This window comes from Parasteatoda tepidariorum, chromosome 1, assembly GCF_982258835.1.
Source record: "Parasteatoda tepidariorum strain Cologne lab strain chromosome 1, Ptep-v5.0, whole genome shotgun sequence".
In the NCBI taxonomy this organism is placed as follows: domain Eukaryota; kingdom Metazoa; phylum Arthropoda; class Arachnida; order Araneae; family Theridiidae; genus Parasteatoda; species Parasteatoda tepidariorum.
Genome location: NC_141755.1, coordinates 107,126,146 through 107,263,065, shown reverse-complemented (window position 1 = coordinate 107,263,065; position 136,920 = coordinate 107,126,146). Strand labels below are relative to the sequence as shown.

The following is a 136,920-nucleotide window of genomic DNA, read 5'->3' as shown; positions in this document are numbered from 1 at the left end:
TGTATGCACAATGTATGTGTATATTGTAATTACATATATTTAAATGTACGCACGTATTTGTACATTACTTGTAATTATGTACATGTATACGTTGTATGCACATGCATACATTGTGCATATAACTATTTTTTTGTACATCCATGCATTACATGCGCATAAGTATTAACAAAGTATGTAGTTATACAAGTACATACGTAAGTTGTACATAAGTACATACTTAGCGTGCACATATATCGATGTACATATAAATATGCATGTACACATGTACGCATTTTATTTACGCAACTATGTGCATATATTGTACCTTTAAATAACATTTTTACATATTGTACGCAAATACGTACAATTTTATATACAAACGTACATTGCATATACGTGCTATTATCGTTAATTTATACAATATATGCACTTAAGTACATAAAAGCATGCAAATGCATAAACATTATTTTCATATACGTTCATACATACATTGTCTATGTATACAAAGATACAAAACATTGCCTTTTTGTACAAACTAACATGCATGCGTACATGTATCATAAATGCATAATTATATGTACTAAGCATATGCGCATTGCATTAAGTATATTACAATATAATTATGAATATTGTACGTACAAAAAACGTTTGTGCATACATTGTATGTATAGGAATCGCAAATTGTACGTTCATGCGTGCGTACATTCTATGTACATAAAAATATGTAAACACATGAATACTTACATAAAAAATTTGACTATAGTATACAATCGTAATAAATTGTAATCGTATAGTTTGATTACAAGTAATCACAATTACATGTAATCAAATTACATGTAATCGTGATTACATGTAATCATATATTTTGATTACTTGTAATCATAATTACTTGTAATCGTTTTTGTTGTGATTACTTGTAATCGCAATTACTTGTAATCATGATTACAAGTAATTGATTACTGTAATCAAAATTGTAATCATGATTACAGCTGTAATCAAAATTTTTTGAAAGTTGTAATCACGATTACAAGTAATTGATTACTTGTAATCGTGATTACAAGTAATTGATTACTGTAATCAAAATTGTAATCATGATTACAGCTGTAATCAAAATTTTTTGAAAGTTGTAATCACGATTACAAGTAATTGATTACTTGTAATCGTGATTACAAGTAATTGATTACATAGCTGTAATTATCTGTAATCAATTACAGTTGTAATCGATTACTGTAATCAACGGCCAACTCTGGGTTACGAATCTTAGCTAAACAATTTTATTTTTCTTTATGTTATGTGCTATTTTCTATGAATGTAATCATAGAGGTTGTATTATAATTTCCTTGACAGGAAAGAATTGTTTTCTTTAGTTATAAAAGCTTACATCCTTTATCATACAGAGTTACAAGTATGCAGGGTTTATGATACACATATGTAGAAGTTGATATGATGTAATAATACGAGGTTATAATAGAATAATAACCTTCACTTCTGCAATAATACTAAGTTAAAATATAATTACAATAACTTCTGTAATGATACATGGCTGCTACACAATAAGTACTATAAAGTTTGTAATTCAGGGTTGCGGTTTAATAAGTACTATAACTTCTGAAAAATACAAGTTTAAAATAATAGATACTTAGTATTACAATTTTAGTATGATTTTTTGTCGGTGAACTGTCTTCCGGACTTGATCTAGCCTTGTTCTGGGCCAAGTGGAATATGTAACAACAACACTTCAGTATACTTGTCAAATTTGCACTATCACAAGGCTGCTCTCTCCTATTTCTACTTTATTAAATAGGTAATAGATTTTAAGCTTAGGAAATGTGTTGAACAATATCGCAAAAGCCAGAAGCGGCTAAATGGAGCACAACACACACTACTTTTAGTATTCCATGTAAGCGGATCAAACGGTTTTGTGTTCGTGTATGGGATAGTGAAAGGAAGAAAAAAAATATTAAAATCTGCTGATCCCTTGAGGGGCTTTTTTAAGGCTGTTTTTTGAAGGCTCTGTCGTAACATGAAATGACGCCTGTTTGCGAATAATAATGCTATTTCTATAACTGCTGTGAATTTGCAACTGTTACTCGTGACTGTAAGTTTAGCCTATCTAAAGCGTCTACGTTTATTTTGAAAACGCTGCAAAATGTCAATATGGAGAAAAGCCTCAGTTTTGTGAAAATGTAAAGCGTTTGTAGGTCTAATTTCTTAATATTTAAAAACTTGTCCAAAGCTGCATTAACTGAGTTCATAAAAATTTGCAAAAATTGACAACAAGGCCAGTGATTTTAATAATTTTCATCTAGGTGGGAAAATGTCACCAAATTGGCGATTTTTAAAAAAGTTTTATATATTTAAGTTATTTGTCTGTTCTAAAGCTCAGATAATTCTTCATTAGAATAATCTCATTGCTTCAAGTGAAAGATACTTAAACTATGGCTTTTTTTAATTTTTATTTCACTTGGCGACAGAACTTCGACAAACAGCGCTACAGTGTTATTTCTCGAGAACTAATAAATTATTTTTTTCTTCATATTTGCAATAAATGTATATAAAATTACTTATTCTTATTATATTTATGCATTTTAGACTCCTTCCAGTAGATTACTTATTCTATTCATTCTTACTGAATGTTATATTTGGTAATTAGCTGTTATAGGGATCAAATGGTTGCGACTGCTTTTCCGAGCTTTTGCTAACACGAACATAGGTTCTTATAACCTTTAAGTACGAATTTTAAGATCACGATGTATTGTCAGAAAATAATGTTATTTAACAGTACATCCCATTTTTTTCCTACAATTTATAGCATATATTTTCCAACTTTTCCAATGTTTTCGATATCTAAATAAAATTTTTCACGATTCCTGATATGATTATCGTAATATATATTGTTCACAAAATTATCTTTTTGATATGATATCGATAATGATGGTAATATTATTGAATTCGATATAGTAATTAAAAAGGGCTGCGATGTTATCATATTTCAACATGTATTGTTAACGTATGTCAGTGTTTCCCAACCTTATGACTTTTGTATACCCTTTCTAAATTTTTCGTAACGCAGTGTACCACTAATAAAAAAAGTGAATATATTTTTTACTATAAAGAAATTGCACAAAAGTTAAAAAATCTCGACTGACTGTTGACACCACTAATTATTAATTGTTACCTCTGCAAAAAATAACCAATAGAAAAATACGTAATCGTACATTTTCATGGCTAGCTTTGTTTTTAAATAAAATTATGTGAAATTTTCGTTTGTTTCAAGATATTTCGCATAAGAACTCGTACCCCCGCTAAACTGTTCCTATACCTGGGGTTACGTGTACCAGACTTTAGGAAACACTGGCGTGAGTGATTGAGACGTTTTCACATTTTATATACCTACGTGTATTATCAGCATCAGGTGTTTAAACAACCAGAATTCGGCGTTTTTTTCTTTGTTGGTAAACGTGGCTTCATGGTTTCTATAACCACTGTATGTTTTTAGTACGTTTTGGTTAACCGGGCGTAAGCGGAAAACCGCCAAAAGAATGCAGACTTCCACCATCTTTTTTTAATACTTATTATACCACCATCTTTTTATTATTTTAATTTTTAATCATAAAATAATTTAATATAATGTAAAAAAATAGCTAAATTTTCTTACGCACTACTAACCAAAAAGTACTATGATTTTTTCCAATTTTTTATTTTATAACCGTCGTTGAACAGCCGAACCGATTTCGGGTTTATGGCTACTAATATTCAAATCCATAGCCTTGTAACTTTGAACCCAATCCAGATGACAAGGGAATTCCTGGATCAAGTATTGGGCTAAATTTGCCTTTGTGGAGAACTTTTTCCCCCTTTTGTCGCAATATTTCCAAAATATTTAAGTTTTTCAGTTTTTATCACAATATTTCAGGAGGGAATGCATAGAGCGTCCGCCATCCACTGGGTGGAACCGGGTTCGAATCCCAGTGATGGCTGGTCGATACGAATTCTACACCCAGCTAATACTGACCACAGTGCTGATGTAAAATATCCCCAGTAATTGACGGATCATGGGTTAGAGTTCCCTTGTAGTCAAACTAACCGAAGAAGGTTTTCCTCCCCATGTAACACAAATACGTGTTAGTTCCATCAAAAACTCCTCTACGAAGGCAAATTTTTCTCACTTATTGATCTAGGAGTTCCCTTGTCTACTGAATCGGGTTCAAAATTACAAGGCTACGGAGTTGATTATTACTAGTCGTAAATCCGAAATTGTCTCGGCTGTTCAACAACGGTTATAAAATTAAATATCTCAGAAATTGTTATGTTTTTGTCTTTTTATTGCAATATTCCAATTATTTTTTTTTTCGCTTTTAATCCCAATATCTTATATATTAATATGTGCAACTACCCAGGAATGCAAAAATTAAATAAAATAGTATTCATGCTGCTTTTTTTATTGTAGATTTTTTTAATATATTGGAGTGCTAGACATATGTTGAAGAAATTTTATAATTCATGTTCCTTGTCATTCTGTGAGACTTTGCTCTTTTTCAACATCATTGGAAAAAAAATAAAAATAAAGTACAATTCAATAACTTAAGTAATAATTAATATAAAAATTTATAACAATTTTATATATTCAAATTCATTATTATTAGTTATTTTTAAATATAAAATTATTAATTACTGAAACTAATTAGTAATTAGTATCTTAGTTAAGGTAAATAGTTATTCAAACTTTTTACCTAGAGACTTGGAAAGGTTACATGGTGAGATAAAAAGTGTGGGACAATTTCCTCTCTGTATATTAAAAACGACACAATGTTTTATCTACAAACTTGGAATGAAATTTATCCATGCAATTTTGCTATGCCTCTCAAACTGATTTTTTAAATTCATTTTATTAATGAAACATTCCTTTGCTATTACTACATTTTTTTAAAATAAATGTCATGAAATACAAAATAAAAAAAAACGAATAGAAATATTTTTATTATTAAAATTGACTCATAATGACTAGATGCAATGAATCATTGCACTTATCCTACACTGTTTTAAATTTCATAACCTCATCTAACTCAATATATGGTTAATAAATGAGTATAATTTCAAATAAATATTATGATAAATAATAAAATATATTTGTTTTAAATACATTGCAAAAAAAAAAAAATCTTGTCTGAATGTACGATAAGCTATTTCTTACCCTATAATCGAAAATCACAATGAAATATTTATAGTTATTGAAGCATAGTAATTTTATAACATATAATAATTTTGTGCTTATGGTAGCCCGATTTTAAAGAAATCATATGATTCATTTGACCAATGAAAAAAATTGTAAAATCCCACCATTTGGTTTGACCAATCAGAATATTGGAAAGTCATCTCATGTGTCTTGACGAATGAAAATGTCGGAAACTGATCACATGATTAAATTCTAATATTATAGATTCTTTCTTTTTAACTTGAGACACTGCCATTGAAACTTTACAAGTTTTATTGTGACTCAAAGTTGTTTAAAAATTGCTTTTTCCACGATGGTTTTCAACACTCTGTACTTTGTTTTCATGCTTTCTTACTCTCTCCTCAGTTTAAAGTATTCATCTTTTTGTGACGACGATTTAGTCTTTCAGCTACAATGCTTTTATAATCTCTTCTTCTGGATTTACGTTTTTACTAGGTACTCTTGGAAGTTGAATGGTTTTAAGCCTGAGATGGACTTATTTCAAAGGTTGAATTTGATCTTTTACCAGTTGAAGGTTTTTTACTGGTTTCTTCACCTTGTTTACAAAGTCCACTCAGTATCCTGTTTTTGGGACATTTTAATGTCCTTTTATGAACTCTACACTGCTCTGGATTTCTGTTCCTACTTTGTTCCTTAGATATTTTTGTTCAATGTTTTGTTGCACCATTTGTTCAATGTGTATTTATTATAATCAATTCGTTTTTCGATGGCTCAATATCATTCCTATTAATTCTTGAAATATTTAGAATCGTCTATTGGCTTTTGCCGATCTGTTAGATTTCCTTATTTGAAAGTTGGCAAACTTTTAAACAATGAAATGAATCTTAAATTTTCATTATCCTAATTTCGCCTTCAGAATAATTTTTTTCTTCCAGTTAGTGCAAAATCTATTCACAAATCATAGATCCAATTTGGATTCTTTTAAATCCTTAGCTCATTTTTCGGTGACTGAATTTCATTTTGATTAAATTCTAAATTATTTGGAATTGTTCATTAGTCGTTGCCAATTAATTAGACTAGCTAATTTTAACGTTTATAAGCTTTCCAGCAATTGAATGAGTCTTGCATTTTTTGTTTTCGCAATTTTCCAACAGTTTCTTATTCAAGATTTTGAAAACTAGTATTTCTGCTGATTATGTCTGCTTAATAAGTATTTTCTTTCTAGGTAATAAACTAAAATGAGAATTATCACGAACTGGAATAGTAAAGTCACTCATATAGTAAAAATGTTATTTATAAATTGGTATGTACCTTTAAAACTTTTCACTAATCGCATCATGTAACTAAAAAACAAACAAACTCAGAAAAAATAAATAGTATTTGTAAGCAATTTTAATCGAAACTACAGTAGATAAAATACGATAGATTTTCATACTTAGGTTAATATTAAAAAACTAGTTTTTACAATGAACTTAAAAGAAAGATTAAATCTCAGTGTCTCGAGCTTAATCTCACTCTAAACATGATTTCATATATTTAAAACAGCTAAATAGCAATTAGATTAATTTTGATAGCGTTTTTCTTGTTATAGTTTAATATTGTACATTTTTAAATTTTTACTATCCATTTTTTAAACTTAATACTTTTATTTATATTCCTCTTTGTTAAAAAACTTATGGTAAGCCAATTTATTTATCAAAAATTTCTTAGCAAGAAACAATTATTGTTTCAAAACTTATTAAAAGCATTATGTATTAAAGTAGTCGTACCACATTAAAAGTACTAATAGCGCAATTCACGGCAAGCTTATTTAATAACCTAAACATTCATCGTATTTAAATTTGTCAAAGAGCATTTTATATCATAGTAGTACCACATCAAATTACAGTTATTAATACAGTGAATTCGCGATAACTCGAATCTGATAGGACTGACGAAAAACTTCGACTTATCGGAAGTTCGACTTACCGTTAGTTTCGGTTTTGGTCTTTCAAAATATTGTCGGATTATTTAATTAATGCTTATTAATTACAAATCTTCTAAATGCTTACAATATTTAAGATCATTTTTTTGACAAGCTATTTACGATAAGACTGTTTGAAGCACTTTATGATATCCTGGTCCATCGGCTGCAACTTTGCTGTTGTGTTTGGCGGGAGAAACTGCAGGTTTGCTGCTTTCAAATTAGGTAGATCACTATGCGCTGTGTATTTATCCATAAAAAGTATCACTTTTCTTTTTTTAGCGAAGAATTTACGATCCAATTTTCTTACATAGTCTTCAAATAAAAATGATGTCATCCAAAACTTTTTGCTAAACTTGTAATCCAAAGGATACGTTTTTACATTCTTGAAACATCGGGGATTTCGGTATTTTCCGATAACAAGTAAGGGCAATTTCTCTGTCCCAGACGCATTTCCTTCAACTAGGACAGTCTAACGTTCGTTGCTCATTTTATCCCCTGAGCATTTTTCATCCTTAAACATCATAGTCTTATTTGGAAGACATTTAAAAAATAAACCCACATCATCAATATTGAAAACATCATTTTAACTGTATCCTTGAAGTAAATTTGGTAACGTTTCATTTAACCACTGCTCACATACTTCAAGAGGGACAGCTTTAGCTCCTCCATGAAGAGTGCGAAAGACATTGCGTGTGTTGCAAAGGAAGGGGCAAGATATCAGCTCCTAGTTTTTTTTTTTCTTGCTTTAAAAGATCCACACAAAAAATCGAGTTAAAGGGAGTAAAGTTCGAGTAATCGAGAATAATTAACATGAAATTGAAAATAAAAGGGTCGGGACCCCTTAAAAAAATCGAGTTATAGTAATATTCGAGTTATCGTACTTCGAGTTATAGCGAATTGACTGTAGTACCTTTTACGGCAATCTGATTTAGTATCTAAATATTTCACATCGAAGTTATACTTGCCAAAAATATTGTGTATCACATTAGTACCATATATTTTTAATTAAAATCATTGTCAGCACACTTTACGTCAAGCGTTTTTGATACCAAATTGTTCATATTATATTCATATTATTTGTTTTGATACCAATTGTTCATATATCACCAAACTCGCCATAACGTTTGTATTCCAGAGTAGTACAACATTATTTTCAATAAAAAATATCGGCTTTTGTTGCTTGTACATTTTTTGGTAAGACTACTTAGCAACCAAAAAATTCATATTTTAGCTAAACTTTCTAAGAGTATTATATACTTTTGTAGCACCATATTATTTTGATTTAAAATTATTAATTGTACATTTTGTATTTTTAACTATCAACGCCTTATTAAGAGCTGAATGAAATATAATGCCCCGATAATTTTAAAGTGACTTGTATTGGATGTTAACTTCGCATTTGTAAATGAATTAAATGTTTGTGTTTTTTACACATATTCTACAAAAAATTTACATGATTTTTAATTTAATGAAAATGAAGTTAGAGATTTAATTCTTTGTAGATCAAATGTACATTCTGAAAAATAAATGAATAAGTTTAGATGGCACAAATATTTAAATAAGTAGATATTAAATAAATATTTAAGTCAATTGCTTTACTATTCCACCTTTTCAAAATTATTTAGAGGAGTATGGGAAAAAATTGGCGATTCTGACATTTCCATGTCTTTATGTCTCTTCAGAGTTTATTTATGAAATTCTTCCTTTGGCACCCTTAAATTCAAAATTCTTGTAAAGAACAACTTGCCTGTGTGCATGTGTATTTTTAAGTACTAGATAAGTTTATCATTATAAATTTAGTATCCAAGCAAAATTTACCCTGACATCATTTTGGGCTTTTGTTTCATATTGTTTTGCATTGAAATATCTAAGTTTCATTTGGCATTCTGCTTATCAAAATTATGTGTACAGTAGTTATTTATGCTACTGTATTTATTTTGTTATTTTTATTTACATTGTTATTTGAATGTGGCAGAATTCATAGATCTACCCTGTAAGAATATATTTGCATGGAATGTACGGAATCAATGATTCTTTTACTCCTCGGGGGGCTGTTGTCCATGTTCTGGCTACTTATAAATGTGTCTGACAGCCCTCTTGGGGAACTATTTTGATTGCTAAACACTAAAATAACAACTATTCTAAGACCCAGTGACTATGATAAAACTTCAAAAGTGGTAGACTTTGCCGATAATGTTCGATGCTCATGAGATAGAAAATAATTGACCTTTTGTACATCATCAAATACTGTTTCTGGTGTTTAAGCAGTTAGAATAAAATAACCTCGCCTCCTCGTTTGGCGTTCCCTGGGCAACATTGTGGTACAATAAAGGGATTATAAGCAAAATTCCTTTGTATCGCAATGGCTAAGAGGTTATGTGAAAAAGTAGACATTTGATAAATTTAGTGTTATTAAAACAATCCAAGAACCTAATAAGAATTTTTGTTGTAGCTGAAACATTTTTAATGTAGTCACCACCATTTTAGAGTTATGTTTCGTCGTTTACCAATGCTACATGTAAGTAAAATTTAGCAGCTCGGTTGACTTATAACTGGAAAGATTGCTAACTATCTTTAAATTGTTAGACGAGCCATTTAAATGCATTAAATCTGTTTGAATCTGTCTTAAGTTGTAATAAATCTTTACTGAAAAGGGTATCGGCAATGAATTGAAGAAAAAAGCAATTAACACTAAACAATTGGCAATTATTTAAACTGGCATGAATGAAATCTTAAAATTCTTTATGTATGAAGCAGCTAATTGTACTAATAACAGTGTTAATTTTATGTGCTAAGTGATTAAATTTGTTAGCCAATACTTATTTCAAAGGAGCTGCTGGTTAAATATGTAGTGCCTATAACATCTGTATCCATTTTTCCCAGATACCGTTAGTCTCCATTTTTCTTCCTTTTCAGTATTTGCAGGAACTATAATTTTTTCTTAAAGCCATTAAATAAATTTCATCACACAATTTTTCTAGTATTTTTTTTTTCAGAGATCGTTTAAACAAATGTATAAACCTTTGAAACTTTTGCTTTACGGGAATAAAACTAATTCCGCTTAAAAGTAGAGCTATTATCTTCAATACATGAATAAAATAAAGATCATGCAGTAGGGTAATTCCTCTTAACGGAAGTGCTTATAAACTAAATTATGGGAAATAACTTTGCATCTGTACATTTAAAAGTCTGTTTATTTTTTTTAAAAACTTATTTGAGACACAAGGTCAGTTTATTTTTGTTGGCTTTAGAATTAAAGCTACTGAATTTATGTCAATGTTATTTTTCGCCATTTACGCTAGTTAATCTCGCTTTTCAAGATCAAGTTCTTATTATGCTATCTAAATTTTTTTTTCAAGGGCTTCGACTTTCAAGTTAATTATTTCTGCCCTACTTTTAAGTTTTTCTAATTATTTCTAGTCTAAAGTTAACTTTCATATGGACTAAAATCGCGTTTATGCAAACCAAACTCGAAGAGTGATTAATCTGAAACAATCTTAATTTCATAGAAAATTGAGAAAACCAATGCTTAGTGCGCACTGTTGGATAAATGTTAAATATCGATGGAAGTATGGTACAGAAATGAAAACAATAAATTTATTGAAATACCGTAAACCGGGGTGAGTCTACCCATCCAGGGGCGAGTCTACACATTTTAGTTTTATTTAATTTTCACTATTTTAAATTGCAAATAAAAAATTTATTACCAACGGAGGACTTAGTTCAGACTCTAAGGAAGATGGCGCTGTAGTAGTTTGATCCGTTTTTATTTATTTGGTGTCTTTTCAACCGACCTGTTCAAACGTCTTTTGAGAGATTTGTATTGAAAATCAGCAAACTTTTAGTAGGTGTTCCGTAAGTATATTATTATTATTACTATTTTCACTTTGGTTAAGTGATAAACTTATCTAAGACTAAGATTACATTAATTTTATATGAAAAAAAGCAAAAAGAATGTAAGTTTTGCTGTTGTAAACAAAAAGCCAGAATTCGCGGGGCGAGTCTACCGATTCGTATTTAGTTTTAATAAAGCATAATAATATAATTTAGAACTTTATTTATATTAAAATTAAGTCATTTTAAATGAATTTAAGTATATTATTTTAATTCTGCATTGATAAATTTATCATTAATAAGAAAATTTATAGGTTAAATATAAATGTAAATATAAAATATGTTTATTTTACCTATTTTTTCAATTTTTATATTACAAAATTAACTTTTTATATTTAATGCAAGTTAAATAAATTATTATTTATAAAGTATTATTACCTCCCAAAAGAATGGGAAAAGGTTTTTTTATGATTCCCAATGTTTGAATTTCGATTTTGTTAATAATCTTTAATTATTATTATTTATTAATTATTTAATTGTAAATTTATATTAATTTTAATTTATTTTTATCAACAATAATCAGAAAAAAATGTTATTTTATAATGTTAATGATTATAAAAACAAAACTGTGATCAAAATGTGATAATCGATCAAATACTCAATTTGTGTTATTTTATGAATAAAAAAATGGAATATATAATAAAGTTATGAATTTTACTTCATACATATCCCATGTGGTAACTAAAATAACAATTTAATAGTAAAATTTGATTATTTACTATGTTAACATTCATTTTAGTAGAATGGGTAGACTCGCCCCATACGAGAGATTTGTCAGCAGTTCTATAAAAATATACAGTAACAGCGTAACTGTTAATATTTTCTAAAATCGATTTCACAGCTTTAAAGAGGGATAAATAGCGATTCCGAAACACCTATTAAAAGCCTTTTTTCTTTAATATTTACAAAAGTTTGACCACTTGAAAGTTGACAAACTGAAAAAATGTGGGTAGACTCGCCCCGGTTTACGGTATATTGGAAGAACAGTTTAAAGGCTATATTTCGAGGTAAAAAAAAGTATTTATTATTTTGAATATATTATTTTACATAAAACAATAATATAATAAAATATATTATTGAGATTGCTAGTTTACTGATAGATAAACTTCTTATTTTCAATTTTTTTTTCTGTATATCTTTCATAACTGAAATAAATAAATTTTTGCACATTTGTTTAATTTAAAAGAACAGACCCGGGAACTCATATTAACTCTAATGTATAATCCTTTTATTTTAAATCAGTGCTCCCCAACCTTTTTATCGCCCTGGCCCGGTTAATGTTTCTTGATTTTTCCGCGGCGCCCTGAAGATATGCTTGTATGATTTTGATTTAATTGTATTTAAAGCTTCCGGTTAATCTCTCACCCATGGAAAGCAGCACAAACCTTAGAGAAATACACCAACGTAAATAAAATGGAAATGATTCGGAATTTGGGCTGCCCGGTAGCATTTAACCGACGCTCTACAAATGTGCAGAAAGAATTTTGAGCGTGTGGATTGGATCTTTCGTCAATTTTTAAACATAGTTTAAAGGATCTAGAAAAGTGTAAAATTCTATTTGTTTTTATAATATATTTATATTTGTTTTTTTTTCTATCGAACAAGACAATATATATAGTTCTACATGAATATATTATGTTGATACAAAAATGTAAGTTCTATTTTTGGAATTCGAAAATTCAAAAATAACGACTTTTATGTAAATATTTATTATTTTGTATTACTTCATTTAAAAATAATCGAAACATTTTTTAATTGGGTATAATATGAAAAAAACACAACTACTTCCACTTAGTAGGAATAACATTTACCATGACGCAATGCTAAATTCTATGCCACTATCCACATAAATGCCACTATCATTATATTATTCACTATAAATCAATTATTAATCAAAAATCGAATATCAATTACTTTTCCTTATAATGCAATAAAATCTGGCGAGCAGCTATTTAAACGATCAAACACTTCGTTTGTTTATTTGTGACTTGAAGTTAGGCTCGCAGAAAATGCCGTTCATGGGTTAAATTTAGTAGGAATAACACAACCTGTGACGTAGGCTATAGTATACCCAATTGTAAGGTGTACAATTTTTAACATTACCTTAAAGAATATAATGCATCACATGGCAAAAATACAAAATTTGATTGAAATCGGTCTGATAAATCGAATTTTATAAAACTGCATTTTTTAAGTGCAAATTCTCTAGGGGTGCACAATTTTACGCTCCGTAAGTCGGATAAAGGCCAGATATTGCTATCACCCAACTCGGCCTCTCTAAAAAAGGATATCGTTCAGCAACAAAAAATTTTCTTATCTAACCTGTAAAACAGAAAGCGGAAGAAAAAAAATCTAGTCATGGAATCTGGAAAATTTAGAATTGCTACAATCTTGCACAAATGAATAAATTTAATGAATACTATTGCCGTTGAAAAATAAATTCTCACCTCCTTAAAAGCAGGAACGTAATTTTTTCTTTCTCAAATCCTGGTTCGTAGAAAACTTGAGTATTTCGGCACCATAATGTTAGCTTTTACAGCGATCGTATTCTTTTATTTCCACTGACATACGCAGACGATATACAAAACATTTATAACAAGGTCGTTTGGTTGCCTAGCAACCAGCCAGAGTTAGAATATATATTACAATTGCAAGTGTTGCCAGCCGTGTTAAAACAATTATTTAAACTAACTCTCCATTCATGTCGCAACGGGGGGTCGTCCTTTGCTTGCTGACGCCTCTCACAAGTTCACGTTACAGTTTTTCACAACCAGATTTTATCGAATCTTTCACTGAGTCATTAGAACACAGCCATACTAATTATATTTCCATTTTAATTACAATATTTCCATTTGTCATAATTATAGTTCACGCTCTCCCTATATATATATTTACATATCTCGTTCAAATTTTCAACCTTTAATGAAATACTTTTTATTCATCCACTAATGTTCCAAAATTTTTTTTTTAAACTTGTAGTGGATGACATTCTATGTTAAAACAGTTTTTTTTCCAATATCGATTCATCAATTAAATATAATTTTAGTTTTCTATAGGAAAAAAAAAATTTAATTATTTAAGAAAAAGTAACTAAAATAAATTTTTTTTTCGATATTACTTGTTTTTAAAATATCAAAACAATGACTGAAATCGCACATTCAAAAAAAAAAGACTAAAAAAAGAAAGAAAAGAGTAAAATTTAAAGAATGAATTGAATCAGTCCCTACCATTTACCTCTTCCATATTCCATAACAGTCGTTGAACAGCCGACTTAATTTTTTTTATCAAGTATTTAGAGTAATTTGCAGTCGTGGAGAACTTTTTGATGGAACTGGCCCCGTATTTACGTTACATAGTGAGGAAAACCTCCCACTGTTAGTCTGACGGCAAGGGGACTCCTATCCCATAATTCGTCTACCACTGAGGATACTTTATGACAGCATTGTGCTCGGTGCAAGTCAGTTGCGGAATTCGTATCGACAAGCCATTGCTGGGATTCGAATCCGGGTCACCTCTTTGGAAGGCAAGTGCTCTTTCCCCTGAGCCACCACGGCTCTCCTATACGAATTTTATTTTATTTTATAACCGTCGTTGAATAGCCGACCCAATTTTATGGGTTTACGACTGCTAATGTTCAACTCCATAGCGCTGTAATTTTGAACCCAATTCAGAACACAAGGGAACGTCTGGATCAAGTATTGGGCTAAATTTGCCTTCGTGGAGGGTTTTCTGATTGTCTGATTGGTGGAGGGCTTTCTGAGGATATTTCACGCCAGCAATGTGGTCGGTGCAAGCAGGATGCGGAATTCGTATCGACTGGGATTCGAACCCGGTTTGCCTCATTGGAAGGTGGACGCTCTATCTCCTGAGCCTACGCGGATCTCCTACATGGATTTATAGCAGACCTGAACCGTAGATTTTTCTTTTTTCTTTGTGTAATTATGTGCATAGATCATTCAAAAAATCTTAAAACTTACGCCCCGTAAACATTATGCATGAAAAAATTGCATCAACTAATACTATTAAAAAAAAAGATGACTGTGAAATATTTTTAACACACAGGTTCTGTAAACAATATCAGTTTAAAAAGTTTTTAATCTACAATAAGAAATATATGGACAACAAATTAATATTTCTGGCAGTGACAGTTTGTTTTTGAAATAAATATAAAATATGCATTAAGCTATTACTCGTGATTTTTTTTACCACTTGCTGTAATTATTTTTCTTTATTTTAAAAAAATCTTTACCAAATCAACATAGATTATCTTTTACTGTCAAATTGTTAATTCTAACTTACATACTTGTTTACTTTGATAGTTTCATTAATGACATAAAAATTGTTTTTCAATTTTTATACTTACATGCATCTATGCATGTTTACACCTAAATTCCAAGTCAATATAAGACCTTAAAAATGCAATTTTTCGTGCGTGTAGTTGAATTTTGTGTCTTTCTTCTGAATTTTATAAGTCAATTTAGTTGTGAAAGCTACTTTTTGATTGATATGAAACTAAAATTTCTGAATCTCGTCTTACAAAACCCTACATTTAGTCAAATCAAAATCGCTTTAATTCAAACGCTCTACTATACTAAGTTTGAGATAAAAGTAAGATATTAAACCAAATAAAAGTGAAAAGGGATTTAAATCAAATAATAGTGATTTCACTAGATTTTGGAACGAACTGGTTATGGGAACTTAGGATTTCCGAATTTTTGGATCCTTTATTATTTACCAAAAGCTCTATCAAAAACTTTAAATTTTGTGTAGTTTACGTCCACTAAGAAGAGAATAAAACAAGTATCAGTGCGCAGATACCTGTATAGTATGTTGTTGTTGTTTGCAACTAATGCAACTTGTTGTTGTTTGCAACTAATGCAACTTGTTGTTGTTTGCAACTAATGCAACTTGCCACACTAGCGAGTCTGCTTGGTGAACCCGAGCAAATTTAAGGCAAAGGGTGCGTTTCTTGTTTTTCAGTGCAGCCATCTATGGCCAAGAATTCGTCTTCAGCCACACACACATTACACCTGTTTATAAGGCGAACCCATTCATACATCCACAGATCGTAATGTTTGACCTGAATCGGAGAACGATCGATCGCCAATCCAGTACCCCCAGAGGTATTGATTTTTGTTATAGGAACATGGAGGACTTTGCGATTCGACAGATTTAGCGTGCATCAGTCACCATTTACTACACGGTGAGTCTTCGGCCGGTGGGGTTCGAACCCACGAACTCTCGGATATGAGTCCAGCGCCCTACCTACCAGGCTACCACGACCTCATAGTACGTATAGTGCGCAAGATAAAAAGCAAACTCCCTGAATAAATTTTGATCTAAAGCTCAGTTTTTCCCGTTCCAAGACTCAATCTTCGAAGACCTAGCCTTAAATAAGCTAATTAATTAGTGAAGATGATAGAATGTATCTCAAATTACGATATCGTCTGAAAAAAACGTACCTTCTCAGAATAAATACAGTCAATTCGCTATAACTCGAAGTACGATAACTCGAATATTACTATAACTCGATTTTTTTATGAAGTCCCGACCCTTTTATCTTCAATTTCATGTTAATTATTCTCGATTACTCGAATTTTACTCCCTTTAACTCGATTTTTTTTGATCTTTTAAAGCAAAAAGAAAAACCTAGGAGCTGATATCTTGCCCCTTCCTTTGCAACACGCACACAATGTCTTTCGCACTCTTCATGGAGAAGCTAAAGCTGTCCCTCTTGAAGTATGTGAACAGTGGTTAAATGAAACGTTACCAAATTTACTTCAAGGATACAGATAAAATGATGTTTTCAATATTGATGAAATGGGTTTATTTTTCTTCCAAATAAGACTATGTTTAAGGATGAAAACTGCTCGGGGGGTAAAATGAGCAAGGATCGTTTGACTGTCCTAGTTGGAGGAAAATACCGAAATCCCCGATGTTTCAAGAATGTAAAAACGTATTCTTTGGATTAGAAGTCTAACAAAGTTTTGGATGAAATCAGTTTTATTTGAAAACTATGTAAGAAAATTGGATCGGAAATTCTTCGCTAAAAAAAGAAAAGTGATACTTTTTATGGATAAATGCACAACGCATAGTTATCTATCTAATTTGTAAGCAGTAAACTTGTCCCGCCAAACACAACTGCAAAGTTGCAGCCGATGGACCAGGATATCATAAAGTGCTTCAAACAGTCTTATCGTAAAAGGCTTGTCAGAAAAATGATCTTAAATACTGTAAGCATTTAGAAGATTTGTAATTAATAAGCATTAATTAAATAATCCGACAATATCTTAAAAGTCCAAAACCGAAACTAACGGTAAGTGGAACTTCCGATATGTCGAAGTTTTTCGTCAGTCCTATCAGATTCGAGTTATCGCGAATTCACTGTATATAATTTTTTTTGTTGACAAATTTGGTATTTTTTACTATTGAAATATGGGGGGGGGGGATAGACGCAATCCGATTTTAATAATTTAAGCTGGAGAACGTTCGACCCCTTGAAGGGAATTTTACTTTTTGTGTATTTCGTTGTGTCTCGAGATCCCTTCAAGCGTAATCGAAAGATTTTTGCACAGCATTATATTGAATTTGTTTATCCAAAGATAATTCATTGTAAAAAAATTTATATTTAATAATTTTTCATTTTTTTTTATAATTGTCCTGAAAGGTATTCAGAATTTTACATAATTTAAAATGACAAAAAACAATATTTGAGCAAAATCTGTTGAACAGTCCTCGAGATTTCCTCGACTATTTTTTTTAAACAGTCGTTGAACAATCGAGCCAATGTAATTTTAAACACAACTCAGAAGACAATGGAACTCATGGATCAATTATGGGAAGAAATTTGCTTTCGTGGAAGACTTTTTGATGGAACTGAACAGCATTTGCGTTACATGGAGAGGAAAACCACGAAAACCTCCCACGGTTAGCCTGACGGCAAGGGGACTCTAACCCATGATCCGTCTACCACTGAGGATACTTTATGACAGCATTGTGCTCGGTGCAATCCAGTTTCAGAATTCGTATCGATCAGCCATCGCTGGGATTCGAACCCGGTTCATATCATTGGATGGCGAACGCTCTATCCTCTGAGCTATCACGGCTCAAAACTATAGTAATGACTACTCTAACTACAGTACTAACAGCTGGTCTAGCAGATATGAACTGCTTCACGGCTTTACAGTGTCCTCAACTTGCACGAACTCACGGCTTTCCCTATGCTTGTATTTGCTTCCTTCAGCAACATTAAAGCGAGAGAATTCTGTTGCCGGTTGATCCGCTTGCAACCACTATGTGTTTGCCACATGGTCGTCCATCTACGCAAACCCATATTGTTACGGTTTAATGACACAAGAGCCTGAATTGGCTATGGTGTGTCAAATACATGGTGGTTATTGGTGGGAGTATGCTATTTAGCATTACTGTCTTGGTTAGGCTAATTACGATGATAATTACTCAATATCTAATTAAAATAGTTTTGCTGATTCTTATAATTTGACAAGGAACCTATCGTACCCCGGCAAGAAAAGTGGCACGAGTCAAAAAACATCAATTTTGAGGTTATGTCAATAAAAAATATGTATGAAGTGCCCCACCAATCTCAAAAAGTGTCACATCTCTAACTCGCAATTTATCCAGCTGGGGGCAGTTGCGTCAGTTTTGTGCCTAATTCAGAATGCGTCTTATAGTAAGTATTCTTTAAGTTGATTTTTCTCAAATGCTGCATTTCATAGTTACGACACTGTTCTTGCCGGGGTGGGATATGGTTCAAATGTGAGACATCTATATAGGTTGGAACGCATTACTGTGAACTAGGGTAATTACCTCTAATTACTCCAATAATTATATAGAAACAAATCAAAATGAACCACCTGCATTAGTTTTTCCACTTTTTCCTTATAATCTGATAAGGAGCACATTGTCCAACATTGACACTTATAAAAACTCTTCAATCTTGAGAACAAGATATTATTTAGCATTAGGTTAATTGCCCTATGATTAGAAAATATCAAAATATTATACAATTTCATACTGTTAATCTACTAAAATTAATTTTAAAAAATTGAAAAATGTGTACCTCTCTTTTTTCTTTCTGCTCACAAATTCTTAGAGACGATTTTGATTGTAACTGGTAATACTATGCAGCAATCAGGCCCGTAGCCAGGGGGGGGGACCGTCGAGACAAATCCCCCCCCCGAAATTCTGGGATTCAAACTTTTTAGTCTTTCTTTGAGCTTCTCAGTAAAAAGAAAAACAAAAACTGTCGAATCAAACCTTTTCCCAGTACACCACCTTCACTTGGCCTTGTGGCTCATTTTTCCTTCGGCCGTTACATTTATTGCTTGTTATCAATATTGGCTACGTTGTCAATCACCACAGCAAATGCAGAAAGAACTTTTTCTACTCTTAAACGAGTAAAAAAAAACAGAAACAAAAAATGCTACTAAAGAAGAAAGGCTAACTTCATTAAACATATTTCGGGATATTCTGGTTTGTCCTAAAAAAGTAATCGAAAAATTTTCTTCAAATCTCCGTCGCATGTCTTCGTAAACTTTGTTTACAAATTGATTATAATTATTATATAATATTAATTGAAAAATAAGTATTATGTAATATTTGTAATTACTAATTTAACTTTTGCAAACAACAGAATAAACAATATTTGTTACAATGTTTTCCCCCTACTTTGCATGTCTGAAACTGTCCTTGCTTATTACCATATGAAGCCACCATTGTCTTTTCAGAATGATTTAAATTGTTGAAGCTAGTTGAATGACAAAATATCTTACCAAGGTATCTATCATAGCAATGCGACAAAAGAGAGATGAGTGTTGGTTTTAATCCGAAGTCCAGTGTTAGTTTAAATTTTGAAAACTTGAAATGGAGGGGGGCGGGTGGAAATTGGAGGTGTCCGGTTTTGTATTTTCAATAAGTCTAACATTATCTATCTATGAAAATTTTAAATTAATTTAAAAATATCATTGTTATTTAATTTCCTTTTTGGGAAACATTTTCTAACAAAAATTAATGCGTTAGAATGTACCAATTTTTAACATTATTTCAGAAAATTGTAGGCTAATTTCTGTCTTTAAAAATTTTAGTAAAAAAATAAAATTGCTGTGTTCTTTTTATTACATTTTTCTTAATCGGAGAACACAACTCCAAGTTTAAATGTTAGTGTTTAAGTTTTGCAATTAATATAAAATTAAGATAGACGTATTTTCAGACAAAAAATAACTTCTTTTTATAGGAAATTTTGAACAAATATAATACTGCGAACAAAAAAAAATTCCACTTTTAATAACTGATGATTTAATTATGAGGTTAAATTTCAAGGGGGATACCTTGAATGTGTTACATTATTAGTGCAAATGATACTAAGTTACGAAATATGCCATACGTATTTTCTCAGAATAAACTTCTTAAAAATTGCTACTTTTAGTGGCAAAATCTAGAATATGAACGAAATTTGTTGAAGATTCCACAGAAATAAAAAATGCGGCTTTTTTAACTTTTATTTGTGAAATTTTAGCAAACACTCTTTTTATTTTGTGAATTAGTTTCAGATATATGGGGAAATGCCAAAATAACAATTATTATGTGGAACAAAAAAAAATATTAAGGAACTCAAAATTTCAGCCACTCACCTCTTATTTTAAGGATCAAAAATCCAATTCTGTCGATCAAGCATATGCTTATTCAGACAAAAAATACGTTTTTATGTCTGATTTCATAACTTTAAATATCGTCAGCATTAATTAATCATCATAATTAAGGTACACAACACCAACCAATAGTACGTGGAAATCCGATGATTAGATTACAAGTTCTTCAACATTTTACATTTATTTCCCCTGCATTGTGCATTTTGCCACATTTATGGTATGTTATTGAACAAAAACAACGATGCAAATAACAAACACGAGTTTATGGTTTTAATTAATTGATTTTCTCAGATATTTTTGCTGATTGTTACAGAGAGGAATGTTTTTTTTTAATTTTAATTTTTGAAGTTATACTTCTTATGCGACTTCCAACAAGGTTGCGTTAAACGTTTAACGCTACATTTTTAATAGCCGGGAAATCACGTGGTAGGATCCAGTTTTCCCTCATTCATTTCCATATTGTTTTGGTTCTCACTAGCATAAAAATAATAAAAGTCATAAAAGTATCGTTTTTCTATAAATATTTTTTTAGTTTGCTTTGATACACATATAATTTAATAGGGTAGTATATTTTTTTTAAAATTTAGTGGATAACAATTGTAAAAAATTAGTGAAAACAATCCCACGGACAATACAACGGATTTAAGGTTATGTCAAGGTACGTCTCTTGTGAATATCAATTGATTGTTAGGTTTTCTCTTTTGAAATTACTTTATGACGCATTCACATACATTATAATTACAAATACATTTTCCAGGGCGAGACGATGAGGCAACCACAAGAGGTCCACGAGGGAGAAATGCTCAATATTATCGTGATTACAGAGCACGGAAGCGAGCGGAGCAGGAAAAAGAGTCGTTGAATAGAGCTAGTGATCCTTCTAAGACTGCTGATTCTTCTACAATTAACGTCGCAGGTTGCGAAGTGTAACTTCTTCAGCGCGGAGGGACTCCACGCACTATTTTTTATGGTGTTACAAGATGGGTTTGTTTTAACACAATATTGAATTTTAATAAAAACAATTTAAAACCATAATTATTTTATTTTTACAAATACTTTATACAGGAATTTAGCATTTTTATTTGCATAAAAATCTTGACAAGTAATTCACAAAACGAAAGGAGAAAAAAATCGACGTTACACTTGATGAACGGGAAACTCGCAATAGTTTGTCTGAGTATCATTGCATCAATGCATTATAAATTAATACAATAATGCTCAGAGTTCAATAATACTTAGACTCTAGCATTATTGCATTCGTTTAGGCATTCATTTTACTCTTTAAAAAAACGTATTTGTTAACGAAAAAGTCTCTTTTGTGTTTCGAATATAAAATTCTTTTAAAACAATTCGGAGTTAAATGAGTTTCCAAATATCAAAAACTCTTTTCTTTTTTTTAAATTACCGAATAGAGCAATATTTTACAATTATTTTTTATTAACTCCTTTTCATTAACTTCTTAAAGTCAATAACTGCTTTTGGAGCATTAGGTTTGACTGAAAATAGAAAAAATTGAGTTTTCCCAAAATTCTATTTTTGAAGTCGGGGGTCGATTTTGCCCACACTTCTTCTAGATAGACCAGATATTGAAGGAAAGAATGTTTTTAGCATAGAATGAAACTTATTTTGCAAAACAAAATATGATCTAAAATCGTATAACTTTGCAAGAAATTCTAGTTTCAATTTTTCAATCCATCGTTTAGTTACTGAAAAATCGATCTGAAAGATGTGCAAAATTTCAGCGAAATTGTTGCATTCGTTTTTAAGAAACCATGACCAGGACAAAAATACTTTTTCCACGGAGTTCCCAAAAAATAATTCTCAAAGACAAAATTTTGTAAATATTTTGAAGAAAATTTTACAAAACATTGTTCCAATATTCTCCTTTTATATGTTTTAAGTTAGATTCAAGTATTACTCTTACTCTAAAAAGGATTTAACCTAATAATAATGCCCGACACGCAAATGTGGCCAATGAGGTAAAAAATGTACAAAAAATAGGTCCATTGATCAATTATTAATATTTTAACCAAGTATTTTCTTGAATTACCTACCGCTTTACCTTTAAAAAGGAATTGTGTTCTAGTTTAGAATTGAAATAAAAATAGTTGCACAAATAATATATTTCATAAGATAAAACCTTCTCATGTTTACAAAATAATTGTCAATAATAAAACATTTCAGTCACCACTTTTTATTTCTTTTGAAAAGGATACTAGACCCAAATGAGTTGAGGAAAGTATGTTGTTTTGCTGCTTAAATCCCATGCAATTCTTTACGATAAGATTCGTCTTATTAGATTAATCTTATCGTAAAGAGTTACATGAATAAGTTTAGTTTTAATTGACTAATCTTTAAAGATAAGTCTTATCTAAATATCCAATTTTAAAAATATCTTCAAATTTAATGCACCATAAAAAGATAACTCATTTGACATCTGGCAACGCATGTTTCACGATTTTACCAAACGATTTTCTCTAATGTTAAAAGCAGAAATTTAAAATTAAAAATAATAGTTTTGAAATATAAATAATTTAAGCACTATTTGTGCTTTATGTAGGTTGTTTTTTCTTTTTGTTTCTGATCGTATCCCTATGTTGCGTATAAAATCTTAACTCATGGTATAATTTATGATAAGAAATACTTAAAAAGGTTCTGAAAACGCAGTTTCGCAACTTTTCATTTTCTCAGTCTGTATTTTCAAATGAGCGTATAACAAAAAAACATTTTTAAAAAAATTGTGCACGTACTGATATGATTTACGAGAAAATGTTTTAAAAGTTGAAACTGATAAAAACAAATGTAAGAAAAATACCTCAAGTTTAATTGAAGATCGTCGTGTTTTAAGTACAGTTAAGTGATATTCGATTTGATTTTAAATGGCAGATGAAAGATTAAAATCAACTTTAAAAAATATATTGCGTTAAAAATTTCTGAAAGTATACTTAAAACATCAATGGATGTGCGTTATTTTATTACATATTTTTACAACTCAAGTTCTATAAAAATATGTTTGATTGTTCGTATAGTTCAAATATGGAACTCTTCTAAGCTGTTTCTCCTTCCTGGGAATAACAACACTGTTTCACTTTTTTTGGTACGTAAAGAATATTTAAAAATTAATATAAAAATAGTGTTTTCTGGAAAAATCTTATTTCTCTTGAATAAATTAATCTCTCATACTTTGTTTAGTCATATATGCTAAGGAAAAGTGACTGTTGAAAAATGTTTACACTACTATACAAGTTGACGAGCCTTTATAAGAATTATTGTCCTCATCGTCCGACTCCCCACTTCCTCTACGACGGCGTCTTCTTTCTCTCCTCTTTTCTTTTTCTTCATCGTCCTCGTCTTCATCTTCGTCCTCTTCCTCCTCCTCATCTTCCTCTTCTTCCTCTTCCTCTTCCTCAATCTCTTCTTCCTCCGCAACGCTTACGGGAGTTTTTGGTAGCGCATGTCCTTCAAAGGAAAAAAAATAAGTTCAGTAAATGTAGAGGTTCCATAATTTTTCAAAAGTGGGGCACCCTTGCTCACTATCGTATCAAGGCACCCCAGTCATATAATATATGTCCAATATACAAGAGCTGTATTTAAGTAAGGGCCGTTTTGTTGCGTACACTAATAGACGACGCGTGCGTCGCAAAGTGTGCTTGTGTCGTGTCTTGGCATTTCTTGGGAACAACTCTGCCCGGTTACAGCTTTGTGGGTAATCTGTATGATCAGCTGCGTGTCCTTAAAATGTACAAGTTTAACAAATCGCCCACCCCGTATAAGGTACGATCAGTGCTGCATTTTTCGTCTGCAAAAAACTCGCCTGCTGCATACCTTCACCGACAGATTTGTGAAGCATGCTGACAGGGAAATTTACTACTCCATGACAATGACTCTCAATTTTCACAGCTCAGTCCCGAGCTTTATTGGACTCTTTTGGCTGGGAAGTTTTGGACCACCCCTCATTGTCCCAGGGGTGACTCGCCCCTCATTGGGACTCGCCCAGACATTGCGCTAAGGAATTTTCATCTTTTCCGATGTTTCAAACATCAGTTTGGAGGCAACCAGTAGAACGATGACGAAGACGTGAAAACGGTCGTGACCTCTTGGAAATCGGAGCAGGCGGCAAGTTACCATAAAGAGGGTATTCTAAATCTAGATGTAAGGTATGATAAGTATTTAAGAAAAGTTGGCAACTATTTTTAAAAAAGAGAAGCGTTTATAGAATTTAAAAAAATTGTTTCATGAAAATGATCTTTTGTTTGGTTTTAAATTTCAAATGGTCCTTACTTCAAAAAAAGCCCTCGTATAATACTCATTATATAACTTACCTTTCAAGTATGAAAATCAAGTATTCTACAGATATTATCAGTTATTCTATCAGATTGTAAGAACTAAGGTTATAATATATATATCACACGATGAAAATTATTGATTACGAAACTGGCAAGTTAACCGTATGTGCAATCGTATCATCAACTTTCACCAAAAATTGCTCAAAAATACTTGTGATATAACAATCGCAAATTGCTCGAAAATATATGCAACTGTTTCTTTGAGCTGGAAAAAAATACCGTTAATTTAGAGCAACTCACACTTTGACCAATTCGGTTGTTAGCATTTTATGTCGTTTCAATTCTCTGTGAGTACGTTTACAATTCTAAATAAACATGTCGAAAAAAGAAATGTAGAGGATAATCGGAATTTTTCATTGATAAAATAGAACAATTTGTAAAAGTAACTTCTTTTATTTCAGTATTAAAATATTTTCGTAAGATGAGATAGCAAACTGAAACCGAACCAGCAATCTGCACATCATTATAATGGCGGTAAGGGCAAAAACTATTTTTTAGTGAAAATTCCTTTTAGAATTCGTTCTAAACTAATAAAATTAAAACTGACAATCGAAGTTTTGATTGCTGTATCTGGAAATAATTGTTGTTGTTGTCGAGGTCATTAAGGCAAGGGGTGTGATTATTATGGTTTTCAAATGGTGCCATCAATGACCAAGAATTCGACTTCTGCTACACCCATACGTCCACCCGTTTATAGGGCGAACCCATTCATACATACATTAATTCATCCACAGATCGTAATTTTGACCTAAACCAGAGAACTATCAATCTCCAATTCAGTAGCCCCAGAGGTATAACTTGTCATGGGAACATGGAGGCCTTTGTGACTCGACAGATCTAACGTGCACCAGTCACCATTTACTACACGGGGAGTCTTCAGCCGGCTGGATTAGAACTTCTGTTCTCACGCGCGTGAGTCCAACGCCCTACAAATCAGGCTATCCCGGCCCATAGTTTTTGTTTTTATATATTCATGATTTCTTCTGTCGAGAAACTTCATATAAAAATAATAACCAAATCAAGTCATAGACACTTTATGAGACCACAGGGTGGCACGAAACAAATTTTGCTAACTTTTACTTTATATTTTTGAAGCTGCAAAGTCTGTAAGTGACACATTAAATAAACAAATTTTTTAAAGTAAAAATCCCTGAAAGAAGAAAAAAATTCTCTTTCTACAAAAAGCGTAAAGATTCACCCCAAATCTTCGCTTGAATCTCTTAGTGGGAATGGTTATTTTTAAATAGTTAAGCGGTTAACTGTGAGCATTTGCCGATATGTTAGGCGTTTAATCTTTTAATTGTATGTTATATATGCAAATACCTTTTGGCAGGTAACGATGGAAAACTCTTGCGGCTTCTTCATTCGAATTGGCTAGAAGAAGCTCTTTGACCATGGGAAGTGGAAGATCTCTCACTTTACTTTTTTCGGCTATGTCCACCAACTGACCGATGTTCTCCTATTATTGGGAAAAAACAACACTCAATTACCAGGATATACCTTCCGTGCAAAGTGAACCAAAAAAAAAAAAGAAGGAAATCAACCTGAATAAAATTTATTCTAAGGATCGAATTTTCATGAATTAAGTCCCTATCTTGCTGATTCAAAGCGTTGATTTCAAAATGGTGCTGACTTTTAATTAAGTTACGGAAACAGACACAAAAAAGTCTCCTCACTAATTCTGACTGCGCAATGAGAACCACAACTTCCTGATATTGTGTGGGTGAAGATTTAAAATCGAAGAAAGCAGGCTTTTACATCTGATTTCACAGATAATTTATACATTTAAACCTTATTAAGTTTGGCACTTAGTGATTGGAAATTCGATAGTTAAAACAAAAGTTTCGCAAGGTAATTTTTTTTTGGTTCACTGTAAGCATAAATAGGACAGTGTTTAACTAAAATTACAATTTTTTTTTTTTTTTTTTTTTTTTTTTTTTTTTTTTTTGAAGTAGTTGAATGAAGAGGGAAATTTGAAACATTCGTTTCGAATGTTTCAAATTGTACATTCTTGATAGCTGATAAAGATTAAATGTTGAATTACTTTAATTTTTGGTTTTCTCACACTTTCTTTTTCTTTTTCCGATTTATTATTTTCTTTTGCTTTCGCACTTTCTTTTTATTTTAATTCATATTTGTTGCTAATTCAAAGAAATAATTATGTTGTTAATTTTTATCACATCAAGCTACAAAATCAGGTAAAATTATTTTATTCTTAATACTTAATTTATTTAACAAATTTTTATGCTATTTTAAAAGAAAATTAAAATTTTTTGCATGAAAATTGCTAAAGTTGGAAAAAAGTAGGAACTTAAGGTAGGAAAATTTTCCACTACACTTATAGATAATTGAAGAATAAAAAAAAGAAGAAATAGCCTGAAGATAAAATAAATAATCAGCCTAATTAATATCTATCACAAAGTGACAAAAGAATCAGTCATGAAATATTAAATTTTCTCTTACTAATTTTTGTTGCTGCCGTTGTTGGTTCTTTTTCATCAGTAACAATTCGACAATCATGCTTTGCTTATTTGGATCGACATTCTGAAATTAATAATAATAAAGAGTTCAAACAACAGTTCAAGGAACTTAAAATAAACAGTTCAAGAAAGGTTACTGAGAGAAAAACGGAGAGAAGAATAAGCTTGCCTACCCTTCCATTAATGCGAAATCCATTCATAAGCCGGGATGTTTGATTGAGAAGATCATCTTGCATCATCTGTTTCGTGCTCCTGCCTTTAGATTTGGCGATAGCCGACTTTCGAGGTTTCTGCTTGCCCCAAACTTGAATCACTATGTAGCCATCTTTCAAGTAGCTCAGTATCTTAAAATAATAAATTGGAGTATGTTTAACTGAAAATTAGCTTACTGTTCTGATTATCAGTGCATGTGTTATTTGATATTAGTAATTGTTATGCATGCAATCTTAAAAGCACTCTTCAACCTATTGTTCTTAATTCTAGCTAGATACAATCACAATGGGATATTCTCAACTCGAAAAGAAGACCGCTGATACACAGCCACTTAAATTGTAGCCTTAGCACTGGCTGGCTGCTTATAAACAAGATGGTGTGCGAACGTCGCAACTGTTGGGCCTATTTTGCTGTCGACTTCTTTTCATAATTAACGAAAAATTTATAGATCGTTGCTTTTATTTAGTTAAGTACTAATTACATAATTCAAAGGAATTCCTTAGTTAAGAGATTATTGCAGATGACAATCGATTATGAATCGATCGTATAGCGTATTAACATTTGATATGCTAGGCTTACTCGAAATAGAATGGGAAGAACAGTTGCTAACACAAACAAATGCCTCGTTTCAACAAACAAGCAGCATCGATACCCACAATGACGTCGCCTGCAGGTATCCAATTCAGATTTGTAGTTTTTTGTTCGAATAATTAATGCTTTCTGAAGAACAACTATTTAGTTCTTGTTGAAAACAAAACTTTTTAAACGATTTCTAGTTCAATCTTTAGTATATAAAAAGGTCGATAAGATATTTTATTTTATAAATAAATAATTATTGTGATTTTAATTTTTAAAAAAAAAATTTTATTCGAAAATTGTTTCAAAACCATTCTTTAAATAAATAAAAAATACCAGTTGAAAAAGTTTGTATTTATAAACAATTTCGGGTTATTTCAATTCGGTTAAATTTTAATGGTCTGTAGACCTCTTACACAAATTAGTAAAATCTTATTTCCATTTTATTTTATACGTTTTAAGAAACAATGCTTTTGTTTCTTTTGGTAAAATTGAAACTTCTTAAATTCCCAAATCATAATTATAAACTTATGACATCCACTCTATTACAAGCAGGAACAAACACTAACACGTTTTATATGTTTGTTACCTTAATTTCATAATACTAAAAGTGAATAAATACCTGTTGCGTGACTGGAGTGAATGAGAACATTTTACTGTGATGAAAATCGGGGTTCGATGTATCAGAGACTGTTTCGGTTACAGTGTCAGCTTCGTCAAAATAGACGCGGTATTTACAGTTGACATCCTGAAATAATAACGTCCTTATTTTACAAATTAAAAAGTTTATTTTTTTGTAAGACAACGTATGTTAATGTCATTTGGTCTCGCACTGTGAATTTGTTTTAAAATGATCAAGACAGAACTAGATCAGTAACTTGACTGTTGCATATATTTTCATTGCTAACCATAACATTTTATTAAAAATAGGCTGTAACAAAATATACTTAGCTTCTGTTGGGCGAGTAACGCCCTTACAGCAAATTTATGAAATGATATTTTTGCTTTAAAATATGAAATATGACCTATCATGTATAAACATTTTTAGTGTCTTTCAATTCAACTTTAAAAAATTGCAAGAAATTTCAAATCAAAACTATTAATATTTTTATTAGTTGCCTAATAGTTATTTGGGCATCTTTACTTCTCGGTTACAATAATAAAAAAGCATTAAAAACGTTTTATGTAAGGGAGAGAATTTAAAACAAATATTGTTTTATTTAAAAAAAAAAGTAGCTATTGAATTAAATAATTTCAAAGACACGATACCGTTTTTCACAACATCAAAATCAAATTTGTCATAGAATATTGCTAATGCTTAATAATATTAATATGTTCCAGCACATTGTACGTACAAAAAAATACCAAAAAAAAAAAAAAAAGACAGAAAAAGGTTATATCGAAAATATAGTTAAAAGCAACACCCTTCGCAACGTTAAAATATCAGTTAATTTAAATTCTTAATAAGATAACTCTTAATGTTTTGACAAGGCAACTAGAACCAGTTTCTTAATGTTGAAATTTAATAAGTAACGTAAAAGATTAGATGTTGGTAGCGTCCTCTGGATCACTAGATTTAAGATGTTACAACAAATTAAATTCAGGCAAGGAACAATCCTGTATATAGACGGTTACAATCGAGTTCAGCTTTGAAATGATCAATAAAGGGTTAGGTAAAGTGAATAGGTCAATGCATAAAATCACTGGACCCCCCATGAATTTCTACGAGTCCAGTAATTTCAAGCAAGAATATTTTGCTTATCAGGACTTTTCAGGCATGTTCTGATGTTCCAAATCTGTGACATCATTCGTTTCGAACTACACTGAATTTGCTTGAAATCATAAGACACGACCAAGCTGTAAGAACTCTTTCAAAGCTTCCGCAGGCTTGTGCTTTGTCAAAGTGCTGCCTTGCACCATTACAGATAGGAAAGAAGATTACGTGAAAGTAGACAAGTAACAGGGTTGAAAATCTTATAAATAAACTTGATTCTTGCATCAAGAGTAACTTTAATTGGCTCGTTTGTACAACTGCCAAGAAAGCATTATTTCTACGCTAAACAGTAACCTCGAAAAACTTTTCATTAAAATATTTTTTTGCGAGATTGAAAAGATAATTATAGAAGTTTTAAGAAATACAACATTGCTAATACAATCCATATAAAGTGTACATTAATATTTATTTTTTTTCGAATGACTGCATTGTTTGAAAATCTTTTGTTTTTGGTACGAATATTCATACGAACATGATGACAGTGGTTTTTCACTATCATATACTTATATAAATACATTACATACTTTATTAATATATTTGAAAAACTTGTCTTTATTAGTAAATAAATACAATATAAAAAATATATTTTTAGCTAATATATCAATGAACAAAAAAAAACAGACCATTCTGAATAACTTTTGATCTAATAATAAGATTTTCACGTTCTAGCACTCAATCTTAATGGTTCGAAAGGGTGATTTCAGAGATGCTAATTACTTAGTTGCAGACAGTATTTCAAGTTGCGACATCAGTCACAAAAACGTACTTCTGAAACAAACATACTTTTTTTCGATGGATTCGGAATTTTGACTCCTAAAATATAGAGGTAGAGGTTAGCCGCAATCTGGAAAATATGGTCCCAATTGTTTGGTCAGGAGAGCGATCCAAATTTTGGATCCCTTAATATTAATTTTTCCTTATGACTATTTCGCAATATCTGAAGAACTTTTTGAGCAAATCCAAAATTTTTTGCACACAATTATAAAATTCGTTTAACCAAAGATAATTCCATGCAAAAACTGACACTTAGCAAATATTTATTATTTTATTTAATAATAGTGGACAAAATTTTGAATTATAAGGTATACAATTTTTCCATCATTTTTATTAAAGTAATATCATTGAGCAAAGAGGCAAAATTAATCGAATAATTCCTGTGAAATCGAATTTAAAAATACAATTTTTCGCGCACTACCATACGATTCAATAACATCATAACATTTTCACTATTTAATGAAAAACTATTTTATTTTAATTTTAGTTTTTCCTCTTTTGGCTGATTCTCTATAAACCTTTTTCTTTTCTTCTGAATGCTGTGCATTTTGAATTCACAAACTGTATACACAATATGTGTGATAATCTTTATTTTTTCCATTTGGCGTAGAAAAAGAGATGGATTTGTTTTTGTCGAGGGTAATATTTGCATAAACTGTGTCACAAAATGTGGAAACAGAGCCCTGATGACTCAGGAGATACAACGTTCGCACCGGGTTCGAATCCCAACGATGGCTGGGCGATACGAATTCCGCATCCGACTTGCACCGAAGACAGTGCTGACGTAAAATAACTTCAGTGGTAGATGGATCATGGGATAGAGTCCCCTTTCCGTCAGGATAACCGAGGGAGGTTTTCGTGGTTTTTCTGTCCCTGTAACGCAAATTAGGGTTAGTTCCATCAAGAAGTCATCCTCGAAGGCAATTTTCTTCCAATACTTGATCCAGGAGTGCCTTTGTCTTCTGGATTGGGTTCAAAATTGCAAGGCTACGGAGTTGAACAATAGTAGTCGTACACCAAAAAAAAAAATCGGGTCTGCTATTCAACGACGGTTACAAAAAATTTTTTTTTGAAAATGTAGAAACAGTTTTATATTTCGGGGTTGTTACGGAAATAATGTCTTCATAACAGTCTTTGTCATTCACCTAATGATACAAAGTATCAAAAGTATAAAAAGTAACTCTTACCGTAAATCTGCTAGGAATGCCTCTACATCCATTAATTTTCACAAAAAAGTATAAGTTTCTGCCCAGGAGCTCTGTTTGCTTTTCGACAAATTGATCGTCTTGTTCTGTATATTCTGCACCCTCATCTGAGCAAGGAACTAATTCAACCTGTGTAAACGCAGTTTTTATTATAAATCAGATTAAAATACTGTATGAGTCATTTTATAACTTCCATCATTCAGCGAATTTATTATTTAGCGTTATTGTTGTTATATAGTGAGTATTAAAAAAAGTTTGGAAGCGGTCAAATATTTAGGAACGTATACGTCAGATCCAGGCCTTTAGCCAGGAGGGGGGGACCGTCAGGACAAAACACCCCCCCCCCGAAATTCTGGGATTCAAACTTTTTAGACTTTCTTTGAGCCTCTCGGTAAAAAGAAAAACAAAAACTGTCGAATCAAACCTTTTATTAACTAACTTTATTAAGCATATTTCGAAATATTCCGGTTTGTCCTAAAAAAGTAATCGAAAAATTTTCTTCAAATCCCCGTCACATGTCTTTGTAAACTTTGTTTACAAATTGATTATAATCATTATTTAATATTAATTGAAAAATAATTATTATGCAATATTTTTTAATTACTAGTTTAACTTTTACAAACAACAGAATAAACAATATTTGTTACAATGTTTTTCCCCTACTTTGCATGTCTGAAACCGTCCTTGCTTCTTACCATATCCCCCCCCCCCCCGAAAAAATATCCTGGCTACAGCCTTGGCTACGGCGAAAAAAATTGAATCAGTCTTATTCAAAAGTTTTTAAGATATATTCAATGGTATCTAATTTAACCTCCCCCTTTGAAATATTAAATAAGAATCTCCATTTTTTTTACTACAGATTGAGATTTGCTAAAACATGCAACTCAATATGGCTTATAGGTTTATGCATTTTTCTACAGATGGCGCTGTAACTAGAAGAAAATAATAATGAGGAAAAACTATTTAAAAAGACGATATTTCGAGACTACAGGTTGAAAAAAAAAAAACATGCTTAAATGTTTCTGTTTTCTATTTCTTTCAAGAAATTATCTAATAACATCCGACTCGCTCCTTACAATGTTTAATTGATAAGGGTGTTTATGTACAGTGCACGCACACACGCAAAAAAAAAATTTAAAAAAAAAAAAAAAAAAGAGCACTTTAAATAACTTTTGAGCTAGTGATTGGATCTTCACGTGCTAGGATTCAATCCTATGGTTTAAAGGAGTAAGTCACTGAGGCACAAAATCTAGTAGAATGCTGGTCTTTTGGAAAAGTAGAACACATTTTCAGAAATTATAAACCGAAGAGAAACAACTTAAAATTCAAAATTTTTGAGGGATCAAGTCAATCAAGAAATGAGAGGTAGGGATAGCCTGGTTGGTAGGATACTGGACCCATGTCCAAGAGTTCGTGTTTCTAATACGTCGAACCTGTTTAGTTCGAATCTCACGGAAAAGGCGAAAAATTCGAGAAAAAGAGGTTCGAGTTATACAGGTACTATAAAAAATTAAATTTAATTAAGAAATTCTATTAAAAGTGCTTTGTTTTTAGTTGAAAAATATAGACATTTCTTTAAATTAATTATACCACATTACGCCTAATTACATAACAGTTTCTTAACATACATTTAACACTGAAAATAATTTTCCAATATTTTTACTGATAACCTTATTTGCTTCGATTATTCCTTGAGGTTAGAAAGATCGCAAATTCCTCGTAGATCGTTTTCTATAGTTCACTTTAAAACTCTTAATTATCCTTTGATCCATTGGTTGCAATTTCGAGGTCAAAAATGATTTTCTATTTTTAGCTTTCTTATCTATGTTAAAAAGCTAACCCCTGATGGTCACTACTCATTCATTAACCCCTCACTTATTGCCAGAATCATTGTATTCCTTTCTAGTTAAGGAAGTGCAGGGGTAGTGATTGAAATTCCAAGAAACACCCCCAACCTGTTCATCCCTACCTCCTGTGGATTCACGAAATTCATCTCTGTCTACGAGTTCTGCTGATAAAGAATGTTTTGACATTTGTGCTCTATTATTAGAAATTCGAGAAACGAAGGCTTTGAAAAAAAAAAAATTTCGACATAAACATGGAAAATACATTGATTTTAGACGGTAAATGTAGGGGAATTTTAAAAATTTCGAGATATAGAGGTTTTCGAGATAAAGAGGTTCGAGATAAACAGGTTCAACGTATTGGTAATTGCTGAATCTTTACATATTGCTCTTAAATAGGTTTGTGTTGTAGCAGCCAATAAATGTTGTGACGCTCTAGCGCAGGGATCGCCAAACTTTTTTGATCATCGACCCCTATATAATTTTTCGAAATCTCCATCGACCCCCAAAAAAGTAATTTTCTGTTAATTAAAATAAAACTATTAGATACTATGTTTGTACATTTATTTTATGATTTTAAACATTTATTAAAGTAATAGTACATTGTGTAACAATAGTTTTATGAAAAATATATTAATATTGAAATTTAAATACCTTATTATTAAATAATAAGTAACTATGCATAAGTAGATATAATAAGTAAAGTAACTAAAGATTTACTGCTTCTTGATCAATGAGATGGGTGTGCCTGGTGTTTTTTTGCAAGGTTCGCTACAGTGGGTTCAAAATTGGTAAATTTTAATTTTCGTCAAAATTGGTCAATTTTAATTTTCGTCAAAATTGGTCAATTTTAATTTTCGTCAAAATTGGTCAATTTTGTAATTTTCGCAAAAAAATACAAAGTGTGCTATAGTTTTGTCGCGGGCTGTACTAATCCATAATATTAATGCTTACCTTCTTTTTTGTGCATTGATAATTGAAATTGATATCTAAACTAAACGAATGGTTTTATCGAAACAATAACTAATTATCCAAAACTATAAAAGTTTTAATAATGACACTGCAAATATTCAACACAGTTTGCAAAGATAGCTGAAACTGCGTATGATATTTGCATAACGTCAATGCTCGTCACACGTGACATTTGGACAAGCGCACATATGCATATGACTTATAAACTGCGCTGAGTTCGTGCCACTGCGCGGTGGTACGTAAATACTTGTTTCACCCCAATAAATATACGTTTATTAATTTATGTTTTACAAAGAAACTGATATAGAGTCAATTATATAAAAAATTCACAAATTTTACATACTTAATTAGGTACGTGTGATTTGCGTATTGAGAACTGTTTTTTTTTTCCGGCCCACAATCGACCCTTCCGATTCGGATCGACCCCCATTCGCCCCCCTGTCTCACATCGACCCCCGCTTTTGTTAAATAGACCCCTGGGGGTCTATATAGACCACTTTGGCGACCTCTGCTCTAGAGCTTAACTTATTTCAGCCATAAAATTGGGTACAAATGGGTTATTGGAGGTGTTTATTTGAATTTGTAGCATCTGAATTTATTAGTTACTTTGAAATTACTGAAATTTATTGGTTGCTTTGATAATGTATAAGTTAAGTTATAATTCACAACACAATGATCTTTTTTATTCACTGTAAAGAGAGACCAATATGCTAATAAAATGAAATAAAAGACATTCACTACTTACGTTAATTATTCCAACATCTGTGCCTTTGTAGTTGATTATCTCTAATTGTTCCTTCAGTTCAACCTAAAAATATCATTAGATGTATTAAGGTTCATTTTTTAGGTGTCCTCTTGTCTTATATTTTTAAACCCTTGTCAAAATTTGTTTTCATGAAATAAAATTTACGCATAAAATATATTTGAAATTATGTTCAGTGCTATTCATTTATGTTCAAAAATATAAAGAGTGGTTGTAAAACTACAAGATTTAATCTTTTTTCGTTTCGACTTAAATAACATGTTCTTAGTTACCGGAACACATTTCGAATGGTTCAGAATGTTTTGTTTTAGCTCAAAATCAAGACATCTGTGGTTCTAAAAATAAATTGTGTTCTAAAATTTGATTTTTCACCGTATTTTATGATAAAATAATACCACTTTTTATGTTCTTAACCCACCTTGCATCTCTGAATATTAGATTTAAGCGTGTGTAGGTCTAAGCCTGCGAACGAAAATCTACGTCTAACCTTTTAAGTATTCTATCAGCGATAAATTATCAGTAACGCCTTACTTTTCATTCAACGGACAAAACTGGTTTGATGATTTTAGTTACATACTTTTAAAGATGGCTCTTCATAATGATTCCACAAGTTTTAAAAACGTTTCCGGTTCACAATACATCCAGGTTTTAATGGTTTCAATTAAATTCTTCTAATAATTGTATTCGAAAATTATTTCACAAGTTTTAATAACGTTTCTCACTGTATCAATTTAATGCTTGTTTGGCATCAATAACAGAATAATTTTAATGTTTTTAATTTTGACAAGGATTTAATAAATACCCATAGCGTTCCGTAATGATCACTTTAAATGCACATTTTTAGAATATTTGCCGAATGGGAAATGAAAAGAAATACAAACATAAGGGGTCGCAAATTATTTTATAAGCGAAGAAAAATGCGACCCATTTTACTTGCATACATTTTTATTTCTATTTAGACGAGATATAAGTCGCTTACCTTGTATGACAAAGGCTGTAAATAAACTTGTACAGTTCCAATTCTAACTTCTGTGTCAGGATCTTCAAGAAAAGGATCGCGCTCCTTTAAATGACAATACATTGTTAATTGTATGATCATTCTAAAACTATCATATATATATATATATATATATATATATATATATATATATATATATATATATATATATATATATATATATATATATATATATATATATATATATATATATATATATATATATATATATATATATATCAAGTGCTCCTCACACTATTGCATTGATATATTTTGCTTTGGACTATATTAATACAACATTTGAAATCACTCCATTTTGCGATTATAATCGTTTGAGCTGATGACATGATTAAATCTTTTCTTCATTATTTTGTTTTCCGGCTTTTTCATATGTTTTAAAAAATATTTTTAGAAAATATTTTATTCTTATAATTTTTCTTCTTCTCCTTTCATTAATCTTTATTATATTATTTTCCATGCTTTCTCTATACTTTTAACTTATTTTTTAGCTTATATTCTAAAATTAGCAAGTTTAAACATTTTTTCTACAAGGTAATAAGTCTCCGAATTTGGTGGTAAGCAACTCAAAAGATTGCGTGAAGTAATACTTTCCTTTAAGTTAGCACCAAATCAATTGTTCATATACAGTTAAAAAGGTGTAGTTGAAATTACAATCAATAACAGAGAATGCGTACATCAAGTTTGCACGCATTCCAGAATTATTTCCGAAAATACAAACTTCGGCGTATATCGTCAGATGCTAACAGTAGATTAATTTTAATGAATTAAGTCTGAGATGGAACTAGTTTATTGTTATCTTGCATTCTGCTATACTCGAAACAAAAGTCGGTCGTTACAAAATATATGTACGTTTTCAGTTGTCTGATAAATATAATTTTATTTTAATTTGTAAAAATTTACCACTCGCAATGAATAGTTTTATAATTTTTCATTTTTATCTCCTTTAATTTTGTTTAACCTAATTCTAATTCGTTTAAATATTCCCTTTGTGCTGCGTGCATGCTTGATTTAGATATTAATTATATTTTAAGAATTAGTGTGCTTTTGCTTTCCCTAAACTACCTGTTCTTGCTTCAAACTGTATCGTAAATGTAAATTTTCTGTCTTAGGGTTACTGAACTCCAAAAACGGCGGCAACTACTTTTCACCAAAAGAAGTGTAGAGAAACAATCTTCTACTCCAACAACTGTGTTCGGTGTTTGATTACACAAGGAATTATCTCTACTATTCCACTACAACACTTTTGGTGCAAAGTAGTTGTCATGATTTTTGGTGTCAATGACATTAAAATTTTTTGCAGCATATTTTATCGTGGGTTAATAATTTAGTCTTTTAAAAAAAATGTATACAATAAGTATTTTAATCTTGCTTTTCTCTTATAATTATTAATATTTTCAGCATTTTTCACATTTTATAAGAAGTAATAACTTAAATTTTAATATTTTATAAGGGGTTGGGATAGCCAGGTTGTCAGGATGCTGAACTCACGTTCGTCAGAATGGGAGTTCGAATCCAGCCGGCCGAAGACCGTATATGGTGAGTGATGCACACTAAATCTGTCGGGTCACAAAGTCCTCCATGTTCCCATTACAGTTAATACATTTGGGGGTACTGAATTGGAGGTTGATCGTTCTTTGCTACAGGTCAAAATTACGATCGGTGGATGAATGAATGGAAGTATGAATGAGTCCACCCTATAAACGAGTGAAGCGTATCGGTGTGGCAGAAATCGAATTCTTGGCTATATGTGGCGCCTCTGGAAAACAGGAACAATCACCCATCCCCAAGAAATATGATGTCAAAGAATTTAGTTTCGTAGTTCCGAAATCTTGTAATGACTTTGAAAAAACGAAACTCACAGGTGGAAGATCCCAATCTTCATCTGCCTCGTAGTTCTGGTACATCTCTTTCATGACATACAGACGATTCAGAAATTTCTGTTTAGGCCACTCATATTCTTGTCGTGTGTCCAAGTTCTTCATTTTCACATACACCTACAAAAATAAAAGTCCCATTTTAAAAGATTTTAAATCATATTTCATTATTATTACTTCTTCTAAGACCCGTGATTTAAATACTGGCAGAAAATATGTTTTTCAATTATAAATTCGTAACTTAGAAGAAAGTAGTCTCATAACTGGTATGAAATATTTTTTAATGTCAATTAATGGAATTTAATTAACTTTTTTAGTTAATAATATAAATTTCCTCAGATTTTGATCTTAAAACAAAATCCATTATTTTCAAATAATAAGATATTGATCTGACATAAAACTATCCAAACGGTACCTTAAATAGAATTTCTTACCTTTCTTATAATTTGTTATTACAATTAAAAAGTCAGATCAACGAAGATAAACGTAGATACATTTAGATAGACAATTGCTTTGAAACAGCATATGAATAGAAAAAAAAACTTTAAATATTATTAAATGATAAAATTGTACCAAATATTGTCCGATATATTGGAGGCAGGAAGACTAAATATAAGTATGATTGTATTCTCCAATTTAAAATAAAGTAGCAGGCGAAATTTTAAAAATTATTGAAGCAGGTTATTAACTCTGCCATTTTATTTTTTTATCATACAGGTCGTCCACTAAGGTCTGTAACCACAACCACCCTGTTCATTTTCAAGCAACTACGGTTCTTTCATACTCCGCATGGCAGGGAAATTTTTTTTACTTAATGTCAAAGTAAATCGTATTTAGCAACTAATAATAATAGTTTGATTTAAATACCATAAAAATTTAACAAGTTTCTAACAATTTTCTTTCTTATTTAAACAAGATGCTTTACAAATGACACCGACATTGTTGGAGATCACCCCCATAAGCGTATTTTCTTTCGCATATTTTCTTTCCTTGTACAATCATATTTCGCTGTATGAACGTTTATTGTAAGGTATTATCATTTGTTATTTAATTTTGTCTTAAGACACAAAATAATATTTCTAGAAGGCCCCTTATCATTTTAAGTTTCTTTTAAAAAGTACGAAAACGACTTGGAAAATTGCTTGAAACTTTTTGAATTATTAAGATATTCAACTCGCACTTTTTCCATTAACTACCAAATACGATACGAAAAATATTAAATTTTTCCTCTTATAAAAGTACAACTTTATAGTTTTCAATGAATGTCTTTCAAATTTTTAAGAAGAATAAAAATTAATTAATTTTAAATTGCTCTAAAAATTTTGTTTAATTTTATTGACCGTTTTTAAAGTTATATATAAAAAAAACGTAAGACAAAAAAAATTTGTTTTTTTTTATAAAAATGTCTATCTTTATAAATATTTAGGCTAGTCTTACGAAATTTTGTACAATTATTGCATATAATAACCAAAATAATTGTTATAAGTTACAAGTTTATTGCTACAGTTTTTGGCGCAGGGTGTTCAAAAAAACTATTTTCCGTTTGTAATTTATTGTCGGTCCCTCAAACTTCTAAAAGCATTAAACTTCATTGATAAGTAGGAGAAATCGCGTGATCTAAATACTGCTAAGTTATAAAATGATTATTTATAAAATTTTCTAAGTTATAAGATGATTCGTCCACCCCCTGCATAGTTGAACGATTTTATTCTAAAGATTTTTTTTTTTATATATTTAATTCCTTCCAGCCAGTCCTTATCTTTATTATTTTCTTAGAGTTTTGCCTCAAATATTGTTCGAAGAGAGATTTTTATTACCCTTTTTCTGGTGTAGAAAGGAACTGGCTTAAGAATCTTGGCGGCTTTTTTGGCCAAGAAATCTGCAGTTTCGTTACCTTGAAGTCCACCGTGCACTGGTACCCACTGCATGGCGACATTTTTGTTGTGTTTTATTCTAAAGAAGGTTGCTCTATTTTTAAACTTTCAAAATACCTGAATCTATTCCGTAAGTTGATTCCAGTTGGATGCAGTTTGTGGAGTTTTAAAGCATGATATTAACAGGATATTTTAATTAACAGTAACATGATAATTTAAATGTGGAATTTTATAAATAGTAGGTTACATGGCATTTTAATTGCGGCATTTTAAATACAGTTAGTAAGAGTTATGGAACTACTGTCTGGCTATTAGGTAAAAAGCCCGCATGCTTACTAAAAGTAATTTAGCAAAGAACTGTTCGCGTGATAATCGGACAGTACCTCCATTATTAAAGCGTAGTTTAATGACCACTTAACTTTGAAATAACGTAAACAATAGAGGGAATGTTAAGAAGGTACCTCGGTTCGACCCATTGTCTTGCCAATCATCTGTGGTGAGACGAGGATAATTTCGAAGCGGACCCTCTTATCCAATTCTTCGCTGATTGAATTTGCGACATCAACACCCGGTAGAACTTCCAACAGATCTTTATTGAGGAGGACACTCTCTGCAACATTCATTTTCATAAGAAAAGTTGAAAATAATTCCGCTACAATCGCCAAAGATACTTTAAACTTACAGTTTCTTTAAAATATAATGGTGTAGAAAAATTAAGAGAATTTCCAGACCTGGTCGATTATCTCTACCAGTACTAATCGACCAGGTCTGCAAATTCTCTTAATTTTTTACACCAGTGTAATATGTATAGGTTTGCCCGAGATAGCTACGAGTAATACGACTCTTCGAGTTAGTCTCCTTCTGTAATATTTTTTCCTTCCTTCTCTTTCAGTTTCGGACTCCTTCCTTGAAGTCCTCATATTTGGCGATTATTCTGACTCAATTTCCGTTTCGGAAATCTCCCAGAAAAATTTCTCGTCAAACAAAGATAAGTTCTTATAGAAAGGTTGCCATCATTAGGCGACTTATATTTGGCAGTCGAATTTTAGTGGCGAATATGACAATTTTATACTTTTGAAAATTTATTTATGCAATTATTGTCTTCCACGCTAGGCATAGCAGATCCGCGATAGCTCATTGGTTAAACACACAGAGTTGTCATTGTGAAGGACTGGGGTTCGTTTCCCAGCGGTGACAGGAAGACCATCCAGTTTCATATTGATAGTAATCAGTTTGTCTGGTCATGCCATTGGTCGCTAATTCTGGATGATTAAAGTCCATGATTCCTTGGCCCCCAATGGGCTGATGCGGGAATACTTGCATACCTAACTTTACCTTATGTGTATCTTTAAGCGTAGACGTTCTAATTACAAAATGTTAAGTAAATGCTATAAAACAAAAAGTAACCAATAAAGGAAAACCATTGGCCTAATCAACGAAAACTGTCCAATAATCTATGCACTTTCTATGAATAAGCAGGTAGCCATTCTATTCTCAATAAAATCTCAACTTAATACAAGTCAGTAAAATGTTTAAAAATGCTATGAGCCTCAGTGAATTGGAAGGGAGAGCATAATTAAACCATTTTTTCGAACGATTTCTAATACTTCGATGTTTTTTGGTGCGTGTACATTGATCTAGAAGGAATAAATTTAATATTTAATTATTAATATCATTTCGATTTAATCCCTCTTGATATGCTTTTACTGAATCAGAAACAATAAAATTTTTTGTTCAACTCACAAAATGTTAACCTGGATTATTTTTCTAGGGTAGAATCACCAGCCCATTCATAGTAATTGTCGCTGGATCACTTACGACAACTAGCAGTCGGTTAACTTAAACACTTATTTAAACACAGTTCTAAACAGTATCAGTAACATTTAAAACACTATAATCGTCTCGTTTGTACATAGTTTGTTTACATTGAAAAATTGAACAGAAGTTCACAATTCGTACTGTCTTGTACACGAAATTCACTCGATCACGAATTAACTGACGATCCATCCAGAGGGCAATTTTCAAACTTCATTAAAGTGTTTGAAACTAGTCCTGAAAGGAAGCAGTCAACAAATAAAGCTTGATGTTAATATCTGCAAAATGATGAACCGGTCAAATGATAGTAACCTTCCCTTATATTGCGATTATTGGGGGAACAATGCAAAACGTAATTGTTCCTTCAATCATACCACTAAGTTTATGCAACTAAACATTAGACTGTAACGAACGCATCACGCTTTGATTTAAATTTACATTCACTTTAAATGCTCTCATGTGAATTGATTCCTAAATCTACTTCACATGCCCACTTTTGATTCAGACAACACTTATTTTTTAGTAATTTCCATGCATGATTCTTCATATAATTTTTTTTTTACTCATAGTGTAAAATTACCTCTTGAGCTGTCGTCCGACAGGTTGATTCCTGCTCTTGCTGCAATTTCTTCCTGTGCCATCTCATATGTGATTTCAGGGTATTTCCTCCCTTTGACTCTGATATCTGATTCTTGGAAAACAAACAACTGGGTCGTTCCAAACAAAATCCTTTTAAAAATATCAGTTTTTATTTAAAAAAAACACGAGAATTTCTGAATAATAAATTCCATGCTTTACAGTTCTGAAATAATGAAAAAATAAGTCTCACCCTACCTGTCATTGTGATTGAGAACTGATTGACTAGTGACAGGTTCCCCGTTGAGCAATATTCTAGCTTCGGGACATCCTTTCTCAATTATGATCTGACCCTCGTCTTGCACATGGATGATTGCATGGTACTCCTGAATACTAAACAATCACACAAAAAACAACATATTTTTTTTATTAGATATGCGTTATTTCAAACATCATTAAAAGTTTGCAATTTGATTCTGGAATTATAGAGCTGTTACTTTATTTATAAGATAGCAATCGAAAAACTGAATTAGAAACTAATTTTCTTCACAATATTATTTACACATGAATATTTTCTGCAAGAGTATATTTATTTAAAGTAGTTCTATGCATTTTGGAGTTGAGCTGTACTTTCTACTGACAATGGTAGTCGAAATATCAAGTTAGAGGTGGAATTGTTGATTGAAGACGAATATTTTAAAAATTAAATACGCAAATTTGATTCGCAAAAACTTGAACTTTTTTTTAAACAGATATACTTTCCACAAGAGTTATGAAAAGCTCTTTGACTGATACCAGATAAAAAAAAACAAATCATTCCTTATCCCCCTTGTTTTTTTTTGTTTTTTTTAATGCTGTCATTTTACATTTTAAAGAGTATTTAAAAAAGCCTATCAATCTAAACAGCAAAGAATAAAAATGGAAAAAAAATTGTTTATAGAGATAATATAATGCGTACATAATATGCGCATACATTGCTCATGGGCTGCAATAGTGGCACAACTTAAAAAACACGCGTTTTGGACTAAGAACAAGTGTAAATATGAAAATTCACATTCTTTCAACAGCAATACTAGCACAACTCATAATTTAACTTGAAGGTAATCTTCGTTTAAGCAAACTAAAGCATTTCCTATACATTTTGCTTAGCAATGAAAACTTTAAACCCACTATCTCAAAACTTGATTTTTTGAGTTGTGTCGCTATTGCAGCCCATGAGCGATATGATATCTACGTATATAACATGTTTTCAATTAAAGTAATTATGTTAATTACCTTGGTCCTAAAATGAGTATGTTAGCGTTGTCTTCTTTGCCGATGGTGTTGGCTCCTTTGTACAGTATGTGAACTATCTTTCCAGACAATTGAAGGTCAAAGTTCAAATTTGACAAGTGCGGGTGTTGTCTCTTCAAATCTTCCAACCTCGTGCGTTCCATGTCCTTTTTTGAAAGAATAAGTTTAAACAGGGTTGAGGAAACAAGCAAGAAACAGTGTATAACACCTTTCAAACTCGTTACTTTGATTATAATTATCTTCGTTCATTTTTTAATCTCAGAAAAGTTGATCCAGAAGAAGTCTTTGCTTACTCATATTTATTATTAATAGTTTATATGTTTAACAAGTTATATTAAAACAATAAATAATTATTAAAATTAAGATAGGTAAATAATGAGGGAATCATTAAAAGTTGTTATTATATCTGCGAATGTAATTTGTGAAGATGGAATTCAAATTTATTTTCCGCAAAAATTTCAGTTAAGCTCAGAAAGTTTTTCAAACTGTGTAGTGGTTTATTCAAAGTAATTTTGCTGAAGTGATAGTGAATAAAAGTGTTTTTAAGTTAGGAAATATTTTTCAAAAAAGAAAAAACGTATTTAACAATGAACAATTATTCTCATTAAAAGTTATCTTTATTTTAGATTCTTAATTTCTAAACTTTCTACTAACGGTAAAAAAAAAATTTCTTCCTCGTAATTAAACTTTTTTTATTTTTGAACTCAAAGAGTTTTCAGTTGTCTGATAAAGATCGTGACTACCCAATTCAAAATTTCTGATGGTTTTCCATTGATGGACCAACATAATCTTGGTGGCAACCATCGTAAACCGTTAAATTTTTTGATGGTAACCAACATAAGTAACCATCACTTCAATGTAGGAATTCGCACTGATTTTTGATGGTCCAACATAAGAATAGCAACTTATTTTGATGGTTCATTCATGTTGAATCATCAGAAATTTTCATCATAGTTTCCTAGAAGTCAAATGTTGGAATAATCATGAGCCATCATCATCCCAATGTAGAAATTCGGACTGATTTATGATATGCCAACCTTAGAAAAAGGTTTTAATGGTATATTCCTGCTGAATCAACTCAACAAGAATTATTATTAAACCATTATGAAAATGCATTGTTGTACCCTTATAGACCATCACAAATTTCCATCATAGTATCTTGGAAATCAAATGTATGAACGATCAATGTAGGAATTCGGACTCATTTATGATGGTCTAACATTAAAAAAAAATTTCTTTCATGGTATATTCATCAGAACCAACAAGAATTCTCATTACAGAATCATGGAAATGTATAGATGAAACCATCATGGATTGTCGGTCAATGAGAATCAAACTTCGTTTGATGGTTAACCATCCTAGTAATAAAGTATCATTTTCCATCATGGAATGAAAAATGTAGAAGGATGGTAACCTTCAAGTGATGTTGGACCATCATGAATCGTACTGAAACCAACATAAACCATCAAAATTTTTAGATGGGATCATCAAGAATTTAGACTTGGGTATATCCGTCCCTGTTTTGTAAGTTGGTAACGATACCAACATTTTGCTATCTCAGAAAGCTATTAAACTACCTTGTTAAAAGGATATGTATTGGTATCATCTATGCAGTAACTTACAGCTTTTTGTGCCAGACGAGCCAGTTTCAGCTTTTCTTCGTATGACTGTCTAATCTGTTGAAGTTCTCTTTCATTTTCCGCCATAGCTGCTTTCATTTCCTCTTCCCACTTATTTCGTTGGCGTATCACCTCTGCCATTAGAAGAATAAATAATTAAAACATAAATTCTTTTTAAAAGACTGGAAGAAATGAGATCGCATACCGTCATCTGTCATTCCTGGCTTGATGGGAACATTCATGACGCCTTTTTCAATCATTTTTCTCAATTTCTCGTTCTCTGCTCTCAGCTCCCGAATCAAAATTTCTGTCGGATCCTCATTTACAGTAGCAAGAGTTTTGATCTGCTTTGCACGATCCGCTGCAAACAGACACATCTCATGATCAATTTACCTTTTTTGTGCTTCAGCAAAAAAAAAATTTCTTTTATAACAGCAAGGCTGGATTTACATGCCTGAGACAAAATTCTTTGATGGGCCCATTCCTCAAAACAGAAAAAGACTTTTGAGAAATGACTTATCTTTGATTCTTGATTTATCATAAATATGCTAAAATATTATTTTCAATTTTGTACACATTTTGATTAAAACTAAATGTTTGATGGTTTATATTTTTATTAATCTGTACTAAATGGGAAGACGTTTTTCCCTACAATTGTAAAACACTGCAAACATACATAAATATGTATAAAAAAATCTATCTCTAAATAAAAATAAAATTTAAGTATTTCACTTTTTGTATGGAATTCCAGCTGGGCCCTCAACAATCCCTGGGCAATTGTCCCTGTCTTTCTTCCTATTTGAGTACGATCTTGCATAGCGGCCGTGGTGTAATAACAAGGTAGTTGCTTAGAACAGTTAAACATGGGAATTAAATAATGTTATTTATTTGTAAATAAATTGATTTATCTTACTATTGATCTATAGTAAGAAATTGCATCTACTGATGTCATTGCACATTTTACAACGACGTAAAAACGATTCCTGGTCGAACTCAGAGATGCCAGGTGAGTTTTTGATGTCTACCAAAGATTCAGGGCCCTATGTGACCCCTCTGAATTTCTAGGTGGAATTGTGGAATGTCCCACATATGATTGATAAAGTGTTTGTTTTATTCAGTAGACACAGTGAACGAAAAAGTGCATTACCTTAAAATAGATTTTGTTATTTAGGGTTAAAAAGTATCACATTTTACACCAGGAAATTGATTTTTTTCACGCAAAAAGAACTCTAAGCCTAAATTTCGCGTGTATTTGTTACCTGGTCTAAGTTGAGGGGGAGAAAGAGTTTAAAGAGTTATTTAACTAGATACTTGTCATTTTGAATTATGTGGAAATTTTCTGTTTTATGTCCTTTTTGAATAACTATTAACAAGCTTTTTTTCATTTTCGAGAGAAAATTTTTTTTTGTCATGGTTTTGGAGGGCTGAAACAGAAGATCCTCTGGAAATGCGAGAGAAACTCATCTATTTACAAAAAAATGTAAAAGTGAACCACCGCATTGACTATTTGTTTGTGTTTTACTACTTCCCCACTAACTATTAAAATAGAAATTCCTTCAGTGTCCCTTTGCATTGAATGTCAAAGTTCATTCAAATATCTTTGAAATTAAGCTTTTAAAATCTACCTGTGCAAAGAGTGAACTACAAATGTTTATATTTCTGCGAAAACGCATTAATGAGAAGTACCAAAAAAATGAAAATATGTTTGGTGCACCATAAAATTTATGTGGTGTGGGACATAAAAATTAATCATGAAGAAACAAGAAACTGAAATTTTGCTCAACTGTTATGGTTATTAACGGCCTTCTCTACGCGTATGAAATTTGCTGGAAAAGAAGTCTTAAATATAGCAGAAACACAATCAATTCCCGTATCCATTTATACTAATTCAACTTTTATACAATATGACCCTAAACTATGCGACTCGAAACTGAGTAATAGAATATAGAAATAGTTATCGGAAGAATGTAAATTTTTTGTTTTTAAAAATATGATTCAGGCGCAATATGATTGTTTGAAGTTAGCACCCTCTAAAGATTTAGTCTCTATTTAGAATTTACTGAGGGAGAAAACGTGGCAAAATACACTCTTAGCTATCTAGACAAATGATATAATGTTTCGATGTAACTTTTATTTAACGCTAAATTGAGTAAAACCACTCTAGTCAATATACCTAATAGCTAAGAAGTAATTTAAGTTTCTTATAGAAACCGAGCAAATTCTGACTCACATATTTATGCCTCTGTCAATGCTATCCAGACAAGTTAGGCATTAATTCAGAAGCATTTTTAAAACAATAATTAGGTAAACATTAATGCTTTTCCTAAATTTAATTATACTTCAAATTAATACTTTCTCAAAATTCCAGTGAATCTTCAGTTTTGACCTAAAGCTTTTAAAAAGATTCATAAAAATTGAAACATAAAAAAAAAAATAAACAAGTGTCTAGTGTAACGTAAAAAAATATCCTGAAAGTTTCATAAAATCACAAATTTCAAATATCCAATGTCAGACTCTTAAAAATACTGTCTCCTTGTTACAAATGAAGAATAAAATATGTTTTCAGCTTACCCATACCGTAGAGTTAAATCTGTATAATTTAAAATGTTCTTTTCAAAATCCCAAAGCTTTAAATTTATATATTTATTTTTATATATTATTTACTTTCAGAAGGTCGGAAAAAAACCTTTTTAATTGCCATCTTTTCTAAAGTCCATCTTGCTAAAGTCCATCTATAAAGAGGTCTGTAGAGATAAAATTCCATTACTGTGTTATAGAAGCCTGATAGTCGATGAACTGTACAAAAGTTCATCGTAAGAGTACTGAAGCAATTAAAAAATATAGAATAAAATATGAAGTACAGAAAAAATTTAAAAACAAAATAAGTAAATAAATAAAATTACCGTAACGCAATGTTGAAAGTGTCTCTTCGTAGTTTATATCAGCTGGACTAATGCAAGCTATCTAAAATTAGAGATAATTAGTGTAAACAAAATATTTATTGCGTTACATACACGATACAGGAATAAGTTATTCTACAAATTATTTAAATGACAGGCAGATTTGCTTCAGGACCCGTTACAGTGCCAAAAATGCTTCTGATTCTTAATTTATTAAAATGTTTCAATTTCTTAATTTATTTAAGTAATTCGCCAACTACCTAGATAATTTGCACGTAGTCTATTAAGCACTCTATAAAATGTATAAAATAAAAATAAGGTCTTTGCTGTAACAACTACAACGCTTCGGTACGCTCAGGTTAACATACTTTTATTTATTCATTTCACACAATCTAAATAATGAACTTACTACTATCAAACAATCAACTCATTTGAAGATAGAATCGATCATCAATTCACTTTAAAAATTAAGATAGAATTGATCATCAATCACTTTAAAGACTATAATTTAAAAAAAAAATCAAATGATTTGAAATATTATTACAAACAACGAAATCAACAAAATGTCTTTTATTTATTTTGCACTATCTAATGAATCAAGTTAGTGAATGCAATAAACCAATCAATACATTAACTGAGAGAAGGAAAAAAACAAATATTTGAACTTCAACGATACGGAAACCGTTAATGCACGTAGGTAAATTACGGAAAAGGTAAGTTACGAATGTAAATTACAGAAAACTCTTAATTTCGCACTTCAGCTGATTATTCTAGGTAATCTGCACATCTAAGTAATGCGCACATTAACGGCTTTTTGAAATTACTGTAACCAAATAATATATAATAATCAACCAATCAACACATTAGTTGAAAGAATGAGAAAAACAAATTTTTGAACCTTAAAGATGCGGAAACCGTTAATGGGCAGATATTACGAAGGAAAATTACGGAAAACCTTTGATTCTGCTCTACAACGGATTATTCTAGTTAATCAGCAAGATTTAGGTAAAGCGCACATTAACGGCATTTTGAAATCACTTTAACCTGATAATATATAACAAATCTTTGAAGACAATGATTATTGTGCAGAGACAATTAAAAAAACATGAAAATATATTGTTTAAATTGTTGACGAGTCATTGGATTCTTTTTCTTCTTGAAAATATTATTTGAAAATATTTTCATGGAAAATCATAATGAAATTTTGTCAAAGATCTAATTGTATGTAACACCCATCCAACCACTTAATACCATCGAACTTAAATTCTTCTTCATTTATGGCGCACAGCCCGATATGGTTCTTGGCTTGTTGAGCGATGTTGCTGTTCTTAAATAGTTATTAAAAATTATTATACTGAAAAAGGTGGACTGTTAATGAGGAAATAATTACTATTTAAGTAATTATAATGGATGCATAAAATTATCTGCTCTGTTTTACCATTGTGAGGAAGCATAGAGGAAAGAAAATAAAGTTTCTAACGACAGGAACTGATCGTTCGTTCTTCCCTCGGAAGCTACCGGAAGTGTTGCTCATTTAACGTTACCCAGTGGGCACCTGTGAACCTAAGTCACGGAGGCGAGCTACATTACCCACGCCACACTTCCACAAATACCCGTTTGTTGGGTGGGACACATTCACACAACAGAGAACAACATCCAGAGAGAAACATCCATGTCCTGAGCGGGATTCGAACCCGCAACCATTGGCTTCACAATCAGGCACGCTGTCCAATCGACCAACTGGCCGGCAGACGGAAGAAATATAGGAGTAAAGTTTTATGAACAATGAGAAGTTAAAATAAAAAATAAATAAGCTTAGAGAATGAATAAAACAGTTCTTTAGCGTTTCAAAAAATAACATCGTTTGTAAATAGTAACCTTTTTTCTACAAATAACAGCTATTTTAGAAGTATTTAAACTGCGTGTACCTTTTCTTTGCCATATGGCAACCCAGGGTGGGCTAAAACATCCCAATAAAAAATACTCCTTCATGATATATTATTTATTTACTTGTAGTCTGCTAGTCCCTCAACTTAATCGCTCTGAAATCTATTTCAACACAATCGAGGCATCGTAATTTTGGCCTTTTCTGACTAGTGAAGGAGTTGGCAACAAAAATCTTCTCAACTGATTTTTTTCATCCATTTTAAGTCGAGTTCATTTTTTTTTAAATTTATATACTTTTCATAATTTCGAGCTCTTTGAAAATTGTAGAAATTTCGTGATTAAAAATTCTTTGCCAAAGACCGCTTTTATCATACAACAGACTAAAAATAAGTTTCTGAAAGAACACTTCGAAAACTGTGATTTTGTATTCTTTATTCTTAGTGAAATATCTAGTTTTTTAACTATACACATATTAGGACCCACTCATTTTAAGGAATTCATTAACTTAAAACTAAAAGAATTTCATATAAAATAAATGATTCAGTTTTTAAACCTCCAGGAGTCATGAAATAAAAAGTTCCCACTTATTATTGACAAAACTATAAACCATTCAAATTGTAATAGGGTTACGTCACGGGTTTTAAATCAAGCACTTTATATTTTGAATAATATAAAAGGTAAGGCGCATCGCTTCAATAAGGAAAAGTAAAAGTGACCACAATTTTACAAAGTATTTCTAACTAAAATTTTGGTTCAAAATAATATGCCCAGTGAAATTAAATAAAAATGCCATGTGACCTAATATATAACTATTTAACAAAGTAAAGGAAGAAGACAGCAAAGCTCTTAAAAATTCTTTCAAAAATTGCCTGATGTATTTTTACAGAAAGAAAGGGGGCATAAAATTAAGACTCACCATTATTGTTTTGCTGTTGCCACCAAGAGCATTCATCAAAAGTCTCGTTAGTACAGAATCCCTGTATGGCACTGTAATAAAACATGAAACTGTTCATGCAGGAGTCATATCGAAGCATTTTGAAAAACCTGATTTTTTTAACAAATTTCCCTACTTTATTAAAAGGAAATAAATGTCTAGTACCAAAAACGAAAAAAGATAGGGCACGTCTCTTGAGAATTTTCAGTGGCGATAAATGTGATGAGACGAATATTTTCTGGTTTGGTAAAAATAAAATTATTTTCCCTTTTTTAGGTTACTCGAAAAACTCAGTATTATTTTTTTAATATTAATTTAATGTTCTTTATGTTAAACTTTGTGTCTATCATTTAGGTTTCTTTGAAGAAAAAAAGAAGAGCCGATATTTCAACTGGCTAAAAAATAGCGATGAAATTTGATAGCACCATTAAGTCAAACTTGTATTATCATCCGGAATAGAGCCGTAGTTAGAATATAAGCACACTAGCTAGTCAGTAGTAGAAACTATTTATTATGCAACGCACTACCGCTGCTATGGGCTGTTGGTGACTGCTTAGGAAACATTTTTATAGACATGCCCACACAATTTCGATCCTCTGCAGAGGAGATTGCTCTCCCGCTTTGATAGTTCGACGTCCTGAGCGCGAAATCGAGCATTTTCTGGTAGAACAGTTTAATGATGACTGATATGGCTCACCTTCGGTCCATTCGCAGACTGATCAAAGTGGTCACCTGCCCGTTCACAGACCACTGTCATCGGTGCTCGTTTTCGGTGATCTAGTGGGAACCGTCTCTTACGATCAGTCCACTTTGGGACTTTTAGTTGGTTTGAAAATGGTTAGAGTTATGAGTGAAGATAAACGAACGTAATATTGGGATAAATTATGATTGTAATGATAATTATGATTGTAAGGTTTGAGCACGCTAGCTTGTCAGAAACTTTTCGAAATTTTGAATCATGATAAATTCTGAGGAAATGATTGAAACTTGCACGGACATTAGCCAATCTAGATGAATTAGATAGTCGGATAACCATTCTGGAGGAAATTTTGATTTTAAAAATTTTTTTTTGTCACAGACGCAAGAAAGTGAGTTTATAAAAGCGTTCCAAAAAAACTAGAATGCGTGTAGAAGTATTTAATATTTTTTGGTGTAAATTTCTTAAAAAATAACAAAGTTTGTGCAAACAATAAAACAACTGTCTTTATGACCTTATTTGTTCACAACCTTCAAAACAAATCTGGAAAATTCACAAATATTTTGTTCGATTAGAAAGGTGTATTGGTTAAATAAAAAAAAACGATAAGGAATGAAACAAATTTATATTTTTACACTTAGATGCTGCCCACTAAAGTTTTTCAAGGTGTCAAGTTGTCATAACCATTTGAGTGAGGGGGTCAACTGTTTTTCATGTTTCAAAAAAAATTTATTCTGTTTTTATAAATGAAAAGTAGTTTTTTGAATGTTTGATATTATTTATCGTGCATAGTTTTTAATATTGGGAGGTATATTTCTAAAATGTTTTTCGTGAAGTTTTTTCCCCAAATTTATAAAATCTTCAATTCAGAGCCGTGAGGGGATCGAGCATTCACCTTCCAATGAGGTGAACAGGGTTCGAATTCCAGCGATGGCTGGTCGATACGGATTCCGCATCCAGTTCGCACTGACCAAAGTGCTGACGTAAAATATCTCAGTGGTAGACAGATCGGGTTAGAGTCATCTTGCCGTCAGGCTAACTGTGGAAGGGTTTCGTGGTTTTCCTCTCTATGTAACAAAAATGCGAGTTAGTTCCATCAAAAAGTCCTCCAGGAAGGCAATTTTCTCCCAATACTTGATCCAGGAGTTTCCTTGTCTTCTATATTGGGTTCAAAATTACAAGATTACGGAGTTGACAATTAGTAGTCGTAAACTGAAAATTCGGTTCAACGAAGGTTATAAAAAAAACAATCTTCAATTCACAACATCACAAACACAAAATAACAAATATGAAAAGCACATTGTATAACTAGAAAGATGGAAAAAGGATATTTTAAGTAAATATATTTTTTAAAAATCTCGTTTGGTGATGTCATACGAAGCCTAAATGTCATGCCACTTCTGACGATTGCTAACGTTAATTTTATATTCCGAAAACGAAGTTTTACATAATATTACTTACTAAGAAATATGTAACAAATTTTCATTGTGTCAGAAACAACGGAAAAATCGTTATTTTAATAAAGAAAGTTATATTTTATACGTATTTGTGTTGTCTTCTGACAGGTAGATTTAAATAAAGGGAATGTCCCCATCAGCCTTGAACAGGATGGGGCAGCCCTGACTCGCAAAATATGCTTTGGTATACATAAAATAACAATAGGTAAAAATAAAAAATGTATACTGATTCAATGTCAACAGAAAGAGATATCGGTGTTGAAGTATAAAGTACCGTATAAGTGAGGATCAATTAATAGAAAAATAAAATGTGTGTTGTCAATATTGATTCAGATCGTGAAATCTAAGATTTTACAGTGATTGAAAAAGCAGATGTTTATCGCAGAATATGACGCGCAGTCTCTGAATTTCTGGTGTTGAGGAAGAAGGATTTTTTGGAATCGAAAAATTTTGTCCGAATACTGGAAGTTTAGAGTAATCTGCCACTACAAGTGTAAGTATACGTTTCAAGTAATCTCTTTTTCATTATATGGATTGAAATTAATTTTAAATTTGTAGTAGTCGCTGGCTTTAAAAACACAGCGTGGGTTTCAAGACTTGTAACAACTGCAAGGCTCTCCCCTGATTCGGAACTTTTGCAGGTATAGAGAGAGATATGTGAAATTTTCTTTAGTAAAGTATTCACCGAAAATTCCTCACATTTTTTACGAATATATAATTTCTACATTATTAAGAGTTTCAAAAATAGAAACATTTTCGCTTTCTTTTTTTAGCCCAAAAGATACCTAAAAAAATTTAAAACGAAAAAATAAATGTAATGAAAATCGAATATTTTAAAAAGTGCATTTTATTTTGAAGTAGTTGTTGTTGTCGTAGGCGAGTAAGGCAGAGGAGTTGCGATTGTTCTTGTTTTCCAGTGGCGCCATCTATGGCCACGAATTTGACTTCTGACACATCCATACGTCACACCCGTTTATAGGGCCATTAATTCATCCACAGTTTGGCCTAAACTAGAGAACTATCAGTACCCCCAGAGGTATAATTTGTTATGGGATTATGGAGGACTTTGTGACACAAAATATTTAACGTGCACCAGTCACAATTTACTACACTGGGAGTCCTCCGTCGGCTGGATTCGACCTCCCGTTCTAACGAACAGGAGTCTAGCAGTTAAGTAGTTTAATTACGAAATGGTAATTCTCTCACCTCTTATGTTTCGACCCGTTGCTCTCTCTGCCAAAGAATGTATGCAGTTTCCTAGACAAGATAGGGACTGGTTGATGGCAGCACTCTCTTTCAGCCTGTCGCCTGTGGCACCTGTTGCTGATGCTCTCTCACTGCAAATAGAAGAAAATATACTTAACACGAAATTCAAAAAAATATATATATATTAATGTCACGTTTGCGAGCCTTGGTGGCTCAGGGGATAAAGCGTTCGCCTTCCAATGAGATGAATTGGGTTTCCAATCCCAGCGGCGAATTCCGCATCCAGCTTGCACCGACCACAGTGCTGACGTAAAATATCCTCAGTGGTAGATGAACAATGGGCTGGCGTCCCCTTGCCGTCAGGTTAACTGTGGGAGGTTCTCGTGGTTTCCCTCTCTACGTACAGCAAATGCGGGTTAGTGCCATTTTATTTTATTTTATGACCGCCGTTGAACAGTCGACCCAATTTTTGGGTTTACGACTACAAATGTTCAACGCCGTAGCCCTGTAATTTTGAACCAATCCAGAAGACAAGGAAACTCCTGGATCGGTACCCCCAGAGGTATTGATTTGTTATGGGAACATGGAGGACTTTGAGACTCGACAGATTTAACGTGCATCAGTCACAATTTACTACACGGGGAGTCTTCGACCAGCAGGGACCGAACCCACGAACTCTTGGACATGGGCCCGGCACCCCACTGACCAGGCTATCCCGGCCTAGTAGCGACAATTTAATTTTACATAGATTAACTAGCAGCGTTACATTACAGCCACAAAGAATGGACATCGACAATAACAGTACAATATAAAATAGCTAGCCACGTCACAGGAAAAATTATTATTATTATTTTTTTTTTTTTTAATATTTTTTTTATTTATTTATTTTTTTTTATTATTATTTATTATTATAATTTTTTTTTTTTTAACATTTAACATAAATGGCCATCACGGGTAGCTGAAAAGCTCCGGACTCACTGTCTGTCCCCAGGGACTGGGAGCAGGGTCAGTGGTGAGGCTTGTGTGGTATGTATGTTTTGTTTATGTTGTGTTGCGTGTTTTACCTATTTTTCTTATGAGTAGTAGTTGAGGCAGTGTTTTGGCGGATCATGATATAGATTACTGTTTTTTATTGTGTGTGCGTTTATAGACAGTTAAGCCTTCTCTTGTTTGTGTGGATCGAGCTTGAGGTTTTTTTTTTTCTTTTTTTTTTTATTAGCCTCACGGACAACAGCTTGTGTTGACTGACTGCCTGCCAAATACGGGTTAGTGCCATTGAAAAAAATCCACCACAAAGGCAAATTTCTCCCAATACTTGATCCAGGAGTTCCCTTGTCATCTAGATTGGGTTCAAAATAACTAGGCTGAAGAGTTGAATATTAGTAGCCGTAACCCAAAAAATTGGGTCGGCTGTTCAACGACTGTTATAAATTTTAAAAAAACGTCATATTTTCATTTCTAGTCCTTTGACATATATTACATACAGCTTCAACAAATGGTTTTCTAATATTTCTAACAGGAAAAAGGTTAAGGTTACTCATAGATTTCTAAAAATATTTTATTTTCATTTGTACTTCAATTACTAACAAAGCCATAGCTACTTTTGTACAAGGAGATAACAGATTATTTTAAGTCTTTAAATGCGCTTAACTCAAAATCAGATTTATTTTACATTTTGTACCACTTTAAACACGATGTCTCATGTTATATTTAAAATAATTGTTTACAATTTTTCGTGAATGTTTATGATTATATCACGCATGTTTTGAACAACAAACTAAGAGAAAAAGTAGAATTCTATTTCTTATGTATGTTTTTTTCGCTAAAACAAGTACGAAAGTTTTTTAAAATTTGCTAGCTTATTAGTATATGCATTCGTATTTAATATAATAGTTCAAAACATAGTGATATCCTTTTAAATAAAACACTCAAAGAATTTTTTGTTTCAAGCGGAGGAAATTTTTTTGCAGTATATAATGCTTTATTTTTACCAAAAAATGGTCATTTAAAAAGATAATAATGATACGCATATTTTTTTTGCTAGTTTTATTATTTTTTGCACGTAATAGAACAAATAAATTAGTTTTCTTTTAAATTTCCCTTTTCCTTTAAGAAAATTCAAGAAACAGTACATAATTTTTTTTATAGGAGCTTTTGTTTTTAATTAACAAACATTTACGGCAGATGTTGTGTTGGAAAGTTAACGTGTAAATCAATGAACAATGAAAAATTAAAAATAATTATAAATCACATCAAAACATGCCGCATTGCGACATGTGAGTGAAGCCGATAATCAATATTGCTAAATATTTTAATGTGGTTTCGCCCAATAAAAAATTTCGAAAAATGGTGATTTTTAATTATTCTTTATTGCTTGCAGTTGGTAGTTTCTTGAACAATTTAATGTGATTTTATTCATTATGAAATTTCGAAAAATTGTGATGGTATTTTTAATTGATTCATTGATTTACCCGTTCAATCCTCGAAACTCCACCTATCGTTAAATGTGTAAACAAAAACTAAAAACTCCGAGAGAAAAAACTTATGTCTTCTCATGTGATGCAAATTTTTAAAAACTGTCAAATTTATGATATTTCTTAGTTGCAAAATTAAAAAAGATATGTATTTGCAAAATTTCAAAAACTATTTAAAATAAAATTTAAACTTTTTCCGTTAAATGCGTAAATAAAATATTATTTCGATAGTTTAGATTATTAATATAATGATGCAATTATGCATTGTTTGCGCTTACTTCTTTACCCTATGAACTATCTATTTTGTCTAGAAATATCTATTTGACTACATATTTGACTACATATCTATTGCATATCTATTTGACTACAAAGGAGATATGCTTTTCTGGAAAAGTCGTGTCCAACTCACATTTTAAGTCACGTTTTAGGTAGGATATGACATTGGATATCAGTTAAAAATGTCCTTTCTTTATTTGATCAATATCGGCCTTAAGTTTATTTATGGATAAAATAAATTTTTGCCGAATTTTTGCTTCGAAAAGTCTGACAAATTGTTGCCAAGAGAAGCAATAAATAGCTCACTACAGTTTATTTATACTCTTAAATTTTTATTTTAAAAAATTGAGTTTTATTATCGAATAAAAATATTGATACCTACAAATACAATCAGAAAGAAATACTTATGCCATATGCCCTGTTAAGGTTGGGTATAGAAAGAATGAAAAAGTTGCAAAAAAATAACAATTTAGAAAAGAGAAAAACTAAAAAAATAATGGCCGGGTGAAACATAGTTAGTTGTACATTTTACGAAGTTTGGCTAACCCAGAAAAATAGTAATTCTTCTTCTTCAAAAACAGTTCTAGAAGATACCAAGTATATTTAAAGCACGTACCTTTTTATCCATAAAAAGATATCCAGTCCTGGATCGGAGATGAGTTTAGGATGAAACAAACAAAAACTTTTTGGCTAGTGAAAAAGGAATCAGTCCAATTCTTTTTTGAAAAAAAATTCACTATTGTTTTATTGGAGGAAAAACAAACTAGACAAATCACCATGTTGAGGCACGACATCATTTTAGGAATGGCCCATGCCAAGGATGTGGAACTAGTGATGACTGGAACAGGAGTGAAAAATGACCGTGGGGGATTTCCATCCCTGACGGTAGTTGGTCAGCGGATCATCCTTTAAAAAAAACTGGAGATTTTATCAGGAGAGTTCTTTAGTAGGCATTTAAAAACCGATTTATCAGGAAAATTCTTTAGTAGGTATTAATCCAATTTGTCAGGAAAAGGAAAATTCTTCAGTAAGCAATTCATCAGAGATAATGAAAAGTACAGCATGGCGATAGCTGAGATATTTTCAGCGAACAAAGCCCACCATCAAAATGAAGATGGCGCAGAGAAGCCATCTTCGAGAAAAAAAAGCTTCTCCACCTTAGGGAGGTGGGAGCAAAAAATGTTAAAACTCCGTTAAGCGGAGGGCAGCAAATTATATGACATCAAATTATCGAAAGCTATCCGTCTTTCGCGCTCATCCTTTTTATAAGATACAAAAACTTAAAATTGAAGTTGTAGTGCATGTTGTGCAAGTTAAAGTTAAATTACCTAAAAATCACGAGTTGAGACGAAAAATTGATTAAGCGTTAAAAGTTACGGTTGAGAAACACAACAAACACGCGAAGATGAAAGAAGCCGACGACCAGTGGAATTCTCAGAAAAAAAAGGGTGGAAACTTCTCGAAATAAAGGGGCTCTTTTAAGGAGCTGGTAAGGAATTTTAGGGGGAGAATGTCCAAATTGCGCTATCGCTTAAGGGGCTAAAGAAAGATGATGAAAAATAAAAGAATGTATTACAAAATTAAAAAGAATTAGTATTATTGATTAAGAAAAAAAACAGGATATTTATGAATTAGGCTGTGACCTAATGTCACATTATACCCCCCACTGCAGAAAAAAAATTTTTGAAGAAAATTTTTTTTTTTTTTTTGTTTTTGCCAAAAAAATATTAATCCAAAAAAATTTATAAATGAAATTAAGTTCTAACAGCCTGCAACTCCAGTTCACCACTATTCCACTTACAAATAGTCAGATGTTTACATAACAATCTATATCAAAACTTTTGATAGTAAGAGTCTGAAATGAGAAAAGCTGTGCCTCAAACATAAGACATACAAAGAATTAGTAACACATAACAACACATACATATAAGCAGCTTTACATGGCTGCATCTTGAATAGTGAGATGGCCAAACAATGTTAATTGTTTGATAAATGGACGAAAAAAAAAACACAAAACAATCTTAATTGTTTGCTAAATGAAAACAAACATTTTGACACAGAATCGTCAACACATGTACTATAAATTAAACTTAAACAACATATGCCTTGATGCATGTGAATGCCTATAAGCGCAATAACACCCGTATAAAAAAATTCAGGCTACATGAAGTAGACTGAGAAAATCTTCTCCAAAGAAAATAACATTAAGGAGGTAAAATGGATAATTGATTATTCAAAAAAGAAAATCTCACTTAGTAATAGTGGAAAAGCAAATGTTTTGAGGTAAAGGACATTAACTCAAATTATTCCTTGTAAGAAGGAATTGAAAAGAAATTGATTTGTTTGCTGGAAATTAGTATGAACAAAAAAAATTGAGAAATTGCAAACAAACGAAAAAAAATCAGGCTACCATTGTAGACTGACAATACTCCGAGCTTAAACGAAAAAAAACTTTGTACAACATTTTGTACATCAATCCATTAAGTGAATTTTGAGAAAAAAAATTGAAACCAATCAAACAAGATTGATAAGTAGTAATCCGAGTTAAAACGACAAAAAAATTAGTACACATCAAAATGTATACCTGAAACAAATCAAAGTCATTAGTGAGCAATAAGTGCATAAAAATTATTAATTTTAGACTTGAAAAAAAGTTTAAAAAAATTGCAATTAAATTTACTAGTTGTAACAGGAAAAGCCTAGGCAAAACATTAAACTTAACAAAAACTGCAAGGAATATTAACACTTAAAAAAACAACAAATTGACTCACAGAACTTTGACCAAAAAAAACTGCTAAAAACAAAACAAACACAAAACAAGGCCTTGACACATTGCTTACAAAAAGCATTACCTAACAAAAATTGCTGAACAATATACAATTAACAAACTCAGCATCAACAATTTTGTATAAAACAACATAACACAAAACAATAAAAAAATCATAACAACCGTTGTGACACCTTGAGATGTACAATGAGGTGTACTTGTATACATTACTAATGCAAAGAGAATTCACACTCTGCAAAAATCCAAAAAAATTTTGTATGTAATAATAGTGACTTATGACATACTAGAAAAGGAAAAAAAAATACTGTACAGAACTACAGGGTCGAAAAACAAAAAAAATTGGCATTCGATAATCAGACGTCATTAATTAATTACAATTATGTGTTTACGTAATTTAAAAAAAATACAAATATTAACATGAAATATTTGTTAAAAAAATTGCAATCAGTTAGACATGAACAACCACAAACACGAACCCATACTTATAAGTTTGTAGAGTCGCAAAAAGGAGGACACTGCCCATCATCCACCATACAAACCATATCACAATTTGAATACCTCATTCAATTAAAAATGTTAGAATTATTGACAAAATTAGTTACAAGAACTGTATATCAAAAAAATTTAACCAAAAAAATCACTGGTATTGCCTGACAAGTACTACAGGATCCCGATGTTCCGCGGATATGACGGCCAGCATCATATACACCGATACCCAAATAACACCCATCACACATATCAATGTTACATTTAACAAAAATTTATTTAGAAAAATTATTTACTTCTTAAATTGTAAGGACAAGCCTTAGGGAGAGTCATATCACTATCAATTACACTAGGGGAGGTATCCAAAGAGGGATGAAAAAGCAAATTTTGCCTCCTATGAGGACATAGACGTAAACGGTCTATATGAACAGTTAGTTTAGGTGCCCTTGTATTGTCCAACAGTTGGATTACATAATCCACATCATTAAATTTTGACAAAATAGTAAACGGACCATCAAATTTAGGTTTAAACACATTAGTATGTTTTAAGTAGACAATATCACCAATATTTAGTGATCTTAATTTTGCTTTCGCACCTTGTCTCGAATTTTGTTTGACTTGTGCTCGTTCAGAATTATGGTAAGCATTTTCATATGCAATATTGAGCTCATTTAAGGTCTCCAATAAATAGTGAGATTTATCCAAATGTATTGGTTCAACACTAGTTTCAAAACAATCAAAAATTAAGGCCAAATTACGACCAAAATGAAGTAAGTTAGGGGTGAATTTGGTTGAAGAGTGAATTGAACCATTGTATATATTTTGGTGAATTAATAAGCTGGTTGCAAATGACACACCTTTCTCATGTAAAGTTAAAACAGAAGACTTAATAGCTTGATTAATGCGTTCACTCATTCCATTACTTTGAGGATGAGCAGCACTGCTATGGGCTAATTTTATGCCTAACTTCTTATTGATTAATTCAAAAACCTCAGCTTTAAACTGAGTGCCTAGATCTGTTAATAGGTATAACATTCTACCATAATGAGTAATATAATTCATTAAATGTTTAGAAACAGTCTCAGTGGTTAAATTGACTAGTTGGTTTAAAATTAAATGTCTAGAGAAATGATCTATGAAAGTTAAAATATATCCACAATTCTTAATGGGTCCTACAATGTCCATTGAGACAAATTGTCCAGGCCTCTGAGGTAGCCACATTGATTTTAAAGGAGCAGGCTTGCTCGCAGACTGTTTATGTTTAATACATAATTCACAAGACTTAACATAATTACAGGTATCACTGTAACAACTTTTCCAAAAATATCTTTTAGACACAAGCTCATACGTCTTTTGAATACCAGAATGGGAAACATGACAAATATTTAACACTTTAGATTTTAATGAATTTGGAACTACAATTCTGTGTTTATGAGGAAAAACCTCAGTAGCATACATTAATATACCATCATTTAAAAAGAAATGTTCAGTCTTAGATTGATTAATTAAAGTGGGATTGTTTAAAAAAGAAATAACTTCCTGAATATTTTGATCTTTATATTGTTCCGATTTAAATGTGTCTAAAGAAATTTCAAGAGGGGAGTCATTATTAGTTAAAGCATGAATTACATGGTCTTCATTTATATCAGTGAAAGGTAAAATTAGTTCAGAATCATTACTATTTAAAGCAGGTTGACAAAAGTTTGGATCAGGAGAACGACTAAACCAGTCGGCTAACACATTCTCATGACCAGGTATATGTACAAACTCAAAAGTATATTCACTTAAAGCAAGTAACCAACGTGTGATAATATCAGCAGGTGATGTAACCTTGCGATAATGTTTTAGGGGTTTACTATCACTCAGAATTGTAAAATTTCTATTATAGAGGTAAGATTTAAATGCTGTAACACCCTTAAAAATTGCATAAAGCTCCAATTTGATGGCGGGATAGTTTTTCTCAGATTTGGACAAAGCCTTACTAAAAAAAGAGACAGGGCGAAGAGATCCTTCATGCTCCTGCATCAAAACTGCTGAAATGCCTAATTTGCTCGCATCAGTATTTAGGAAAAACGGTTTACTGAAATCTGGTAATTGAACAAAAGGTTTCGAAAAAAATTCATTCTGTAATGCATCAAATGCCCGCTGTTGTTCGCCAGTCCATTTAAATTTAGATTGCTTTGTAGCAACTTTAGTCAACACAGCAATTAATTGGGCGAAATTTGGAATTAAATGGCGATAAAAGCCACACACACCTATAAACTTCTTAACCTGTTTGGCATTACGAGGGGTAGCAAATGAAGTAATTTTGGCTATATTGGATGAAGTAGGGGTTATACACTTATGGGAAATTACAAACCCGAGATATTCAACAGAATCTTTAAAGAAAGAACATTTATTAGGAGCTAAAGTTAAGTTATATTTAGTTAAAATTTTAAGTAACGCTGATATTCTATTAGTCATTTCTTCAAAGGAATTTGCTCCGATTAGGAAATCGTCTTGATAAGCATGTATACCTTTAATACCCTCAGTATTTAATTCCTCAATAATTAGGTCTACTAAAGCCTGGAAAGTACTCGCTGCCGTTTTGAGGCCAAAAACGAGTCGTCTATTAGCGAAGGATCCAAAAGGAGTAGTGAATGTTAGTATGTCCTGTAGGTGTTCAGGAAGCATAACCTGCCTATAGGCTTCTCGAATATCACACTTTGTGAAAAATTTATATGAAGAAATTTCATTAATTATCGTGCTTATTTTAGGCAAAGGGTAAGTGGAGCTTTCTACCACTGCATTAAGTAGTCTTAAGTCCAAAGCTAACCGATACTTAGGTTTTCCTTGACTATTCTCTGAGTTTTTCTTTTTGACTAAAACTAGTGGAGCAGCCCAATGGCTAACATGCCTATGAATAATCCCGGCTTCCACTAATTCATCTAATTCTTGTTTAATGTCATCCCTTAAAGCATATGGAATTTCAAATGGTAAGGTTTTTATTGCATTGTCATTTTTCAATGTTAAAGAGGGAACCACACGATCAGTACATCCTAAAGTTTTTATGGTTTTAGAAAATGCAGCAAAATTTTCCAATAAAATGTTTTGAAGAATTAATTTTTGATCAGTGTCTAAATGTTCTAAATCAAAATCAGTAGATTTTAGTTCATCTTTTCTTAAATTTAAAATATCCTGAGAAGCAGTAATTAAATTACACTGTTCTAGATTAGTACAATCATTTAAATCTACATTATTACCATCATTACTATTTTGGACAACAAAATTACAAATAATATAACCTATATTCAAGCCTTTATTTAAATGAACAGTGTTATCAGAATTATTTTGGATTATTGTATTAAACACATTATTGTCAACAACATTAAGAGAAGGATGAATATTAATTTTTGAATTATAAGTAGGTGTGAAATACACTTCTTTATTTGTTTGATTAGCAAAAGAATTAATCCTTAAATGGGCAATGGCAGTCTCGCCTGGCTCAATTGTGAGTTTATTTTTTAAAACTACATCAATCTGTTCATTATTGGTATGATTAGAAGCTAACTTATCAAAATTATTTAAAGGAATACAAAAATTACTAAATTGCACCAACTCGTCTTGGAATTTAATAAGAACATTATGTGTTCTTAGAAAATCAAAACCTAGAATTCCCTGAAAAGTATCACTCTTAATATCTGCAATAAAAAATTGATGTCGAAAAAAATTATTATGGATTTTAAAGGAAATTTCAGCACACGCCGAAAATTGAAGCTGAGAATTAACTGTTCTTATTTGGACTTTTCTTGATAAGAATTTTACTTTATTATGAGCCCTAATTGCATTGAAAGTATCTAATGTCAATAATGAGACTGACGACCCACTATCGAGTAGAAAATTTACATTAACATTTTTAAAGTTAGAAGCAATTGTAGGAAGATTAATTTCATGTGAAACAATATTTATGTGTTCAATGTTTTCTTTATAGTTACAGTTAGTCAAAAATTCCCTAATAGTAACATTTGAATTATGCATCGATTTTGACATAAACTCATTTATATCAAAGATTTTGGATGGTTTGGTGGATGAGAAGACAGGGCCATCCCCTACTGCCTCCTGCGAGAGTTTAAAGGATTGTTACCTCTATAATTAGTATTATTATTAACCCTCGGTCTAAATTGTTCATTTTGACTAGGAATCGGTGGTGGTGGATACTGCGGTGCAGTGAACCTGGGAGAAACCATGGGGAACTGTGGCGGAAAAGAATGCATCGCCAATGGCCCGAATGAATTTTGTCTTAAATGTCTGAGATACGTTCGACACACACTCATGATATGCCCAGACCTATTACAGAAGACACAGTGAAGGTTTGGAGTTGGGCGAGGTTGTTCATGTCCAACCCGATCCTGTTTCTGTACAGGGTGAAGTAAAAGGGGACATAATTTAGTGCTGTGGGGTTTCGAACATAAATTACAATTAGACTGCATAGTCTCAATTTTTGTTGTCAACATTTCAAGTTGTTTTGAAATTAAGGTGAGCTGATCAGGTGCAGCAGAAGCACACTGAGTCACCGCATGAGCTGCGACTAAAGGAGTAGCCGATCCAGCTAATGATTGTTGAATTGTCACAATATGATTGGCCCTTTTGACCATCTCGCGGTAATCTTGTATTCCCTCAATGAGAATAGTCTCCTTAAGGTGCAAAGGGATTGCAGATAAGAACTGCATGGCTTTTATCCGAGACAAAGCAGTTTGGTCATTTATAAAGTTATATGCCTTATGGGCAAGAGAATCTATCCTATATTCTAAATTTTTGATAGTTTCAGAGGGCAAAAGGCTGATTGCCTGAAATTTTGCCAAGTCAGCCGAGGAAGAATCTTCTTGTTTGAAAAAATTTTGAAGCAGCTGACATGCATCCTCGAACTTTGTGACCACCCTACATTCAGGTGAATTCTGAAAAAAAGTGAGAGCAGCCCCAGACAATTTTGATTTTAATAAGTATAATGCAGCTGGATTATCAAATTGATTTAATTTTACTAGATCTTTAATTTGGTTCAGGAACCACTCTACATTCTGAGAATTTCCAGAAAATTCTGGACTATTGAAATTGAATTTAGGGGTTTGCCTATTGGCCTCTATGTTATTTACGTTGTCAGGCATAATTATTGGATTAGAATACGTCCTATTACGGGTTTGAATTGGGGTCATCTAATGAGAAAAAAAATTTAAATAATAAAAGTATCAATTACACAGGTATTATTACTAATTGTAACCTTTTGATAACCTCATGAAAATAATATATTGAAATATAATAAATTTTAGTATCAAGAAAAACACAATTAAAAATTAGGTAACCCTTCAAATTAATCATATAACGATATACTTGCATAAACAAGAAATATCAACCATTAGAAAAAAATATTGTCATTAATTATTTCAAAGTGCAAATAAATACCCAAACATTTTAAAAAACCAATCAATTGTAGTATAATATATTAGAACACTAATAATTTAGCAATATAGGAGAGTAAGACATTGGCAATACATATTAAAAATCAATTCAATAACCTTTCAACAAAATAATCAATTAAATTATTAAACATGACCTATTTCAAAAGCATACGAAGCAAAATTTTTAGTACACATAGAATTTACCAAATATTAAATAATGATTATTCATTTTAACCAATTGCTGTGAAAAAAATTTTATTTTTCAAATAATTTATGTAAACATCAATTTTATAGAATAAAAGGAATCTTATTTTTAAATTGTTATATGAAAAATTATTTACCAAATCTTATTCAATTACTACTTATTATTTAATCAAAAATATTTATATTAATCATCCTAATCAAAATCGTTATTTTTAATCACTATTATAAAACAATTGTAATATTCAATTACAGAAATTATGACAAATAATTATTATTATCTCAACTTAAAAATTATCTATTTGGTTATTGTATGAAACAAATTAGTAAATAACCAAAACAAGATATTAATGAACTAATCAAAACATGAAGTGTATTAAAAAAATTTGATTACATTGCATAATTTATTATTGTTTATTTGGCTAATATCAAAAACTATTGAAATAAACAATTCATTTCCTACTCCAAACTTAAAGAAATTTATTGAAATTAAATGTATTAAACATTGAATAATAATATCTTACATTACTCATAGTAAAAATTTTAATTTGAAATAATACACGTTCCCTGGTCAAAATAAATATAGTTAAAAACTATATACACCAACCGAAAAGCGGAACGGCACCAGATGCCCTGTTAAGGTTGGGTATAGAAAGAATGAAAAAGTTGCAAAAAAATAACAATTTAGAAAAGAGAAAAACTAAAAAAATAATGGCCGGGTGAAACATAGTTAGTTGTACATTTTACGAAGTTTGGCTAACCCAGAAAAATAGTAATTCTTCTTCTTCAAAAACAGTTCTAGAAGATACCAAGTATATTTAAAGCACGTACCTTTTTATCCATAAAAAGATATCCAGTCCTGGATCGGAGATGAGTTTAGGATGAAACAAACAAAAACTTTTTGGCTAGTGAAAAAGGAATCAGTCCAATTCTTTTTTGAAAAAAAATTCACTATTGTTTTATTGGAGGAAAAACAAACTAGACAAATCACCATGTTGAGGCACGACATCATTTTAGGAATGGCCCATGCCAAGGATGTGGAACTAGTGATGACTGGAACAGGAGTGAAAAATGACCGTGGGGGATTTCCATCCCTGACGGTAGTTGGTCAGCGGATCATCCTTTAAAAAAAACTGGAGATTTTATCAGGAGAGTTCTTTAGTAGGCATTTAAAAACCGATTTATCAGGAAAATTCTTTAGTAGGTATTAATCCAATTTGTCAGGAAAAGGAAAATTCTTCAGTAAGCAATTCATCAGAGATAATGAAAAGTACAGCATGGCGATAGCTGAGATATTTTCAGCGAACAAAGCCCACCATCAAAATGAAGATGGCGCAGAGAAGCCATCTTCGAGAAAAAAAAGCTTCTCCACCTTAGGGAGGTGGGAGCAAAAAATGTTAAAACTCCGTTAAGCGGAGGGCAGCAAATTATATGACATCAAATTATCGAAAGCTATCCGTCTTTCGCGCTCATCCTTTTTATAAGATACAAAAACTTAAAATTGAAGTTGTAGTGCATGTTGTGCAAGTTAAAGTTAAATTACCTAAAAATCACGAGTTGAGACGAAAAATTGATTAAGCGTTAAAAGTTACGGTTGAGAAACACAACAAACACGCGGAGATGAAAGAAGCCGACGACCAGTGGAATTCTCAGAAAAAAAAGGGTGGAAACTTCTCGAAATAAAGGGGCTCTTTTAAGGAGCTGGTAAGGAATTTTAGGGGGAGAATGTCCAAATTGCGCTATCGCTTAAGGGGCTAAAGAAAGATGATGAAAAATAAAAGAATGTATTACAAAATTAAAAAGAATTAGTATTATTGATTAAGAAAAAAAACAGGATATTTATAAATTAGGCTGTGACCTAATGTCACACCATACTTATTATATTATTATTCAGTAAAAGAAAGCATATGTACAGCGATTATTTCGATACATCGTCATATTTTTACATCGTCATTAGCTCTGCTTAAAACTAATATGTATCGTGCATTTTTTTCTACAAGAACTTTTGTTACATAGCGTTTTCATTCTTGAATCTTACGAAAAAAAAGCGTAAATTAGTATTTAAAAAAAAGAGCTATAGTATTGTATAGACTTTCTAAGTATTTTTCTTCAAAATTTTTATTTCTTTTAAATCAAAAGCAAATAAGAAGAAAAAAAGGAAGAAAAAAACACAAAAATATGCAAGGTTAGACCTCTCTCTCTCTCTCTGTTTCTGGGTGTTTCGATATCTACATTTAAGTTCTATGTCTACATTCTATATAAGTTCGATATATACACATACATCTACTTATCAGTTCTATATCTACACGTTATTCTATATCTACAATTCAAAGTTCTCCATCTACTTACCTGCCAGCTAAATCTACTAGATTCACCATCGACGTCTTTGCTGTTTCCTGTCCTTTCATATTCCTTGATTTCTGAACAAGTGTTATGCCGACTATGGTATGTGCTCGGCTATCGGAAATAATAAAAATATCAATAAATATAATAATTAGTGAATCCAACTTTTTTGAAAAAGGTGTCGTATAAATTTAAGCATAAAGCTAGACATAGAAAGGTATTCTTTCTTTCAAACATCTTTTAATTTGCTTTAACTACTGGTACAACAGTTGTATCCTAAGTTGTTGTTTTTTGTTATAAAAGTACTTGATTTGTTATATTATGTCATGTTGAGACAAATATGTTACATTGAAGGCAAACGAAATATGGTATCACATAAATTATATAGATATGATTTATGTGATACCATAACCCATGTATACATCCCATAGATATCCCATGTATCAAACACTTTTCAAAAAACAACTTAGGGTACAACTGCTGGACCAGCCGTCTTTAGATGGTAAATATTTATAGAAATATAGGAAAATACGTAAAATTGACATTAAAGCTACTGTAAGGATAAAGCTACTTTTTGTTTTCTTCTTTTTTTTTTCCTTGTTGAAAGATATCTTCACCTTAAAGTGATTGATATTCCTCATTAATAGTCAATGAATCGTTCTTAGTTATCTGGAATTTATTGATTTAAAAATGAACAATATTGGTTATGTAAACATACTGAAAAAATATCTCAGCACGTGAACCAAGAAGCTCGAAGTGAGTATGGATTTTTATTTTCAGCAGGGTAGCGAATCTACGTAGGTGTCGTATATTGTGATGCCATTTTAGCCTTCAAACCTGCTGAATCATTTCTTTAAGCTATATCAGTCTCCAGACGTTAACTCAAATCTTTCTTTACGAAGACCGACCTTAAACTAAATGGAATTTACTTTTATGGAATTTACTCGAAAGAAGAATCATGAAGCATGAAAAAAAAATTTTTAAATCTGTCATAGTAAAAGTATAGAAATACAGAAGAGACATCTGAACAAACTAAATCAATGTCAAATCAATGTACTCAACAAGGTTACAAGCAATTATTGTAGAATTATTTCAAAAGCTAGTAGTAGAACTAACTTCAAATTAATTAAACTTTCTGTCAGTGTACGCGGATTTGACAAGTATAATGTGTGCCAATTTAAAGTCAAATTTCTTTTTATTTAGCGATGTAGCTAATAAATAGAATGACGCTCTAGAAAAGTAAACATTTTATTGATTTCTAAAGACTCCATTTACTTAGATCGTTGCATAATACTTTGATCGTAGCGTCTGTTCGCAAATTTTGACAGCAATAATAGGAAAATCCTTCCCTGGTAAAATTTTATATATAGTTAAATAAATGACCACTTTAAATATCTGAGTTTACCTGCTTGTGGCATTCATGTTGGTAGATGCTATGCTTCGATTTGTGGTCCCCAGATCCAGTTGTGTTTCGATATCTTTGTAAGTTGTGACTAAGGCAGAGCTCAATCCTTCAGCTACGAAGGAGAAAAATTAGTGAACTTTGAGGAAGGCACTTTAATATTTTTATAGCAAAGAAATATTTTAGATGACCTAAACTAGACTGACGGCTTTCAAAAATTTATAACGATTGAGTTAAAATAAAATTCTAGCAACGACTTCAGATGAAAAGGCACAAATTTTTACTCTGAAGGCGACTGCTTAGGGTATAGAGCGTTCGTCCTCCAATGAGGTGAACGGGGTTCGAATCCGAACGATAGTTAGTCGATACGAATTCCGCCTCTAGCTCGCACTGACCAAAGTGCTGACGTAAAATATCTCAGTGGTAGACAGATCGGGTTAGAGTCCTCTTGCCGTCGGGCTAACCGTGGAAGGGTTTCACTGTTTTCCTCTCCATATAACGCAAATGCGAGTTAGTTCCATTAAGAAGTCCTCCACGAAAGCAAATTTCTCCCAATACTTGATATAGGAGTTCCCTTGTCTTCTGGATTGGTTTCAAAATTACAAGGCTATGAAACATTAGTAGTTGTAAACTCAAAAAATTGGGTCTGTCGGCTGTTCAACGACTGTAATAAAATAAATGATAAAATAAAAGTTTTACTTTTTAGATCAAAAATATTTCGACAGAGTTCGCTTAGGTTCTATCCATCGTTTTTTCATTGCGTCTTTATGTATGAATATTTCATTTTCCAAATTTAATGTGTGATTTCGCCTGATGGGGGACATTTCTAAAATATTTTATTGTCACTTTCATGCATTGAAAGATTCTGAGCATTAATGTTGATGAAATATTCAATTGTTTCTCTTTAACCTATATGTTTACTACTTACAACGCCATCTGTGGAAATTTTTTTTATCTAAAACAGAAATTCTAGCAAGTAATACTTATACACTATCGCATTAATTTGTTGCAAGCGTTTTTTAGCTTCAACTGCTTTTCTGTACTAATTTTTTTAAAACCGGCAGTCTAATTTAGAACAACTTGCTCGGGAGTTCGATAAAAATATGGAAATATTTCTGTTCTAACTTTATGTAAACAATCTTTCTTTTAACAACAAATGCTTTGGAACATGACAAAACTGTTGGTACAATTTACACAGACCAAAATGAAACGTTGAAAGCTTTTTTTTCTTTTCCAAATACCACTATAATTAAAACAGCAGTCTTAAATAAAGGTTGTAATCCTTTCAAATGATTTCAAAATTGCTGATATTAAATGTAGAAAAGGTTTTTGATAGATGGCGCTGACGGTCATTTTGGAAAGTAAGTGGACTCCCCACCAGTTCTTAGGTTTTGGACCTCTTTTGGCAGTCGACATGTTTAGATAACTATTTATTCTTGATATGAATATAATTCGATTAGAATGCGCAAGCATTAAGTAAATTTGATTTTTAGGATGATCTTAAAGATCTATATACTTGTTGCATGTTATAATTAAAAGTTTGTTCTTGTTAGTTTATCATAATCTCTTTTTTACGAATCCCGAGCTGTTTCGATTGCACTCAACAAGTACGAGATTTGGACGAAATAGGTAGGTAGGTTCGTTCTATGCGTCGTACTATAGCTGCACAATGGACTATTGGCGACGGTCTGGGAAACATCCCTGAGGATGATTCGAAGACACGCCTACACAATTTTAATCCTCTGCAGAAGGGATGGCTCTCTGCTTTGGTAGCCCGACGACTTGAGTGTGAAGTCAGCACTTTGCTGAAGACCAGTTTAACTAGGGCATAGTTAACAGTTAGCATAGGGACCGCTCCCTCGGTCCCTATGTAGGTTGATCAAAGTGGTCACCCACCAGCTTATTGACCGCAGCCAGTGACGCTTGACTTCAGTGTTCTACTGGGAACCGTGTCCTTACGATCAGTCTACAAATATTTTATTTATTACATTTAAAACTTGACAGAGGTTATTAACTTCCTTTTTCACATTTCAGTCTATTCGAATTTATATGAATAAAAAGGACGCCATTTCTAAAAAGGTTCAAGCATTTTCTTTCAAATTGTACCAACATTTTAGCTATGTAAAATCTTTCAAAACATTTACTTCGAAAAGAAGGATTGTTTACATAGAGTTAGTATAAAAAAGTTTCTGTCCAACTCCTGTATATTTTTTATCGTCCTATAAATAGTGTTATGATGAAGGAAAAAAAAACTAACTTAACTTTTATATTTAGTGAATAAAGACAACTCCTAACCGAAAAATCCTTTTGTTGGATGTTCTCTGACTTTTAATCCTTTTTTCTTACTTAGGCCTGGATTTAACAAATCTCGAACAATTTCGTTGTAAATTTCCAGCATACTGAATCGAACCTATATTGGAAAGGAGTTTCATGCATAAACAATAGTAGTTCTTTCATAAATATTTTTATATCTAGATAACATAAAAAATATAATTCCCGTTTCACCACTTCGTGCTTTATTAGAAAAAAGAAAAAAAAATTGTATGTTTTTTTATTGTAAAAAAAAAACAGATCTCTTTAACGATCATCAGCATAAAATTAATAAATTAATGAAATTTGTTACGGTAATTACCTGTAAAATATTTATTCATCAATAACTTAAAGGTATTTACCAATAATGTGTATTTTTCCCCTTGTAATGTTATTATCTGTAATTATTGCTTTTGTAATTTTGACAATTATCGAAAATTAAAATTTAAAAATCTAAACGGAGTTCCTTACAATTTCACAATCGAAAAACGAATTAGGGTATAGGAAGCTCACGCTAAGCGTAATATATAATATTTTACATACAAAATCCCCTACTGTATTGCGAAAACTTATTTACTGTTAAATAATTGTAAAATGGTTAAAAAGTTTAGAAACCGGTTTAAATATTTTTGTCATAAACTGTTGTGTAATGATATAGTAAATGATAGCTTTGGCATGAAATCCACTTTTAATTTTAAAGTCATTATTTTGAAATAATAATCAAAATAAACAACGCAATAAGAGGAGAAAATATTAAGAAAAGATAGTACATAAATATTACACGTAATTACATTTAAAGTAGGACTTAAGAAATATTTTTAGCTAAACAGTATCATAATAACTTTTATTAATTTCATACTGATGACAACCTAAAAAATCTGTATCTTCTCATGAGAAAACTAGATCATACCATGTGATTCATATTTCCAATGAGAATGCATGACCCCTTTCATCTGATGTTTGTGTTATTAAAATTTAAAAAAAGCTTCATTCTATGAATGAAATTTTATTATCTTACTTCAAATTCAATTTTTTCCCCAGAATGCTTGCTGTCGACTATTCCTTTAAATAGGTCTTCGCAAAACATTGGCACGATACCTAAAATTGAATATTTCAATGATTTCGAATATTTAGTTAATTTATTTGAAAAGTTACATATATTTTATAGTTTAAAGTCATTTTTAGGATATTTAGAGAATTACAAGTCGAATCATCTGAAGTTTCGTATCATAAAACATTTTCGAAACAATATAATAATAACATCAATAACTTCGGTATTTCATAATAACAGCTGAAAAAAAAAAATTCAAGCAACCTAAGTAAATATTGATGTGTGAAACTTGTGAGATTTTTTTAAATTGATGCAAGAAAATCGCGTGCAAAGAACAAACAATAACTCACTGCAACATTTCATCTTAACAATATTTTAAAAAAAGGGGAAAAAAAATTTTGTTTCTGTAAGATTCTTTTAAACTGCAGAATAGCCATAGATATAGTATAACCACAGATATATTGATTTAATATTTCGAATATGTTGCGTGTTATCGTAGTCCTTTTATTTCACACAAAACAGTGAAATATCCTTGTTTATTATAGTTGTTTATTAGATACTGTTGTTTGTCAGAGCGATCAATGAATAAAAGTGAAGTGACAGAAGTGAACAGAATAAAAAATAGTTCATTTTAAAAAAAAAAATTAAAAAAAAAACATTCTGAAATTCCCAATAAAAAAGGAATTGCCGGCTATAATTCTAATTCAGGAACACATGCGATATTTTTCTTAAAGAAATTTTTTAACTTCATATTTGGTTTCTTGCTACTTTGGAATCATATGATCCATTTTTACAATTCTTCTCTTAAAATGTTTAGCCTTAATTTGTGGGTAAATAAAGAAGAATAGCATTGCTCTGTAAAGAATTGTAGTAGGTAATCCCAGATACCCCAGTCATCTTTCCTCTGTTTTTGACGTCAGACTTAGTTAACAACATTTGATCAACTTATATAGAGAACTCCAACTCGTTCCACGCAACATACACTGGTTATCATAAATTAAGGAAAAATCACAAAAATAGCGATAACTCTTTCAAAAGTAAGCCAAACCGTGCAAAATTTGCATATGTTGTCCACTAAGAGTAGCTGAGTAAAATTGCAATATGCAAATTAGTGGCGCTGCACTCGGCTTACGTCATCTGCCTGGAGCATAAAAGTCCAAGTTTGAGAGAAAGCACACAAATTTTACTGTGATTGCGACATTGAAAATCTGAGATAGCCAATTCGTAATAATGACCTCTAGGCATCATTTGCCTGAAGAACTACGATGGAGAGCCATCGGGAGACTAGAGGCAGGGCAGAGTCAATCAGAAGTGGCCAGATGGCTAAATGTGAGTCCATCTGTGGTTCATAGACTTTGGAGGCAATTTCAAACCACAGATTCGGCATCTAGGAGGTTCAGTCAAGGACGGCCAACTGTTACGACCAGTGCCGATGACCGATATTTGACATTAAGTGCACGCAGGAATAGAACCGCTACTCCGACACATCTTAGATCCTCTCTTGCTGCAGCCACCGGAAGGTTGGTGTCAACGTCAACTGTGCGCAGAAGGCTCCACGAAGGTGGTCTGTATGCGAGACGACCAGCCATTTGCGTGCCGCTCACATCACGCCATAGGAGAGACCGTTTGCAGTGGGCCCGACAACATGTCCACTGGACGTCAGATCAATGGAGGCCTGTTCTCTTTACGGATGAGTCCAGGTTTAGTCTAGAAAGTGACAGTAGACGTTATTTGATATGGAGAGAACCTGGGACCCGTTATCATCCATCAAACATCCGTGAAAGAGATGCATACGGAAGAGGCAGTGTCTGTGTTTGGGGAGGCATATCCTTAGGAGGGCGCACATACCTCCATGTCTTTCCAAGGGGAACCGTGAATGCTCAGGTTTATCGAGACAACATCCTTGATGCTTATGTGCGCCCATATGCCGGGGCAATTGGTGATTGCTTCCTGTTACAGGACGATAATGCAAGACCACACAGAGCTCGCATTGTTGATGATTATCTTCAACAGGAAACAATTACTCGCATGGAGTGGCCAGCTCGATCCCCGGACTTGAATCCTATCGAGCACGTTTGGGATGCTCTAGGGAGGCGTGTATCTGCCATCAATCCGCCCCCTCAGACCCTTGCCACGCTTGCAACTGCTTTACAAGAGCAATGGCTCTCACTTCCTATTGAACTGATAGACCGCATAATTGAAAGCATCACACATCGCTGTTTGTGCTGTATTGCTTCTAGAGGCAATCATATTCCATATTAAAGGTACTTTTTCTATTGCAAACCGATACTTCCAATTTGTTTATTTTATACATGTGCTAATTTCTATACTACTATTAATGTCTGATAATTTCTTTTTATGTTGTTTAATACCTTACTATGTGTTGTATATTGTGGGTAAGTTTCATAAAATTCCATGTGTAATTTCTTGAGTTATCGCGATTTTTGTGAATTTTCCTTAATTTATGATAACCAGTGTAGTTCTTGCGGCGCTAAATTATGCATTCAATAAATCATGGTACACAGGATAAAAATTAATTAAAATGAAAGTAATTGTCCAATATCTGTGTTTTACTGATTTAATTCTCATTCATCTACCGTGACATATTAAATGTATTAAAATTTGCATAAGACAAAAATGAATTAAAACTAGCAGGCTCTGCTCAGTAACACTCGCCAACTAAAGAAAAGTTTCATTTTTAATTATGAAACTAAAAGAAAAACTGCATTTTTAATTTATAAAAGCATATTTTCATGTAAATAGAGAAATATATTATCATGCCGAAAAATATTGAGTGAATAAAATATACATTTTGCGCGAACTGATATTTCAAGAACGGACAAAAGAGATACATTGCATTTGGATGAGAATCTTAACAATGTTTTTTGAAGTTCTTTCACCAGAAAAAAAAAAAAAAAATAAGGACAGAGTTTATGGCAAAGTTATAGTTTTGAACTTCATAATAGTGCTGTAAAGAATTATCTCAGCTTTAGAACGGACAAATAAATTAAATTTTTTAGAAATTGCTACGCTTTCTTGAAATTTGACTATTTGGCGATATTTTTGCAAATAGTTGAAAATTATCAAAATCAATGAATAATTCTCAATTTTCAAAAAACTTTATGAGCCCAGAAAATACAGTGTTTGAGTGAATATTTTAAATATCAAAGAACTAAATCACTAATCCTTTTCATTTTATAAAGCACTTGTGGCTTTATATTGACGGTATTTCAATTCCCCATTTTCAGAACCAGCATAGAGGGCACTGGCTAAAGAAAAGCTAAACTTGGCTTAATAGTCATAAATAGAGCCGTAATGGCTCATGGGATAGAACGTTCGCTTTCAAAGGAGATGAACCCGGTTCGAAATCCCAGCGATGGCTGGTCGATACGAATTGCACACCCACTTCACACCGACCTCAGTGCTGACGTAAAATATCCTCAGTGGTAGACGGATAACGAGTTAGAGTCCCCTTGGCGTTAGGTTAACAGTGGGAGCTTTTCATGGTTTTCCACTCCCTGTAGCGCAAATGCGGATTAGTTCCATCAAAAAGTCCTCTACAAAGGCAAATTTCTCTCAATACTTGATCCAGGAGACCTAAACTCTAAAAATTAGGTCGGCTGTTCAACGACAGTTATTAAATAAAATAACCATAAATAGGTGCTTCGACCTCACAGCAGTAATAAAAAAAGCATATTATTTGTAAAAAAAAATTATGAGGTGCTTGAGCCTTTGAAAAACAGCCAATAATAGAACTATTCGAACCTCTTCCGCCAAGCAAAATAAAAACCTCAGTTACAGTATTTTACACCTGCAATAAATCTTTGATTTCATACCATATGAACTATCGCACTGAAAAAAATTGTCTAGACTAGGAAACGGGACAATATTTTAAATATCAAAGATGATAGCTTTTGAAAAAATAGACAATTTAACAAAAATTTTCTAACTAGAGGAAAATTATTAAATGCCAAAATAGTTTCGTATTTTATTCAAAATGATGTGATGAGGGGATATCTATTTAAATACTGAAAAATCAAACATTTCATTTGAATATCTAGAGTGGTAGAAACTTTAATGATTTAGCATTTTATTAATTCAATAATATAATTTAATTTAGAATGATTTTGTCCTCCACTACATGCAAACAACTAAAACATTCATACAAAACCTATTAATTGGACAGAGAAGTGTTTTTAGATCCGAGAACAATTAAACAAATTAAGTTTACCTTAAATTGTTATTTGTAAACTGTTATAATTATTCTGGGACTTCAAGTTTGGCTGCTGTGAAATAAAGGAAGTCATGTTTCATCTCATCCCGGACAGAAACATAGAGTTTAATCTAATATTTCTAAAAAAAATAATCAAGTTTAGTCGTATTACCTTTGTTGACGCCGTATCCCACAATGGACCATGATTTTCCGGAGCTTGTCTGTCCATACGCAAACAGTGTTGAGTTGTATCCTTCCCAAGCATTGTTCAGAATACCTTTGCCTAGGTCGTTAAACACTGTCATCTACAAGAAATATAGTAGATAGTTTAAATACGATCAAACTTTCACTGTTAAAAAAAAAATCCGTCCGTAAAACTTCGGATTTTTGCTCGTTGACTTGTCAAATGTGCACCGTGACTTTACGCAAATGCTTTATTTTATGCTGGTGCAAAGTAAATTAAACGATTTGTCGCAAAGTCAAATATCCCGAAATATCAAATATTTATTTGTAAATAAAAGCATCGCACCATTTTGATTCACGTGATAATTTGCTCATGCCAGGTTTTATCCTGGTTAGTTATTTATAGTTTAAAATTTTGACGGTAGATTTTGTCTCAGCAAACTTTTTTACTTAGACTTTCTGCAGTGGTCTATTTAAGAGATGAAAGGTGAAATTCTCCATTAATGAAATCGGGTTAAGAACAAACAATATATTTTGAGTTAATTATCGTGAAGGAATATTATTATAGTATTTAATTGCAATATCATTTTGTTGATGCTCTTTGAATTTTAGGAGAATTTTGACTAACCATGTTGCTGTTGGATAAAATTCAGGAAAGGAAATTTTATCTTTTTTTCCTGTACAAAGTGATTTGTAAAGGAATTGACAAAATTACATAATTGTGTCCCGTGTTTGTCAAGTATTGGACTATCTATAATGTTAAGCATGGTTGTAAAGCAATTTGAAAAAAAAACTCCCCTTAAACTTTCCTTGTAATTTTAAACTATAAATCGTGTTACAAACTTGGATAGGAAGACATTCCGAGTGGTGTAGCCAACTTTCTTTGGAAAATAAAGAAACACTTTTTTTCATACTATACACGTGGTAAAGCAAGGTTGTGTATAGGATGTTCGATAAAAAAATCTTAATATGTATTTTTGAAATCCGCACTAAAACTGAAATCAAAAAAATACAAAGTAATATTTAACCAGTTAAAAAACATAAACTGTTTCGAAATTTTACAAATCAGGCAAGAGTATGAAACAACAAGACATGTTTGCTGGAGGAAACAGAAGAGTTGAAAAACGAAACATCTTCAAGTTTCAACTTCCAATAAAACTTGTTTTGATATTTATTACATCCACCTTCCTCTACTAAAATTGGTCAGTTTTCGATAACGTTTTTCTTTTCCTTAACTTAAATATTAATTTGCGATCTCCAATGAGTAGGCATTTTGTTTATATTTTTGATAAAGATTCTACAAAATACATATTAAGGTCAGTCTATACAGAACACCCTATAGATTTAGTTTATTGATCCAATTTTTACTCATGACTCTTGTTACTCACATAGTTCTATTTTATAAATAAACTTAGTAATTAGCCATTTGTTATCCAAACCAAGTCGGTTTTTTTCTATTTTTTCGAAAACAAATAAAACGTTTTACGTAATGGAAAATATATGTTATTTTTAAATGTTAACTTTAAAATAAGATCATTGAGTCATAAAGCTGTTGATTTTGGGTCAGGACTGGAAATGATTGGAAACCTTTAAATCGTTTAAAGTGTTAGTGCGGCTGCAAATTTGGAATGAAAGCTGAAATATACACCCATATCAATCAATGTTATTTTCCAAATGTTATAAAAAAATTTCTGATATTTATGTTGCATTTCAACAAAGTGCAGCCTTTATTATTTAAATTAAACATGAAATAAACGTTAAATAAAGTACTCGTATTAATGTAACAATTTAATTTACTTAAAGAAAGAATATTGTAAATGTTTTTAAAGGATAACGGACGTACAAACAAGACAGATAATTAGCTTAGTTTACATTAAGAAAAACTACTGAAGGGGTTTTAAAAATTATAACGGACATAAAAAAAAATATATGATACTTCACAAAAAAGAAAAAAAATATTCTAAAAGGTTTTTTAAAAAGGTTATAGAAATAAAAATAAAAAATAATAAATGAACTAAAAGAAAAATTTATGCAAGGAATTTTGTTTAAAAAAAGAAAAATGATGTACATAACAGCAGAAGAAATTATAGGATAGTTATAGGATAAGACAGTTTTCTATATTCTTACATTTTTTGGTGAGTTTAAAAAGGGAGAAATCATAAGCTACGTGACAAAAAAAGAAAAAAAAGAACGAAGCAAAGATAACTTCAAGGATATTTTTAAAAAAAGGTTATGATGATTTTTAAAAAGATCAAAACAAGTGAAATAATACGATATTTGCAGGATAAGACAATTTTCCATAGTTTTAGTTATATTTCTTGATGGGTTTAATAAGTGAAAAATCATAAGGTACTTTTCAAAAAAAAAAAGTAACATTAGAGATATTTTTTAAACGATAAGAACAAGAGGAATGATATGTTAGTATATGAAAAAAAAAAAGAAAAAGAAAAGAAAGAGGTTATAACCTGGTCGCAGTATTTGTCCCCATTGGGTTGCGCAGGGTCTTTTACGATGAGCCCATTTTCAAGTTCTCGAAATCCGTCGTGGGACCAATAACTGTGATCAAAGGTGAATTTCTTCGATTCTTCGGAAGGTGCGTCAGGATTGTTCAAAAACGTCATCTTGTCGTACATTGAGATTATGTTTTTGGCATTCCTCTGGCGCTCCCTTTGGCTCTGAATTAAAAGGTTAAAGAAAAGACAATTTCAACTGAGCTAATCGAACGTTTTAGTAGGTTATGGGAAATAGTCTCGCTATTTTGATCGATAAAAAACCGTCATTAATTACTATACAATAACTGCAGGCTTCTTCGTAGAATGAAAAATGGAAGAAATATGACACAGAAGGTAGACCGATTGTCACTAAATTAGCGACGCCGGTACATATTTTACTGTGAATAACTGAAATGGGTGATTGTTGACTTCCTCCAGAGAATGTTGACAATCATATAGTCGCTTTGGTCAATGTCTGAAACGCATACTAGGTCTAATTAAGTGCCACTGCCCGGTATGCCTTACATAAATATTTTTTAAGGTCAAGTTCCACTACCCGGTATACATTTAACCGGTACTCCGAACACTCATGTTTCTCCTAATCTATCCTCAGCAGATATTAAAATATCAAATAAATTAATATCAAATCGGATATTACAAATATTTCGGACATTCACCAAAGCGATTAAGTGATTGTTGACATTCACCGGGGAAAGTCGACATTCTCTTGATTTCGATCATTCATGGTAACATATATACTACTCGCACCGGACCACAGGCTAATATGAAGTATCCATATTCTCAGTAAGTGTAATCCTTTGTAAGATTTTGCATTTTTTTCTGTTTTACTTAATTAGTGCTCCACACACCTAAATTTAAGAGTTCCTCTGTTTTTTGAGCAAAATAGCAATTAAATAATAAAAAATATATAAATAAAATCTTATAACAATTCATTAATTAAAAAATACGAGAATTATTCCTTTGCTTTATGTTAAGTTTGTTAAATACTATTCTATAGTAAAAAAATATCTAAATATAAAACAGTAATAGAAACATTTATGGACTTCATAGATATATATTAAAGACACCTATATCTATTTGTTGCTTATCACGATATTGCAAAGAACTATAAAAACTTTTTTAATTTTCTATATTTTTTTTCAATTCATTTCATTATCAGAGTTAGTTACTTTTCGATTAACATATGAAAGACAAAATACCTATATAAATAAAATCTCAAAGGATACAAAAGGCCGGACCCGGACAGCCACCTTGACATTCTCCACATCCGGCATCTTATCGCGCGTGGAGTTGAATTGTTTCTTCTGACGACTCCCCATCGTCAGCTGAAATATCTTAGGACGACACCTCTTTCAATGAATGTCCACCTCTCTTAGAACTTAAAAAGGAATCTTAATAAATTTGTGTGTGTTGAGGCTTTTTTGTCTCCAAGGAAACTGCTTGAGAATCGATTGGGGAAGGGGAAAAGGAACGATATCTCCACTAAATGTTCTCTGCATTCGATTATTCGATTGATCAGCAAACATCCCCGACCACCTTTCTCATGCAATTTATAGTTCTTAGTATTGTTTATTTTTCTATTATTTATTTCTTAGTCGTCGCGTGAACTCATTCTGTGAAAGGCCGCTTTTCATATTTGTGCAGGGTCTTTTTTTTTTACTGTGCTTTTTCTGGAGCAAAGCCAGGACATGTGGAAGTTTTTAATTGAATGTTTTAGATAAGAAATACGTTAAGTGATTAAGATTCAACTCATGAACTGCGAAAAATCTGGTTCAGGGACATTTAGTTGTGGGAAGCGGAAAAGGAGAAGAATGATACTTTTTAATTCCCAATTTTCCTACTATTGTATATTTTCCTTATTGTATTTATTTCTTATTATTTATTGGTTATTGAATTGTTGTCCACTTTTAATATAAATGTATAGTTCTAGAGTTTGACCTAAAATATGCTAATTAATTTATGTAGTCAATATTTTAAATGACGAAATCATATACAATGTGTACTCTGAATAAACATAAATTTTTTTTGGTTGGATTTGGATTCTTGACTTTTAAAATGTGGACTAGTAAAGTTACTATCTTTAAGAAAATCACTCCAATTGTTTAGGCAGGAGAGGGATTAAACGTTTAGTCCCTAAAGTTCAATTTCATTTTTTTCTTTTCTTGCATGTTTTTCTATATCTCCGTAACTAATGAAGCACATCAAGAATTCCTTTCATGCACCAAAGATAAAAATATATTTAAGAAGTCGTTTTTGATTGTATAATTTACTAGGAATTTAAAAAAAAATATTCACTTTTACATAAAATTTACTAATAAAGAAAACTTATTTAGAATTCAAATTTTTTTTAAATGTTTATCTAAATATCTTTACCAATAAAATGTTGCATAATAAGGAAACACAGAGTTACCATAAAATTACGCAATTACTTTATGCTATAATTAAAAAATAACCACTTTTAATTTTATAGCTATTTCAATTTTGAATAATAATGAAAACCCCAATAAAAATAACAATAAAAAGGGATGTTAAATAAATATTGCAGGTGAAACTTGTTAAATAAAAAGTAAATTAGGCACTTTTTTCATTATTTAGGAAAAAACTATAACCACTTTACCTACATTAATATATTAAATACGTTACATTAATATATTAAATTTGTTAAATAAAAAGTAAATTAGGCACTTTTTTCATTATTTAGGAAAAAACTATAACCACTTTACCTACATTAATATATTAAATACGTTACATTAATATATTAAATTTGTTAAATAAAAAGTAAATTAGGCACTTTTTTCATTATTTAGGAAAAAGCTATAATCACTTTACCTACATTAATATATTAAATTCGAACCGTAGCATGCATTTACTTGTTACCACACTATCCGTACATTACCACGATTTAATGAGCATCATTGGCATTAGCAATATTGACTGGGGGTCAAATTTTGGAGATTTTTTCGGCTTCTCAAAGCAGATAGGTATCATATATATTCATATATATCATATAGTATCATAATATTTTGCAGACAAATACCGTTGTAACTTTCACTCATTTTTAACTGATGACAGCCAAAGATATCTGGATAATCTTTGTTGATCAAAAAATCAGATTATGTAACCTTTTTGTAGAAGGAGAAATTAAAACACTATTTTTTATATTGAGAAAAATAAATTTTAACAATGTTTTTATATTCATCCGGGTAATTACGGGAAAATTACGTATATTGAAAATTATGTTTAAGTTTTCCACAAAGATGCAAGTCTCAAAATTTGACCATGTTCTTTATCAAATAAAAGGAAAAAAGTGAAAAGAAATTTTATTTCGATAGGTCTCAGCCGTAATTTCGATCGTTCTGCAGTCCTAAATCTAATGTGCATTTAAAGGCGAACCAGCTGGGAAAATTTACAATGGCTAGACAAGTTAAGAATAACAACAACGATTATTTACACTGTATTAGCACATTAGTTTTTGCAAACTAATAATAAAAATTTTCGGGGTTTTTTTTAAAACAAATTATGCAGACTTTAATATTTATTAATAACCTAAAGTAGATGTCATTTTAGCAAGTACTCTTTTTTTCTCTCTGCAACTTCTCTGACACGGTTCACTAGGGTGAAGTAATAGAAACTCCGAACTAAATACCCGAGTTTAATAGTAAAAAGACAAAAATTAATTAAAGATTAAGTTTGAATATTTCAGCACATGACCGTTGAATTCGTTTATTACCAGACTTGATTTAACGAGAAAATTTTTATTGATTGGTTAGTTCGATTTGAGAGAGAGCAGAGACAGAACCCGTTTATTACGAACAAATCTTGCATTTAGAAAGGAATATTTGTAAACTTTCTGTTTGTATAGAGAAGTATCATAAAAAAGACGCTTTTTTAAAACACTGTTAAACACCAAAGGGTCAGTTCAGCTTTTGGAGCTTTTTTCCAAATTCATTCAACTTTTGAAATGTTACAAGTCGTTTGATTGCTGTCAACTTTCCGAACGACCGAGTTCATAGTTTTTCATATGATCATAGATCATAAAACGGCGGTCATAGGAGTTCATAGTTACAGTTAAAAACTGTTGGTAAAGCGCTAGAAATTCTTTTTTTATTAAAAATAAGAAGTTTGTTTCAAAATATTTTAATTTAATACAAAATCGTTTGTTTATAACGAAAAAGGGAAGGATAAAATATATTCTCTCCACTCTTAATATTAAAACCAGTTAAAATTTTTTGTCTGTTTACGAATGTTATCGTCAGAACTTTATAAAGTGACCTCCGAAATCTTTAAATCAGGGAACTGACCAATTACCAAGTTTATATATGATTGGGGTTACAGTGACACAGGTTAAAATTTTTCAAACGATAACATCAATTTTTTCTTCTTTTAACAGTGAAAAACAAAAAATATCGCATCAAAAAATTTTAGAATATTTACTTTAAAAATATCATTATTCCATTATTACAATATTGTTCAACGCGAATAGAAGCGGTGAGGGCTAGAGGCATAAAGAAGGCTATACTAATCACATTTTCTTTTTTCTTCCCGTTGCCGTCAGAACACGTTAATTATAGCTGAATCGCTAATTCGTTTACAATTTATAAACTACCTTTTTCTACATCGCAGTTTAGCCCCAGCTTAAACTCATTTTTAGATTTTTAACTATATAGGAACCACGCTTTGAGGTAGAAAATTTTTTTACTATTTAAGAAAATTAAGTTTTATCACTGTGACTGTAATTATGAGAACCGGATAATTGTTTTTAACTACACTGGTGTAAGTAATTAAGAGAATTTGCAGATCTGGTCGATTATCTCTAGAACTACTGGAAATGAAATTTGATATGTTCATACATTGATACGATTAAAAAAAATAACAAACTGAAAAATTGTAATACACATGCATGGTCGTGCGTTACACTCGGAGTCGGAAGGTATGAAATAGCGGTTGCAGAATCAACAAAAGAAAATGAGTTAGTAGGGGGTATGGTCCCCTCTTACAGATATACAGGACTTGCAGCGTGATTTAGGGGAGAGTCGGGTAGCCCCGCCCCAGCGGGTACCCCCGCCCACAGTCAATTTCATATGTATAGAATATTTTTTCAAATCAATAGGCCATCCGATATTAATTGTTATATTAAAAAAAGATTATTTTCAAAGTTTCAAGTATTTATGCAGCTGTTAACATGGTAAACAATAGTTTTGAAAATATGTTGAATACAGTAGTCGTGAAATTAAGAAAAATTGGTTGAATGTTTCGATTAAACTTCATTTTAACACTAAAATAATAATTTTTTCTATACATACAGCATTAAAGTATGTAGTCTTAAGTTTAATTTGCACGAAGAAAGAAGTTTATAGGTGAAAAATTGTTCGAGTAATTACAAATTTACAAAAAAATTGGATTTCGGGTAGCCCCGCTCACATGAATATCGGGTATCACCGCCCAATTTTATTTCGTCGATAAATGTACGGTTGCAAACATTATTATTTTATTGCTTCAAATTAGAATGTTATATGCATTTTTAGCAACAAATATTGTTGTTATTAAAAGATTGTTATTAAATGATAGAATTCACTAAAAGTATATAAATATGTAATAAATAAAATAATTTTGTGATAAAAATGATAAATGAGGTTTATCTATTGTCAATACATTGATCACTTTCATTTATACCTGAAAAAACAGTCAAAAAACATAATTTTTGTAACTGGGCGGGGCTACCTGACACATTTTGAAAAGAGCTGAAAAATATGTTTTTTTTTAAATTTCTATTTTTTTAAGTTAAACTATTCTATTTTTGGTTTATTCTTTTTGCATTATTTAATTAGATGTTAAAACAATAGAAACATACAAAAATATTGATTATTACTCAATATTATACAGAAATATAAGCAATACTCTTTAAGTGGGTGGGGTTACCCGACTCTCCCCTAATACTTGAAATAAGGCAGTTCATCATTTCCTGTGACCTGAATTGTTCTATCGCAATTTCATAAATTCCGACTCCAATGAGCGCACGATCATGAGTGTATATATTACAATTGTTGAATGGTTATTTGTTTTGTATTGTATCAATGTATGTACAGATCAAATTTAGAAAAACAATGATGTATAATATAATGACACAATTTCTTAGAATTTTGTGACTTTTGGTACGACACATAATTTTTTTTATTAATATTTACTAATAACCTGTTATATAACTGTAAATAATGTTAAAAAATATTAAAAATTAATTTTAAACAAATTTCTTTACACATTAGTTATTCTTTCACAATCTAGCCATTTTGACTGCTTTTGGGCAATATAGGTATATACTAAGTTTCAGTCCTTCTAGTGTTAAATTCGGTCCAGTAGTTCTGGAGATAATCGACCAAATCTGCAAATTCTGTTTTACACAGTGTATATTCTTAAGCGAATTCCTGTATACAAAATAATGCTCGCTAGAAATCATGTGTTAGCAACACAATTTTAGAATCACCCTGTTCATCTGTTTTTTTCCTCATAAGGTGAGGAATATGAAACTGGCAATTCTTCTAATAATCGCTGTCTGCGTTGCTGTTGCTAATGCGGCTGTCTGTGACGAAATGGTCTGCCGGAGGATAGTGTGTGGGCAACCCGAGTGCCCCATGGGATTCAAGTTAAAGAGGAATGGTGGCTTTTGTGGATGCTGTGACAACTGTGTTAGAGTCCTTAGTAAGTTGTTTTTACCATCATGCCTTCATATTTCAAGTACTATCCAAAATCAGCTTGATCCAGAATAATTCATTATTCTGCTCTCAAAAAATGGTTCGTGTTTGAAGATGGAAACTAATTTGAAATAGTCATGTACCTTGGTTTTATAGATGAAAATTATCTTAAAATAGTAATTAACCTCGGTCTGCGCAATCAGACCTATATTAATCCTTTCTAAGGCCGTGGTAAGTATATTTACCAACACTTCAACTTTGGTATGCTATTTGTTATCAACTTCTGCTCTAATGAAGTAATATTGAATAAAATTGGTTACAATATGCCTGTTTTAGGAAATTTAAAATAAATTATAACACAATGATCCTTTCTCAGTTTGGAGGAATTGTAAAATTTGTTTTACAAATGAAAAGAAATGAAATTCATTAAGTTTCTTACTTTTTTATAACACCTGTTGGATAGTAGTAAACACACTTACCATAAAAAATGTTATAAAAATTCAAATTAAATTTTATCAACTAATATAAATGAACTTTTTTGTCTAAATTCAAAAAGTATTTTAATGTAGGGTAAACTAACCAGTGAAGGAACACTAACCATGAAGAAGACCAAGTGAAGGGACAGCTCTTACCAGTGAATGAACACCCAGTAAAGGAACACTTAATTTTGGTTATTTTTTAATGCTCTTTATGATTTTATAAGGGATACAAATATTTAAAAACAAGCCTATTCTTGAAATTATAACATATTAATACTTGGGAAACGTTAACTTTTTTTTTTTGTAATCATGAATTGAAAATTAAAGTGTCAACATATTAACACATACTGTTCATTCACTGGGAAATCTATGCCCAGTAAAGGAACATGCCTGTTCCCTTACTGGTCAGAAGTTGTTTTTCGTATTTTTAACATACTTTTGATGCGGAACATCACTGAAGGTACAAGAAAATTAAATTTTATCTTTTATTTTCATTGTAGTAATGGAACACTTGTTCCTTCACTGGAACTTTCATCGTTTGGTGATCCGTTGAATAAACACCCCCTTATCTCAGTACTTTATTATGCTATGATGCTTAAAAAGTAATAAAACGTAATTTCAATAACTATATTTTGAATTCTCTTTTTCCAGTGAGAAAAATAAAGCTATTACATGCAATTAATTCCACTTCAAACATATAAATTCAAACACTCACCTTATAATTTTCTCAAAGAAACAAGGTGTTGCAGAGATAATAACTAATTCAAAAAATTTTCCAGAGAAGTCGATTTGACCAGGTAATCCAAAACATTGCTAGATGACTTCCCATTGTTTGGCAGTATGGTATTGTAACCAATCAATCTAAAGAAAAACTTTCAAATTCTTATTTTTAATCAATATATATGAAATGTTCCTTCACTGGTTGGTTTACCCTAACCTTACTAGAAATAAATGGCCTATTAAAGGGTTAAAAAAAAAACAATTTTACTCTTCATGAAACTAACTTAAATTAATAAATTAACTCGGTTTTCACTACGAAAACTATCTTAAAATATTAATTGAATTCGGTTTTCACGATAAAAACTATCTGAAAATAATTCGTGCCCTTTATTTTTTGACATTCGTGCTGTTTAAATGGACAGTTCCTTTTTACCAAAGAGAAAATAAATGATAACACAAGTATCCTATTTTTATGACTAATTTTGCAAAAAATAACCTAATTATGTATAACATAATAAATTAATAACATAAGCTCCAAACTCATATTTGACTGTGGGCCTGATTATCATAAATCTTTTTCAAGTTTAGACTGTGCTTATCAGTACGTTAATTTTAAAAGATTTAGGAAGTAGGTCCGGAATTCAAAGAAAAGGTATGTTCATTCAGAGAAACAACGCTTTGTATCTGATTCCGTTAGTTAAATAATTAACCCTTTTTAGCTAACATATTTGATTTTATCTAATTAATTATCAATTATTTACCACAATCTATGTGCCAATTAGTTTAAGTTTAACACGCAATACATGTTTTTCCAATCATTAGAACACACTTTACAAATATACGGGTTGTTTTTCATATATAGAGCACTTTTTAAGGATGGGCGTAAATATAGTTTGTCTAAAGTAAAAACTCCCCTAACCATTTGTCTGGACCCGTGGGGCTGACTATGGTCGGATCAGCGAGAGAAAAGGAATCTTTTTCTTCTGTCTATTATGTTAGCCCTAGAGAGAAGAGAAGCTACCCTCCCTGAAATGCGCTATTCTTGTTTCCATAGCAGCAGACTGCCTCAGACTTTGTGGCGGGAGAAATTTTTACCGTAGGCAAACTATAGGTTAGGGAAAATTATTTTTTGGGCGTTCTTAAGTAATTTTTATTCTTTTACAGTGGAAGGAGAAGCATGCAATCCAAGCGATTCACCCGGAGGACTGCCGAACGAACACGGCATGACAAATAGTGATCCTGAATGTGGATTGAATTTGTTCTGCGAACGTAAATCCAAAACATGCGCCAGAATATTCTAATGGAAATCTTTTATTCTTATCTACACCTTTTAGACAAATTTTTTAATGTGACGGAACAAATTTTTTCTCATTCAAAAATAAATAAAAAATTTAAAGATCTCACAGATTTTTTTGGAAATCGGAATTATACATTTTATATAAGAATTTGAAATTGGCAACTCAATGAAGTTTGGTCATTTAGTGCTCGTAAACCCCCCCCCCCAAAAAAAAAATTAGGAATCACTAGAATCTCTCAAATAATGCTGATTTTACACGGGATCGGACATTCAACAATCTACGTACTATCCTGATATAAAATTCCCTTTCTGAAACAGTGAATTGATTCTTGTAATTTCTAATTCATTCACCAATTTATACTTGCTCTGGGTATCCAAAATTATTGCAATGAAATTATCAACATTAATTAGGAGCTATTTATGAACTATCAATTATTTATCTCACCATGTTATTCAAACTAATAAAATAGTTTTTTATTTGAGTTTGTGCAATTTATTTGAACAATATCATAAAACAAGCATTTTAATCATTAAATTTTTCCTTAATGCAAAACTAGGACCAACCCTCGTGATAGCTTCGCCTTCATCATTGTTTCTAAAAGTTTATATTTTTTACAAAAATAAAGAACATTTTTTTAATTTGGAAATCACAGCAAAATAAACAATTACTTGGATTTAAATAAAACATACTGAACTTGAAAAATTTATCTAAGCATACAAAATGTGTGACGCAATTAGAAGAAGTAAATAGAAATAATAAATAGAAGAAGAATTAAAAAAAGTAATTATATTATTTTAACTGCTCAAATAGAAAACGGTTTTTTACTTCTTTAAATTAATATTTTCATACATTTTCAAAATTTCAAAATGAGTGTAATTTTAAACAGTAACATTTGTTCGTATTTATTCTTCTGTTAATTTAAAAGAATTATTGATTGATTTCAAGCATATAAGTATTCATCACATAGTTCATCACATAGTGTGTTTGTTAGTGAAAGTAGTGCAATATGTTGAATGAATTTTTAACATAGTATTTTCAAGTACGAGAATTTCTTAACCCAGATTGTTTAGAAGATAAGGACAACGATACAACCACCCCTATAGAAGCTTCGGAAGGAAAACGATTTCCGCAAACTTTTATCGTTGTTACATCTGATCCTTTTGGAACCAAGGAAACACCATGCAGTCTATGGTAAAGATTTAACATTCTATTTTCCCATATTATGATTTGATGAGTGCTAGCACGCTTTGAATTTTAAAATGTTAAATAACCATTTTATATTTTTAATTTTAAAGTTAAATTGTAAAATTTAATTTAAATGATAATTAAATTTTTTATTATATCTGATACGTTGAATTCCAACCGAAAATAATACAGTGTGTGGTGAAGATTTAATATTTTAACACATAATAGTTTTATAAGTGTTAGTGTAATATAAGTAAAAAGGATAATTTTATATTTTATTTGTTTAGTTTTAAAATTAAGCTTCAAATTTCAATTTAAATGTAAATTGAATTCTCTGTAATATCTGATATGTTTAATTCCAACCGAAAATAATGCAGTCTGTGGTTAATATTTAACATTCTATTATATGTTTTGATGAGTGCTAGAACGCTATGAATTTAAAATGTTAAATAACTTTTTACATTTTTAATTTTAAAGTTAAATTGCAAAATTTGATTTAAATGGTATTTAAATTTTAAGTGTTAGTGTAATATAAATTTTGTAATAATTTTATATGTTTAGTTTTAAAATAACGCTTCAGATTTTCATTTAAATAGAAATTGAATTTTCTGTTATATCTGACACGTTTAATTCCAACCGAAAATAATGCAGTCTGTGGTTAATATTTAACATTCTATTATATGTTTTGATGAGTGCTAGAACGCTATGAATTTAAAATGTTAAATAACTTTTTACATTTTTAATTTTAAAGTTAAATTGCAAAATTTGATTTAAATGGTATTTAAATTTTAAGTGTTAGTGTAATATAAATTTTGTAATAATTTTATATGTTTAGTTTTAAAATAACTTTTCAGATTTTAATTTAAATAGAAATTGAATTTTCTGTTATATCTGACACGTTTAATTCCAACCGAAAATAATGCAGTCTGTGGTAAAGATTTAACATTCGATCTCCTATTAGTTAAATGATGCTTTGATGAGTGGTACAACGCAATGAATTTTAAAATGGTAAATAACTTCTTATATTTCCAACTTTAAAGTTAAATTGTAAAGTTTGGTTTAAATGGAAATTGAAGTTATATCTGACACGTTTGATTCCAACCGAAAATAATAAAGTCTGTGGTAAAGATTTAATACTTTAACGCATAATAGTTTTACTATGTTTTAATAAATGTTTGTAAAATATAAATTTTACAATAATTTTATACTTTTAGTTTTAAAATTAAGCTTCAGATTTCAAATTAAATGGAAATTGAATTTTCTGTTATATCTGACACGTTTAATTCCAACCGAAAATAATGCAGTCTGTGGTAAAGATTTAACATTCGATCCCCTATTAGTTAAATGATGCTTTGATGAGTGGTACAACGCAATGAATTTTAAAATGGTAAATAACTTCTTATATTTCCAACTTTAAAGTTAAATTGTAAAGTTTGGTTTAAATGGAAATTGAAGTTATATCTGACACGTTTGATTCCAACCGAAAATAATAAAGTCTGTGGTAAAGATTTAATACTTTAACGCATAATAGTTTTACTATGTTTTAATAAATGTTTGTAAAATATAAATTTTACAATAATTTTATACTTTTAGTTTTAAAATTAAGCTTCAGATTTCAAATTAAATGGAAATTGAATTTTCTGTTATATCTGACACGTTTAATTCCAACCGAAAATAATGCAGTCTGTGGTAAAGATTTAACATTCGATCCCCTATTAGTTAAATGATGCTTTGATGAGTGGTACAACGCAATGAATTTTAAAATGGTAAATAACTTCTTATATTTCCAACTTTAAAGTTAAATTGTAAAGTTTGGTTTAAATGGAAATTGAAGTTATATCTGACACGTTTGATTCCAACCGAAAATAATAAAGTCTGTGGTAAAGATTTAATACTTTAACGCATAATAGTTTTACTATGTTTTAATAAATGTTTGTAAAATATAAATTTTACAATAATTTTATACTTTTAGTTTTAAAATTAAGCTTCAGATTTCAAATTAAATGGAAATTGAATTTTCTGTTATATCTGACACGTTTAATTCCAACCGAAAATAATGCAGTCTGTGGTAAAGATTTAACATTCGATCCCCTATTAGTTAAATGATGCTTTGATGAGTGGTACAACGCAATGAATTTTAAAATGGTAAATAACTTCTCATATTTCTAACTTTTACATCTCTCCCACCTTCCCTTTTTCTTTAATTCAGCTTTTAATTGTCGGGTTTCTTTCGAATAACTCTCAAAATTGTTTCTGCAATTTTATGACTAAAATATTAACATTTTGATAGAATAAAAAATATTTGCAGACGCAATAATTGAAATTTTTCCCCGCTTGGAGTGTAGCTATTTAAATATACAAACACTTTTTGTGTTTTCATATTTTTAAGCAAAAATAATAAAAGCAAATTTAATAATAAATATTGAAAACGTTATTGCTCTGTTTAATTCTGTATGGTGGATAATATTAGTTTGAAACTTCGATTTTGTTATTATATAATCGAAACAAAAAATTTAAGCATCAATATTATGAATTTTTAAACCGATTATTGAAAATAACTAACTTACTGATTGAGACCAACTTCTTTAACATCCTTCTTTTTCTACTTGCAGGTAAACAGAAGCAAGATTTTTAACGAAAGAGCCAAACAAACATCATTTTTTTTATTGCTTTCATTGTAAATATTGTAAACAAAATAAATAAATTATTTTTTGTATGGCATCGTTCTCCTTTTATTTCTTTTTTTCTAAACGAAGTTTTAACGAGTAATAAAATCCAGTTGTTACAATTTGCATCATGGCAAAATAAAGATCATCTTTAGTCCTACAGTTAAAAACTTTGATATTTGTTTCGATTTGTAACTTAGTTGGTAATTTTGCAGTATAAATTTATGCACTTTTTTCGCAAAATGGGATTTGAAGGTTATTTTTCAAAGGCTTCGTCATCATATGAAATTATGCTTTTTTCATCAAATAATATGCTATTTTTATAACTGCCGTGAGTTTGTAACAGTCACTAATAACTGCCAGGACAAGTTTAGAACGTTCTATATCAAAATTTTAAACTTCCTAAGGCTTTAGCAAAACGTCAATACAGAGAAAAGCTTCAGTTTTGCCAAAATGAAATGCGTTTGTGGTTTAATTTCTTTTTTAATATTTAAAAACTTCCTCCAATGCTGCATTATCTGGGGTCATAAAAGTTTTTAAAAAAAACTGCGAATAAGGCAGTGATTTTGATAATTTTCATCAATTGTCTATCAAATTGGCGATTTTTAAGTAAGTTTAATAATTTTCAAAATATTTAAACTATTTGTTCGTTCTAAGGCCCAGATAATTCTTCACAGCATGACGATATATATATTATATCCGTTTGAACAGCCGACCCAATATTGGCTTTACGATTACTAATGTTCAATTCCGTAGCCTTGTAATTTTGAACCAATACAGAAGACAAGGAAACTCCTGGATCAGTATCCCCAGAGGTCTTGATTTGTTGTGAGAACATGGAGGACTTTTCGACTCAACAGATTTAACATGCATCGGTCACCATTTACTACTCGGGGAGTCTTTAGCCAGCCTGGGATCGAACCCACGAATTCTCGGACATGGGCAACGTGCCCTACCAACCAGGCAATCCGGGCCCTAAGATGATCCATATATATAGTTTAAAATCATCGTTTTGCTTCAAGTATAAGGCACATAAACTGTAGCTTTTTTATTTTCATAGCATAACTTTTTCTGCTAAAGCACAAGTTTATTAACTTTCATCCACTCTTTCAATTGAAACGAGTAAATATCGACACGAAATTCACAAATTTACAGGTTTGAGAGAGGGCCTCCCTGATTGAGTGGTCCCGGACTCAACTTGGACGTGGCGGGTTCGAATTCCGTCATAAACCTGGATGATATCCGTTTGATATCAATCCTGTATCTTTATGATATCTTTCTCTTACTTGTACTATCTGTTCTTCAAGTTGACATGCTCTTATAAGTCGTACTTTGTGATGAGCATACAAGCCTGGATATGCATTCAGATAAGTGAATAAATACAGACCTATGTGCTTAATTCAAAAGAAAGGACAGGGCACAACAAGTTACTAATTAAAATCGTATAGTAAGAATGAAAGATACATTCTGGATTAAAGTGGGAACTCAACCCACGACCTTTACGCTTTAGAATGTTTAGCGGATTGACAATACTCAGTGGCCATGAGGACCTCAACCATTTGTTCATAGTACATGCATATTATTTATTTGGTTTATTGGATTTACATACATTTGCAGGCATGTGTTCTCAATTTAGACTTATAAACCTTTGTCAAATAGAAGGAGAGCAAAAAGATACATCCAGTGTAACAGCGGGATTCGAACCCGCTACCTCCACGCTTTGCACAGCTTTTGGCGAGTGATACCGCTCTGCAAGGGAGGCCCCAGTTCATACATAATCAGGGTTATGAGCTTATATATACAAAGAAATGACTTATAAATTCTTGTAAAGTGGAAAATCAAATATCACAAAATAAGAAAGTTCAGTCCAAAAATACAACCAGGTTACGGCTGGATTCGAACCCACCATCTCTATCATTCACAACGTTTGGTGGCAGGAAAATACCATTAGGACAAAGAGACTCTATACATATGAAATTTCACTTATTAAAGCAAAAACCAGCAACCGGAAGTAATTTCACGCACAGTTTTTTTTAACCTATATAAGAGTGCGATATTTAGTTTTTCGTCGCCTACGAGTCGATTTTTTTAAGGCCTCAGTTGTCCAGTTCTATTACAACGAACGAGTCAAGTTTTTCGGTGTTAAGAACAAAAGTAAATAATCTGTCTATGATTTGAAGTTTGTGTGCCCTGCAATTGTGAAGTTTGATTCGATCAGGTAAGTTAACTTTCTTTATTTTAATGTATGAATAATTGCGCCTAGTAAATTCAAATTAACAAGACTGAGTTTGGGTTACCAAGTTTTGCTTGATTATACTTATAAAGTGGTTTAATGTATTCTAGTTTATATTTTGTAGCAGTTCAACTAGCGTAAAATAAGTAGTCAATAAAAAGTAACACGTAGTACTTGTTGTTCTAGGTTTCCCAATGTAAACGCACCTACACGTTTTGTTGCGCTTGAAATATTTAATCCTATATGTTCATATGTGCATCGTATTTCAGAATATAATAATATGAAATAGCTATAATCCTTAATTTTAGAATCCTTGAATGCGTTTGAGATACGTTATCAATTTACTGAATTTTATGTTACAATTTTATAAATATTTCAAATTTTAACATCCTGTAATTTATACGAAAATTTTATTTTGCAAACATTCAAAAGTAAATTTATACAAATTTCTTATTTTCAAAATTTTGCTTTCTTTTATAGTACGGTCAAACTAGTTATTAAAAGTATGTTCTAAGAGCTGTTTATTCAGAACAATAGATTATAATATTAGGATTTTAATATTTTCCATAACTGAGTATTTTTAGTCTTATTTTATTTACGTTCTTAGATGCTTTTTAATGAAAGGAAATTCATTGAAATTTAAAAAGATTTTCTCTTGCTGCTATGATAGCAATATAGTTAGAAATATTTTTTTAAATCTAATTTTCTTAAGGATTGGTGACCGGCAACCACCAGTTTCGCATACAGCGCATACGGAGCAACGAAATTAAATAGTTTTATTTTTTCCACAAGTCGATAAGATTTACAATTTATCTACCACTCTTGTTAGCTTTAATTTTGTTTATGAGAAAGTAGGTAATGTCCTTGTTTACTAGTCTACTTTGCATTTAGGATTTTACACTATTTCTACAAAGCCTTCAAGACTCCTTTCAAATTTTTATCTTCAAGTTATTTTTAAAGTTTAATTATTTATCAAACTGTACTACTTTGCGTACAATTAAATTTGCAGGCTCCTAGCCAATCCTGGATATTAGAATCTGAGTATGGTATACAAATTTTAACCACTCAGTGTATTTTGATACCTTAATGGATTTTATAAGTGCATAGTTTGAAATTAATTTTTTAATATAAATGAACAGGTTTGCTACTTAGTATTGATTATAAACACAAAAAGGAATCTAGGGTTTAGTCTCTATGAAAAAAACACAAAGTATTACACAACTTTAAAAGCCTCTTAAAACCCAGTTCTACTATATTGAAAAACTTTAGGAACAGTTTTATTGCTGAAAATTTTAGGATTTTGATTTCTTTGTATGTCTGTACAAAGCATTTATTTATGTAAACTTGCTTTTGTATTTACTTTCGTTGGTTGGAAATCTTAATTAAACGTTTTGTCAATAATTGTGGGGGTAATGCTGGAAGAACTAAAATTTTTTTAAAAACTTTATTAAAGTTTAATATCAGTGCAAATTTTTATTTAGTTTATTTCAAATGTTCGAAAGGTTCTGATTTTTGTTTTTTTATAGTAATTACATAGATTTAGAAGTTAAAAATGTTGACCAGTTAAAAATGTTAATCTCTCTTTTAAGACGTTTTTAAGTATTTTAAATTTTAGTTTTTTAAAGTAATATCACAATCTCTTACAGATATTAATTCAGATTACATGGAAAATATTTGATTTTATGGAGGATATATCTAGATATGCGACTACAATGATGATGGCTGAAATATTTGCCTAAATGCATGGAAAGACCTACTCTATTTGGAGATGCGACTACAATAATGATGGTGGAATAGTTTGCCTAAATGCATGGAAAGACCTACTCTATTTGGAGATGCGACTACAATAATGACTGGAAATATTCGGCTAGATGTATAGGTTTATCTGGAGACGAGACAATAAAAATATTTGGCTGGATATACATCTAAAGTGTATATGAAGAAAAGGGTGAGTTTTTTTCCTACATAACTTATATTTTAACCGTGGATATCTTTACGTTTTTATGATAAAATTTCCCCAGTTTGAGGAATTTAGGGTTGTTACTATAACACTTAATAATCTTCTGGTTTCAAACGTTAAATATAGGGTAGTTCAAAATTAATATAAGCTATTACAAACGGCTATAACTATTTAATGAAAAAGTATAGATAAAATTTACACAAAATCTAGAAGGAATTTCAACATTTTGCATAAATGCATCAGATTTTTCTATGCAACTTCCCTTGGTCACCTAGACCCCATCTAGGCGGTAGTCCTTTCTTGTCAAACATTCTGAGGTAGGTGGCCTTCCGCTATTTTTCCCTTTGCACAAACTTCCCGTTTCTTCGAACATCTTATGCCATCTGCGTATATTTTCATTTGGAGGTTCTTGATTGTAATGCTGGCGAAATATCCTCTACACTGTGAAATCTAAATGGCAAATTCTAACACCCAGAATACTTTCTGCACGGGACTCTATTTTTACTTATGAACTCGCGCATGCACAGGATTATGCGTCACTTCACATTCTATGTTAACCATATCGATAAATTATTTTTGATTAAATAGTTATAGTTGTTTGTAATCACTATATTTACTTTGAATTATCCTATAAGATATCTAAATTTTAATCACTCAACGCTGACTTGTTTGACAAAAAATAAATTATAAAAATAAGCAAGTAGTGAATCTTCCAACTTATTTAATTTAATAATTGCAATATGTTTTTGAAACTGATTTCTTTGTACAATTGTTTTTTTCTGATTCAGTGGAATCTTATTTTGAGTATTGTTTTTATCATAAACTTTAGTTTTTTGCTTTAGGAACTAATGTAATTTGTTTCAATTGCGTAAAGTAAAAACTGCATAATTCGGTCGGGTGACTGTGAACTCATAATAAATTTAAAATATTTGGGGCCTAAGTCTTAATTTTTAGAGGTTCCACAGCGTCCTAAAATTTATTTCAAAAACCTAAAATTTTGCAAAACTGAGTTGTCATACATTTTTCAAAAATCTGTTTTATTTTTCTAACGCCTAAGAATAAGAGAATTATGCACATCAGTAACCTTTAAATTTTAAGCAAAAGATTAAAATGAACGAATTTTCTTAACGTTATTTGACTTTTTAAAACTGATAAGTAGGGGAGAGTGGGGTCAATTGTAACATTTTTTACTTAACTATTTTTAACTAACAAAAAATCCAATATATTATTAGTATTAATTGACAGACGAGTAAAGTAGACTATCCTCTACTACAAAAAAAATTAAATACCTGATTTTAAATATTATTATATTAGTTATTAACAATTTTTGACAGTCGTGCACTTGTTACAATTGTCCCCACTTACGGGGTCAATTGTAACAGTTCATAAATTCAACTAAAACATAGTTAATTATACATATTATCATAGTTGTGTTTTTTTTTTATTGATCAAAATGGTAGTGATATTTTAGGAGTAAAAATAATGAGCAGAGACCTAAAGGGCTAATCTTTTAACTTTAAGGGGTTAAAAATTTTAATTTATGCTGTGAAAGGTGACAAATAAAATAATGCACATGCAACATAATATAAATGATATAGGAAACTATTGGTGGTTCTTAAAGAGTTAAGTAATGGTTTGTAAACATAAGATTATTTATTTTCAGCTGTTACAATCGTCCCTTTATTTATTGTTACAATTGTCCCCAAGACGCCATTTCAGCTTCATTTGTTAAAAACAATGCTAGTTAATTAGCAAAACTAATCTTTTTTTTTATTGAAATGTTAATTAAGGTGTCCACTTACATATTCGGTTACTAATTTTTATTTGTTTAAACAAAATTACTTTGTTACAATAAAATATTCTAATACCAAAAAAAATACTTGCGTGACGTGAAAATATCTTTTGTGATGTAACTCTTTCAAAAGTACATAAAAATGGTTGCCATCAGGGGTGTACATGTAGATTTGTTAAATACACCTTGCCCACCACCTAGGAACCAAATCTAGAACCCGACACTCGAAATTTTTGCTCTGTTACAATCGTACCCTGTTACAATTGACCCCACTCTCCCCTACTAGTCTACTACCTGAAAATACTTTTATAAAAATTCTGAATTATTGGCCAATAAATATTTCAGTTCATTAATTTTAATTGTTGTTGGATATTACGCAGCTTCTATTACTCTAAATAGTATGAAAAATCTCTTATAAATTAGATTTATATGAAGTTTCATTTTAATAATTTAGGAGGCATAAGTGCTAATAGTCACATCTAGAACTTAATTATTCGTACTAAATTTTAAATTATTTGAAGAAATCCTTGAGCAAAATTTTCAATTTTCAAAATCCTCTTTATCTAGCTTATAAACATTCATAAATTCCATACAATTAAAAGAAATTTCAAAGTTCAAACAATTAATCGGCATTTTTCTACAGTTTCAAACACTGGTAAATTTTAGTCTCAACCCAAACTTTAAAATATTTTTGCTCAGTTGAGAAGTCTTTAATTTGATAACTTGTTTAACTTTCTAAGAACTGGCAGCAAAGTTTGTTTCTTTTACATTATGCTTAAATTATTAGAATTTTAAAATTTCTTAAATAGGTTTAAAGTTCCCTTTTTTTCGGTTTGACTTGTAAAATTTGCTATTGATAAATTTACTTGTGTATTAGTTTATACCAAAATAATGAATTCTAATGTTTGTATATTAAATGGTTAGTAAAAAATTATTTAAATTCCGTTAGGGTGATTAACGTTAAGTGAGTAATTCACTTATTCAATTTCTATAATTTGTTGATTAATTGATCAGTAAATAGTTTCTTAACGTGTCAGAAGGGTTCTTGGAAATTAAAACTACGCTAGGTTTGAAAGGGTGATTCAGCAGCTATACTTACATTTTTAAATTTATAAAGTTTTATGCTTTCATATTTGTTTCTGCGATATTTTCAAAATATATTGACCATTGAAAAATGTATAACATTTATTATATAAAGAGACTCTGTAGACGTGAAATTTCACTAATTAAGCAAAACCCAGCAGCCGGAAGTAATTTCACGCACAGTTTTTTTAACCTATATAAGAGTGCATTATTTACTTTTTCATTGCCCTCGTGTCGATTTTTCGGTGTTACAAACGTAACTAATTAATTTGTCTATGAGTTGAAGTTTGTGGGCCCTGAAATTGTGAAGTTTGATTCTATTAAGTAAGTTTACTTATTTATTTTAATGTATCAATAATTGCGCCTTGTAATTTTTAAATTAACCAGACGGAGTTTGTATTACCAAATTTTGCTTGCTTATACTTATAAAGTGGTTTAATGTATTCCCGTTTAGTTTTCTAATAATTCAAGTGTAAAATAAGTAGTCAATAAATAGTTACACGTAGCACTTTATTGTTATTAGTTTTCCAGGGTGAACTCACCTAAACGCTTTGTTATGCTTGAAATATTTAATCCTAATATTAATTGCTAGCGTTGAAATGTACATCGTATTTCAGGATTTAATAATATGAAGTAGCTGTAATACTTAATGTTTAGAATCCTTGAAAGCGTTTGAGATAAGTTACAAAACTGTAACATAAAATTCAGTAAATTGATAATTTTTTTTCAAATTTTATCATTCCATACGAAAATGTTTTTGCAAAAATTCTAAAGAGAAAATCGATATTAATTTCTTATTTTCTAACTTTTGATTTTTTTTTTTAAACGTAAGGTTAAATGATTTATTTGCAAAATACTTTTTTCTTAAAACTGTTTATATCCAAATATTTTAATCTGTTACTCTGAATCAATATTTTATATAAATTTTTAGTCTTATTTTATTTACTTCAATGCTTTTTTTATGAAAGGAAAATTCATTTCACTTTTTAAAAAATTTTCTCTTGTTGCTGTGATCGCAGTATAGTTAGAAAATAGTATTCCTAAATCTAAGTTTTAGTAGTATTAATAACCAACAACCATTAGTTTCGTATACAGCACATACGGAGCTTCTAAATCGTCTGGTCGCCTGGCTACCGAAGCAGAGCCATCCAAAAATTGGAGATGGCATGTCTTTGGATCCTAATCGGGTATGTTCCCCAGACCGTCGCCAATAGCAAATTGTGCAGCTCTAGTGCGACGCAAGCCAACAATAAGAAACAATTTGAAAATTTTTTGGCAATAATTGTGGTGGTAATGCTGGGACTTCTTAAAAAAATATATATACATATATAAAATAAACTTTATTGAGGATTAATATTAGTGCAAATTTTTATTTAGTTTTTCAAATGTTCGAAAAGTTCTGATTTTTGTATTTTTATACTAATTACATAGATTTAGAAGACTCGAACTTTTGACCAGTTAAAAATGTTGATCTCTCTTTAAGACGTTCTTAAGTATTTTTAATTTTAGTTTTTTAAAGTAATATCACAATCTCTTACAGATTTTCATCCAGGTTACATAGAAAATGGAAGTGGTTTTATGGAGAATATATCTGGAGATGCGACTTCAATAATGATGGTGAAAATATTCGGCTAGATGTTTGGGTTTATCTGGAGACGAGACAATGAAAATATTTGACTGGAAATGCATCTAAAGTGCTTTTAAAGAAAAGGGTGAGTTTTTTCCCTACATAACTTATATTTTTACCCTGGATACCTTTTTACGTTCTTATGATAAACTTCTTTCTCCAGTTTGAGGAATTAGGGCTGTCACTATAACACTTAAAAATTTTCAGAGAGTGCAAACGTTAAATACAGGGTAACTCAAAATTAAGCCGAAATATCAAATTAATGTTTTTTTTCACTCATCAAAAACCTTTTAATGTAAACCTGAAAAGGTTTGTTATGCGGTTTACGTGTAAACCTTCTAACCTCAAAACTAGATCTGAGACAATCTACTCTATTCTATGCTCATTTACCCTAATCCAAAACCTTGGAAAACAGCCTTCTATATTAAAACCTTAAAGCTAGGTTGACGTTGCGTTTTCAAACGTGAAAAAAATTCCATCTACACCCATCTACATCAGGGGTTTCCACCTTACATGAGGCCGAAGGCCGTAATTAAAAACATCAGTCAAATGACTGGCCGCAACTTTATCAAAATTTTATATAGGACTCATTTTATGTTTAAAGGAACACTAAATATTACTGTCATATTTTTATCAAGTTGTACAAAACGAAAGTATTTAATTACAAATTAAAATAAGTAGATTTTGATTTAAAAAATCTTTTTTTGCACCGTTGGCATGTTAAATTTCACAGAAACGAAGAAACTAGGTTTTTTAACAAAGAAAAGTACTGTAAACCCATACAAATTTCTTACGAAAATTGTAGGCAAAAATGACAAATAATATTTTAGTTAAAGGGCCACAAAAACGCTTGGCGGGCCGCCAGTTGGTAACCACTGATCTACATTCTATGTTAATCTTATAGATAAGTAATTTTTAATTAGTTATAGCTGTTTATAATCGTTATATTCATTTTAAATTATAATTTATCTAAATTTTAACCAATCTGGACTGACTTGTTTGACAAAATATAAAAATAATAGAGAAGTGAGTCTACTTTTTAAGCCTCTTCAGATCTAACACGAGGTATACCGAATATTAACTTCAAATTTATTTAACATTAAGATTGCTATGTTTTTAAACCCGATTTCCTTATCTAATTTTCTGATGCAGTGGAATTGAGTATTTTATTTTGAGTATTTTAATTTTAAAGTTTTCTGCTTTGGGGAAAGTAATGTAATTTGCTTCAATTGCGTAAAGTAAAAACTGTACAATTCGCTCAGGTGACTGTTAACTCATAATAAATTACATAAAATATTTTTAGGGCGTAGTTCGTAATTTTTAGAGGTTCCACAACGTCCAAAAATTTATTTCGAAAACCTAAAATTTTGCAAAACTGATCTGTCATACTTATTTTTAAATAAATGTTATCTTTTTTTCTTAAACTCCTAAAAATAAAAAAATTATGCAAATCAGCTGCCTTTAAATTTTAAGTGATTAAAATTGAAATGACAAATTTTCTTATCAGTTATAAAAAGTTAAATAACGTTAAGTATTATCTGAAAATACTTTTATAAAGATTATAAATTATTGGCCCATAAATATTTGAGATCGTTAAATTTAATTGTTTGTGAATAGTACATAGATTCTATTACTCGAAATAGTGAAGAAATTCGTATAAATTAAATTTATAAAGTTTCATCTTGATAATTTAGGAGGCATAGAAATAAGGTGCTGATAGTCGCATCTAGAACTTAGTTATTCGTTCTAAATTTAAAATTATTTAAAGGAATCCTTTTGAAAAAATTTTCAAAATCCTCTATCTAGCTTATAAACATTCATAAATTTAAACTCCAGACAATTAATCTGCATTCTCCTTTAATTTGCAAATAGTACTGGTAAATTTCAGTCTCAACCCAAACTTTAAAATATTTTTGCTAAGTTGAGAAGTCTATAATTTGACGAATTGTTCAACTTTCTATGAACTGGCAGCATAGTTTATTTCTTTTTCATTATGTCTAAATTATTAGAATTTTAAAATTTTTTAAAAATAAGTTTAAAGTTTTTTTTTTTCAGTTTGGCTTTTAAAATTTGCCATTGATAGATTGACTTGTGTATTAGTTTATACGAAAATAATGATTTATGTTTGTATATCAAATGGTTAGTAATTATTTAAACACAGTTTGGGTGATTATTGAATCACAAACGTTGAATAATTCACTTATTCAATTTTAAGATTTGTTTACTAATTGGTCAGGAAATAGTTTTTAACGTGCCCGAAAGGTTTTTGGAAATTAAAACTAAATTAGTTTCGAAAGGGTGATTCCACAGTTAGACGTTCTTTTAAAGTTAAGTTTATAAAATTTTATGTGTTCATATTTGGTTCTGTGATATTAAAATATTGACCAGTGACAAATATATATAAAATTTATTACATAAAAGAATATTATATTGAAATATTAAATATTTACGAAATATTCACACGAATGCTTCACCTTGAGGATAAGAATCTAGTTAAGGTGAACAAATAATAAAACTCTTTTTGAATTAGTTTCTATTGAATATGCTTAAGACTCCCACATTTAGTAGTTCATGAAAAATTTTAAAGCTTATTTTAATTTTATACTGTAACTGTCATTGAACAGCAGACCCAATTTTTGGGTTTACTACTAGTAATGTTCAACTACGCAGCCTTTTAATTTTGGATCGAATCTAGAAGACAAGGGAACTTTTGGATCAAGTATTGGGGGGGGGGGTATTTGCCTTCGTAGAGGACTTTTTGATGGAACTAACCCGCATTTGCGTTACATGGAGAGGAAGACCAAAATAACCTTCCACGGTTAGCCTGAGGGCAAGGTGACTGTAACACATGATCTGTCTACCACTGAGGATATTTTGCATCAGCGCTGTGGTTGGGGCATATTTGGAACGAAATTACTGTCAACCAGCCATTAATGGATTCGGGTCCGGTTCACCACATTGGAAGGCTAGCCCTTAAACCCCCACGGCTGAGAACCAAGAACTTGGTGTAAAGTAGACGCCATATTTTTTAAAAATGTAGTAACAACATAACTTATAATTACAGTCCATAAGGTACACAAGAGTCAGCATAGTTAACTTTACACTATACAACAGAGGTGGCCAAGCTCCTTGATAGTAGAGCCATTTTTCAAAATTTAAAATTTTTCGCGAGCTGCGATTAAATACGTATTTAAAAGGTATGCAAAAAAAGGTATTAAAAATTTTTTCTGCTGAAATTATACTTATTGAAAACATATGTATAAAAGTACAAAATATACGTGTTGAATTTAAAAATTATAAACACATTTATTTTACTACTTTTGATAATTCTTCAAAATTTGGTGAATAATTGGTGACAGCACTTCTCAGTAATTCTTCGAGATGCTGGTTAATTAATACTGTTCGGTGTTTGGATTTCACGAATTTTAAAGTGGAATAAATTGATTAACTTAAGTACATTGTTCCGAATATTGAAATAATTAGACAGTCTTTTTTTTTAAATTCTGGATACTTCGATTCTGGTCGTTTTATATTTTAATTGTAGAGCTCTATCATCTTGCATCTTTATTAGTTCTAATTCTTCAGATGCTTTTGGGTTCATAATTATATTGGAAATGGAGAACTCACCTATACAAATGAAAATATTCAGAAAAATATTAAAATATAATAGCACAAAAATGAGAAGGGTACTACGGTACATTTATCGAGAGCAACAAATAATCCTTCAAAGAGCCGCATGTGGCTCGCGAGCCGCAGGTTGGCCACCCCTGCTATACGATATAAAGTTGGAATCATATTTATAGGCTAACGCTTTATACCCAGAGCCATTTTAAAGCTTAAGACAGAAATCTCGCTTATAATGTGTTCGCATTAATACTATTTAATATTTGGTATCTTCTTTCTAAAAATGTGTCAAAATCAGGAACTTCATTATCTTTAAGAGACAATTCAAATTGTTTACGAGTTTCGCGATCTAATTTATCTAGAATGATATTTAATAAAAAAAAAACATTAGAAAGTTTGTCTCTATTGAAATCTAGTATTTTTAATGATCTAAGATTTTTCTTGATATTGTCCAAAATATTACGAAGTTCTCTGGCAGATTCTTGTTTAATAGGTTGGATTTTAAGTATGTTTTTGATGTGGCAATCAACTACAAGTCTTTTATTTTCATATCGTTGTTCTAAGGCTTTATATAATGATCCAAAATTATCGTCTGACGTTTCTACTACCTTCGCTTCACCCCTTAAGGATCCTCGTAGGTAATACAGTTTTTCGTTTTCCGAAATTTCCGGATTCTCACTAATTAGGCTATTGAATTGCGTTTTGAACAAGTTCCATTCCTCTAATTTTCCGTTGAAAAAAGGAAGTGGGATTTTCGGGAGTTTAATTAACGCCTTTTTAGGCTGATCACTGATAATAGAATTATCAACACTTTGATTTTGCACAATGTTTATAGTTTTTGATTTACTAATAGAGGTTTTGAGGCTTACCTCTAATTTTTGAATGTTGTCATCCATTTCGAAGAGAGAGGCCTCGACATTCTGGAAATCTTCCTCTGCGATTTTGTAGTAGTCATCTTTTCAGCGTTTCGAATTTCTGTTGGATACTAAGCACAATATCCAATTGAGCCTGGAGCTCAGAAATGTCCATATTGTCTTGTCCTTCTGTGAGGACATTTAGTTTCGTAAGCTGGCTTTTTATGCTGCCACGCTTGCGGTTTAAGGCCATGATATTTGCCATATTTTAGCGGGATTTTATTAAATTCAATCTAAAGCGTTTCTTCAGTATTCCATAGGTTCTGGATCACCTCCGGGTCGCTTAGGACCAAAATGTGCGGAGGGGTGGCATAAAAATAAAGAGAAAGCGTTTGTATAAAAGGAGTTTATTTGAGTTTTCCTTTCGGGTGTAGGTAGACTGTGGCGTACAAACATAGACAGCTTGCCAAGTTGGCGTATTTACAGTGTGCCATGGGGAGATGCTCGAACGCCAAGAGCGTAACTTACAAATACGGAACATAATGCTTAATTGATATTTTGTAATTTAGTTTTAGACGGAAGTGTTTTGGACGAGAAAAAACTCCTTTTACCTTGTGTAATTCTGTGTGAAATCTTGTCAACCCTGATCTAAATATTTTTAATTATTAAATATAAATGGTGCAAAAATCAGTAAATTTGTTAACATATAACACGGAGTGTTGAATTAAATTTTAAGAAATTTTCAATTAGAATTTCCACATCTATTTCTATTTTTCAAGATTTGTTTTATGTGCAAAATCCTTTCTTTTACTGTAAACACTCGTGTAATATCTACCCGAATATGATGAAAAATTCTTAAAATTGTGTTATTTCTAGTTAATACCAAATCGCGATTTCACATAAATGTTAAAAGATGTAATTTGAAATAAATAAATGATGTCACCAAACTCATTCCAGTCAGGAATATTTTCAGGAATATTTTCACAAATCTTGTCGTAAGTTTTTAAATTCTCAAATAATTGACATTTTTTGTTTAAAAGAAGTTCGATTTCCACTTTGTTAAACATTCCACAAAAACAAGTTTGTTTCTAGTTATATCTAAATTTTCTCAGAAAATTTAGATAAATCTGTAAAAGAAATAATTCTATTTCTATTTGCTTTGGATTCAAGCCTTCTGAATGTTGTGTTTCCTTAACGAATTTTAAGAAATATTGAATACGTACATCCTAAATGAATGACTATTGCTGTATCGTAATAAGTAAAATTTTATTCCGCGACATGGCGTCCTCTTATGGAAATTACAAATTTTAGTAAAACAGCTACAAATGACAAACTTTACTGAAAGTGGTGTAAAAGAGTATTATTGATGTACGGAAACATCTAGATCAATAGAAGTATGTATGGCGCTTCACTACACCTAAATATAATGTCGTAGCCGCAATTTTTTGAGTTTAGATCACTAATTTTAAGGATTTAGCATTTTTTCCTTGCTTAGGAAGTAACAAATATTTTTGTTTTCAGAATGGCAGATAGGAACTACTGGTTTCATGTATTTCTTCTACGATAAACTACATGGCGATTTATCTGCTACATGGCTGTCATAATTGCAGCGTTCAGGTCTTCAACATTTATTTATGTTCTATTGACTGGTCTCGTATCTTCGGTGCTTTTCATTGCAAATTTCCTTGTTATCTGTAAGATGTACAGATTGATACTAATACAGATTTCATCTATAATAATTTCTCTTGTTTTTGAAAAGTAAATTAACTATGTAAAAGTTTATGATTGATATAAATACTAGCTTAAAAAAATTAGATTTTGGCTTTAATATTTAAAAAAACTTTTGCTGGAATTTAAGGTATTCGAGAAAGTTTTAGTCTTAATTTTCTTACGAAGATTTACTTTTTAAGCCCTCTGCGCAAAATTTCAAAATTTCTAGCAAAATGTTTTAGGTACATTTCTGTTAAATGCAATTTAATCTGCCATATTTCTATCTTCCCCAAGCACTCAGTTTTCCTAAACTCTAAACTGTTCTCGTCGTTTAACTTTATTGTATCAATCCATTTTTTTAAAAAACTGTCGCTGCCATGATACCAGTAATTTAAAACATTTGTACTAGACATTCACCTTGTACCAAGAAAACTTGTGAACCATATTTTTTTGGAATGCTTAAAAATTCCGTTATAAAAAAAGTTTTAATTCGAACTTTAGTTTTTAGTTTATTCTTTTACGAGGGGTAATTTGGTTCATATTAGCGTGAAGTAGAATGGGGCTTTTCAATCAGGAACTCCTATACCAAATAGTCGTATTATAGTATCGGTACTACAATGCTAGAGTGCTTTAGAATGATCTAAGCTTAAATTTTCTAAATTTGTATTTATTTGGAGCGTAAATTTTGGCACAATTTAATTTTAACAAAAACCTGACGTTCAAACTTCAAAAAAGTGATTTAAATACAATTTTTTAAATTAAAGAGTTATTGCTATATATAATTGCCTAATTTATGAACGTTGTTTTACAGTAGTTCGCAAACTATTTAAATTAACTTTTATTATTCATGCTAGAACATTCAAAAATAAAATCTCTAAACAAATTCGCAGACATGTCTCGTTTCTTCTTTATTGATGCATTAATGGTTTTGTAATAAATCCCTTTAACTGAATTTAGACGGATGCACACAAACTCTATACACCAAAATTGTGAGAAATAAAATTTCTAAATATCCTCCACCCCTGCACTTTTCACGGATTCATAACTTGGAATCATAAACTTGACATTGAACACACACAAATCATAATAAGCTATACTATTCTAAATACAAATTTAATAAATTTAATTTAAATTTTTAAATACATTGAAAAAATATATTATTTGTATACTGTAATATAAATTTACTTCTCGTGTGCAAAACTAGATTTATAGCTAAGTAAATTTTTGAAAAACAAAGGAAGGAATTCAGTCTTAACTTAATAGAGGAATGTTTTACTCTCTAAGCAGAGGGAGATATTATAAAGGTGCTCATTAAAAGGAAAGCAGGACTGAAAATTTTAGGTTTCCTAAATTAATTGTATAATTGAGCATATTTTTACTGTTCTACATGCTTTAACTTGCAGTTGAAATAATTAATATACAAACTCTCATGCAAAGGTTTATATAGACTTAGTGTAGTTAAGACCGATTATAAAATTTAAATAAAAATTGTAATCGAAGTAACTGCTTTTACATCAATAGTTAAAGTCTGGATATATTATCTGGATAATTTAAAAAAGTTGTAGTCATTTACGAGTTAGAAGGAGGAAAAATTTTCAACTTACTAAACTGATTTTTTTTTATGAATGAGTATTTTTTTGTTAAAGTACTCAAAGGCTGTAACGTTTATATATTTAAAAAAAAATAAAATTCAATATTTTTGTTTGGCAAATTTTCAGGGAAGTTTAATGTCACTTATTTTTGCTGCTGAAGTAGAAAAATAATCCGTAATTTATTAATCACTTAACTTACCTTAACATTTTACATCTAACACTAACTTGCTGCTTCAGTAGTGGAATAAGTTTCTTTAAATTCCCCTAAAACAGCAAATATTATGCAGAATTGAGTAAAAAGACTTAAAATTTAGGCAAAACGGGAATATTATTAAACCAAAAGTTTCTGGAAAAATTACATTTTATAGATTTTTTGCAAAATTTTCTTTATGCCGTTAATTTTAAGTTTTTCTTTCTAAAAATGTAAAATAGTAGCATGTAGAACAGTTTTTATTTTTTTTACGTACACAAAATAGTGAATTCCTTCATAAAATACTAAACAGCAGTTTAAAAACCTTTAAGGCTTAATAAGAAATCGTAAATTTTTAAATATAATTAAATGAAATGATTCTCTTTAAAGAAACTAATACTTGAAAGTTTACAAATTTATTATCGTGAAGGTGTAGTACATTTTGTACCTTTCCTAATTGTTTGTGATTTTTTCAAATTGCATCTTCGTAATATCTTGCCGGATGTAATATTTTGAGTATTTTTAAGCGTTGAAAACAGTTTCAAGATAAAAATGCAGTTCTATCTTAAAGTTTTATTAGTTAATTTTAACTGTAGTACGGAATTTTCACTAATAAAAGCTTTAAAATTCTTAAAAAGAAAAGGTAAAAACAAAATATTAAACAATTATAAGAAGCACATATAAAACAAAATGCAAATATAGCTGTCTACAAGGACTGTACACATTTTCTTAATCGCCTGCACCCCTCGTCCGATACCATATTTTCCTCTAATATAGATTTTTACTATTTTCAACTCTACAGAAAGAATCCAGTCTAAAATTTAAAGCATCATTAGCTATCAAGGAATTATACTGTCTTGTGTCTTAAATCTCTATAAATTTTTTTAAAAAAATAAGGATTTGTATTAAAACAGATTGCTGCGTTTTAATATGAAAAGTTATGAAAATGCTTTTATTAAAGTTTTCCCAAAGTTTTCAAAATTTCTAAGAGACCGAACAAAGTTATTATGAGCTAGTATATTATGTAATGGGAAGTAGAATAAGCTCTGGTTATATAAAATTTCATAACAGTTAAATTGATTTTTAAAATGTGCCTGCTCTCTTTAAACATTGAAAATTTGATCGAGTTAAGGCCGTTAGGCTATATTTAGGAAATTACTGCTCTTTTTCTATTCCAGTTTCGTAGCTCAATGCCAGCATGAGATCAGTTGACGAATGATAGAATTTTATGTCGTTTCATACTGTAGTAATGTTTTAAGAATTTTATAGAAATTCTACCTGTTCTGGAAATCTGTGTGCCTGAGATGTTAAGTTGAAATTGTGTACTACTAGAATAGGTAGGCAATGTTTTTTAATAAAGGTATGAGTTATATATATATATTAAAATAAAATTTGACCGAAATTTTAATTACAGTGAAATTTAAGTTTAACGTTTAAGTACTTTTTACGCAAACGTAGTTAGTTTTGACAGATAAGCTTAAATTCTATAAAATAAACAGCCAAATTACAGGACGATTACGGTTCTTAATTTAAATCGAAACACCAGGATTGCACACAGTTGTTTAGACCTTCTTGAAGGGGGTTTAGAGCGAAAGTAGTACCGTTCGCGCTCCAAATATTAACTGTTAGTTCAAATTAATCATCGGTGCATTACTCAAATCTACAATCGCAATTTGACATTTTTAAAAAGAGTAACCAAAAATTCTCTACGCTACTAAATTCGAGGTTAAAACTTAATTGAAATTCGTAGACTTCTAAACACTATTAATTTAATTACTATTAATTTTTCGAAATTTTTCTGTTTGATTTGGAGATTGATATAGCGCTAACATAAAAGCTTGTGTAAGACGGAAAATTTTGAAATTTCTGAGCAAGTGTGGAGTTTGAATTGGTAGCTGTAGGCGGCAGGTCTGCTCCCTCTTCCCCACTTGTACGTTGCTGTACGTAAAAACTCTCCGCTCTGACGTACTTTAATTTAGAACGTTCTTCAAAGTGAGATATTGTAACTTAGAAGTTGAAGTGAGAGCTGGATAAAAAACAATGTTCAGTATTCAAAATAAACTAAATTTTAATTAAGTTTTATGATAAGCAAATTCTATTCTTTTTGGTAATTTAGACAATGTGAACTAAAGTGAATAAATCGTAAATAAAAGTAGGTAGAAAAGGTCGTACTATAGTTTCGGTACTACAATGCTAAAGTGCTTTAGAATGATCTAAGCTTAAATTTTCTAAATTTATATTTATTTGGAGGGTAAATTTTGGCACAATTTAATTTTAACTTAAATCCGACATTCAAACTTCGAAAAAGTGACTTAAATACAAAAACTCTTAAATTAAACAGTTATTACCGTTTCCAATTGCATAATTTATGAACTTTGTTTTGCAGTAGTTACCAAACTATTTAAATTAGCTTTTAGTATTCATGCTAGAACATTCAAAAATAAAATTTCTAAACAAGTTCGCAGACATATCTCATTTCTTCCTTATTGATGTATTAAGTTTTGTGAATAAAAATTCCTTTAACGAAACTGAAACGGATCCACACAAAATTCTATACACCAAAATTGCGAGAAATAAAATTTCGAAATATCCTCTGCACTTTTCACGGATTCATAACTTTGAATCAAAGGCTAGACTGAAATAAACTTAAACATGGACAGTGAACACACGCAAATTATAATGTTCGATATTACTTTAAATCCAAATTTAAGTAATTTGATATATTTGAATTTTTTGAATACATTTGAAGAAATATATCATTTGTATACTGTAACATAAAATTAAAACTCTCGTGTGCAAAGCTAGAATAAAAGCTTGGTAATTTTTGAAAAACAAAGGAAGGTATTCATACAGAGCATAATAGGGGGAGGTTTTACTCGTGAAACGCAGGTATTATAAAGGTGCTTACTGAAAGGGAAAAAATTCAAATTCTAGGTTTTCTAAATTTAATTTCGCATGTTTTTACTGTTCTACATACTTTAACTTTCATTTAAAGTAATTAATATACGAACTCTCATGCCAAGGTTTATATGACTTAGTGTAGTTAACGCAAAATATAAAATTTAAAAAATTAATGTAAAAACAAGCAGTTACTTTGATAATTTTTATTTAAAAGTCTGGATACATTATCCGGATAATGTATCCAGTTGTAGACATTAACGTGTTATGAGGGGAAACAATTTCAACAAATTAACTAAAACTATTTTTAGCATTTTTTTTTTTTTTTTTTTTGGTAAAGTACTTGAAGGCTATAGCATTTTTATATTTAAAGACAAATAAAATTACAATATTTTTGTTTAGCAAATTTTCATAATTTTTAGGACGTTTAATGAAACTTAATTTTGCTGCTGAAGTAACAAAATAATTCCTAATTTACTAATCACTTAACTTATCTTAACATCTAACACTAACTTGTTGCTTCAGTGGTGGAATTAGTTTCCTTAAATTCCTATAAAGCACCAAACATTATGCAGAATTGAGTAAAAAAAAAAATTTTAAATTAACGTTGTAGAGAAAATTTCGTAAAAAAAAATTTATAAAGTTCAATTTTTCGAAAATTTTGATTTGGAATACTAAAATTTCAGTTTTGCCTAAATTTTAAGTTTTTCTTTTTAAAGTAAAATATTGGTATGTAGAACAGTATTTTTCTTAGCGAAAACAAATCGTGAATTCCTTCATAAAGTACTAAACAGAGCTTAAAATCTTTTTAAAGTTTGTTAAGAAATCGTATTTTTTTAATGTAATGAAATGCTTATCTATAAAGAAACAATTACTTAAAGTTTACAAATTACCGTAAAAGGTGCAGTACTGCATTTTGTACCTTTCCAAATTGTTTGATTTTTTTTCCCTTCAAATTGCACCTTCGTAATACCTTGCCTGATGTAATATTTACAGTATTTAAAACGTTTAAAGCATCCTAAAGTTTTACGAAAAAAATGCAGTTCTATCTTATAGAGCGAAAGTAGTATCATACGCGCACGCACGCAGAATATTAACTGTTAATTTGGTAGCAGGAATACTGAATAAATTAATCATCGGTGCATTACTCAATCGTACAATCGCAATTTGACATTTTTAGAAAGAGTAATCAAAAATTTTCTGCGCTACTGAAATCAAATAGTTTTAAACTTTATTGAGATTCGTAGACTTCTAAACGCTATTAACGCTTTACTATTAATTCTTTGAAATCTTTCTGTTTGATTTGGAGATTGATATAGCGTTAACAAAAACACTTGTTGAAAATTTCGAAATTTTCCGTCCTACAAAAGTGTGGAGTGAGAAATGGTAGCGGCAGACGGCCCTCTTCGTCCCCCACACTCGTTCAGCAGTTTCGAAAGTTTCAGTGTACGTTGCCGTACGTAAAAACTCTCAGCAGTTATACTTTAATTTAGAACTCTCTTTTTGTGAAGAAATTTAAGACGTCAAAGTGATATATTGTAACTTAGAAATTAAGGAAGTGAGAGCTGGATAAAAAAAATGTTTAGTATTCAAAATAATATTTAAGTATTTAATAATATTTAATTTTTAAGTTGTACGAAAATTGGTTTTAAACGACTCGAGATAACGGTAAACTAAGATGTGTATGCTAAACGTGCGTAACTATTAAAGTTATCGTACTTTCTCTATATAACCTTATAATCGGCTTAAAATGGTAGTAAAACTTTTTGTAGATTTTGAAATTTTAGCAAAGTGTCTGTGAAAACTAAAACTTTAACAATTAACTCGTACTTTTATTAAAGTCTTGTGAAAACAAATTCAATTACCGACCTGAGTGAGTTTCATTAAATTGCATTTAACAGTTTTGTTTATTCAAAATTCTAAGCACTTAGAAAATTTCTTTAAATTAACGATTTATTATTAGATAAATAATTTTTTATTTTTAGGTCAATTTTAATATTTTTGGATCAGTATATTTTAAAATTGTGTTTGGGAAACCTGAATTTTTTTTACAAACAAGAGAAGGTTATGCAGTGCATTAACTTGTAAAGTGTACATTTTATTTCATTTACTTTTAATACTATTTTTAATTAAATTCTACTTTAAGACAATTATTCAAATTTTAAACTTTTTGTTTTTCCTAAATATTTTGTATCAGCTAAATTAACATCGACTTAAACTGTATATTCCACTGCTTTTTAGGCTTTATGTAATCAGTCTTGTCTTAGATATCGAATGTGTAATCTATGTGTATAGTATAAAATGAAACTTATATTATAAAATATGTACCTAACGGAATTCATAAATTATAATTTTTCATAATGTAAATGTCATTGATGTATATTGATGCTACTCTGAGTTAGATAAGAAATTTATGTATTTTTATTTTTGAATCTCATTAATTTGTAAGCGTTGGACAATAAATTAATCTAATACGTATATAAGAACAATATTGGTATAAAAATCCTGTCCTAACTTATACCAAACTATAAAGTATAAATTTGAATATAGAACTATATTGCTTTAGTATATTTACTATGATAAATCCAAATCAGTTTTGCAAATTTTAAAGAAATATTAAAGATGCCAAAGTTTGAATAATCAGCAACCAACATGTAAAATTTTTCTGAATTTCTGACACTTTACTTAATTTTAAAGTGTTTTCATAATCGCAGAGTTGGTTTTATTTATATATCTAGATTGCGAACATTTCTATTTTAATAGAATTAGTAACAGAACAAATTCACATGAAAAGGAATCGTTGTAAACTCTATCAATTACATTAGCAAGAAGACTACGTTTTATTTGGATTTAAAATTTAATGAAACTTAATCTATCATTTTGGAAAGGAGGCTTTTCACTTTGGATGAATCGAAGAAATCTCTTTTTCAAAGTTTAGTTTATACTAAACAAAATTAAATTCTAGTGGATTAAAATTTAATAACTTGAACTGCTTGGAAATTCCTTCCCCTCTGCTAGTAAAATTTCTGAAGTTTGATTTTTTTTTTATAACATGCTGTAAAACTCTAGTCAACAAAACAGTCCTTTTACAAAGATCTAAAATGTTTAATTTAAAAATTATCAGATTTAGTTGCAATACCAGGATTATTAGATCTAGTTGCAATATACAATATTATGCCATTTATTAATCACCTGCTTTTAGTAATGTGGAAAATTTATCATAAACGAAATGAAAACGTTGTCATTTTTAATACTGAATTTTTTCCGGGACAAATTAGTAGTAAATGTTTAACGAAACAAATTAGTGGTAAATGTTTACATTGTATAATTGTATTGAACTAGTGTTTGAAACTTTTTACAGTAATTGAAAGAAATTTTACCCTGATATTTATACTATATATCATAAAAGTATTGTGATTACAGATTTTTAGTTTTTTGTAATGCTAGACTATACTAAAAGAAAGTGTAAACGTATCTGTACTGTGTATTTTATATTGAAAATAAATTAAATTTTTGGTTAAAGTTTTTTGATGTTTTTAGTGTGGTTTTAATTTGCAGATTAAGGATCGGGATTAGAAAAATTCCAGTATTTAATACTCTCGCACAAAATGGAATTTTTACGGTTCTACTAGAAAGTTTTTTCTAATATATAGTTTGGGCAAAATTTGAAGTTAAGTGTCACTCTTGCTGTGTGGCTCAGGATGTTGGTGGACTAAAGATTACGAGGGCATCTTAGGAATATATTTGAACACTAGTTTTTGACATACAACCTTAGATTAACTGATTTACAACGAAGCATATGGGGGCAGGGGTAGCTTGGTCGGAAGGGCGTTCGGCCCATGTCCAAAGATCGTGAGTTGGATCGCCGCCTACCGAAGAAATTATTAAATGGTGACTGGTGCACGTTAAATCTGTCTGGTCACCAATGTCTCCCGAACTAGTCCCATATTTCCATAACAAATCTTACTTCTGGGGGTACTGATTGGAAATTGATCGTTCTCTAGTTCAGGTCAAATTTACGATTTGTGGATGTGTGAATGGGTCCGCCCTCTAAACTGGTAGACTAATATGTGTGGCAATAGTAATATTCTTGGCAATGGATGACGGCGCTGGAAAACAAGCGCACCCCCATTGCTTCAATGGTATAAGAGAACAACTAAATGTGTTTAATTCTAGTTTCAAACTGTTCAAAAAGTTTAGATTTTTCATAAAATGAACATTTTAGATTCCATCGAAATTAATCTAAGCATACTCTTTGTCAAACCAGAAAAAGTGTTTGCATAACGAAGAGTCCAATCAAAAGTTTTGGCACTTGTAATCTCTTTAGCTAATAACTTTTTGATTTTTTTCAATAGAATGCAAGCTTCTAAATTCTCTTATGAATTTTAATTTTTTCTCGGTTAAAACTTGTCATTTGTACGTAAGTCCAATTAAATTATCTTTGATTTTTAAATACAAGGTCAAAAATTTGTTTAAAAATTTCTTCTTGTTTAATCTTTTTTATAAATTATTTCTTGTGAAGTTCTAAGTTAAATTTTCAGCAAACATTTCAGATTTAATTTCTTACATAGTTCAACATAAATTCAAATTTGTAAACAGATTTTCAAACTTAACTAAAGGTCGGTTAAGAGAGAACTTTTATCAGTTTTGAGTAGTTGAGTTGTTTCTGAAAAATTTTAATATCTTCAAAAACTGCAGATTTTATCAAATCTATGTTTTAATGAAATTTAATTTTCTCTTTAAACTACGTTAGTTTATTATTTTTAACCTCTCCTTTAAAAAATTAAGGTATAAAAATTAGCAATTTGTGCGTTCATTCAATATTAACATAAAAGCTCTTTAAAAATGCATAAATGTGTGAAATATGTGCCTACAATGTACATTTACCTGCACTGTAAAATAAAAAACGATGTTAGGATTATTTCTTCCATACTGAGCTTTCTAAACTCAGTCTTAGGCAATTTGTCCCTTTTGCAAGCTTCGATGCTTTATTTCAAATAAGAGTTAGTTTTTCAATCAATAAATACTTTTTTTCCATTATTTTGTTTGCATAGTTTGTATAAAATTCTATCTCGTTATTTGCTTAATTAAAATTTTCCTTTGGTTGTTAAAATCAAATGAAATACATTTTTCTGAAAGTGCCGTCTTTACACTTTAAGATCTAAACTATTTGATTAAACTTTATTTACATCTTCTGATTAGCTCTTTCCAATTCGGAAGTTGTCGTCTAAAAATGAATTCTTCCGTTCTTTTTATATTGAAAAATACTATATTGTTTTTCTCATAAATTTACAAAGTTGATGCTTTACTTCGAACACTAGTTAATTTTCGGAACAATTAATGCGCTTTCATATCATTATTTGGGTTGTACATTAGTTTGGTTGGAAATTATTTAAATATATCAAAAAATAATAATTATATAACTTTTTTGATATAACTTTTTAGATATAGCTTGCTTCCGATCCAGAAATTAAGTCAAAAATGAAAAGAATTTCACTTTTATTTCATCAGATGAAACTGAGTTATCAGCAATCGTGATAAGTTTTGTTTGCATATTAAATTAAAAATATATTTAATAATCACATTCCAATTCCTTTCTGGCAAACAGACGGGTTTTGATCTTTTCTGGTCACCTTTCTCAGAAAGGATTCATTAGATTTTAAATGTTTTGCTTTTTCTTAAGTCCAATATATTTTTAAGATTCCTAGCCAATGCATTTTTATGGCCTCAACTTTGACAGTTCTTAAATATGCACATTAAGAGTGCTTTAAATAATCTCTGGTTGAAAAATAAAATTTGTGAATCTATGCCATCGAAAAGTGAGCATTTGGTCATCTCTGTGGCAACACATGAGTTAATAGTGGAAAACTTTCTGCATCTCTCGATGATAATTACAATATACTGAGCCGTAATGGCTCAGGGGAAAGAGCGTTCGCCTCACAATGAGTTGAACCGGGCTCGAATCCCAATTGATACGAATTCCCCATCCGGCTTGCACCGACCAGAGTGCTAACGTGAAATATCCTCAGTGGTAGATCAAGAGTTAGAGTCCCCTTGCCGTCAGGCTAAACGTGGGAGGTTCTCGTGGTCTTCCTCTCTATGTAACGCAAATGCGGGTCAGTTCCATTTAAAACTTCTCCACGAAGGCAAATTTTTCCCAATACTCGATCCAGGAATTCCCCTGTCTTCTGGATTGGGTTCAAAATTACAAGGCTATGGAGTCTCAGTACGAATTACCGAAAATTAGGTCGGCTGTTCAACGACGGTTATAAAATAAAAATAAAATCATAATGCCTAAAAAACTGTCACTTGAAGAACAATTGAAATCATTACGTATAAAGCACTGTCAGTTAAACTTTCTTGTGAATAAGGTGTTCTGTTGTACTTTTTTTTACCTAAATTCTCAAATCATTGTACAGTTGATTCATCAAATTTCCCCCTATAATGAACAATATAATCATTATTAGCCTAGTTCAATTAAAGAGAGACTTATAAAATCTTAAAAACAAAACTTTCATTTATTTGAAATACATAACAAAACACCTAAAAAAACTTAAAAAGGTAAATAATTAAAAGAATAATTTTAAAAACATTCCTGGATTCAAACTATATAACGAAAAAAACAGACTACTTCTTTAGACAGAAAAATTTGAAATTACTCTGATAAAGCATCACTTTACTCAATTTTCTAAATTTTTTGCAGCTTAATTTCAAAACTTCTTTTTTGCTGGTTGCTTTTTTTTTTAGTTCAAAATTCGTCATAACATTAAAAATTCAGGTAAAGCCATGGACTTTTTTTTAGTGAGTTAAAACTTAAATGAGAGCAATAAAAAAAATTTTCATCGATTTAGACACTTTCCGGTACCGTGATATCTTAAAAATCCCTAAGTAGAACTCTTTTTCATATGTTGAGTTTAAAAATATGGAATTTCTACAGCTCAAAATAGGAACATTAATTTCACCTCAATATATGGGGAAAAAAACACTCTCCAAATAGCATCTGTCTGCCCAATCTAAAAACTTTCTTGCCAAAGCGCTTGGAGCTGTCTGTTGCTGTGGAAACAAGAAAAACGCTTTTTGAAAGAGGTTCGGCTCTTGATTAATTCCCTCACTGACTCCAGTCAAAACCTGCTTTACTTGTAATAGTTTTAACTCGTAACCATGGTCATAGACTGTGCTCAAGCTGTGGGGAGGGAAGTTCTTTAGTTAGACAGATCGTAGATATTCATATATGTACTAAAAAGCTTCGATTTTGTTATAAGATACTTTCTTGCAGATATATTTATCATACACTAACAAATGAGAATTTGTTTATACCATATAAATGTTTTGCCTCATTTTTGATGAATAATTATTATTTGAAGTTGTAGAGTGCATGTGGATCATCCATAGAAGGTTTTATAATAGAAAGTGGAGGAATGTAATCTGGCCAATTTCTGGGTTGGGGTGTAGTTTGTCGGAAAAATATGCCATTAGGCTTAGTACGAAATCTTCCTTGCCACTCTTTAGATCCTGCTCTTTATTGGTCATGCGGCTGTTTGTTTAAAGAGTTCGAATTCTTAAATGGTCGCTTCATAAACGGTTTCATGTGGTGTGCTTTCGATAGTTGCCATTGCGGTTTTGAAAGCGAATCTTGCCATTTCAGCTTGTACATTGGAGATTGCCACTGTGGTTTTTCCAAGGCATTTTTCCAAACCTGGAAGATGGTCTATTAATTGAACTTTGCAACTCCAGATCTCCGCCTCGATTGTTGTGGTTCTGTGCAACCCATATTGAACTGGGTGAATAATGCTGATAGTAATGCCCATTCCAATTTTGATCCTGGCAGTACACGGTAGTCAGAAAGCAGATCACAATACTGAGAATCATTCCCCCAAGTCTAGACCAATGTATCTGCAAAAGAAATTTTATCAGGTTAGTCGGATGCAATAATTTATAAAATTTTTTACATGGATTAGGAAATCAAAATTCTTGATGATCCCATCAAAACATTTTGATGGTTTATGTTGGTTTCAGTGCGATTCATGATGGTCCAACATTTTTCATTATGCATTCATGCTTTTTGATATGCCAGCAAACTTCCATCATTCAACTGATGGAAAGTACTTCAATACTATAATGGCTAACCATCAAGACAAGTTTTATTCTCATGGACCATTGGTCCATGATGGTTCCAATTATGCATTTCCATGATGGTTTAATGGGAATTCTCCTTGGTTCTCTGGAAAATACCATAAAAACAATTTTGTTTTTTATGTTAACGGTTGAACCCATCACGAATCAGTCCCAATTCCTATAGTAGGATGATGGTTGCTCAGAATCATTCCAACATTTAATTCCCAAGAAATTATGATGGAAATTTCTGATGGTTTAACATGACCAAGCCATCCTAACAAGTTGCTATTCTTATGTTGGACCATCATAAATAGGTCCGAATTTCTACATTGGGGGGATGGTTACTTATGTTGGCTACCATTAAAAATATAATGGCTCGTGATGGAATTATTAATGTTTACCATCCAGATTATGGTGGACCATCATTGAAAAACCATCAAAAATTATGACTTGGGTAGGCGTGTAATACAAATGATAAATTATACCCTAAAAATTAAACCGAACCACGAGAACCTCCCACGGTTAATCTGACGGCAAGGGAACTCTAACCCATGATTCGTCCACTGCTGAGGATATTTTACGTCAGCACTGTGATCTGTGCAAGCCGGATGCGGAATTCGTATCTACCAGCCATCGCTGGATTCGAACCGGTTCATCTCATTGGAAGGAGAAAGCTCTGTCCCCTTAACCATCACGGCTCAATTTTCATACACAATAGAAGACAACGCACAGAGAGAAACATTCATTCCGATATCAGGATTCGAGCCCACAGTCTGGCCGCTAACCACTCCGCCGGCCTTAAGCGTAGAGTAGTGAAGGTTTAAATTCTGAAAAAAAGTTTTCAAAATATCAACATAGAAAACCAAAATATTACAGGATTACTTCTCCATTGCTTTATCCTGAGAAATCCTGCCATAATTTCTTTAGATTTTGATATTTTGAAAATGATTTTTCAGCACTTAAAACTTCATGTCTTACTCTAGGTCTAACCTAAACTCACTTTGATGCCTTTCTTTGATGCCTTTAATTTTAAATTACTTACGCAGGTGAAAGAGATTTTACTTTGATTTTAAATAAAGTGTTTTATTTTATGGTTTGTCGCAAAAATTTTGGTGTAGATTGGTGGCACTTAAAAGCCGCCAAGTGGCGTTATTACGTAAGTACCGAATTTTTTATTCCATACTTTTTTAAATCATATTACTTCAAACATTAGAATATGCAAGAAGTATGCATAAACACATAATGTTATACCATTTAATTTTTCAAGCAAAAGTATTTTGTCAACAATTTTCATCAAAAATTTATAAACTAAAAAACGTAAAATAAAGAATTCTTGTTATAAAAAACGATTTTAAAAATTCTTCATAAAAACTTTCATATTTCTTTTTTTTTATTCTTGTAGTTCTTAATCAGACGTAAAAAACCATTATGTAGAGAACGATCATCAAATGAGAAAAAAAAATATTTACAAGCAAATTGTTTATTGTAAAAATCATAACACTTACCTGATTCATAACTCCAGAAAATTCCAAAATGTTATGTTCTTTGTTTGAGAACTTTATTCTCAAATAATAGATACATAGTTTATCCCTTCATTACTTTTAACATACTACACAGCAAAATTTTATAATTGTAAGATCTTGGTATGAATTTGAATATGCAGCTAAAAACAGAATAGCTGAATTCTAGTTGAAATTATTCTTTCAAAACTAAAAAGTACTTACCAAGAAAACGATAAAAATTAATTAAGAATCAGCACAAATGGCACTATTTCAAATAATTTGGATAATTTTTTATTGTTGTTTTCCGAATTATATGGATACAGAAATATATACTATTCTATAACGAAGAAGAATATTCTATAACTATTACAGTTCTGTACTTTCTGAATTCACATTTATTTATTGGAATGACGAAAGCAATGTTGACTTCACTTTAATTTGTAATGAATTGAAGACAGAAGAAATGCATTTTACCTTAATACACACATCTGTAACAGTATGCGATAGCGAAATCGGAAGTTATGAGTTGCAAGTTTGTTGATAATATAAGTTAAAAATTATTGCGAAATTTTTCTTCAAATGTTCGGCGTGTTCTGGGTTTGAAAGATATCACAATATTCTGGAGAGTTTTTTCAAATTCTTTGGCTTTTCCTTATGGAAATTTTTATTTTTATTTGCTGCTAAGAAAATGGCATCTGATTCTGCCAATGATTTTGATGGAACTAAATGAAAACGTGATAAATTAATGTCTGATATTTACAGGCTCCAGCTAGAGGGCGTACTCGAGCGTTGCGATCGCGAATTGATACTGACTTCAGGAGCTAGGACAAAATTAATTTTTTCTTCTCAACTCTCTACATTCTTAAAGAAAAAACCTCCAAACTTTTTCTAAAATTAAGTTCAAACAAATATTCAAACAATTTTTGCAAACTTCATAAATTCCATAAAAAAATAATAAATGAAAACGATTGACTTAACGCCTAACCAATACTGAGTTGAACTCTTTCCTCGTGTTTAGTTTTGTAAAAAAAAAAAAATTAAAAAAAATAATAAAAAATTTCTTTTTTTGCATGCGCTGCAATTAAAAACCAATTTTTTCAGTTTCTTTTCTGCTACGCAGCGCTCTCTTTCTGCTTATGCAGCGCTCTCTAGTAACACAATAAGGAAACTGTTTTGTTCACGCTGTGGATTTGATCTTGTCTGACTTGAAATTATTACAAATATCCCTCTTAAATAAATAAACAAAAATGCTTTTGTACTAAAATACTTACTACTTTAAACTAATTGACATTTTCTACCTTGCATTATATACAGTGTAAAATTATCTTTGCTGACTTTACATAAAATCGGTAAAATGATTCCAAATATTTTAACTCGTTCTAGTAGAAATTTTGAGAGTATAAATTTAGACACATAATATTATTTTGGTTCTTTACAATTCAGGACTCAATAAACAGCAGGCCCAATAAACACCAAGACAATATCAATTATGATTTCCGTATTTAATGACTTTTATAATTATTGAAAATCGTTAATTATAGTTCTATTAACATGCGCGTGGTAAAGATTTAAAGATTACGCGTCTATTGGTTTTAAAATTTCTTTAAGTTGAAACTTAGACGCGCGCTGAACAATCGCCAACAATCCAATAAGCACTTATAATATTTAGGGTTGATACATTTAATTTTCTTTTAATTGATTTTATTTATTTTTTAAAAAAATACATACTGGCCACAAATTTTACAAACGTTCTTAATTAACTGTTCATTTAAGTCACGTGTTAAAACTATTGCTGACATAAAAATTTTAAACGAAAAGTTTTTCGCAATAGTAATAACACTATTATTTTATGCGTTTTATGATGAAAAGTCGGGAAAATTGCTAAACTCATATTGACGCCGCAATGTTTAATTAATTAAAGAAGAATCATTTACTAAAATATCAGTAGTACCTATTACCATGAATAGGAGCCCTGGTGGTTTAGAGGATAGAGCGTTCGCCTTCCAATGAGGTGAACAGTGTTCGAATCCCAGCTATTTCTGGTCGATACGAATTCCGCATCCAGCTTGCACCGTCAACAGTGCTGACATAAAATATCCTCAGTGGTAGACGGATCATGGGTCCGAGTCCCCTTGCTGTCAGACTAACCGTAAGAGGTTTTCCTCTACATGTAACGCAAATGCGGGTTAGTTCCATCAAAAAGTCCTCCACGAAGGCAAATTTTTTCTAATACTTGATCCAGAACTTCCCTTGTCTTCTGGATTGGGTTCAAAATTACAAGGCTACGGGGTTGAACATTAGTTGCCGTAAAACCAAAATTGGTTCAACGACGGTTATATTTATAATATTACCATGAATAATTAGGCGTTACTGAAAAAAAAAATCATATTTTTACAAAAATAAAAGGAGTAACTTTCCGAGGGGCATTGCAAAATCTCACTACGGTTTTAACCTCTAAGTAGTAGGTTATCACAAATCTTATCTTAAAAATTCTTGGCATGTTTTAGCACAGCCGCATCGATTTATTTCAAGCCTTAGTGTCTCTGTTACAGTGTAAGCAGCTATTGCGTCTTTTACCTTGCGTTGAATGACGAGAAAAGGAAATTCTTCCGTTAATTTATTAAAACCCCTTGAATCTACGAATAAAATATGTTTTCTTTATTTTCTAATTAACGCGTAATTTCTATTTACAAAAAAAAAATTACTTTTCTTTCTATTTTGGAATAGTTGGCTCGGAAAGTAGGGAAACGCCCATACCCAAAATTAGAAAAGAATAATTGTTGTATGTCTTTTTCTTTAAGTACTTTTAATCAAACTCTCGTTGACAAGTGTACTCCTTAAGTACAGGCGTCATGAAATGAAACTGTAAAGACGTATGAATTCTTGGCACAATTACAATCAACTAGCATCTTAAAAATTATTTATTAATAATCATAATGCTACAGATGCACAACACAGACAGAAAACAATATTAGCAGACACAATACTTTAAAACCATAACCACCATTCTCTTTTTAACTCTCTCAATTCTTCAGGAGGAAAAACGATTTCTGCGCCATCTAGTGTCCAGTTTCATACAAAACATTCATCAGTCATTCTTAGAAATGAAAAAAAAATAACAAAAATTTGATTTTTTTTTTTTTAAATATGTTGAATTTTGTTTATATTTATTTTGAAGTGAGATTTTGACTTAATAGGACACTAAAATCTTTATAGTAAATTCTGTTTTTCCAACAACTTTACTTTAAATTAACTTTAAATTTAAACTATAGAAAAAAGTTAAATCAAATAAACCATGAAGTTTCAAAAAATATTTCTCAAAGTATCAAAATGAAAGCAAATTATGGCAAGATTACTTCAAGATGGCAAGAAGAAAATCCTGCCAATATTCATTTAGAAAACATAAATATAAAAAAAATATATTTACATAATAGTTATAACACTATTTTGTAGAATTAACGAGCACCTTTAAAATATACAGAAAAAAAAATAATTAATAGTAAAATTACATATTTTTTAAAAACTGCGTTTTTTAAATGAACTAAAGAGTAGAAAATAATTATATTTTTTGAAAGCGAAAAAAAAAAAAAACGTAGAGCTTATCACTTTTGAAGGTACATAGTTAGTAAATTTTCGTTGTTAATTAAATTTTATTACGAAAATAATGAATTAAATTTTTTATTTGAGGTGTGACGAAACTGGAATTTTCTATTTTTTCTTATTTTACGTGGGGAAAAAAAGGAAATTTTTAAATTTTTTTTTTATTTAATCATTTTTGACTTTTAAGATTGTGAATTTAATTAAAAAATTTGTTAAATAATCACATTAAAATCAGCCCACAAATATCTAAGATAATAGACCTAGACAACAGCAAACTCCTTAAATCATTACTTTTTCAATGTCAATTTCTTACTTCTGCATTTAATAAAGTGATAATTGAATGTGACATGTGTTATCAATTGCATTCAAAGTTCAATTAATTTGTAAAACAGCTGTTTGGGATTTAAAAAAGAATAACAACTCTTATCTCTGAAGATATAGAATTTTCGAGTAGTTCATCAAGCATAAATTGTCAACTTTTTTGCTGATTGAAATTTATTCATCGCAGCATTTCTTCGTAAGTAAATTTTTTTCATTAAACGTATTAAGAAGGCTACATTTTGAGATGATTTCGTTGTATTCCGATTACTCTAACAATCGATTATTTATAGAATTAACCTTAGATTTTTTTAAGAAATTTTCATGCGTTTAATTTGAGCAACAATTTATTTGGAATAGGTTTTCAAACTTCTCTTCTTATGATATAAAACTGTACAAAAGTAGTTCTAACAGTTTATAAAAAAATTTGATATTGGAGTTAAAAATATCCGATAATTTATAAATTAATAATTAATGTAATGTAGGCAGATTTTGTCTTATATAATTACCAGCATTGAATAACCACCCCAGTTTTTCGCTTGCTGCTATTAATGTTCGTCTCAGTGGCCTTGTATTTTTGAGCCTAACCCAGAACACAAGATAACTCCTAAATCAAGAATTAGAACATCACGAAGGACTTTTTGATGGAACTAATATGCACTAGCATTAGAAAGAAAGAAAAACATTATCCTGGTTAGCCCGACAACTAGAGGATATCAAAACAGATTAAAAAATCCAAATCTATGATGCATATATATTTTTACCGATAAATTTTCTCATATTTTTTACGTAACTTTAAGCTATAATAATACTCGTTTCATCCGATATGTTTTGAGGAAAGAAATATGCATGTAATTAATACATTCATTATTTAGATATATTTAACAAACATTATCAGTGTCTACCGTATATTTTTAGAGGCAATTCAAAAAATGCATCATAGAAATTATTTATTCGTGATAAATTCGCAACATAATTCTAAGATTATTATAAATTTTATCAACACTTTTAGTTAATATCGTATTCTTTGTCTCTTTTTAAATTTTTTTTATTTTAAAATCAGACCTGAAAGTAGTTCCTTAGTAAGTCACGAAAGAAAGGTACTTTTTAAAATTATTCATCAATTAATTCCATTTCGCAAATAATTCCATTCCAAATATTCCATTAATTCCGAAATTGTACCCAGAATCTCACATAAATTTAGATATTAATCATTTCGCTTTAGGTTTCTAAATCTTACACTTTATTTTTATTTATTTTTTTTTTTCAAATAAAAGACAAAGATTTTAGGCATCATTTCTTTTTAGAAATTTTCTGAATAATATAGCAATATTAACACAATTGAAAATGTTGCTATAGTAAGATTGAAATTATGCTTTTGCCTGGTAGATAAGTTCTGTAATTAATCATCTAAATTGTTTGTTGGTTCCTTTAACGAATGTAATTTTAATGCTTTTCATCTCGTTTAAAATTTTAAACAATTTATTTATAGTTAAATCTTTAGCCTTTATTTACCTAGAATATAAACTATGAGCAAGTTAAAATAACAAAACATTTTGAGTGTAGTAACTTTAAAACTAATGATCTAATTTTTGCGTGTGAATATTAAAAGACAGATTTTAAATAAGCTAATTAATTCAGATGATATTTTAAATGACGAAATCAAAAGTAAAAGCATATTTTCTCTAAACAAGTATATTTATTTTATTGGCGGGTTAGGATTTTCGACCTAGAGAAACTTTGTAACCGTCGTTGAACAGCCGACTGAATTTTTAGTTTACTACTACCAGTTTTCAACTCCGTATCCTTATAATTTTGAACCCAATCCAGTAAACAAGGAAACTCCTGGATCAAGTATTTGGAGAAATTTACCTTCGTGGAGGACTTATTCATGGAGCTAACCCTCATTTGCTTTACATGGAGAGGAAACCCGCGAAAACCTCTCTCGGTTAGCCTGACGGCAAGGGGACTCTAATCCGTGATCCGTCCACTACTGAGGACATTTTACGTCAGAACTGTTTTCGGTTTAAGGCAGGTGCTGAATCCGAACCCACCAGTCATTACCGGTGTTCGAACCCGATTCGCCTCATTGGGAGGTGAGCGCTCAATCCCCTGAGAAACGAGAGATAGGCGTCGACTGGAAAATAGGGCTCCAATACCTGAATGGCTAAAAGACAGAACCTCTTAATATTCATTTCACTTCTTGTACATTTCGCCATATTTGTAGAACTATTTGAGCTAAAAGCTTTGAGTATGGTTTTAATACATATTAATCTAAAGGTAATTCTATCCAAAAAACTAATTTATAATCATTATTTATTATTTTAAAATAATTAACTAAATAGAGTTCTTTTAACTGTAAATTTATACAATTTTTCACACTCTCTAGAATTATATAATTTTAAATCACGTACTCCATAATTTGATTAAACTGTTTTAATGAATAGTATGTTACCTCTACAAAGTTTGTGACAGTTATTCGTCGCTGATGCTAAATTAGGTTATGACCTTTAGTCATTTTCATAATGAAAATAGCGTCAAATGAAACAAAGAAATTTTGTGAAAACTGAGAATTGTAAATTAGTTTTGACGATTTTCCTCTGGATGCCAATGTTTCCCTCTGATGGCAATGTTTTCCTCTAGATGGGTTGATGGCTACTTATGTTGGTTACCATCAAAAATATAATGGTTCATGATGGAATTATTGATGATTACCATCAAGATTATTTTGAACCATCATTCTAAAACCATCAAAAATTTTGACTTGGGTGTTAACAGGAGGAAATTTGTTCGATTTATAGAAAAAAACCGTGAAAAATTGCGTTGTTAACAGGTGAAAATGTGGTCAATAACATATGAAATATGACTCTTCCTCCTTTATTGTGACGTATGCAAATTACTTTTTAGAGTGGTTTTCTCCAAAGGTACCATGATCAAGTTCGTAGTTGTCTTCGCACTCATTGTGGTTGTGGCACAGGCCAAGCTGTGTCCGGACGATTACTGCGACAAAGTGCAGTGCGAAAAGCTCACGGACTGTCACGAGAGCAACGGACAAAAGATTCGGGTGAAAGGAAGCTTCTGTCAATGCTGTGACACTTGCGTCAACATTTTACGTAAGAAACTTTTAAGTGTTTCACCTTTCTATAATGATTCGAAATGTCTAATTTCATATGTACTTTCTTTCATATAATTATGGGCATTAAGTATTTAAGGTATTTATGGAATAGCAAGGTTCAGTAACACAAACACGTTCGAACAACACCGTATTCTTGTTTAAACAGAACACAAACCACCGATAAACATTGCTAAACACATTGGTTTACAATACGCATTGGTTTACATTACACATTGGTATACAATATATACCGGCTCGAACAACGCCGGATTATGGTTTACACAGATCTCCAACAACAGATACACATTGGGTTACAGTACACATTGGTGCACAATATACACAGCATCGAAATAATTTTATGATACTAATACACACTGAATTCGAAAATATCGTGATCATTATAGAATGCAATAATTATCGAATTCAATAATATTACAATCAAAATAGATAACTTAAAAAATTAAAATAAAACTATTAAAGATGAAATAAAAACTATTTTTATTAACCATTTGACGCAAAATTTTTAATAAATGCATATTTTATACATTTTTCATTAATTTGTATTATTTTAGGTCAAAATAAGTAAAATATTTTATATTTAGTACTTTAATTATTTATCATTGTGAAAGGCAGCATGAAACACCGTTGTCTTTTTCTGCTTTAGAGGTAAAATCTTCCAAACAATTAAATTTTCAAATTTACACTTATTTATATCGAAGGGAAACAGTTATTCATCATTGAAATTTCTTTAATTTACAAAATCAATTTTTTATGCATTTTTGAATATGAACGGAAAAAAAAATTTCGAGCTACTTTAATTGGATTTCAAATTTTATTACAAACGTAATTCCGATAATCTATCGGGTTTTTTTTTAGTAACTATTAGACTGTTTTTTCACAATTAAAAAAATATCAAAATATATTTTTACTTTTAATTAGGGAGTCAGAAAAAAATACATTAATGGGACACCTGTGTCCCATCTGAATCAATGCCTTGAGATGTTATGTTAATGATTCCATCTCCGGCTGTGTCTCCAAAGTTTCAGATCATTGCGTGCCAGTTGGTTTGCAAAGTAAATACGAGTGGTGCACAATATTCAACCCTTTGGCTACCTATGAGATACCAAGTGACGTAGTGTAGGTATCTTGATCCTGATTGGCTATTGAAGCGTGGTATTTGTTTTCCCTAGCAACCGTTCTCTCCATTCTATTTCAAGTAAACCAAGCCCATCAAGTATCACTTCTCTTAAGTGACACATTCTAAATTCTTTCATAAACATTCTTTCTCAAAGATTTCAGTTCTTTCACTATATATTTACACAGAGACTTAACACAAAGCCAGGCCCGAAGGCATGTGGAGCATAAACAAACTAAATATGCATCGAAGTTGCCAGGTACACAAAACAAAAATATATCACGGTTACAATAAACTACATAAACAAATAATAAATTTAAGTTAAGTAAAAGAAGTAGAAGAAGAAGATTTATATTTCAACGAATTGGATGTTGGATAGGGCTTTGTATTTAATCAACTTATCGTTCATTAGCATTCTGACTTATGTAGAGAAACGTAGTTCAACTTTTAACTTATAAAGATTAGCTGGAGCTGACGTCATAGGTCACATGTGCGGGTATGGGAGGTCTTCTTGAAGTGCAAGTACCCAATTGTGCAACCATAAAAATAAAATGAGCAAAAAACATTATCGTAATTAAAAAAAAGCTTTTTTATTAAATTTAATCTTCTCAAAAACTTTCGACCGATTTGTTTTGACGAATAATTCTTTTAACGAATTAGAGGTGGCGGCATATAATAAAATAATTTTAAATTCGAATTAAACGAATAATAAAAAATGTTTTTTTTTCAGGTGAAGGAGAGGATTGTTTACCTGACATTCCAAACATGATCATCACCGCTGAATGTGCAGAAGGATTGCAATGTGACGAGACCACGCTGACCTGCAGGGTAGAATAACTTCAAATATGTGGTTATAAAAAAAATATTTTATAAAAAGAACTTGGTGTAAAGTTTTCTTTACTGTAAAATTATTCAATAAATGCTTGGAAATGTCATTAATTCTGTGACGTTTGAATGTTAAATAAAGTGCGCATTTAAAAAATAAAAAAAACATCCTGACGAACTTTTCGCTTAATGATCCAATTTTCACGTTCAATGAATATAATTTACATATATAAAGATGAATATCTGTGGATGTGTGTCTGTGGGGTTGTGTCTTTTTAGACTTTTAAAGTTTTCACATTTCAAAATACGAGGAAGGTCACTGTCTACATTAGAACATTATACGACAAATCGTTCTAGAAGGGTGACACGGACAAAATAGAAATTTTTTTAACAATTTTTAATAAATATTTTTCATCATATTTATATATTTTTAGAAATTTCGACACCTAAGCAATAACCTAAAATTAATACCAAAGTTCTCTTGTGAACCAAAAAAACATAAAAAATCATTAAAGTGTCCACCAAATGACCCCCTCAAATGCAGGAGTTAGTATTAATTCGATAGCAAAGGAGAACAATGTCTGTAACTGAAATAGACAATAGTGTACTTAAAAAGTAGGCCAAAAAGAATACTCCTAACCCTTCTCAGATCATACTTGCGTCAGTATCGATTTGAGCGACACTTGTGCTAATAATTTATGATGACACGCACAAAATAAAGAATTTTTTGAAAAAGTTTAATAAATATTTTTCATCATATGTATATATTTTTAGAAATTTTGACACCTATGCAATAACCTAAAATTAATACCAAAGTTCTCTTGCGAGCCAAAAAAATATAAAAAAATCATTAAAGTGTCCACCAAATGACCCCATCAAATGCAGGATTTAGTATTAATTCGATAGCAAAGGAAAACAATGTCTATAACTGACATGAACAATAGTGTGCTTAAAGAGTAGACCAAAAAGAATATTCTTAACACTTTTCAGATCATATTTGCGTCGCTATCGATTTGAGCGACATCTGTGCAAATAATCTAGGGTGTCACGGCCAATATTAAAAGATTTTTAAAGATGTTTAAAAAATAGATTTCATCATATGTATATATTTTTAGAAATTTTGACACCTATGCAATGACTTAAAATTAATACCAAAATTCTCTTGTGAACCAAAAAAAACATAAAAAATCATTAAAGTGTCCACCAAATGACCCCCTCTAATGCAGGAGTTACTATTAGTAACTTAGTATTTCATTTAATACTGTATAATGTAATCCAATCCTAGTATTTGTAATCCTTGTAACTACGAATTCATTGTGCAATCTATATAAATGTTAGTAATAAATAAGAGAAAATTATATTTTTATTTATTTAGAAGCTACGTGTTAGTTTCAAAGGAGGATGGGTACGTTGTTGAACAAGCCGTCCTCTGGGACGGGTAAAATTTCTGAGTTTTTTCGAGCCCTGGTTTATTTAAATAACGTAAAGCCACCCGAAAAGGGCAACTAATAATATTAAATAATAAAAATTAAATTATTTTAGCTTAATTGAAAGACTTAGTGGAAAAATCAGGTAAGTGGCTTTTTCAGAACGGAAAAAAGTTGCATCCGAACTATTTTTTTACCAATTTATTAGAAGAATTTATTTTTTACCAATTTATTTATTAATGATTAATTGCTTTATTTTATTTACCACTGACTAATTTTATATATCAAGTATACATAGTTTGAAAGTATGAAATTGATGTGGATTATTTATGTTACGATTAAATTGATGGCAAAAACAGTTCTGTTAAACAAAGCCATATTGATTCAACCACTTTTTTTTTCTGATTCATTAATTCCCCTAAAAATTTCACTTACCAAGTTCTTGCGTTAAGCTCTTTAATTGTAATGGTATAGATTTTTTTTAAAGGAGTCAATCCAGAAAGAAAAAGCATTTAACGAATGGGTAAACAGTTATCGTAATAAGGCTATCACAGCTTTTATTTCTTTTAAAAAATGTTTTATAAATATTTATTAGCTTATATACTTCATAAATGTTAGTTTTTTTTCCCTTTCCGAATAAGGAAGTAATACTTGCTTTAATTATTCTCGGTTCACCAGCAATCTTCTTTTGGTGAATCTTACTTTTCAAGTATTTATTGCAGTTATTTCTTTCGTGAGAAAATCAACAGGAACATTGCATGTGCAACAAAATAAAAGGCTTTCTCCAAACTTCAAAAGTTCCTTTCTTGAATCGTTTACAAAGGCAGTTGCCTTACTCGTATGGCTCATATTTATCAAAGGCAGTTACGTTACTAGTATGGCTCATATTTTTAACTAGCAAGCTTTCATCAGAGTTTGAAAAAAAAAATGGAACTAGCTTTAAAAATAAAAATTATGCTTATACTAGAAAGCGTTCTCTCTATTTTTCCTGTTATCAGACTAATGAATAAGAAAGGTAAGAAAAATTCGTTTTGTGACGAAATCTCCTGTTTCTCAACACAAAGAATATCTTGTTTACAAAACATTAAAAAAAAAAACCTGCTGTGCTTGGAGAACTCAAACATTCTACATTCAAACTACCAGTTACAAAAGCCTCAACTCCCCCTCACCTAAGAAGCTGACCCCTGTTTAAGAAATAACAATAAGCCTCCCAGGAAAAATTGTCTGGATACATACAAAGGGAGTAGAAATTTCATTGCCCCCTGCAATAACCTGTGTCACAATTTTTCTGTCAAAAATTTGATTTTTAGCATTTTTCTTCTTTTGTGATTCCTATTTCTTTTGTATTCTTACCATATATGGCAGTACTTTTACTTTCGTTACTTGTACCGCTGGAACAAGTAAAAAGTACGTACTTTTACTTGTACTTCGTTGCTTTTTAAATTTAATACTTTTACTTGTACTTTCGTTACTTTTTTTAGGGAAAAAGTACAAGTATTTGTAACGGAAATGTCGAATAAAATCGTTACTTTTTCTAAAACTCGGTAAGCTTACTAAAAAAAAAAATTTATTTAAAAAAAAAAATGCTTATGTTTTTTTAATTTATAAAATTAATGTACAATATATATGCATTCACAGCTAACTTCGTGTTTAAATACCTTGACCTTTTAAAATTGTCATTCCTGAAAGGGAAAAGACGGCTCTTTTGATCTTTTTTTTGACTGCAACTATCATTGTGAGTGGACTGTGTTCTCCAGAATTGTGTGTCCAGAATATTCATATTCTGAAAATTGCCTGTGATAAAGGATGACATGAATAGCAGAAGTTTTGAATACCAGTGGTTATCGTCTCAAGGGGGGTTGGAATGAACAAATGCCCATATGAATACTGCAGGGACTGACTTGACTTGATAGGAATTGGAGCGAAGTACCTGCCCGCGGAGCGGGCATCTCACTTCTTCATCTGATCATTAGGTAGAAGTTGTGACTATTGGCATGGGTTGTGATGTGGTTAGAGTGGTGGCAATGCAGCCTCTGTAAGAACTTACAGTCATATCTGATAATTGAATTTTTAAGGGCTGAGCATGGGTTTTGAGCTGGGAAGGTCCCATTAGTCTAAAAATATGTACAGCATATTGATATATATAGTTAGCATTAATAGGATATGATTATTTACATTAAAAAATTTTGTACAGCATAATGAATATATATGACATTAATAGGAAATAATAGATAACTTATTTACATTATATACAAAATCGAAAAAGTGATACTCTGTTAAAACGACGACCCGGCCGTCCCGGTAGGCCACCGCTCGTGCCGGGAATATAGGGAATAACTAATATAGGGAATTTATATCTATGGAATACTGTTATCACCGCATGGGATGGAATGCTTTTTTTCCTCTTAGAAAATAGTTTTGTCTAAATAACAAATGAACTGTATCTTTGATGTCTTATTGACACAGAGAGGATATTTTTCTTTTGGGGGGGGGGGTTTGCTACTCCTCCAAAAAGTAACCATAAAGAAGAAAAGAAAAAAACGTTTCTTTTTTTTATTCGCGGAGACCTATACTAATATGCATAGTTTCTCTTTTCGAGTTTAATTAATTCTAATGGGTTATGAAATACACCGAAGATTTATCTAAACTATTAGTGAATTTATCATTTTTCTCGTTTTCTTGAGAAACAGGAAAACTACTCAATAACCACAAAAGGGTAAGTAACAGCAAAAATATATTATAACATGTGACATACAGGACAAAAGGCTACTACAGCTACAACTACAACTACATTCAAAAGGCGTAGATATCTCTTTTTTTAACAATATCTTTTTACAGTTGCGGTTACAACATGGGTGTAAGTCTTCCGTCCCCAGGACGGATTTCCGTCTTTCGAAAATGTCCGCGGACGGAAGTAAGACGGAAACAAGACTGACTCGAAGATGGAAATCGGAATTTTTTTTATTCTGTCCTTAAAAATATTTTTTAGGTCTACGTTATTGGTCTACTTTCTTATGTCCTGTTGTTATTTTATCAAAAGAAAGATGAATAAATATTTTTTGTACAGAATTTAAACTTGATGTATTATGGTAAAGCTTTCTTAGATAGTTTGCATATGTCGAGGGGGTATTGTGTATGTTAGGTATTTCAGTCAAAAAATTTTCAGTCTTGGCCTTTTTTCCAACTTGCACCCATGGGTTACAATTTAATTTACAATAAACGCTGCCATCTATCGGTGGTTCAGCAAGTATTTCTACACATAGATTGAGAATCCTTATTTATGAAACTTTGCTTTAAGAAAACTTCAATCTTTTTTGAAAAAAGTAAGTAATATTTTAATATCTAATTATTCTCTATTTATAAAATAACATTTAATAATAATTTGAATCATTTTTCATTCATTTAAATATGTTAATTAAAAATTTTGTTAACATTGTGTGCGCATTGGATGCTTTTTTAAATAATTTAAATAACTAATTTCATATTACTATTGCAAAAAATTTTGGCACAAGTTTTACATTTTTTAACGTTAAAGTAATTAATTATAAAAACAATGCTTTATTTAATGGAAATGTAGTATGCATTAAAAAAAATCTAAAATATTATAATTTTTTGTATTTTGCAACAAAATATTTTTTTTGAATAATATTAAACGGAACATATAAACTATTACATAAACGTATTAGTTATTCATATCATAAAATTTTAAAATCAAACTTTTGTTCATAATTTTTGATTATGAGTGAATTTAGTCTTGCACATCGTTATTACAAATCCGAAAATTGCCATTATGAAATATTTTAAAATTAAAAAAAATTGTATTTAAAAACA

General features: G+C 30.7%; 3 protein-coding genes and 1 long non-coding RNA gene across 10 annotated transcripts; 3 read left to right on the top strand and 1 right to left on the bottom strand.

The window, feature by feature from the left end:
* Positions 1–21,705: 21,705 nt before the first annotated feature.
* LOC107445372 (kinesin-like protein KIF28) lies at positions 21,706–93,726 on the bottom strand. 6 transcript variants are annotated; one of them, XM_071179348.2, is made up of 26 exons: positions 93,391–93,575; positions 81,679–81,830; positions 80,405–80,614; positions 77,929–78,061; positions 73,511–73,590; positions 72,478–72,592; positions 70,186–70,297; positions 68,787–68,894; positions 54,781–54,911; positions 51,403–51,473; positions 48,603–48,663; positions 45,905–46,060; positions 45,703–45,833; positions 44,063–44,226; positions 43,046–43,180; positions 42,792–42,940; positions 40,858–41,006; positions 38,508–38,642; positions 36,610–36,693; positions 35,613–35,675; positions 32,034–32,180; positions 28,921–29,046; positions 27,683–27,853; positions 27,493–27,573; positions 26,353–26,488; positions 21,706–24,142 (listed from the first exon to the last, which is right to left on the bottom strand). In XM_071179348.2, the coding sequence occupies exons 2-26, from the start codon at positions 81,769–81,771 to the stop codon at positions 23,913–23,915; spliced, it is 3,171 nt and encodes a 1,056-aa protein (XP_071035449.1). In that variant the 5' UTR covers positions 81,772–81,830; positions 93,391–93,575; the 3' UTR covers positions 21,706–23,912. The 6 variants fall into 6 exon arrangements, with proteins under 6 accessions (XP_071035449.1, XP_071035450.1, XP_087006395.1 ...); XM_071179349.2 differs by lacking the exon at positions 81,679–81,830 and having other exon boundaries at positions 93,391–93,504; XM_087150269.1 differs by lacking the exon at positions 93,391–93,575 and having other exon boundaries at positions 81,679–81,868.
* On the top strand, positions 53,905–90,119 carry LOC107445373 (uncharacterized). 2 transcript variants are annotated; one of them, XM_071179355.1, is made up of 3 exons: positions 53,905–54,071; positions 86,967–87,148; positions 89,505–90,119. In XM_071179355.1, the coding sequence occupies exons 2-3, from the start codon at positions 86,971–86,973 to the stop codon at positions 89,639–89,641; spliced, it is 315 nt and encodes a 104-aa protein (XP_071035456.1). In that variant the 5' UTR covers positions 53,905–54,071; positions 86,967–86,970; the 3' UTR covers positions 89,642–90,119. The 2 variants fall into 2 exon arrangements, with proteins under 2 accessions (XP_071035456.1, XP_071035455.1); XM_071179354.1 differs by having other exon boundaries at positions 53,930–54,067; positions 86,962–87,148.
* Positions 93,727–95,559: 1,833 nt separating the features above from the next.
* Positions 95,560–108,665, top strand: LOC107445371 (uncharacterized). The gene is made up of 4 exons (XR_001584247.4): positions 95,560–95,707; positions 97,369–97,670; positions 102,098–102,269; positions 108,184–108,665. It is a non-coding gene; the product is annotated as an uncharacterized LOC107445371 (long non-coding RNA).
* Positions 108,666–129,494: 20,829 nt separating this feature from the next.
* On the top strand, positions 129,495–131,772 carry LOC107445375 (uncharacterized). The gene is made up of 2 exons (XM_087150265.1): positions 129,495–129,700; positions 131,568–131,772. The coding sequence occupies exons 1-2, from the start codon at positions 129,517–129,519 to the stop codon at positions 131,672–131,674; spliced, it is 291 nt and encodes a 96-aa protein (XP_087006391.1). The 5' UTR covers positions 129,495–129,516; the 3' UTR covers positions 131,675–131,772.
* The last annotated feature ends 5,148 nt before the right edge of the window (positions 131,773–136,920 follow it).

Bases quoted from the DNA above. Each gene is read 5' to 3' on its own strand.
- LOC107445373 (XM_071179355.1), top strand. From the start codon at position 86,971: ATGAAACTGGCAATTCTTCTAATAATCGCTGTCTGCGTTGCTGTTGCT. The intron at 87,149-89,504 runs GTAAGTTGTTTT...ATTCTTTTACAG, and splicing joins CAACTGTGTTAGAGTCCTTA to TGGAAGGAGAAGCATGCAAT.
- LOC107445372 (XM_071179348.2), bottom strand. From the start codon at position 81,771: ATGGGGAGTCGTCAGAAGAAACAATTCAACTCCACGCGCGATAAGATG. The intron at 78,062-80,404 runs GTTATAACCTCT...TATTTCTTGTAG, and splicing joins GGGACAAATACTGCGACCAG to ATGACAGTGTTTAACGACCT. The intron at 44,227-45,702 runs GTAAGTTACTGC...CTTTCAAAAAAG, and splicing joins CTCGTCTGGCACAAAAAGCT to GACATGGAACGCACGAGGTT.
- LOC107445375 (XM_087150265.1), top strand. From the start codon at position 129,517: ATGATCAAGTTCGTAGTTGTCTTCGCACTCATTGTGGTTGTGGCACAG. The intron at 129,701-131,567 runs GTAAGAAACTTT...TTTTTTTTTCAG, and splicing joins CACTTGCGTCAACATTTTAC to GTGAAGGAGAGGATTGTTTA.